We start from the raw sequence: 131,727 nt of genomic DNA, 5'->3' as shown, positions 1-131,727 counted from the left end.
CCTTATAAGCACCTTTATTTTAACATTATACACTGACCCCAGTGTTCGCACTGTGCTACTTGTTATTTTCTCCTCTTGTCCTCCCAGATGCTGCCATCTTGCTTTGGAAGCTGAATGACAACAAGGAACCTGAGCAAGCCATCTTCCAAGATGAGGAGGATGCTCAGTTGAACAAGGAGAGCTGGAGTGTGATGAAGACACTGAGGTGGGCTTGTGAGGGGGTGGTGACAGAATTTTCCCAACTCATGGTTAATTTTTTTTTTTTTTTTTTTTTTTTTTTTAAAAAGAGTATGTCAAAGACTTGAGGGCTTTTTTTTATGGTGCTGAGCTCATAATCATGGAATGTTAATGCCTCACAAGGCCATTGATAACAGGATCACACTAAGGCAGTTATGGGAGCTCTGTCTGCTTACCAGGCTTTGATACTGGACAGTTTAAAGCTAAAGGTTCAGGATTAACTAATGTTAACTTGGAACTTCTGTTAATTTGTGAAGAGCCAGGTCCTGTCCTCCCTGTAAAGGCCTCAAGCTGCATCCAGCAGGGGAGGTCACTATAAATGTGGACCGTGTGGAAAAGGCGGATAAATTGTGTATCTGTTTCAGAGGGCATATAGAGGATGTGTACGACATATCATGGGCTCCTGGTGGCAAATTCCTGGTCTCTGGATCTGTGGATAATACTGCCATCATGTGGGATGTCGCTAAGGGTACGTTTCTCTGTCTTAGCACCCCTGCCTGTATTCCTCAGTGCTCTATCCTGAATGATGGACAGTGCTGGTATGACTCTTGAATGATCTCTGGCTCAGTGACATGGACAATTAGCATACATTTTTATCTTTTTTTTTCTTTTTTTTTTTTTATTTTTTAAAAACCAGGACAGAAGATGTACAGTTTCAATGACCACAAGAGCTATGTGCAGGGTGTGGCCTGGGACCCTCAGGGCCAATACATTGCTACACTGAGCTGTGACAGGTAATTGTGGACGTCACATTTTCTTACCCGCAATCATTGTTGCTGTGTCTGCCTGTGATACTTCAGGTTCTGTGTACATGACTCATCAAGCATGTGTGTGCTGTATGTTCTCAGGGTGATGCGTGTGTATGGCACACAGACAAGGAAGAAAGCCTACAGTGTGAGCAGAATGTCCTCTGGAGGATCTGCAGAGGGAGAGGTCAGTACTTGAAAATGGAGTCTGGACTTCCAGTGCAATGGATGGCTGGTGGATTTTTGAGGAACGGAGACATTTTTTTTTCATTTAGTGGGCATGTTTTCTCGAGGGAACTTGCAATTAATATACTAGATACAGTATAGAATCATCAGTATACTAGATATACTCTGCTGCACTACTTAGAATTATTTACCTATTTATACTGCTTTCCTTAAACTTAATTTTACAGAAATATAATGATTTTTATTTAAAACAATTTAACAATTTCACTGGAAAAGTTATTGTTCTCTGGGGTATTGTGGCAGGATTCAAACCCAAGTCCTTCAAATGCAAGAAGATGACTATCCATTGTTATCTGCTGCCTCTGAGTCTTTAGAAGACAGAAGACTTCTTTTGTACTCTATTCAGTGAAAATTATATTTTTGAGTCCAGAATTTCTGAAATTGATTTGGAAAAGTAGTTTGTGCACTTATCACACTTTTAGTAATTTTCTATATACTGGAAGTGGTTAATGTAGTGATTTTTAGGTTTAATTCAACCCATCCTCCTGTCATTTGTCTTTGTGGCCTCTTCAACTGAAGCTTTTCATCCATCAGGTGAAGAACTACCGAATGTTCCATGATGACAGCATGCGGTCCTTCTTCCGTCGACTTACCTTCACTCCTGATGGCTCCTTCCTGCTGGCCCCAGGTACTGGGCATTCTGTACCACTCCTGTGCCATACCTGTACTTAATATCTGGTCTTGACAAGAGGAAAGATTTTTCTCTTCTCTGAATACCTGTTCATCCTTCTGTAGCCGGGTGTGTGGAGGCGGGTGAAAATGTTACTAACACCACATATGTCTTCTCTCGCAAGAGCTTCAAAAGGTACATCTCCAGACATTCAGACTGATGTTTTTTTTAGTTGCCTGAATCTCTGAGTTTGTAGCACAGTCATGATGTTCTCTGCCTCCCAAATACCCCTAGGCCAATTGCACATCTACCCTGCCCCACCAAGGCTACCCTGGCAGTGCGTTGCTGCCCTGTTTACTTTGAGTTGAGAAACAGTGAGGGAGAAGGTAGGAACCCTGACTCTCCCCCCCCCACCCCCAACCCCCAACCCCCCTTCAGTCACAGATGGCATCATGAGGTAAGAAATGGTGTTATGAATTACCACTGATCACTTGGACCTCTGCATTCTTTGGATCCATATGGTTGGATGCATACATGGGGACAGCTGGTAGTGTAGTGGTTAGAGCTGCTACCTTTGGACCCAAAGATTGCAGGTTCCAATCCGATCTCCAGCTCTTGTACTCTTAAGAAAGGTGCTTACCCTGAATTGCTTCAGTAAGAATGACCCGGCTATATAAATGGCAAAATAATTATAGAAAACTTAACATTGTAAGTAATTTTGGAGAAAAACGTTGGCTAAATGAATAAACGTAAATATGTTTGAATAGTTTTGAGTAGCACCTTTATTCTGTATGTATCTGGCATTTGAAATAGTTAACAACTGTCCAAAAGTAAGGAAGCAATGATCCTTATCTTTCCTGACAGCTTCATGTCTGATTTCTTATCTTGCCCTGAGTATAACTGAGTTTTTGATTCTTAGTCTGTTTTGATTTTTTTTCTCCATATGCAGATGATTCTGCTGAGTCTCCGTCAAACACCTTCCAGTTGCCATACCGCCTGGTGTTTGCTGTAGCCTCTGAAGACTCCATTCTCCTGTATGACACGCAGCACAGGCTGCCCTTTGGTTATGTGTCAAACATCCATTACCACACACTCAGTGACCTCACCTGGTAGGTGACATACCTTCAGTTATGTGCCTGACCTGCAGTACTGTACACTTAACATCACTTTGTGTTATTTCTAGTTGCAAAGGTGTTCCTTCTCAGTTTCACTGTGTGCTGCTACTTATTTTTTTTTCCCCCCCTTCGTTGTCCAGGTCCAGGGATGGCTCCTTCCTAGCAGTGTCCTCCACAGATGGCTACTGCTCTTTTGTTTCATTCTCAGCTGGGGAGCTGGGTACCCCACTTAAGGAACACCCTGTGTTTGAAATTTTGGCTCCAGGCTCTGCCCCTGAGAAGAAGGCCAAGAAGGCAGTTGTGTTGAGAACGGTCTCCCCAGTGGCTCGTGCATCCACAGCTGAAGGGGGCTCTCCCTGTACCCTGCATGGACAGGACACCCTCTCCACACCCCTCACCTCCAGGGTCACACACACACCAGCTTCTGATGAAGTGAAGAACAACCAGGGTCAGAGGGGGAAGGTGCAGCCCAGGAGGATCACACTGAACATGTTGGAGGGCTGGAGCAAGCCCAGCACCCCAAAAACCCCCATAAACCCACAAGACCCATCCAGGCCGAAGGCCTCCATGACCCCCCAGGGCCCTCTCACTCCCAAGGGGCCCACACCAAGGTTAGGTTCTTCATTTGCACTGTTGCGCAGTCCTTGGCTTAACATATCATTTCTACTCATTGCTTATGGAAGGTGTGGGCCTGTAGAGTGAATCATGGAAAAACATGGCAATATGCGTACATGTATATCCCCCATATCTACACAAATCCCACTTATTTTTGTGACCAAATGGCTCATGCTAGTACTAAATAGAATTAGTTATATGGGTGCGAAATTATGCTTGATTTTTAAACCTACTTCTTACATGTCTCAGCTGTGATAGAACCAACATGATGACAGCTGAACATTGTGAGAAATCTGGTAACTCTTGTTTGTGTGGCTCAGTTCAAGGTTTTGTTCCCAGTATGTCTATATTTTGCCTTTTTATAAAGTAATTTTCAAATCTCTTTGCAAATCCTTTACAAAATGTGCTGCTAGATGATGTTGGAACAAGCAAATGGGACCTTCGAGTCCCATTTTAGGAATGGGTTCCCTGGGCTGCCTACTTTTGGCAGCTGTGGTGTTTGCATTGGTTTAGTTTATTTGCACGCTGTATCTGTAGCAGTGTTTTAAGGTGTAAACTGTATGAAACGGTGGCTAATTCTGCAGATTTGAGGACCTGAATATCAGTCATTTTAGTTTGGTGTGTATGCTGTCATGTTCCTGTAGGCTACATATCATTGATTCTCTGCTGCCTTCCTTTGTACAGGAGGATTTCACTGACTCCAGTTTCTTCTGGAACTCCAGCTTTATCCCAGTCCTTTGTCACACCTTCTTCAGTAGATAAAGCCAAACATGGTCAGTATTACATGCAGTTAGTCCACCGTAGAACCCCCTCATCTGTTTCTGTGGAGTCTTAACCAGTCCTTTGGGAATTTCTGTGTGTGTGAGTCCAGTTAGACGATACAGACCTAAGATTATTGAGTTGGGAAAGTTAAACATGCTTAATTGGACATCTACAACAGAACCTGCATAAAATCTGTCCTACCCTGTCAATCTGAGTACCCCTCCTTAGAACAAATAGGACTTAAATTACTTTGCATTCACATGCAAGTGGCATTCCTATCCCTGCAGGTTCTGTTCAGTTTAGTTCTACTCATTTGTTTCATTGCTCACTGTTGAGCGAAGACCCAGCTTTTGGCAGTAAAACCCAGCCGTACTAATTTTAGTTCTGTTCTGTTCCAGAGAGGCCCTCCCCATCTACTGACTCGGTGTGCCAACCCCCTGATCCAAAACGACCCAAAACTGATGATGGGCCTGCCCCTGTGGGCACTGGGGGCACCCATGACCTACAAGGATCCTGAGTCCCCAGTGAACCATGAACTCTGACCACCTTCCACTGCTTCTGTTCTGCGATGTAGATTGGCTGCAGTAGGGTTTCCTGGTATTTCAGAATGCTTTGATTGAGACTCACACATTTGTGTCTCTGCTCTTAAAAGGAGTGCGTACTTGACTGCTTCCAGTAATTCCATGCATTACCTTCAGCCTGGACTGTACAAAGGATCACAGGAGTCCACTTTTGTAAATGGTTAACAGTGGATGAAATTATTCTTTGTGAATGTGCATTTGTTCCTGAAGGGCTGCCCTGGGGATAGTTTTACAGTTATGCTTGTAGAAAGGTATATACAAAAAAACTCTTCAGGCCCCAGTCAGGCGTGGAATTTGCAGCTTCTCTGGTTAGTGTACAGAGGTAGGAAAAATCTGGAACCACAGGCCCGGTTTCCCCAGAACAGAGTACATCTGAAACACACTTCCTACCTGCCTGTCTTTAGTGTCACTGTCAACATTCTCATTTTGTTCCAAATATGTTTAAAAACACATGCATACTTTTTTTTTTTTTTTTTAATTATAATCTGAATATTTGTAAAAGTCTGTATTTGAGTGGTGTAAACATTTAACCTTAATTGCTTGTCTGGATTTTTAAAGTATGTTTGAAAATATAATACTGACCTTGCATAAATTTTAATAATACCAGACTCTTGCATTCTTATTGGGAGAATCTGAGCTCTTAGGCATACTTTAAATTGTTATTGCTGGAAATAAACAAAAAATGGAAATGTGGGTAAAAAATCTAGCTTTCTTAAAGGTCATACCTGGTCAGAGTCATTACTGTGGTATCAGGAACAGGGGGGTACATACCTTGAGAAGGTTTTTCTTTTGTCACATTTTGGACAAAAGGATAGTTGATCGTTCAACATTATATCTTCATCTGTCAGTATTGTTGAAATTACAGTCACATTTTGTACTAATTTATACTATATAACAAAAATGAATATGCCTTGTGTGGAAAAAGTTAGTACACCCCTACCTTTATGATTGCATCAAATGCCTGAAGTTCAAATCAGGTGCAAAGGGTGAGAACTTCATTAAAGGATATTCCTTATATGAACATTATAAAGGCATGGTTTGGTGTGGTCTTTGAAACTGAGGTGTATGGCTACATCATGCCAAGGTTAAACCTGCTTTCTCAGACCATCTGAAAAAGCGTGTTGATGCCTATGAGTCCGGGAAGGGTTTTAAAGCCAGTTCCAGGCAATTTGTCATTAATTGCTCCATTATCTGAAAGATCATATACAAAAATTTGAAACTTCTGACAATCTAGGTCAGATCATCCCACCAAATTCACCCCAAGAGCTGGCTGAAAGATAATGCAGGAGTCTCCCAAAAACCCAGGTCTGGATGACTGGAACAATGTCCTCTAAGTGGATGAGACACGCGTATAGCTGTTTGGCCATAATGCCAGACATCATGCTTGGTGAAACCAAAAATTGCCTTTGATTAAAGGAACCCCACACCAACTGTAAACCATTGTGGTAGAAGTATTATGGTTTGGGGGCTGCTTACCATCATAATCAACCATGAATTCTACTTTGTACTAGAGTGCTTAAGTGAGGCCATCTGTCAAAAAGCTGAACTGTAAGTGGAACCTGCAACAAAACAATCACCCAGTGCACTCAAGAAGATCCACAGAAGAATAGCTCAGAATGAAGAAATGGAGAGTTACAGAATAGCCAAGTCAAATCCTCTATCTTAACCCCACAGAAATACGGGGGGTACTTGAAGTGGACAGTATGAGCAGGGCAGGAAAGCCCTCAAGCATCTCACAGGTGAAAAAGTTCAGTAAGGATGAGTGGGCAAATACTTCTCCAGATCAGTATAGGAGACACCTATTAGAAGTGATTTCTGCCAAAGGGGGCAACACTAGCTATTGAAGCTAAGGGGTATACTTATTTTTCCCCCAGTCAACAATTGTATTTCTAGCTTCTAGAATTTTCATTATTTGTTAAATAGATCACCTTCTTCTGTCAGTATTGATGTAATAATCAAATATCCATAGATCCAAATATGTTGAAAAACATTCACCTTTCCATGGAGTGTACTTACTTTTCCACAGGAGTGCATCTCCACAGGCGTTTTATGTCTGATAAAGTGCCTTATAAATTGTATAATGGTAAGGTGTGCTTCATGGTTGCCTAATAAACAGTAACACAGACAAAAAACACTGATCACCCCTTGTTGAGAGGGCTTCTTTGACATGTCAACAATAGGCCTTGTTCACTGCTTTATAGTAAATCCACTTGAAGCTGAGGTTTAAGGTTTACGGTTTTGTTTTTAATTGATTTTATGAACAGCAAGCAGTCAAATCAGCATACAGACAGACAGTACAACGAGATAAAACAAATATGTCCACATGCATGGAGTGAGGGCTCAGAGTCAAAGCGTTACAATTTATTGTGCGATCATGTAGCAATTTCTAATAACTTCCAGAGGAGTGTCGAAATATTCCAGACTTTGCTAGAGTTGTCACAAAAATTAAATGTCAATTTTCCAAGCAGGATAAATTTGAAGACTTAGTCCCCCACATGTTTACAGAGCAAACTTCAGGTATAGACCACAGCATTAAAATACATTTCTTTGCCAAATATGCCAGAGTGGATAGGATGTGTATCATAATATCATCAAGAAAGGAGTTTGGTTTGTGATTTAACAAGAGAATAGTTGGGGAGAAACCTTTTCTTAAAAAGGTTTCTTGGATCCTTGCGTATGACCCATTCCAAAGGTGTACAGTTCTAATACCAAAAGGGGGGATGCAACCAAAAGCATCCTTCATTTCTGTCGTATGCCAAGTGTCCAGTGTTGAAGCCCAATCTTTACACAAACTTGGTGTGCATGGTTTACGTTGCTGAACAACCCCTCTCCAAAGCATTCTGCTGGTTGGTCTCAGCAGCGTCGCCTGGTGAGGGTTGGAGAGCCTTTTTCAAGCTGTGAATTGAGGTCAATGCCCATCTGGTGGGAGCTTCATGGACACAAGGTCTTTGTAAGGGAAAACAGGGTATGAATAAGGTGAGGATGTAAGGTCACACTGCCGTCCTTACATCCCCAGAGTGGTAGCGACGCTCCGTCTTCAGCTAAGGACTTTTCCAAGATTTCCTGTTTATGTGTATGTAGCTGATGGGGGTGCAGTGGCGCAGTGCTGCAGTGGGTTGGACCAGGTCCTGCTCTCCGGTGGGTCTGGGGTTCGAGTCCCGCTTGGGGTGCCTTGCGGCGTCCTGGGTGTGTCCCCTCCCCCTCTGGCCTTATGCCCTGTGTTGCCGGGTAGGCTCTGCGACCCCATATGGGACAAGCAGTTCAGAAAATGTATGTAGCTAGCTGTTTTGCCAAAACTGCAACTGAGAATGAGCTGCTGGACATTACGTTGTTTTGAATGGTTTAAAGCAAAATGACTGTATTTCAGCCTAAATCATATACAGTGACTTCAGTTCAATGGGTCTTTGAGATGACTCATGGTGAAATTCACATTTTTATAACATCAAGAATTATATCGAAGACCAACTTGAGCATGATATTTCAAACATATCTGGTATCTGTCTAATCCTGTTCTTTTTCTTAAATATTGTGCTCTGTGTTTTAAGAATAATTTACAGCAGGGGTTCTCAACTTGTGAGTGTACTTTCCCAGTGTAGGTACAAAGGGATACAGAGAAAGTGTTAGGTGTCTCCCCAGAAACGTTGTCCTGATTCATTCTTGATGAATATGAGGAAGGATTGGAGGTGTAAACATTAAGCCCACTTTCAGGTGAGGTGTGAGGGTAAAAAGCCCAAGAATCCCTGATTTCCAGCATCTTGGGGGAGCAAATCATGGGCCAGCACTTGGCGTACTGGTTAGCGCTACTGCCTTTGGCCTGGAAGAACGGAGGATTAAATCCCACCTCCTATTTTAGCAGCCTTGAGAAAGGTATTTATCCTAAAATTGCTACAGTAAAAATGGCCCAGCTGTATAAACTGGTAAGTCGTAGTAAGCTGATTTGAGAAAAAAGCCTCAGCTAAAGGAACACATGAAGGTGGAGAGCTCCACATGTAACCAGCAACAGGCATTTTTACTTTACTGCTCTCCTAGCTCAAATGGTTCTTTTAAACACCCTGATGATTATGGGTATCTGAACTGGTTACAGAATTTAACTAAAAGAAACTGAAGTTCTAAACCTTCTTGATCTATTTTCAGTTCGTTAAAGATTAATTAATAATATTTTGGACTGTTCATGAATCTCCCGACTAGTGGATTCTTAGTCTGGCCTTGAGGCTATTTCTTATGTGCCGTCTGCATGTTTACAATGTGCGTCTGAAAGTTACAGCAAATTATGACCACTATTAGTCGTTTTAGCTCGTGAGCAATATATCAGATAGTCGTTCACTACATTCAACGGCAGGACAGTTTGAAACGGAAATTGCCTTCACTAAAATTTCAAAGTTAACGAAAAAAGAAAAAAGAAAAGCGCAAACAAAATCGTCAATATAACATTCCATATTGTAACGACCCCGCGGAGGGTTAGCTGAGGCTTTTTTTCTCAAAACAGCTTACATTAAGGAGGGAAACTCCTAAATGGAAATAGTTGCATTATGGGGAATAATGTGAAATGTGGGTGCGTAACCACTGGGGGCACTTACGGGGAAAATAATGGGGTGACTGTGCCTAGGAGTATGCTGGGAGAGAAAGCCTTGGGGGTGCTAAGTAGTCGGGGAAGGGTAGGGGTAGGTCCTGAAGGAAATGGGGTTCTCGGCCTGACAGCATTATTTTTCTGTGTGCTGGTGTTCGAATAAGTCGTTCGTGAGCACTGCCTCTGCGCCTTCCGTAGCCCCATCGAAGCCCGCGGTGCTGCGCGCCCCAATATCCCCGTTTTTGTTATTTTCGGTAGGTTTCCTGCAGTTTCAACCCCAGTACAAAATTCGTTCAGATCTGGAATGCTATTTAGCATTCGGTATAAGTAAGTTAGCATTGAAATGCAAATGATAAATCAATAATTAATTGTGCACGCGCTTTGACATAAAATGTGTATCTTCTCTAAGCACTTTATTATTTGAAACGTACTACAAAGGTGAACTGGCGCAGAGAGAAACACTTTGAAACAGTGCGGGGCCACGCCTGTTAATGGACAACATCTCCGAGCTTTCCTCTTTTTTTTTTTTTTTTTTTCCCCCCTGTTTCACAACAATCAACTAGTCAGCGCGTGCCGAAGACAAGGCTCGCGTCAGCAACCTATCTTGACTTAGAAAAAAAAGAAGTGGTGGAACTATAGAAATTGATCGACAGCTCTAATGACCAATCATGTCGTGAGACACTGAGCGATAATCAAATCGGCATTTAGAGAAGGCGGAAGGACGCCGAGAAATGTTGTTCGGTTGTCACGCGGTAACCAGCAGAAGGTTATGAGTTAAAGAATTGGATTATTTGATCATCTGACTTGCGACGGAAGAAGCAAAAATGCTGGAAGAGTTTAGTGCGATCAACGAGATTAGAATTTGATATTCGATCGTGTTATTTCAGCTATTTGCGCTGTGCTAAGCGGACGCTTCGCTTCACATTTCAGCAGTTGTTAACTCGATAGTCGATCGTGCCGTCGATAAAACGGGCAGCGACATCACACACGGCTTCCCAGGACAAGTTACTGGAGGGCACTGAGGTAGCGACCCCGCGCCTTTATTCTACTTCACAGTTCACTCCATCTTCACGTCACGTGGATTTTCTCAGGAACAGCACGACGGTGCCTGTGCAATTCGGTAAGATCGCCGTAGTAGGATACGCTTCTGTTGGCCACCGTGGGGCGGACGTGTTGGACGTGTTACTTACAGTCTCACTGTGTCTTTTATGATCTGTCTGTCTGTGTGTGTGAACTTTTAGCGGTTACATCGTAGCGCCCGCGTTTGAGGCCGAATGCTTCACACGGGGTAACTTTCGCAGCCCGGCGACGACGTTGCGTTGGCCGCGCGTGTCCCCCTGTCACCGTGTGTTCCTTCAGTTCCAGGTTTGTGATGGAGGGGCTCCCTGTGCGATGAGCCGTGCCCCGGCAGCGCGCGGCGACCCCTCCGCACACCTGCGGCGCGCGCCGCTCACCTGCACGTCCCGGCCGACCACCAGCCCACACTGTGCTAGTGTACCTGCCTCCTTGCCTCCTGAGCACAGCGCGCTCAACATGAGCCCTTTTCTTCTCACATGTGATCTCTCTTCTCCCTCAGATGGCGGCAGCTTGCCTTCAGACACGTGTTTCCAATTCCATATGTATTCAATAGCTTTTTCTGAAATCTTTTTTTTTTTTTATCCCTCCAATTGTTCCTGAATCTGTGATGCCCTGACTCTGACATGTCGCAATAGACGCTTCCCATATGTTAGAACTTTTTTAAAGATAAACCTCAAGACGGCAATCTAAAGTTACCGAGGGCCCCCTCCCGGACATCTCAAGCGGAATACAGTTGGAGCTGGTTTTGGATTATTTCTGCTGATGTTCTGTGTACAGTAGTGTCACGATGAGGATGTATAAGTCAAGGTGAGAAGGGCTTGCTGGGCAGAGCTGAGTGAAGCGGGAAGGAAGAGGGAAGCAAAAGCCAAAAAAAGACAGCGAAGGAGGAAGCTGGTGTGAAGATGGCCGGTAACTCCGCCTGTAACGCTAAATGTGTCGGTGATGAGATACTGGATGCCAAACGTGAGCGTGAGGGAGAGCCCGACACAAAAGAGAGCGCATCTAAAGAGGTGCCATCCTCGCCTTACTTTGAGGTCATCGATGGGGTACTTTATCGTAAGAAGTTGGAGAAGGGCTTCATCAACTATCGGGAAGTGTTGGACAAAGAGCGGCGGCAGAATGCCATTGCCACCTTTCACCACAAGCGCCCTGGGAGTCGACACCACACCTTGGAGGACACCTACAGATACGTGGCTGAGAATTACTGGTGGGAAGGTAGTGGTCTGACCTTATTGGAGACATGTAAATGGTCAAAAAATGTGTTTGCACTGTTAACTGTTAGGGGCACGCTAGCGCTCAGATTTGTGCGCACCATGCTCCTTACCTGGGCTTCGTCTTTTTTGGTGTTGGACTGTGCCCTGACTTTTTAAAAAGTCCTCATGTTTGTGCAAAACAAGACATTTAGTCATATATATTATACACCCTGTTGCAAGAAACGGGGTGCTTTTGTAAGCAGATGGATGCTTATAGTTGTCTAGAAGAAACTGAAAGATTTTTCAGTTGACTTAAATTGATTTTAATGTATTGTTTGAGATGTTGAGGTCGTAACCTCTCAATTTTTTAAAGCTGAGAAAAAGCAGGTTTTATCAACTTAAATACAGGAGAAGCTGTCTTTGTTGTTGTAGGGTTCTTTTTGTTGAGTCTTTTGCATTAATTTTTTTTAAACCCCTTGTATTCTTAGGTATGTACTTCCACATCCGGGAGTACGTGATGAACTGCCAGGAGTGTCAGATGCAGCCGGAAGGACATGAGGTAGGAGTCGCATCTGATGTACTGGACCTGTAGGTGATCTTGTCGGAGTTATGGTGGGAGCATTTGGGTCTGTGCGAGTCAAACCAGCTGTTCTAGCTCTGTAGGTGACTTCTTCCAAGATGAAGCACCTAGAGCAGGTGAATTTTCTGTGCTAATCCTTAAGAGTTTTAGTTGGTGTAGGTTCTTTACCTGCTGTCTGTTTTTGCTGTATTAACAATGTTCGCTGAGGATTGTTTATTATATTTATGCTTGTATGTCATGGCTTTCCCCTGACCAGATACGCTCCAAGTCGCTGGTTTCCAAGACGTTGGAATCCCACAGCAATGACCTCTTGGGCAAGCTGAAGGGCCAGTGGGAAGAGGGGCTCTTCTGTGACATCACCCTAAAGACAGGTGGGCGCTCCTTCTGTGCACACAAGGCAGTGCTGGCAGCCGTCAGCGAGTACTTCCAGGAGATCTTCGCTGAGATGGCCTCTTCACCCACTCCGCAGTCTGACATTGATCTTACTGGTGAGTGACACAGTTTTCCCTTCAACATTTTTTGTCCTCAGCTTTTCCTCCCGCTGTCTTTCTAATTTGTGTGCATGTATTTAAGTCATGCAGTATTTTCAAGAGTGAAAAACTTCAGATTTTGCTACGGTATGAAAACATTGAGGGGACTTCTTTGAATGTAGCCTGATGGTTTTGTCTGACCTTAATGATGATAAAGCTGTTAGCACCACATTTGTGGCATTCATGTCTGACTGTTGTGGAAGGCACTGCTAGCATGAGATTTCCAGGACTGTGCTGGAGCTCTCGCAGGAGTTTCTTTTTGACTGAGCCAAAGGCAGCAGGGAAGGTACACCTGTCGCTCAGCTTTATCTGCCTTGTTTCCTCCAGGTTTTAGTGCAGAGAGCTTCCTTCCCCTGCTGGAGTTCTCCTACACCTCCACTCTGTCCCTGAAGCTCGAGGACCTGACGGAGGTGTCCACCATGGCACGTCATTTTCGAATGTGGGCCGTGGTGGAAGCTTGCCGGGCCATCCAGAGGGAGCAGGGAGCCGGCACCGGGAAGATTTGCCTGAAGTCTGAGCCTTGTGCTGGGGGCTACTCATTTGAGTCCTCCAGCCCCAGGCTCTTGGAGGACTCCAGCAGCCAGCATGATGGCCCTGCTGTCATCAGCACTGAGAGGATCACCGGAATGAGGAAGAGGAAGAGTGCTGAGAAGGAAGAGGATCCTGCTGGAAATTTGGGATCTCTTGGGAATTGCAGGGAGTCTGTGCTAGACCAGAGTTTTAAACTGACACTGGAACCATCTGATGAGTCAGGGGTCGAGACACCAAGCAAATTGGTGAAGTTCACTCATCAGTCACCAAAACATGGACAGCAGGATGGAAATGGCCTCCCTTGCAGCCCAACCCGCAGGCTAAAGCTTATGGACTTCAAATCCCCATCCAGTAAGGGTAAAGCATCCCACCAGAGCCTCTCCATTAGTCATCCACCTGTACGCATCTTACGCTCGACACCCACAGTTTCCCAGCAGCAGCTAGAGCCCACAGTAGAACATATTAGAGATGTACCATCTGCTGTCCCCTCGTCTAGCTCCCGGAAGCGCAAACCGAGGATCGGTTTCCCACAGGCCAGCCAGGAGGGCACCCCAGTAAAAGAGGAGCCGCTGGAGGAGGAAGTGCATAGCCCCAGGACGCTGGAGAAGTATCGGCTGCTGAGTGTGTTAGGCCTTCAGCGAAAGTGCCTCCTGCCTGGGCCTGAGGAGTTGACAGGCTGGAGACAGAAGAAGAGACTACGTAAGCTCAAAGTGGACAGCTACTCCCTGACGGCCCGTCGGAAGCCCCGAGTCCAGGGCAAAGCCAGTAGCTCCGGAGTCAGTGGACCTTCCATCACAGACAGTAGTGAAAGGAACGTCACATTCCTTGACAGGGTGATTAAGACCGAGCCACCTGAACCCATTAGCCTGGAGGACATGAGTCGGAAGAATACGGCCTGCCCCCTGCTGGTTGCTGGTGAGCATAGCCACAGGTCCAACACTTTTCAAGAAGAGAGGGGGTTGAGGCGCTCCATGAGGGGCAGGAGCTCTCCCCCATTAGTCCGCCCCAACCTTCGGGCTGGGAACGCAGAAAGGGCCTCCCGTGTGCCGAAGGAGAAGCCTGTGCGTATAAAAGCGGAGCCTTCCTCATTCCCCATCCAGCCCCTGGCTGCTGCCACACGCAGCCGTGTGAGCGCACGCCTCTGTCATCATGGAGATCCCCTCTTCTCTCTCAAGTTGAAGAGATCTGCAGTCAAGGGCTGCTCCCTGAATGAGCTGTCCACCAGGGTCACGAGGAGAACAGTCCAGGTAGCTCGTTGCGGTGGAGGTCGGCCAGCTGCAAGAACCGAGATGGAGCGGAACTGCGTGCGTGTTGCAAAAAAGAAGAAGAAGAAGAAGAAGAAGAAGAAGAAAAAGGACATAAAGGTCAGAGCAGCAGGACACAGAGGAGCACCAGCCAAAGCTGCCCGAGTAATGGAGGGAGTGAGAAAGCATGGTGGATGTCGTCAAAGTAGCCCCGGGACTGGGACCGGGACCAGCACCCGCACCCACCGTCACGGTCACCACCTTCTTGGAGTGATTAAGGATGAGCCAGTGGACCCCATTCCTCTGTCTGTTGATGCCATACCAGAGCTGGGGAAGAGGCAGAGCAAGCCCCCCATGAAGCTGCTGGACCCTGGCTTCCTCTTCAGCTTTTGCAGACCCATCAGCTCCATCAAGAAGGAGGAGGAGGAGCGTGTGGACATCTGCCTGACCCGCTCCATGGCCCATTCCATGACCCCGAGACCCAGCACACGGAAGCAAAGTGGCAGGAGCGCGGCAGACATCTCGAGTCGTACACGTAGCGCCATCAGGGAAGCCCACGCTTCACGCATCCGCATCCGTAGCCCTGGGCGAATGGAGCCTGGGGCGGGCACGTCGCGGACGAGGACGAGACTTGCTAGCACAGAGAGGGAGCTCCTCAATGGCTTCCGTCGACTCGGCTTGCCCGGAACAGCAAGGCCAAAGGTGAAACGGGAACAACCAAAGGTACGTGCCGAAGTGGGTGGCAAACAGCAGGTTAAGAACAATAATAGTCACAGTAATACACTTCTTATAGCTCATGTTGCGGGTCCAGAACCACACAGAATATCGCTTTGTTTTGCTTTACCAGTAAAATTCGGTACGGTTTTAGTAGAAGCAAGGTTAGCACCAGGAGGCAGACATGACAGCACTTAAGTCATGTCCTTATTCTTACCGGCGCTCACCTGGACAGCGCTGCCCTTGGCCTGGTGGGGTATGTGGCCTGGTGTTTCTCTGCATCTTGCTGCCCACACTGGTCGCGCAACACTTTACGGTTTAGTTTTTGCACCCCTTGCTGGATGGACATTGGGGTTTGAACATTTCACCACATTGCAAACATGCTGTGTAAAGGGAGTGCGGCTTTATTTTCTAAAATTTTTTTTCAAGCAGCTTTCATGTATTGCTCTAGTTCTCAGTATGGGAACAGTGATATTTAAATGTGTGACATGGTTCTGATCAAGCTTTACAATTCTTACCGCCCTACAGAAAAATCTGCGACTGCCCCCCCTCCAGGGTCGTCACTTGCTTCTCCTGGGTTCAGTTCGGCGGACGAGAGTGAAGCAGCTGCGGCAGGCGCGTGGCCGCTCTCCCGTGACGTCGCACACCTGCTTTCAGTGCCGGGTCACCTACAGAAACTGCGAGGCGCTGATCATGCACCGCATTCGCCACATTGAGGGCAAGCACTGGCCTTGTCCGGTATGTCCTGTTGCACCACCTCCCTGCCCTCGTGCCATTCCTGCTCCTGCCTCCCGTTTGTCTCCCTGTTGCTCTTGGGTTTGTCTTCCCTGTGCATCTCATCACTTGTCTGCTTCTTTCCACAGCTGTGCAGCAAGACTTTCTTCAGGCAGCGCAATGTGCAGAGCCATATCCGCACACATGACCACAAACTATACAAATGCCCCCGCTGCCTCTCTGCCTCCTGATGCTGGTCCCCACACCCGAAGGGGGGGGATCCTAGCCATAAACATAATGCAGCCTGGAGTGTTCCATCATGCAGAAAAAAATTTTTTTTTTTTTTTTTTTACTCCAAATTCCCATTAGTGTACATTTGCTTTAGTTCAATAAAGCACTTTTTTGCTTCCTTTTTACTTATTATTTCAGTTGCTATTTTAATAAATCTAATTTGGGCTTGACACCATTGTCAGTCATTTCGTTTTATTGATTGATTGTTCCCACTTTAGGGTCAACATTGTTTGGAATACTTTGGGGAAAGTTTTTTTTTTTTTTCTTTTTTTTTTCCTTTTATGAAATGATTGTAAATCCAAGTAATCCATTCGAGTGGAAGATAATGGTTAAATGATAGGTGTAATTATTCTTGTTGTAATTATTATTGTTATTTAAATAAAAAAAACTAAAGATATGGTTTCCCTTTTGCCTTTAGGTCACTACAGGAGGTTAAACTTGTTGCAGGGTTTTGGTCAGAGAAGAACACACATACAAGCTATTGTTTGTTTCCTAGACAAATATCAAATGCACTTAACCACAGTAGCATTGTGGTAAACCTAAGACGTCCTTGGTGGAATGGATGTGGAATTTTACTCAGACCTGGGAATACTTGAAGGAAATGAAATATGTGTATATCCTTGTCTTTTCCTTGTGTTTGACAGCATCGGTTTGGTGTTGCTGCATGTTCTGCTATCGTGTTCCAGGTTTAACAAAAAAGAATAAAGGTTATCACAATGTTGCCTATTTAAAAGGGAAAACTGCCAGGTTTTCAGAATGATGTGGAAAGTATAATGTACTAATTGTGACTGAAGTACGTACAATAGTTTCCTCAGTTTGGAAGGATGGTTGTCGTTTAATTTCTGTATTTAAGAGCCTTGGTAATATTTAAATTTTATCATTTACTGGTTAATTTTTTTCCTATTTAGAATTGGAAGCACCAACTATAGAGGTTTCATTTTTAGATGTTCTAACCGAAAAAAGCCTGAAATTGAAATTTGAATAAATTTTGCATTTTATAATGCCTCGTCTACTTCATTTGTGTTTTGTGTTCCTAACGTCTTTGGGAAGAAGAAGCAATATCACAGAACGGTTGCTACTTGTCAAAATTCAGGTGGTGGTTGTCATTGACCTTTTGAGTCAGTTGTTAGTGTTACAGCACCCTATACTTACACCTACATTTATTCATTTAGCTGATACTTTTCTCCAAAGTCACTTACAATGTTTGTTTACCTACAATTATGTACCCATTTATCCAACTGGGTAAAGTTACTGGAGCAATTTAGGGTAAGGACCTTGTTCAGCTACTACAGCCATAGATCAAACCTACAAGCTTTGGGTTCGAAGGCGGCAGCTCTAACCACTGCATTACCAGCTGTGCCTACACCTCTCTGTATAGCTCCTGAAGATGCATTATAGTGACTCATTCAACAAAAAGGGCATCTGGAATCTTTCCGTATTTCTCTTACTCAATGTCCTATTGCAGATGCTGGTCATTAAGGTACTATCCACACTGCTTGCTGCAACCCATTGGTCACATAGCCTCCCTTCCATTGACACGCCCAGGTGCATTTACTGGTTTTGTTGCCGGGGGTCACGATGGACGGATGGATGGACATTAAACAAAATTGCACCTTCTTAGCTGATGTCCTTGTCCAAAGCGACTTGTGATCACGTTCACAATTATTGAGCTGCCGTTACTGTATGAATTCAGGGTAAGTACTTGCACTAAGGGGTGCGGTGGTGCAGTGGGTTGGACCGCAGTCCTGCTCTCCGGTGGGTCTGGGGTTTGAGTCCCGCTTGGGGTGCCTTGCGACGGACTGGCGTCCCGTCCTGGGTGTGTCCCCTCCCCCTCCGGCCTTCCGCCCTGTGTTGCCGGGTAGGCTCCGGTTCCCCGTGACCCCATATGGGACAAGCGGTTCTGAAAATGTGTGTGTGTGTGTACTTGCACTAACTATGGGTGTTTTGGCAGGAGTGGGACTGGTGTCCTGCCCAGAGCGTACCCCTAGGGCCTGCGCCCAGTGATAATGGGATAGGCTCCAGACCCCAGCGACTGACTGGGACAAAGTTATCGAAAGTGAGCGAATGAGTGGGATCCTTAGTTTCGAGACTGTAAGGCGACTGCTCTGAACAACACAATCTACCATCCCGTGTAGCAAAATTAGGATGTTTTAAAATCTGGAAAGGGTATTATATCTAAAGTGAAAGGTGCTTTCTTAGGAAGCTAAGAAATTCACAGTCAAAAGCAGGAGTTGAACAGAAACACGCCAGCTAGAAAACACCTCGTTAGAACGTCAAATTTGGACTTCCCTTCTTTGCGTTCCGGATTGACGCGCTCACTACCACATGGGCTGTTCTTAACCAAAATGCTTTTTTCAGAGCTAGATCTCGAGTACGCTGGTGATTGGGAAATGAGACTCACCTGAGTGTGATTTGATGTTCCTAAACAAGTATGAGCCTGTGAGCGGCTTTAGGAGGCGGTGTTAAATATGGGTGTTTCAGAAAGCACTACAACAGCTACACAGCTCACTGCAGTAAACTTCTTTTGAGGTTCTACAAAGCTGAAATAATGCTGAACTGGGTTTACCTGGTTTTTAAAACTGCTGTACATATGAGTACACAAGTTTCTTTTAACCTTTCAAAATAAAAATGTGTACTGGAGGGACTTTAGACTGCTTTCCTTTAACCTGCTTTGGACTGAACTCCAAACATGGTGACCAAGAAATGTACAAAGTGTTCCTGCTGATATCCTGGAGTGAGGGGTGGGGTGATAGCAGTGCACAGAAGGGAGAGCCTTTGTTTTGCTGTTGCTGGAGACATGACGACAGGCAGTGCTTGGCTCCACCTAGGTGTGTGCGTATATGTATGTATGTACGTGCATGCGCACGCATTCTTGTACAACCGTTCCTCGAGTGTTGTCTCTAACGCAGCCTTGGTCCCAGCAGACAATGACCGGCTCCTTGCTGTTCTGCGCCTTTCTCCCTCTGATCGTGGCGGCTGGCTTGAGGCTCACACCCCCTGCGCACAAGACACAGGAAGTGGACCCCAGTGACCCCGAGGTTCAAGCCTGTGCCTCTTTTGCCCTGGAGAGTTTCAACTTCTTCAGCAAAGACCCACACATCTATGCCATCACCAAGTTCTACTCGGTCAAGAGAGCTGTGAGTCAGTTGTTGCGTCGCTACGAAGCTAAGCGACACTCTTCTTTCCCCGAGTTTTTCTCTCTGTTTTGTAGACTTAGTCGTAGCAGGTCTGGTGTCTGTTCGCAAATGTGATCCAAGATGTAGCTCCAAGGTCAGTGTGGGATAAGGGCCTGTTAATCTGTTCTGGCTCAAGGAGTGTATTCACAAATTGCCATGGTTTACAGTCAAGGAGAACAGCACGGTAAAGCTACCTGTTGCTGTGTAAATGTGGCTGTGATGTGGTTACAGTAAAAGTTTAAAGGGTTTGAGGAAAATCTCATAGTACTTTAATGTCCAGACTTGGTGTGTATGGATCTGGGAAGGGCTACAGAGCGACGTTTTCTCAAACTGTGTCTCAATCTCCAGGATGTCGGTGGCGGACAGTATGACATGGATGTGGAAGTAACAAAAACCCAGTGGTTGAAAGACCAAGTGAGCAAAGGCTCCTCAACCGATCAAGAGGTACATGCTGACCTACAGGTTCTATTGTGTTTATTCCCACAAGCTATGCCACGGCGGGGAACTCGTATCTGCGTTCACTTCTGCCAGGCAGAATCTCCAGATTCCCGCACAGTAGCGCCCACTTACAACGTGCTCACGTTTGGAAGTTAGCATGAAATCAGCTGCCTGTTGACCATGGACGCACCTTGCGTTATTGCACAGTCAGTGCTCTTTTTAAACATGTACGAACATGAATAAACATGGTAACTATAGTGATTGGCTGTGGTATGGCAAAAGAACATCAAATAAGCTGTAGACCCGCATCCTGTTTTCATGCTAAGCTCCTGTTTGCCCACCTGACCCCCTTCACCCCTTACTGGCATCATTATTATATGAGTGATGGCAGCACGTGATGCTGCTCATTTGCATATTGCTGGATGATGTGGGTGGAGTTCTGTCTGTACCAAAAAGTTAAATGTGGAACAGTGTCACACAGTTTTAATTAAAAACAAAAAACCTAACTAGCGAGGGGGCGCAGTGGTGCAGTGGGTTGGACTGGGTCCTGCTCTCTGGTGGGTCTGGGGTTCGAGTCCCGCTTGGGGTGCCTTGCGATGGACTGGCGTCCCGTCCTAGGTGTGTCCCCCCTCTGGCCTTACGCCCTGAGTTGCTGGGTAGGCTCCGGTTCCCCGCAACCCCATATGGGACAAACAGTTCAGAAAGGGGGGAAAACCTAACTAGCATGCTGTGCAGTAATGAGGCAACTTTTAAACTTATGCAGTCAGTTTGAGATGAGTCTCTAGGAGATCATGGTAACAAGTGTATATTGGCCTTTCATCTTTGACCTCAGTGTGTTACAGTAACACCTAACCCTGACCTGCTGCACTTAATTTCTCCTCTGCCAGGTGTTCCGGTGTCACTTCGTGGTCCTCAGCGCTCCATGGAAGAAGCAGAGAGCTCTTCTTCAGAGCTCCTGTACTCCTGTGGTCAGCACTGGTGCCGGCATGCACTAATCTTGAAATAATGTGCCACAAATCTTACAGCTTCACTGCTAGCACTCACTGTGCCCCCCAGGGTCTCCATCACCCTGCACTTATGAACCCATCAGGATCTGTCTGCCAAAATTCACATGCCAATAAAACCTCCTGTTGTGGAACTAACAAATGGCTTTTTGTTGAGTTGTCCGCGTGAGAAAGGGTGACGATTTCCGTGTACGCAGTGCCTGTAAGTGGCTCCTGGTTAAAACACACTGGGGAGCACTAGGTGGCGGTGGAGAGCGGTAAGTTCACGAAAAGCGGAGCAAGGACGTATTCCATCAATTCCTGCCGTATCACACTTGCTCTGCAGGAGTCATAGAAATACCAGCAGGCCTTAGCTGGTTCTTATGTAAATTATATTAATTCACTTAGCAGGTGCTTTTCTCCAAAATGACTTACCATGTTGTTTACTCATTAATACTGCTTTGTAATTCTTACTGGAGCAGTTTAAAGTACAGTACCCTACTCGAGGGCACTAGAGATAGAAAGGGGATTCTAACCTGCGATCTTCGTGTCCGAAGGCAGCGTCTCTTAACGCGGCACTGCCAGCTCTCTTGATAATTTTAAAAAGTGATCAAGTCTTTCGAACTGAAAGAGCACAAGTGATTGAACACACGGCAGGGGCACTTCTCACTAGCAGCCCCAGTGCGGGTATCTGCGTTTGCACATTTGGGGACGGGATTTCGGAACATTTTGTCCGTATTAGTCTTGTGCAGGTCAGATTTGTACACGTGGGCCTGGGGAAAAATCCCAAGAAAGGCTACGCCGGACGGGTCTATTAAATGCCGACGACGGTAACAATACGTGGTAAGGTACCGAACACTAAAACGTGGGAAACTGGAAACCTACTGGACAGTGGAAAGCAGCCATCCTGCTAAAAGATCTTTCAGCCCACAAAGACAATGTGAGACACATATCGTGGCATGCTACGCTTTTTGGAGCCAATGGTCTCCGGATCACGGGTATGAAGACGTCAGTAGACTTGTCAACAATGACGCACATCTCTGGAGTCCCAGGAATCTATACAAAATTGTTTCCATCTATTTTAGTCTGCTTCCACATTCCTGAACCGCTGACTGTAGCCGACTCACAATGTGAATTCTTCAGCGCTCTCGGTTCGAATTACCTTTTGGCGAAGAAGTGGGTCCCACAGTGGAGTTACGGAAAACCTACAAACTAGATGTCAAGTAAGGATTTGGGGAAAGATCCACCTGTTTGCTTTAAGGGCAGATGAGGTTCTCAGCCAGGGCAATGATTGTTTACGATACGTTTATTCATTTTGCTTACACTTTTCTCCAAAGCGTCTTACGTTTATTTCCCCCTTTATACAGCTCGGTAATTTTACTGGAACAATTTAGGCCGAGTACTTTCCGAAAATGGGAGCTACAGCCGGGACTCAAACCCGCAACCTTTGGATCAAAAGGCAGGGGCTCTAACTACTACTGTACCTGCCGTTCTGCTGTTTGAGACCTTATTCATACACGAAGCCTCAAGAAACCCAAAATGTCCACATTGTCCATTATTACCTCTGCGATGATTAATGCTCCAGAAGTACATTGAGCAAGTGTGGTTGCAAACCTTCTCGTGTACCTATTGAGAGTGTACAAGGGTGAAGGGCCTGCTGTCTGTGTTGCGCTGGCAATCCTCCTCGAAGCTACTTGAATGAATGTCCCTCTGCAGCCAGAACTAGGAGAGGATGAATAGATTCAGAGTCTCTGCGATTGTGGGTACGAACGGAGGAACATTTCCATGTGTCTGGGACCAACGGAGCGTGCGTGTGGCTGTTGCGATGCCCTTTGTCGAGTCACGCTGGTGTTTTGTGAAGAAATCTCCTCCCGTTCCTCAGTCTGGTCGTCGACGGGGGGATGAATTCCTCGGAAGTGATCCTGCCAGTTTTCTGCACGTGAGGCTGCGGTACAATGGGCCACATTTTTGCCTTGCTGCCAGTTCACTCTAATACTGGTTCTCCTGCGAGGTTTGAAAGCCAGCAGGGACAGGAATCCCACTCCTGTCTCTGGTTCATACGCACACATTTGCCCCACATCAGCGGTCCAGACCTGTGACCATGTCTGTGGGCAGAGCGCTCGTCGTGCTGGTGTACGTCACGTCACCTCATTTAGAAGACGCTTTTCTCCAAGCGACTTCCAGTGAATACTATGCAGTGTTATGAGCCCACACACCTTATTCACCAGGGTGACTTACACTGCTAGATACACTACTTACACTGGGTCACTCATCCATACATCACTGGAACACACACACTCTCTCTCTGCGTCACTCACACACTATGGGTGAACCTGAACAGCGTGTCTTTGGACTGTGGGAGGAAACCAGAGCACTCGGAGGAAACTCACGCAAACACGGGAGGGAACATGCAAACTCCGCACGGACTGAGCGAGGATTGAACCCACGTCCTCTCACACCACTCAAGCGCCAGCGCACCACCCAGATTCAACTGTGACTTCAGTGAGACCAGTCCTTTCCACTAGGTGTGTGTGTGTTTATGGCCTCGAGAAAGGGGTAACGATCCTCTCAAAACCAGAGTACTCTGGCAGTCATCTAGGAGTTTTATTGTTGAAAAACCCTTTGTCTTTCCGACGAGGAAGGTTTCGCAAGTGCAGATGGAGGTACACAGTACCTCAAACGGAGAGGACTGCCGTTCTCCAAAGAGCTCTTGTTTGATTTGTCCTGCTTCCCAGACCGCGGTCGGCCCTTCTGCACGACAAAAACGTTGTTCCGAAAAGCCTGTTTGACAGAATTTATAGAGGTCAGTCCATTGATCTGTTGTTCACGTGTGGAAAATGTTTAAAGTGTAAACGCGCTACAATCCCTGCCTGCTGCGCCACATGAGTCCCGTGTGGTGATGTCCTGTGGCAGGATGTAAATATGTCCCGAGGATTTCCCTCCTTTCACCATCTTTACATGGCGTTCCTAACTTGTCAAGTGCCTCTGTCACCACAGGCTCCCATGAAATGTGAATTTACCTCAAAGTTGCATCGCTGCACATTCTGTCAAGAAATTAATTGTATTACATTTTCAAGTTTAATTAATATCAGACAAGCTCAATTTTTTTATTTATCACCTAGCAGTTCCGGACAGCATTACCGATCCAAGCCCATCCTTCTCCCATCAGCACCACTGTTTATGGTAAATCATGTATCAGGACTGCAAAATTCTTACAGAACAACTGCCTTATCCATTGGAAAAAAAATGCTGGATTTACTGTCCATTGTACATTTACATTTATTCATTTAGCAGGTGCTTTTCTCCAAAGCTGCATGCAACTGTAAACAAGCGGCCCGTCATTAATATAGAAGATACATATACAGACACAGTTCTCAGCAGCATACAATTCTTTTAGCAGCATACATTATGTGAATAGCTGCATGTAGAATTGATATGGAGTAAATGTTTCTTATTTTAATAAATGATGTACTGAATGTTTCTAGAAATAGGAGAGCAGGAGAGACGTGGGTCTGAAAGAGATGTGTTTTCAGACCATTTAATGTTGAGAAGGATTCAGCAGTTCCGAGCGAGAGAGGAAGCTCATCCCTGCAGACTGGAGCCAGAACTGAGAATCTCAGATTTTGGACCTGTTGTGCGGGGGGGGGGGGGGGAACCACCAAGTGGCCAGAGCTGGAGGATTGTAGAGGTCTGGTTGGGCCCTGAAGATTGACTAGGTGTCCTGCATGTATTGTAACACTTACCAGTTGTCCTGAAATTAGTTTACTACCTATTTTAATCACCTTGATGGCATCACAAGGATGACAGGAGACAGGAGCAGGCATTTTCCCCACAGCTCCACTTTGGGTATCTCCCAACGGTATGGACAAGATCACAGAAAGTCCTAAAGCCCTGCTGCTGGACAAGAGCAGTCCACACAGGTCCGAGCGACCAGTGCAGCGAAACTTTGCACTGTTGGAGCGTCGATTTATTGTTGCCCAGCCTCCATCCCTCGTCCCCCGTGCCCCCCAGCACCTCTCCATCTTGCTCTTTGCTCACGCCTCCCCGTCCCTTTCTTGTTTCGCAGCGTGAGCCCCTACACGTCTCTCCCTCTCTCTCTCTCTCTCTCTCTCTCCTTCCCTCTCTCTCCCTCTCTCTCCTCGAGAGCGCAGAGCGAGCGAGCCAAGCTGTCTGCCCAGCGGGAGCGCCGCGGCGGCCCCGTCTCCTCCGCCTCCCTCGTCCCCCCCCAGCCAAAAGCGGGGAGGAGCCGCGCGGGGGCCGGGTGCCGGGGAGGTGCAGGAGGGGGGCAGAAGGAAGGGGTGTCTTGTTTGTGGCTTGTCAGCAATTGCTTGAGACAAGCTTCCCTTCTATGTGTGAACGCTACTTGGCATGAATGCCGGGCCGTACCAAGCGCTCGCCAGCGGCGGGGGGAGCCGCGCGGAAGGCGCATCGGAGCCGCGCAGACAATAGGGCCCTCAAGTGTTCCCCCTAAGTTGCTTTCATGTTGTCCTGGTGTCTTGGCGCTGAAGAAGGGGACCAGGGACTGCAGGGACAAGGTCTTTGTGTGGATTTGTGCACTTTTCTCCCCCCGACACCACGAAAAGGAAGGAGCAAAACTAAGAGGCTGGGATGAGGAAAACCCTGACAGCGGGAGATGGGAAACAAAACGTGCACATGATGTTTTGTGAGTGACGCTATGTGAGGGCGAGAGCAGCGGTGCGGTGGCGGCCGTGGCGACGACGCAGCGGGGGTACGAGCGCCGCCGTGTGCCGTTCCTCGCGCCGGACAGCCGCGCGCTCCGGGACGGGCACGTCCGGCTGTCCCCGGAAAGCGCCGCGCTCACACTCTCAGTTGCCGTCGGTGAGTTGTGGAGCGTGTGTTTGGGTTGGGCGGGAGGAGGGGAGGTGGATGCTCAAAATGTCATGATGCTCATGATTTTCAGTCTGTCAGTGTCTCCGATGCACAGTCAAGTTGTGGTCAGTGTGCGGTCAGCATGTGCGAGTGGCCTCCTCTTTGGAGGGAGGGTAGCCAGCGGAAGCGTGTGTGTGTGTGTGTGTGTGTGTGTGTGTGGGGCGCTCAGGCAGCGTGCGGGATTTTACGCTCCGAACGAGCCGCAAAGCACGGAATCTCATCCCTCATTCGTCAGTCCTGCTTCCGACTGTGGACGTCTGTGGTTCCTAGGCACCCATCCTTGTGCGTTGATTTGGAGTGTACTGTTAACTGTACATTTGACACAACAGGTCTCACCGATGTCAGGCTTCTCAGATGCTCACGGAGCAGATTTTACCTGGCACAGCTTCGGAGATGGATGCGGACGAGATTGCGCTGGACACGGCGTTAGAAAAGGCCAACAGTCAGTATTGATCCCCTGTTTCCTCCAGTGCTGTCGAGCTCTTGTGTAAAGGAATGTCAGCAAACCCTCCAGATCCTCCACCCTAGTAAGTCCCTTATTCAGGTTTCATGTTCTCTCACTACACCATGCTGTGGAATTTTCTCACAGCTAATAAACAACACTTGTTTGGGTTGCTGTCCTTTTCGCTTACAGTCACTAACCATTTGGCCGGGTCGGGGCCGCAGCGGTCCAGAGCCCATCCTGGAACCACTGGGTGCAAGGCCAGGGTGGGGGTGGGAGGCACACACCTTGGACAGGATAGTAGACCATAACAGGGTAGCCACACACACACACACACTCATCCATTCGTACAACACGGGCAATTTAGTACCAACAGTTTACCTGAACTGTATGTTTTTGGACTATGGGAAGAAATCGGAGCACCGAGAGGAAACCCACAGAGACACAGAGAGAACATGCAAACTCCACACGCACTGAGCCGGATTCGAACCTTGCTCCCGAACTGCCCAGGCGCTGTGAGGCGGCAGTGCTACCTGCTGCACCACTGTGTTGCTTATTTATCTAAAGAATTCATTTAATTCAATCAATGAATCATACATGACTTTGGAGACAAGTGCCTGCAAAATGAATAAATGTCAATGTGAATTTAATTAAGTCTATCACTTCTTTAGATAGGCTGTATTATGGAATGAGCCATGTGAAACATGCAAACAGGTGCATGAGTTTCAGCTCACCAGTGGGCATCTCCAAGTGTGGGAGTCCTGGTTTTTTTCTGTTACCATCCAACGGACAACCGGGCTACCAGAAGGGTAAACATCTTTAATATATTAAAACCATAAAACGCGATGAAGTGCTTAGCAGTTGAGTCCAAAGTGAAACCAGCACAAGGTCATGTTCTACCTGTGTGATTTTTCCCTTTATCTATACACAAAGAAAGTGGCATAATTCAACACGTGGCTGTGGGTGTAAGGTCAGCAAAGGCTGCCTTTTGGTGCACCTTCAGTCATACGTAAAAATACCTGCATTTAAACCAGTCTTTTCAATGTTGCCACTCAACATTCCTGGGTTAAACAATGCATGCTTGTGGCATTGACAGGCTGCTATTAACCATTCCATTAAAGCACTGGCCAAAATATTCTGATACATACTAGATAATGCATATACATGAGGAAGGCACATTACAGCATATTCTGCTTGTATGGCAAACCACATGGCCTGGATGAGACGCTGTGCTCAAATAAGTAACAGGACATGAGACTCTGTGTCTCATGAGAGCAAGATGTTTATAACTATAATAACCATTGATGCATTTCCTGTGTGAACATGTTTGCTTATACAGCTAGGAGAGTAATTACGGAGTTATATGATCAACCATAGTTTTTGCTGACGAAGATCACTGCAGCCCTACCAGAGCCTCCCCATCCGCTACTGCTGCGCATTTATATCTCTCGCTACTCTGAGAGTGAGTATAAAGAAGCAAAACATGTGACTTGTTTCTCTTATATGTCCTCTGTGATATTTTTATTTGGGATTAAAGGGGGGCTGCTAGTCTAAGTGGCCACACAGTATCATGAGAGCAGAGTCATTTAGGCACCAGGAGTATCGTTAATACCCCAGCTAGAGAATTCAGTTTTTTTATTGTACTTACTGTAGCAGTTGAGCAGTGATGAGGAATATGGTGCTTTAGTTTCTCCTCACCAGCCGAATGCGATTCACTTTCCTGTGTTTCCATGCCTTTTTTTAAATTGTATGTATTTCACACACACACACACAGACCATCTGAAACCGCTTGTCCCATGCGGGGTCGCGGGGAGCCGGAGCCTAACCCAGCAACACAGGGCAAAAGGCTGGAGGGGACGCCAGTCCATCGCTAGGCACCCCAAGCAGGACTCGAACCCCAGACCCACCGGAAAGCAGGACCTGGTCAAACCTGCTGTGCCATTGCACCCCCCCCATACGTATTTCATTACTTCTATACAGTTTTTACTCAATTTATTTAAACCATTCAATTAAGCAACCGTAAAATGGCCCACTTTTTGTCCTTCTGTATATTAATTTTTTCAAGCTGCAGCTCCAGGTATGTAAATTCTTATCAATAAACCAAGGCCACTGGAAGTGAACTGAGTGTGTGCAGCGGCCAAACTCCATGTTACGTAATCTGAGATTGACAGAACTGTGGGAGTCGTGTTTAAATGCCCAGTCTGCAGAGGAGGATGTGTCTGATCCACTCTGTTTCACTGCCACCTGTACAGTCCTGCTTGGTGAAATCACACAGTCTTCGCATTTGTGGGAAAAGTAAACGGCACAAGTGTGGGGGAAAAAATATTAAGACACTTGTTCATGCTAATTATGACCGGACCCGCAAACATTTTTCTTTTGGAATTGATGTAACTTCGGGGTGCGGTGGCGCAGTGGGTTGGACCGGGTCCTGCTTTCCGGGGGGTCTGGGGTTTGAGTCCCGCTTGGGGTGCCTTGCGGCAGACTGGCGTCCCGTCCTGGGTGTGTCCCCTCCCCTTCCGGCCTTACGCCCTGTGTTGCTGGGTTAGGCTCCGTGACCCCGTATGGGACAAGCGGTTCTGAAAGTGTGTGTATGATGTAACTTTCATTCCGTCTGTATACTTTTTTGCCATCGTGTATAGAACATTAGAATGCTGTGATTTTTTTTTTCAGTACTTTTAGGGAGATTTTTCTCCTTTGAAAGGATTGTTCTTGGGTCTGTAGTTTAAGACAGTAAAGTCATTATAAGTAAAAGCCAAAAGGGGTTTAATCAAAAACTGCAGCTTCAAAAGTGAATTTTTGGAACATTGAGTGCTGTGGTTCACTGGACTCCTCAAAGAGAATAAATGGGTTTATCCTCCACAGCTGTCAGATATCTAATGCATAAATTACGCCTGCATTGCGGTAAGAGTGAGCCCACTGCCACAAAAATAAGAAAAAAAGCTCTTGATGGCAAATTTAGCCAGATGACGGTTTATTTAATGCAACTTTAAGAAACGGGCTGTTTTCTTCGCACGGGCCCCCGCTGAGCGAGACTCGGTTCGGAAGACGAGCTGTGATAAGAGCCGGCCAGCATTGCCCTCGACGGTGTCTGTTTATTCCCTTAGAACCGCTTTCTTCTGTTCCCCGTGTTTCTCCCGTTTTTCGAGATGGCCCAGCGGTGGTCCCCCGTGACAGACACGAGATCCACTGCGAGGGGCCAGCCTGGCCTGGGATCACAGCTGGGGCGGCGGGTGGTAAGGGGGAGGATGAAGGAGAAAATCTGTGTTCGTGACAGAATGCACAAAGAGGTGACAGACACCAGGAACACCAAAGCAGATTGCACTCGACTGGCTCAGGGCCGTTCATTTTCCATGCTGCATTGCTGCTCGCTGGTGCTTGGAGACAGGTTTTCTCCACCAGTGGCTGCATGTGGCCTGCTAGGCTGCAGGTAAAGTTGCCTGTAATCTTTTTATTCCCCGTCCATATAGACATGCAACCAAACTCAGCCAAAAAGTGAGGGGAAAAAAACGGCATTGCCGGGTACCTGCACCCACCTTGAGATCAGCTGGAAGATGGAATGAAGGAACCTGGTGCAGGAAACCCAAATCCCGAAGTGTCAACCGTAGCAAAGCGTATGTGGAAGTGTGCGTGGAGTGTGCGGGTACGTCTGAATGTGTGCGTATGCGAGGAGCACGTTTCTGTCAGCTTGAGCTGACCAATGTGGGGGGAAAAAAAAAAAAGAAAAAAAAAACCATGGTGGTATTGCCATGGCTTAAATTCTCGTTAAAACGTGCAGGGAAACTGCTGAAGTGACATCAGGATGAAACGCCATTTAAACACTTCACTAAGTGTCCTTGTAATGGATCTAAGAGCTCCAGCTGATACCCAGCTATGTGCCAAACCGGCCTGAGAGAAACGAAGCAAAGGTCAGAGACGCATAGAAAGAGGGAGAGGAAGGGCAGAGGTGCTTAGAGATGACGGAAAAGGAACGACCGTCAAAGACGTATTTAGTAAACCCGTCTAGCGCGTAGAAATTTAATTAGGTGTTTTGTTCGTTTGTCTATAAAAAGCAGCAGAAATGGCATAGCTCCAAATTGAAGAGAGAAATCCAATTACCTGCGCGTGTCGTGCGCTCAGAGCGAGGGGAATACGTGCCATGCGGACGTTCGGCGGCAGGCGGGTTTGCCCAGCAGAACCAGAAGCGGCGGTGGCGCTCTTCATCCGGCACGCGCCATCCTTGCTGCGGACGCCCGGAAGAAACGCAGCTTTCGGCTTTTCTTCTCGGGGTTTTGCGAAGCCTGTCTTTTGCCGCGAGTGTCTGCAAACTCCGCCCGTGCCGTTTTCTTTTTCAACCAATGAGGCATATGGAAAACAAGCAGGCGCCTAATCAGCAGGGAACCGTCTTAAATTCAAAACAGAGGACGGAGCTTTCGCGCTAAGCCCTGCCAGCTTCCTCTGTAGCCCGTTAAAAATGCCAGCGTGAGTCACCAGCTCGCAGTCAGCGGGGATGCAGAGAGAGACAAAAAGACACTTACACACAAACACACACACACTCACATACATGTATGCAGAGACAGGAGAGGCCGCACTATGGCTGTCCAAACTGTCTGCGGATAGAAAAAGTCTATTTAAACACTGTCTGTGCCTTCCAAAGACAATATGTCATCCTTCAAAATACAAATTGTAAATGGATCTCAAAGTCCCGTCTTTAGTTTCTCAGGACAGTGACTGACACCTACGCCAAGCAGCGCAGGGTGCAGCATGTGTTGGGATTGGACGCTCCAGTGATTTCGGGTCGCCGAGGGGCATCTTGTATGAATCTACCTTGCCGTGATTTATGTGTCCCCTACTTGTTGCACGAACACAAAACCCCACACGTAGGGAGCAATCAGCGTAAAACCTGGTGGGTACCGCAGCAGGACACTGAACCTGCTGGCTCTTAGTTTCGTCTCGGTGCGGCACGGGCTCCGCTGGCGTTGTGTCAGTCACCTAATCGTACCACGTCCCTGATGGGACCCTCGAGGAGGAATCCATCCTGCGCGCCTCAAACAATCCTTTGCTGCTTTACACCACCCGCCAGCTCAGACTCAGCAGCCTTGTGTCGGTTAGAGAACAAGGCTGTCTGCTTGACCGCTTGAATGAAGTCATCTCAATCTATACACAGCCTGGCAGGTTGGCAGGAAATGAGAGGACTGATCATTGACAGCAACCATTGCTGATGTCAGGCAGAATGTAAACTGACTAAAATGAATGATTCAATTCCATTCAATTTATTTTTGTAGCGCACTCTTCTCACCGGAGTGTCACTGAGCACTGAACAAGGCTATAGTGCTAAAAAAGCTTTCTGAAAATGGTCCAAAATTACAATTATATCACATATAGATAAATAACAATAGAGGAAACCAGCTGGCGACAATGGAGAGGAAAACAAAAACTCCCAATTCCAACAAAGGGAGGAAAGATAAACCTCTGGGGTTTCAAGTATTAATAACTGCCCACCCCTCCAGTGAATTCAACTGTGGAGACAGAGGACCTGTGTGGATATGCCTAATTCCAAAAAAAAGGCGGTACAACTGTCAAGACTGAGCTACGGTCTATAGAGGTTGTAATTCGTAGTCCAAGTACGAGGTTGCTGGTCCCGTTGATCGTTTTATAACGTTGATGGCTTCACCAAGCATGATGGGTAAGTGGTGGCTCCTGGTGAGCCACACCCCACTGCAGGATGAACATCTTGTTGCGCTCAGAACATGCTCTCCAACCACCCACACCACAAACGGTTTGGGATCAAAGGGATGATCGCAGCTGTGGACAGGGTGGGTCAGGGGACTCTGTAATATAGGCTCTCCAGCAGAAGACATGCAGTGGAGGATGTTCTGGAGGATTTGGAAGTGGAGGGTGTTATGTGTTTCTCTCTTCATACACAAGTTGGTCACGCCTCCTACCAGAGTCACAAAAAGAAGCAAGCCAAGTGCATGGTGTCTTAAAGAGCTGAAATGTTCTACCTCTACATCCATTCCTCACATAACAGGGTTAATTCTTTCAGCGAAGTCACCTTGTTAGGCAGGTTCCCACCGTGTCTGGGCGGAATGGTCGTTATTTCTTATGGAGAAATATTGGTTTCCGGATGGAAAAATCTTTCATTTAAAATTAATGAAATTACTGAAATAAAGGTATTGTTGCATCTCAATGATAACACCAACATACTGAAAGTATTTGTAACAAAAAAAAATGAGGGTGTGAGGCAGGGTACACTCTGAAAGGGGGCATTTTGATAATTTGGCTCATGGACGTTTATGATGTAATGAAATGAGGTTCACAAGATCACTGCCTATGTCTTTCACACTGCAGAGCACACAGACACCGCGCTGTTAGATAATTTGCATTTGGTTGCGAGATTGTGACTTTATTTATGACAGCATAGGAGTATTCATGCTATAGAAGCTATTTACACATGTGGCAACTCCTGATTCAATGGGACAGGACGAAGCACAGACCCCAGGTAGGGTACAGTCACTTGTGTTTGTCGGTACTTTGGATCTACACAGAAATGTCTTTTGGCTTCTGGTGTCGGCGGTGTGTATGCATGAAGAGAGGCTCTCTGCCACTCCGGGCTACACTCAGGGTCTGCTCTCCATCATATTCTACTGGGCGGCGTGTTCGATAGACTGTCCTTGATGATTTACCTGGGTGCAGGTGTCCTCGAGGGCCTTGCTCACTCCCCCTGTCATTATGGCACATGCCACATTATGATTTAAATAACAGAGTTAACAGTTATGTGTTTGCAATTTATTTCAGAGAGCCAAGGTTTGAATCCCACCTCCTGCTGTAGTACACTTGAGCAAGGTACTTAGTTTGATTTCCTCCGGTAAAAATTACCCAGCTGTATAAATGGGTAAATCATTAAGTAGTTTAACATGGCAAGTTGTTTTGGAGAAAAACATTAAGCCAAATGAATTGATAATAATAGCAATAGCTGTCGCAGTTGTGATATAATATTTACCTTAATTCAGGGTTGTGACAGTTTGAGATTGCCATTGTGAGAGAGGAGGAAGCACACGCAGGGGTTTCGTTTCGTTTCGTCACAAGCAACGTGTCCACACGATTTACAGAGCGAAAGACGAGCAGGTAGTAAATAAAATGCTCGTCTTGGAAGTAAAAAGACCACGTAACTGTCATTGCGGTGGAAAATAGGCCCGTTTTTTTAAAAGGGTTAATATTTTCATAAGCTCTTACAGTGGTTTTTTTATTGTATGTGACCCCATTACATGAGGGCTCAGAGCATCTGTTTTTGAAGGAGCAATGCTGGTCATCCATCTCCTCAAGTGCTTCTGGGTCACTCTGGTTCAACCCCCGTGCAACCATGTGAGCGCCGGTGATCAGCACTGCCGGACGTTAAATTTTTTTCGCATTGTAGTTTTGACAGCACTTTTTAATTACGCTTTCTATAATAGCACAAACAATTAGTATGCGCACGCACTCACACACACGTACACAGAGACAGACACCTTTCCCCGTGTCTCAGCAGGAGCACTAAATAAGGCTAGATGAAGCATTTTAAAAAGCATCAGATATTGGATGGCAGCACAATCAATGGAGTTTTTGCCGCAGGTAAAACCCACTGGAACTGCAGTATTGGACTGTCAGCAGAAACCCTCCCGGAGCTGGATGCGTGCCTATTTCTCCCCCTTCTCTCACATTTTCCATCTACTCAACCTTTACTCTGGAGCGTTGAGCTGTCAGAGATAGATCATTTCATCTGGAGCCCTTTCCAATCCTGGCACACCCAGGATGTTGGACGTTATCACCCATTACCGCCTTCTTGCTTCCTGTGTGTCAGCGCTGACTAACGCGGAAGCTCTCGATGACCAGTTTTAGACAGTTACTCCCAGTTTCTGCTTGAATGGGCATAGCTACCCAAAGTCGCCAGCACAAAGTGTCCGCTAATAGTGGTGCGTCTCAAAAATCTGTACGCGATGACCTATGTGCACCAACAGTAGTATACAGCATGTAAAAACAGTGTACAGTGGCACCTTGTGTTACTCATATGAATTTTCAACAGTGCAGACATTTCCAGTTTGGATTATTTTATTTTTACTGAATTGTGTTGACTTGATAGATAGATACACACCTGCACACTTTCAGAACCGCTTGTCCCGTACGGGGTCGCGGGGAACCGGAGCCTACCCGGCAACACAGGGCGTAAGGCCGGAGGGGGAGGGGACACACCCAGGACGGGACGCTAGTTCGTCACAAGGCACCCCAAGCGGGACTCGAACCCCAGACCCAGCGGAGAGCAGGACCCGGTCCAACCCACTGTGCCACCGCGCCCCCCAGATTGATATATTTTCCAAAATTTCGGTTTGCAGCACAGTAAATGCAACTTCTGCTTTTGCTCCCAGACAGTGGGAATCCGTAGAACACACTCAGACATAGTAGGAGTGGCGTGGAACCGCCTTCATTCAGCTGGATTCCTCGATGTTTCTGAGTGCCGGTGAATGAGTGCCATACCAAGATGCTGAACCTTGCGCGTGTTTATGGGATGAATGTGTCAATAATCCGGATTCAACAGGAATTTGAAGAGATAACGTTTTTATTTCCAGTCGTTTTAAACTACTTTTAATTTTAAAGCAGCTTGAAGTGAAACAAGACAAAGAATTTTTTTCTTACGCCTGTCTCCGAGGTTTTTACAGAACCTAACTCATAAATAAATTGAGGTGCGTTTATTAAAGAAGCTACAAAGTTCTGGTGCCAGTTGTGTTTGTAAGTTGAAGAGACGGCCTGTGTCAGCTGTAGTGTTTGCTGATAGCAATGTACGGTAATCCCGGGGGGGTAGCGAAATGTTTAGGGCCGTTGCCTTGAAATCCAACGTTTCTTCGATCAAATCCCACTTCTGCTGTAGTTTTCTTTGTCAATGTCCTTACAGCGGATTCCTCTGAAAGGAATAACCTGCCGTACAAACAACAATAATTAATGTCAATGGTCAATGGATAAATGTAACATAGTAAGATATCTTTGACATTGTCCTCAAAATAAGAAGTAACTACAATATGGGCGCACGCTAATGTTCATGTTTCAGTCGTACATTCTAACAGCAGTGTGCGCAAACAGTACTATAGACCATTGCTTAGTACCCAAACAGATGTAAACAACATGGTAAATTTAGCTCCTAAGCACTTGGTTAGTATGCTGTGACTGGTGCCTGCTTCTCGTGTCTACTTGTCTGCTTCCATCTCGAAATCAGCTCAGCTGTAATATTCCATTAAAAACAAAGAAAAAAGCCTCCATCCAACGCTCATCCTCGTAAATGGGTTTGGAAGAGTCAGGGAAGAAAAGAAAATGAGCGCTGTGGTTGGCATGGCTGGGCTGTCTGCCTTTCCAGCTGCACCGCTGAGGAACAGCAGAGCAGCGAAGATCATCTTATCAAATTAGCTGCGAGTGTAATTAAAACACTGCTACTGCGACGTGACAGTAATAAAACAGGAAGTACGGGCTGCCTATTTTTAGTTTTTAGCCGCAGCTCCCTCGCAGTCTTAAGAGAAAAGAGAGTGGGCGACGGCGACGGCCTCGAAAAGGAACTACTAAAAGTCGGGGAATTGGATCCACCTTCGAAGCCACCGTTGGGAAGTGACACCCTGGGGGACACCCTGAGAGACACCTTGAGGATAGGACAGCATAAATTACAGATCAGGAGCCAAGCACCGAGAAAATCAAATTATAGCTCTGGTCGCGGAATGGCGATGAAGGAGAGGGGGTGAAGGATGGCGCTGAGAAGGACAGAGAAAGACACTTGAGGGACACAAACACGCGGAGCATTGCAGACTGTGGCAGAGGTGTCAAAGCAGGAAAAAATGGCGAAAATGTGCGGCGTACCAGACGCACGCTCATCATCCGTGCACGTTTGCGTCCTACGCATTTTGGAGCCGAACGGCCCCCGGGGCGGCGAGCGGCCGGGGTCCCCGTGGACCGGGTACGGCTGCTGAGTGGGAACCTGTTGGGTGGTTGTCTGTGCCATTCCCACATTTCAGTCTGCCTTCCAAAGCAGAGTTTGTGGACAGCGATGACTGCGGAAGTGTGCTTGGACAGGGAAGACCAGGGAAAGACACAGTGGAAGCTGGTGCTGAAGACATGCGCGTCATAACTTTTACCCCAGCGAGAACAACGCTGCTCCTCCCTCCCACACACGCACTTATACATTTGCAGCACGCCTTTCTCTGTTTGTCTCTCTTTGCATTCTGTCACTTGCACGCTTGGCACGCTCCCCACCCTGCTTGAAGGTCCCGGCCCCCTGCCTCCCGAGGTTCCCATGGCAACACAGGCGAAAGGATGGGTGAGGAAGACTGTGGAATGCGTGCACAATCGTTATTTTCCCTCATGTGAGGTGGGCGAGCACTGGCTAGGACAAAAGCTACATCACGAAAGTGCTGAAATATATAATGCAATACAACAAAACACTTTCCAGCGAACGTGTGTACGCGTGTTCCGACGCAGTATAACACGTGCCATAAAGATGGCTGTAATTAAGCTGTAGTGGTGTAAATCGTAGTCACCCATGGCCGTGTGTAGGAAAGCACCACGTCTGAATATGGAACAATGAAAGAATTGTATGATTTGTGCTACTTTTATCTCATCGTGTATCTCCAAAAGCTTCCATTGGACAAGATTTTGGCTTCTTCCCTGATCGATTTCCCATTTCATATCCTGCACACCTTGAAGGGACCTTGAGAGCTAAAGCGTGACTGGGTGGCAGAGCATTTCTCTTGAATAAGGTGCAGGAATGAATTGACGCTTGTCGTCTTTCTGCGGTAATGTTTTGCATAGCAACAGATATGTTACACGCTTTCGTCCCTTCGGATCCGGGGAGTGGTTATTCGTATCCATGCAAAAGATATGAAGCTGGGCAAACAGCATTTGCCCCTGTTTGTAGCCCCAGGGCTGCGGACTTTCGCAGAGACAGCTGGGCTGCGTGTAATGTGACATCGGCTCATCGGACAGCTGCCGTGGTTCGAATCCCCAGGTGAAAGGTAACATTCGGCCATCGTTCATGAGTCATCTTCAATCTGCAGCTCTTTCTGCATAAATGGGAGAGATTAAGCCTCGTACATTTATTAGGTTACAGCCAATTAATCCTTAATGGAATTTTGGGGGAAATGCAGATCCTTTATGATAGAGCTTGTACCGCTTCAGAGTGATGTGGTTGGGTGCGTTTGGGTGCGTTTGTGGGGCGAGGTCTTCACTTGGTTGAGTTGTGAGGATGAGGGTTGGATGTTTATTTTCCACCGGCGTGTGGTTTTCCATTGTGTGCCGGTGTCTGTTTCGGTTCAAACATAGTCCTTTAACACAGGGGTTATAGGAGGTAACAGCAAGGAAACCACACACTCTGGAACTTGTTGTGCAGTACATTACTGTGTTGTAGGCCTATGATAAACTGTACTTAGCTGAGAAACATTACAAAGCGCTTCTGTCAGTGACATCTCCTTCTGTCTCCTACTGCCGGTCCTCTCGGCGCACAGAAGTGTTCTGCCGTGGAAGGCTCATTGTGAGCGCATGTAATCCTACAAGGAAGGAGGGTTGTGTTAGTCTGAGCGTGGTCAATATTTGTTGCTAGGTGCAGCAAGTAGTTCTATAATCTGGATCAGTCCGCTCCAGACAGCAAAGAATCCGAGGAATTTTATCTGGAGTCAGAAGTGTTTAAGTAAGATATTTTCCTTGATTCGCTTTATTTTATTATCATATTATTTGAATGTTGTTTGCCAATATTGTGTATAAGCACTGTTTTTCTCTTGGGATATTTACTTTTTTTGGTTGATGTGGTTATCCTTGTTTCAAGTCAAGCATTTTATTTTCCACATGTGACCTTGCATCTGCAACCCTTTCCTCCATCGCTGCCTCTCATCTTATACATCTACATCAAACATCACACTTGCGTGGTAAATACTCATACCATAAGGCTTCAGTTCATTGCTAGCTGCCATGTGTATAAGGTGACGGTTGTGATTGGGAGATTTCCTGAGTTTTGCTGTTTGTTGTAAATTAACAATCAGGAACTCTAGCCTCTTGGGGATCCATTGCATGGTGATCAGAGTTATGGTCTGCTTCCTGGAGAGCTTTGACCCCAGTGATAATAGTGACCCTGGTGCCATGTGTGTCTGGGTTTGTCACCAGCAGGCTGCTTGTGTTTATAATGACTCTAGGGACCTGCAAGGTACTCGTGGCTCCTGTTTGTAATATAACATTGCCATTCACACTCAGTCCACTCCTAAACACCCTCATGGACACATATTCAGACAACACTATATATAAGCACAGTCACACACCTAGATAGGTACAGTCATATGGAGTATTAACAGCATGCAAGAAATGGATAAATTATAATGACAGTTAAGCTGTGGACCCTTCACTCACTAACACCTTACCCCTAAGGTTGATCTCAAAGGTCTTGGGTGAAATTTGGGCCAGGGGACCACCAGATAATAGTGGGTTATTGAACCAGTTAGTTGCTGGCACGCAAGGAGTATATGCTGAGCACACCCTTCACAGCAACCTGTCCTGAGCGCAGAATGCAAAAGCAGCATTAAATATCTCACCTCACCATTTGAATGGCAGCAATGACTTTTCTTAACATGAGCGATCGTGCGCTTTTAAAATACGGCTACTCAGTGAAATCCAAGAACTGGCAATACATGCTTTCTGGTGGCATTTCCATCCTAGGTTCCCACTCATAACCATGTTCATCACAAACTGACAATGAAGTCCTACTCTCTACTTCCTCCCTCAGGGACCAACAGATCTGCATTTTATTTACTTAGAGGAAAGAAGAAGAAGAAAAAAAAAAAACAAGTAGGACCATATGGAGTGGGCTGTTCAGAGAACAGAGTGGAGTGTTAATTATGTGCATGTGCTAATGCTGGTCTAAAAGCATTCAGATGAATCTGGGGACACACCAGCCAAGAGTTTCAATCACCAGCTTTTTTTCCTAACAGCCACAACATGTGGACATGGTTACTTAATTCAATTAACTCAACGCATCATTAAATACCTGCTCAGATGCACAGATTGCTGCTACATACTCAGTGTTTTGGCTTTGCTATCATAGGCTGCATTCCTAGTGTTGAGCTGTTCTAAGAGCATGAAAACTATGCGCTCAGAAATATTATTATGGTCGTGTAAACAGACCCAGCGTCTGATACAGTGCTTAGTTGCTGGTCTGCGCTGTGTTTTTCTGTGCTCTATGGTCGTGTGTTCTGTCTCGAGAGTTTGTGTTTATCATATTTACAAGAAATGATGTTCCATTCATCTCAAATGTCCTTCAGCAGATATGAAGCCATAAAATTCACTCGTTACAAACAGTTCAGACTGAGGGATCTCTCACTCTGATGTCAAAGATTGAAATGGAATATCACATTTGGTACACTTTCCTATTTGGCACACATTCGTCAACCGGAGAAAGTGGCGTTGTGTCGTCTTCTCCGGATCGAAGTCACACGTACGATAACTCAGACCTTCAGCTCGGGCTTAACTCGATAGTACCTCCTGTTTTCCTTCCATTATGTCTCTCACTGGTTTATTGTACTGGATATGTATTAATTTAATATCACGTGGACCGGAACGGTGCAGAAGCTAAGAGCGATCTTAGAGCTTATTGTGTGTTCTGTGTGTGTACGTGCATGTGCTGGAGTGTGTGCGGAGTGGAGGGGAGGGGAGAGGAGAGGGATGTGTGGAGGGTGGAGACTATGAGGTGAGCACTGAGGTGGGGTGAGGTAGCGGTAGCAATGACAAGCAGCGAACATGGGAATCTGAGAAGCAGGACATGGGCCTCCTCCTGATGCCTGTATCTGGGCTAAAGGGCAGCGCAGCTTGAGCTGAAGAGGGGAGGCAAAAACTCTGGCCCCAGATTTCACATGAACCCCCCCCCTCCTTCTGCTTCAGATGAATAACTCCATTCTGGTAGCTGGAACCAGGGGCAGGGAGCAGGGGAACAAGGGTGTAGCGGGAGCAGAAGGGCTGTGACTGGCACGGGGCACTGGAGCAGGGGGCTAGGGTGGCCTGACCTCTGCGAACCAGGCAAGGAATGCTGGGAGGCCTATACAGGAATGTAGATTGTGTCCCAGGGGAAGCAGCGCCAAGCTCTGAAAGTAAACATGACTGTGGCCAGTCTGAAAATCAGTGTGTTCGTGCATATGAGGCCCCGTCAGGGTTGCTTGTGACAGCTATATTGACATGGGGGCAGTGGGAGTGGCCATTAACAACAACAGACCCCTCTTTGTGCTGCACGCTTTACTGATTATGAATATTTAATGACTGCAGTGGACTTGTGGCCCAACCAGGTTGTACCTTGTTTAGGCTTTCGTCTTGTCTTTCCGGCATATTCTTTTCCCCCGCTCCGACCTTGACTTGGACAAGCTGTCCACGATAATGAGTGAGTGACAGACTATTTAATTATTATGTATATCACCCTGTATTCTTAAGGGGAAAGAACAATTGATGAGGAAGGGGCACGAACAGGAGAAAGGGGAGTGACAATTCAGTTTCTGGGGGCAGAGGGAGGTAAACCCACGCTCTGACTCCTAGCCCTGTTTTTAGTTTTTGAACTGTGTCCAATTGAGATGTACTAGGGACCTGTACTAGGAAAGAGATGTGTTGTGTCAGTACGCGGATTATATTGCCAATTTGTATTATACAGTACTGTATATCACTTGTGAAGGGAGATGGAAAATGGATGGTTTTGTACTGCTACTTCCCCTCTCCGGAATTTTCTTGTTTAGGAGGACTTGCTGAACACTGTTGGGCCTCGTGCATCAGTCGGGGTGAAGCAATTGGAAACCATTTGATCCTCATCCTCAGTCAGGCACATGCTAAAAAGAAGAAAAATGTCAGACAGCCTTGATGGCTAACAGGGAGCTTCTCAACACTGTTAGGGTTAAAGTGTGTGGTTGGACTGGAATCCCACCCGGCCAAACCCGCTGTGCCACCGCGCCCCCCGGGTGGGATTCCAGTCTGCCTTAAATCTTTCAGTCTGAAATGCTCAATTGTATAGAAATGCCAAGGCTGCAGCGCCTCTGTTGGTGACCCCATCAGCCCCACTTAATCACCTAAAAGGTGACTGGTCACAGAGAGATGGCAGATTATAATTAAACTACAGTGGCCTGTAGGGGAAGTGAGGGTGGTAGCGCAGGGGGTTTGGCTGGGTCCTCCTCTCTGGTGGGTCAGGGGTTTGAGTCCCGCTTGGGGTGCATTGCGATGGACTTGTGTCCTCTCGTGGGTGTGTCCCCTCCAGCCTTGTGCTCTGTGTTGCTGGGTTAGGCTCTGGTTCACAGTGACCCTACTTGGGCCAAGTGGTTTCAGACTCTGTGTGTGTGCGTGCGTGCGTGCGTGCGTGCGTGCGTGTGTGTGTGTGGCTTTAGGGAGCAGGTTAACACATGAATAACTATTCAGACACATATGGGGTTTACACAGGCAGATAGTACCCCTTCAGGTAAATCATCTCCCTCTGCTTTAGTGAAAAGGATTGAGTGTAATGTTATGGACCCTACAGATTACATAGTGATATTATAATTGACATCATTATTGAGTCATCTCATGATTCTCTTATGTGATCTTCATCATCTGGCAAGTAATTATTTGAAAGTTTACTCACTCTCACTCATTCACTGTTATTAACCTGTTATCCAGCTCATGGTTGTGGTGGTCTGGAGCCTGTCTTTGAAACAGAGGGTGCCAAACTAGTCAGGGTGCACCCTGGATGGAACACCAGTCCATCATATAGTAGCCACACACATTCTGAAGAAATATAGTATGGTTTCTCTATTTCAGTATCGCATGTTAAATTTGTAGCTCTGTATGCCACATTAATTAATTTTAAAAATACGTGTATTTACTCCATTGCAGCCTCTCATGCGATCTTCATCATCTGGCAACTCATTTTTAATGCCAGATGCTTATAAACAGAAAACCTATTTGTCATAGGCTCTAATAACATTGAGGGAATGTGCTTTAATTGTGTCGCTCAGCCATTTAGTGTCAGCGGGATCATTTCAGGTTCCTGTTTCATTCAGGTTCTTGCTTAAGTGTACACAAAGCACACTCTGAGAGCAATACCACAACTTTCCCCAGCCTCTGAATCAGTCCCTCTGCACTATCCAGCTTCCATTAGCGTGCTGCACTTTCTAGCTCCCTGAACCAATAGCGCAGTCTTGCTATGCTAACTATCTCTCCCGTTGTGTTGCATTAACCCAGAATCATTCCTGCTATCCTACCCTACTCCACTAGACTATATACTCTACTTCATTTTATATTTTAAACCCATTAGCTACTATGCTGGCTCTTTACTCTTACTACTAGCTGGCTTCAATAATACTTCAATGTTACAACATTGAGTGCAAACTCTGCGGGCTTCTGGCTGCAGATGATCACTTACATATGTCACTAAAGATGGTCAGGACTTGTTTCTCAAGGCGAGCGCTGTTTATCAATATTTAACTATATGCATTTATGCAGCATCGTGTTTCACTTAACCAAGCAGCCAATTAAAGGAGATCATAAATAAATAAATGGATAAACAATGTGCAGCCAAGCATCCGCCTGACGATGTAGAGCAAAAGCCTCTGTTAGGCATATTACACTCCCAACTGGTGCCCTGGGAATTTATGCATAAGTAAATGTCTGAGAGCAGCGGAGCACCCCACTTTAATTAACAATTTTGATTATATATTATAAATTAACAAATTTAGCTATGTGCATGTGAACCTGATTTTAGTGTTTGAAGAGTTATTTGCAGAACTTCCTCCTGCAGGCTCTTGATGCAGTTTTAACAAGCCTAGTGTAAAGCCGTGCTATGTGAGTATTCTGTGGCAGTGTGTTCTTTCTGGTCTGCGTACTGTTCTATGAAATCAGTACAGTACTGATACCCTTGTTGCAGTTCTAGAACATAGCTGTGATATCCAACCACACAAAGCTACCTTTTGTGTCAGCGCCACCTCCTCGTTATGTAGTACAGCCATGCAGTCACACCACACTCCCCTTTAGTGTTGCTGACAGAGACACCTGTGACTTTGACGGCAGAATCTCTCAGGACTCAATGGGTCAGGTATATAGGGTGATGAAACGATAAAGACATTGGCAGTGAGAGGGGGTGCTTGTCCTGACTTGTTCTATGCTTCACATCACCTTCCCCACCTCAAAGCACATCGGGTGGTCGGTTTTCATATGACTGCAAGACAAAGAAGAGCACCTGTACACCTCCTCAAGGGGACATCCTCCTCCATTTTGCACCATGGAATGGACCAGCAGACACATTACATTCTGGTGTTTGCTTCTAGGTTTGGGCACACTGGACACAGAACATACCACATTCTACTGGTTTCTCCAGTAACCCCTACTGGCCACCGGCACAACTGAAGGACTCTTACCACAAGTAAAAGATCAAGTACAAGACTGAGCCCTCAGCACCACCTGGGATTTTTGAGGTGTAAAAGATTCTGACCATGACCAGGGATCTCTGGGAGCACTGGTCACAGTAAGTAGTGTTACAAGATTTCAAAATCCACAGATAGTTGTTCATACAGAACAGAACAGATTCCCACTTCATTGTTACTGCAGCAGAACAGAGATGTCTTCACTGGGACTGTTTTTTAGTAGTGTTTAGGATGTTCTCTTTATACAGAAAACCAGCCTAGCTTATAGAGTCAATTTCTTTCATATTTACTCATGAATGCTCCCATGTATCTCCAGGGAAAGGTGGTATAGACTAGACCATTTAAACACAACTCCTACATGCAGCTACATATTAACTGAAATAGTGCATGCTAGGCTTCCTGCTGAAAGGTATAACCTCATAACTCAGGTGTACTCTTAAATACTCCATACAGAGGAATGCTCTATATATTTGGTTCCCCTCCAAGTTTCAAGTTTATTGTCATAGGTGCAAGTACCATGTACAAGTATTACGCAATTCTTCTTGAATGCTTCTCCACAGACTACGGACAAAGACAGAGGCAATACAAATACTGTACAAACAAAACAATGACAATGACAGTGAGTCATGCTAATAGCAATGACAATAAATAACAGTAACAGTAATAGCAACAATACCAGTAGACAGCCAGAGAACTCAGAACGTTAGAGCGAGAATGCGAATGCTTAAAGTGACAATGTAATTTACCAATGTGCTTGGAAGGAGCAGCCCAACTCTAGTTAGTAAAGGTGGCACATTGGTGATTGTTGTTTACTCTTACAGCACTGGAGTAAAAGCTGTTTCTGTACCTAGTAGTGCGGGTTCGAATAGACCTGAGCCTCTTTGCAGATGGCAGAGAAGAGAAAAGTGTCCGTGCGGGGTGACTATGATCTTTCATGATGCGCATCGTCTTTCTGAGGCAGCATGTGGTGTAGGTGTCCTGGACTGCTGGTAGCTGTGTGCCGATGATTTCCTGAGCTGTTTTGACTACCCTCTGCAGGGCTTTCTTGTCCTGTATGGAACAGCTGCCACACCAGGATGTAATACACCCTGTGAGGACGGACTCCACAGCACACCTGTAGAAAGTGGTGAGGGCTGTAGTGGACATCTGGGCTTTCTTCAGACGCCTGAGGAAGTGGAGACATTGATGGGCTTTTTTGATGGTTGATGCTGTGTGCTCAGACCATGTGAGTTTGGCAGTGAGGGTGACCCCTAGGAACCGGAAGCTGTTGACCCTCTCTACAATGTCCCATCTTATGTAGATGGGTGCATGAGACGTATCCTGTTTTCTGAAGTCAATCACCGGCTCCTTAGTTTTACTGACATTGAGAGACAGGTTGTTGTCCTGGCACCACTCTGCCAGGAGCCTCACTTCCTCTCTGTAGGCCGTGTCATCGTTGTTGGTGATCAGACCCACAATGGTGGTATCGTCAGCAAATTTTATGATGGTGTTGGACCTGTGTCTGGCCACACAGTCGTGTGAACAAGGAATATAGCATCGGGCTCAGGACGCTTCCCTGTGGAGTACCAGTGTTGAGGGTCAGTGGGGAGGATGTATTACTGCCAATCCGCACACGCTGGGGTCTGTTGGTGAGGAAATCCAGGATCCAATTGCGCAATGTGGCACTCAATCCCAGTCCTAGCAGTTTGTGGATCAGCTTGGTTGGGATGACAGTGTTAAATGCCGAGCTATAGTCCACAGATAATAGCCTTGCATAGCAGTTTTTATTGTCCAGGTGAGCCAGAGTGGTGTGAAGGGTGCGTGATATTGCATCTTCAGTGGATCTGTTGTGGCGGTAGGCAAACTGCAGTGGGTCCAGCGTGTCTGGGATAGTGTCCTTAATGTGTCCCAGCACCAGCCTGTCAAAGCATTTTATTGCAATGGGGGCCAGTGCCACTGGACGATAGTCATTAAGGCAGCTCACTTTGTTTTTCTTAGGAACGGGGATAATGGTGGTGTTTTTGAAACAGGTGGGTACAGCTGAGCTTTTTAAGGAGCTGTTAAATATGTCCGTGAAGACAGCAGCCAGTTGCTCACTGCATGTTTTTAAAACTCGCCTTCAAATTCCATCCGGACCAGCAGCTTTGTGGATGTTGACTCGGCTGAAAGTTTTTCTCACTTGTGCCACAGAGACGGTGAGACTGGGGTCGTTCAATGCTATGGGGATTCGCACTGGGGGGGTCTTTGTTCGAAAGCTTGAAACGGCATGGGTTTGGTCCTTCTCAATGTGCTTGAAGGAAATGGTTTCTACACCTTCCCCATGCTCATGTCTGTGATTTTTTTGTGTGTGTGAGAGAGACAGTTTTATTCTATACATGAGTGGAGTGTACCTGGTCCTTTATCACACACAGGACACCCTCCCTTCACTCTGGTACTGTTTGAGTATTTGTTCTATTGCTTTACTGGCTCAGCTGTGGACTGTTTTCTATGGAGGGGGATGTTCCTGCGGTAGTGGGGTTACTTCACTTGACTTCACTTCCATCACCTCAGCATTTCTGAAAGGCCATTGTGAGACAAACATGAACTGGACCCATACCATCCACCACCATTTCAGTCAGAATGTGGTTCTTACTGTGCATTCATGTCATACTCTGCTGACTTTGATAGGCCTCACTTACATGTGACATCTATCATCCCAAATTGAGTACCTTTTGGTTCATAAGCTCGTACTCAACACACCACAGACCTACACATGCATACTTCTGTGTTCTGTTTCTCCGTTGGAGTGTCTCTCTCTCTCTCTCTCTCTCTCTCTGTAATCCCCGCTATAAGAGAGATGCTGTGAATCCCTGTCACCCAAGCTTCTTGACATTGAGAAATGGGGAGAACAAAGCAAGAATATGGAAACTCCACACACTCTAAGCTAGATTCAAACTTATGCCCGAATACACAGCTCAGAAGCTCTGAGGTGCTGGCATTACCGGGTGAACCACTGTGCTGCTTGAACCAAAACACACAGCATAATCAGTTTAATAAATGGCTGCAGTTCAGGGGTCTCAGCTAATATATACTTGAGAAAAAGAGTTGTCCTGACATAACGGTGAAGCCTTATAAAGATATAAAAAATTTGCTCTAGTAGAACTATGTGGAAGTATGACTCCCAGAGCCTCTAGTCTAATGCCTGACTCTTCTGAAAGCAGTTTTCAAGCTTGTTTTGAGGTCAGTCAGTTAGCATTTACTTTCCTGTAACTGTTCAGTGCCTCTAGTGTCTCTGACCAAAATCCTGCCTCTTTGCCTCTAGGACCTCCGAACAAGATCATAGTTCAGTGCTTGCAGTTTCTGAGGATTTTGTGACTAGGATGTCAGCTGTGTACCTCTGGCTCTCTAATTTGAATCGTGGCTCAGTGCCTCTGGGACTGGTGGCTAGGATCATGAATCAGCGCTGCTAGAATCTCCAGCAAGGATAATTTAGAGCCCTTAGGATCTCCAGCAAATATCCTGATTGGGGGGAGATATTGTTGCTCCCCTATTGAGCTGGTCTTCAGTCCTTTAGCTTATATCTAATGCATAATTACATGTCTGGACGTATCGATGGGATCTGAACTCTGATAAATGTTACAGAAATTTTCCCCAGTCACCAGGCGGCTGGGAAAACAGTCCTTCAGACTCTTCCACTTCAAAACATTGCTCTTTTTCTTCTGCTTGCTGTTGCATGATGGTCATGGTTGGCTGGCATGACGTAGAGGAACATTCCCAGTTGCCTGCTCAGGGCTAGGGCCTGAGATTAGCCTGCACCCAGTTAATAAATAACATTCTCCTGGTTTGGTTGTAACATTATGTCAACAGGACATAACAGACAGGACTGCTCTGCTACTGGATATTACTGTAGTGTAAGAGCATTCATTATGTGCTGGGCTGTCAAGTTAAAGCCCTGAATCCTATGAGAGAAGGATTTTGACGACTGATGTGGAAACAATCTGGGCAGCGACATTTCCATACTGGCCCAGTGAAGTTAGGGCATCCAGATGGACACAAAGACGTGTCTGTTTCCCTGGTGATGGATGAGGGTGAACACGTAGGAAGGACCAGGGACCCCATACGGAGGATACAGTCAACTAACTGTACTTGTGACGACAGTTTAGGGGCAACCAATGTAAACACAGGAACGCATGCACATTCATCAAAGAGTTCCTACAGCAGAGTTCTGTGAGATCTGGATTCCTGCACTTGGCTCACTGTCAGGAAACAACATTGGCAAAACTCAGAGTGCAGGAGTACATTTCTTTTCTGTAAGTGGCACACACTGAATACATAAGTGTTGGCCTGGAGGAAGCCTTGACTGAGTATTACAAAAAATGTTTGATTGCCACAGTTTCCAGGATTGGAGACTGCAGACTGGGTCAGGTTCTGAAGAGGGGGTGAGGGTTCTGGAGTAGTCGTTACTAGGATATGGGTCAGGGTGCTGGAGTAGCAGGTCTTGGATGCTGACTCAGTGGATTCAGTTCTGAGCTGGCTGAATGCTGATGCATGGGGTCTCCTTGTCCAAGACCTGACACTGCTGCGATGATGGACCCCATAGGGCAAGCAGGAAACCCTACATGTGGTGTACAGAAGAGTCTGTCACCCCTTGTTATGCCAGTCACAAAGACATTGATTTAAAACAAGGGTGAATCTATTGACAGACTTGGGTTTTCCTCCCTCTTGCAACAAGCAGTCCTCAGCTGTGGAAAGCTATATGTTTCACTGATGATCACAAAAACTAAATGACATGGAAAAGTGCAATTGTGTGTGCTTTACAGTGGGATGTGATCAATGTCTCTTTTTGTTACAGTTGAAACTTGATGGTGATACAGCATAAAGGGCTAGAGCCTCACAGCACCTGGGCATTTGTGCATTCAGATGAAGGTTCAAACCTGGCTCAGTCTGTATGGAGTTTGCATGGAGTTTTTGGCATGAGTTTCCTCTCACAATCCACAAGACATTTGTTTTAAGTGAACTGGGGAATCTAAAATTGCCTGTACTACTTCACTTTGCACTATAAATGTGGGCATACTTCTAGGTTTGTGAAGTGTTCTTAACATTATAAGTCACCTTGGACACTAGTTAATAATCACTGTATGTTGCTTTGGATAAAAATGTCTGCAAAGAGAATAAATGTAAAGTCACTTTGGACAAAAGTGCAGGTAAATAATATTCAATTGTCATCACATGTTCCTTTGGAGGAATATGTATGCTAAATTAATAAATGATTTGTTATGTTTAATAGGAAACATAAGGATTACCAAGCCATATATTTATTGTTAAAGATATTGATAATTACCTTTATTGCACCTTATAGTACGCTGGCATTTTAGTAGAGTGAACATGGGAATCCCTAGTAGTGTATTCTCCAGAGGAGGAATGGAACAGACTTTACCAATGGCATCCAGCTGCAGTTTGTTTTGTGGTTTATCCTTTTATGTTACCTTTTATTATCAGAGTAAAACGGAGTAAACTCCCGCTGTGAATAAAATGGAAAACAACTGTGATTAAACATCCAAGGAAAAGGAAAAGTGCTTTTTTTTTTTTTTTTTACATGTTTCTCTTTTCATTTCCATTAAATTCACTTGGGTTTGTGGTGCCAGTGCAAATTCAGGGAAGGGATTTTATAAGAAACAACACCCTAATGCTCCTGGCTTTCCTCTGCACATTTTGTACACGGTACTTCTACAAACAGAAATTCAGCAGCCCTGTCTCACCTACACCAGAGCATCACAAAATGTAACTCCTGAAAGTAAGAAAATGTATTGATCCCACTCTTTCTTACATTTATTTATCTAGCAGATGCTTTTCTCCAAAGCAACTTCCAATGAACTCTATGTAGTGTTATGAGCCCACACACCTTATTCACCAAGGTGACTTACACTGCTAGATACAGTATTAGATACACTGCTATATACACTACTTACACTGGGTCACTCGTCCATACATCAGTGGAACACACACTCTCTCTCTGTCACTCACACACTATGGGTGAACCAGGACAGCATGTCTTTGGACTGTGGAAGGAAACCAGAGCACCTCGGAGGAAACCCACACAGGCACAACATGCCAGCTCCACACAGACTGAGTGGGAATCGAACCCACGTCCTCTCACACCACCCAGGCGTTGTGAGACAGCATCGCTACGTGCTGTGCCAATCCATATACTTTATTTGTTATGATTCTCTTCAGAATATTGAACTGAACCTCACCCCGGTCGCAGAACCCTTGACTCCGAAATTATACAGTAAGAACACACTGTTGCATAAATGAGTACACCAAGTTGCTTCTGCAAAAAACCAAGTTGAACACTGTAAAAGGCCTTGGACAAAAGCACCAGCTGCATAATGGAAAATGATGATATGTGTATAATGACATACATCAAATAGGAATGACACACCGGAGGGAAGTTATTAAAAGTGTCTGCATGTTTCCAGGGCGATTTTCCACCCAGAGGGGAACATTTTGCAATTTGTTTTCTACAGGTACGAGTGAAACCAATATGGTTTGATGATAAGCCAAATTTACCTCGGCCCATTAGGAAAAAACAGCCGGGTCACAACTTGTCAGGTGCTGGGCACCAAAAAAAAAAAAACAACCTAACAAACATTAGCAACAGTAAACAATAATTTATACACAATTATAGGATTAACAATTAAGCTTGCGATACGGCTCAGTCTGTTAAAATATAAAACTACACAGTACCATAAAATTATATGTTCGCTATTTTATTTAATAAAAGCCAGGGCCTTCGAAGCAAAACTGACAGAAATTGAACTTGTTTTGTACGTATTATCAGCTAATTTAGGAAGGTACGGAAAAAAGCCGATGACACCGTAGGGCTGAACTTGGTTACGCCGGTGGACACGGACGGTGTCCTGCATATGGAGAGAAAGAGTGTGTGTGTGTGTGTGTGTCGGTGCCCAGACTCGCCACACTCTCCCCGGCATTGATTCCAGTCTAATGTATTCAATGGCACACAGACCTGACCTAGAACTGCTACTTAGAATTCGGGCTGAACCAAGGCGCGCCACTGAGCGGGGGAGGAGGAAGAGGAGCGAGCGAGCGAGCGAGCAGGCAGGCGCGCGCGCGCGCGCACAGCATCGGGAAGAGCGTGGAGCGCAGACCGCGAGCGAGCACGGGCCGCCTCATGCAGTCACACACAGATAATGTTTCTGTTCTCCGAGTGGCGCCGCCGTGCCCGGCTGCTCAGCAGGCCCGCGAAGACGCCTCGTCGGTGAGTATCCGCAGGCGGCGCGTTCGCTCCACACGGCCCCGCTCCATACATACATTTACCCCCATTCCGGCTGCCTCCGGCTCCGCGGCGAGGCGCACACACACTCCGCTCTCTCACTCATCCCTACAACACGCACGCAAGACAAGGACGTGTTTCACAACGAACATACATTCATATCGAAATAATTAAACCCAAATACACAGCAACAAAAACCCTCTGCGTTGACGTGTGTAAGTCGGCAGAACATGTTCTTAAGCTGTAGTTTTTTTTTTTTGTTGTTGTTGTTGTTGCAGACGCTCTCTCTGTGCACAGGCTGCTAATCATCATGCATACGGAGCAGCAACGACATTTTATAGAAAATGAATATATTTTGATGGATACAGCGGAGGGACTGTGTCAGTCAGTGTGTGTTGTAACGCCCTACTCTACTACAGTGGAGCAATACGACTTCCACCAACTCCAGTTCACGCGGAAACGTGCGGGGAGAGTGTGTGTTCGCGACGTGTGGCCACCACCGCCTTCGGCAACATCACTACATCCGTGTGTGAGACAACTCCGCTGTCCTGCGTGGACGCCGTGGCAGTTGTGTGGCGCTCGCGCTGCGCCCCGCGGAGGGAGCCCGCTGCAGTCCCCCGGCTCGCGCTCCCGGCTCAGGGTCTCCGGGCTCTGACTGCATCCTGCCCCCCCCCAGGGAAACAGGAACGCGCTCCTCTGCCGGGGGGGGGGAAATCTCAGTCAAGTTAGTGTCGCCCTGAGGAAACTTTTTTTGTCTCTCTTTCTCTGTTCCTCAGCGAGACGCTCAGATTTTCGTTCCGCCTTTCCGACTACTTCTTCTGCTGTGTGTGTTCCAAACTACGAAGGGCTCGTCTCTGGGTGGCTTTTTGTGTAAAAATGTGCGTGTTTACGTCGACCGAGTGGCGCTGTGTTGCGCAGACACACGCAGGCAGGGAGCGGGCTGTGCGCGTGCCCGTGACACGTCCGTTTGGGACGGATTCGTTCTTCTGCTGAAACCATTAGGAACGCAGCAGCGTAAGTTCAGCTTGGGCCCTCGACTTCTTTGCACATTTACAGATGCACTCAGTTGTGGCTGCAGCAAAACCAAAGATGTCAGCCTTTTACCTGCGTTAACCGGACTTTTTAACACTTTGAAATGTGACGTTTCCTACGGGTGCTCTGGTTTCCTCCCAAAGTTCTAAGACATGCAGTTCAGCTAAACTGGTGACTTCAAATTGCCTGTAGTGTGTCAGTGGGTGAGTGTCTGAGTGTGTGTTTGGCTACCCTGCGATGGCCTTTTGTCCTGTTCTGGGTGTACCCCCCCCCCCCGAGCCTTGCACCCAGTGCTTCTGGGATAGGCTCTGGTTCACCGCGACCCTGCTCAGGACAAGTGGTTATTGAAATTGGACGGAAGGACTGGAATGTGACGTTTTGAAACCAGTCGCTTCGTAGCTGGATGTTTTACTCCGTAAAATGAGAAGCTGCTGGAAACACATCAGTTGTCGCACTGATATCTTCCTGTGGTTCTTTATTGTCGCATCTTCACTTTTTAAACTCTGCCCTTACTTGAATGTTTTTTTCCTTAGTAAGTAAATAGGCTCCTTTTTGTTTGGTTGGGAACACTTTTTAAAGGGGCCCTTGGTGACTTAGTCTGCTGTCAGGAATTTGTGTTGTTCACTTTGCTGTCCTGATCACTCTGCCCTGTCCGAAACAGTCCATCGGGATGTTTATGGTAGATTTGCTTGGTTCAAGGTGTGCGTGTGAGGTTTCTAGGAACTGCTATATAGAGAGAGATGATCGCCTTATCGATCTGCTACTGATCACTAGGTAGAGATGTGACAGACTGTCAGAGAAGTGCTGCAGATGAATGAATTATGACCTGCATCAGTTTTTAATGATCACTCCCACGGTTCCAAAAAAAACCCTTAGGAAGCTGTATTGCAACATCTTTATATGTGAATCACAGCTAAAGTTGCTCTGCTGGCTGAACTATGGTGTCTTAAGTGGGAGGTGTTATTAACCAAGTGATGTGTTGGGGAGTAAAAAGATGCTAATAACTTAGATCTCGTCAGGTATTGTTTGCCACAGTAAGTATTGGAATTAAACTGACGGCGTCACTATAATTATCAACTAGTTTGTGTGCAGAAAGTTTAGTTTGAAAAAAAAAATCACTTGGTTAAAAAGTTAACTGTGTTGACATGGTGCTGTTACTGCCCTGCTGTGAAACTTCCCAGTGCAGGTTTTTCCAGCCTTCACCCCACTCCCCCTGCTTTTGTGATCAAGGTCTGTGCACCTTGTCCTCCGTTGCTTGGTAAAGCTGTGCATTATAAAGAGGAGTTAAATAGTCCTGCTGCTGAAGTGGCTCATTTGCAGTTGTTAGTATCAGTTTGAAAGCCAGAGTTGAATGTGGCTGATGACTTGCTGGAAGAAATTTGATTCTGAGGATTTGTTTGCTGTGCCTTCCCTGCGAGCCAATGTCATTTGGGTGTCGGGCAATAATATGGCTATTCCCCCCAGTCTTTGACTTGTCTACTTGTTGTCAAGTGAGGTGGCACGTATGGATGTTCAACAATAATTTGCATCCTCATACCCTTTCCTCTTGCATGGCAAATACGCCTCATGACCTTGTTACCTGGAGGTTTACATTATTACCTACTAAGATGCTTTTAGTCAAGTAGCACAGAGGTTAAAGTTGGGTCCTTTGAGTTGAAGGCAGCATGTTGAAATGCCATTGTCTGGTGTAGTAGCCTTGAGTACTTTCCCTATCTTGTTTCAGTAAATGCTGTAAGTCACTTTGGAGAAAATTGTTAAATGGTAAATGTTGTATTAGACAATTCATAGTCCATGACTCATATTGCTTGTTAAATGTTTTGTTACTCCATAATTAAGATTTCCAGTCAGTTGTCCTTGTCAGTGTCTTTCTGACAGGTGTAAAGATGCTTTTTTTTTTTTTTCCCCTGACATGTCTGTCTGTCTCTCCAGGCATGTCAGTGGATGCTGTGACCGTGTGACAGGAAGCACCGTGGTGGCAACCTCCAAATTGCCTCAAGCATTTGGACAATACTACTTTGTCTTCTGGGGAGGGTGCAGGGGTTATGGGTCGTGACCTACAAGGCTTGTATAAAGTCTCCCTCATGAGGAACAAGCTGGCTCTGTGAGACGTGGAGGACACACGAGGTAATGAAGCACAGATACTGTCATGCACACAGTTGTGTGCAAGGCTACTGCAGCAAGTTTATGCCTTCTTTTTGTCACGATTCATAAGTCAGAGCAGGGGAGGCCAACCAGTTTTTTTTCCCTGACCCTTCTGTGGCCAATCAGTCACAGACATGGCCATGCTGTAATTAAAAAAAAAAAAAAAAAAGACTGAATTGTAAGAACTCAAATGACACTAGGTCAATTATATATACAATGGCTGAATTTGATAGAAAACAGAACATTTCTGCTAAATGACTAAGTGACAAGCTTGTGGCTGGAGGGTGTTGGTCAGTATTGTTGACATTTAGCTTCACCCAAAGTTGTTTTGAATGCTGTGGATTAATAATTTTACCATGAGGTAGTCATCTAGTAATTCAAACATTTTCAGAGAAAAAATTATTTAAAGTATTAATTTGGTTCACGTGAATCGAGTCTCACATTTTTACAAAACGGCAACTTGTGGCCATTGGCCAGTGAGTTCCCCAATGCTGAATTAGAGGATGACTGTATAAATTCGTGTCCAGTGATGTACAGGCCAGCACGAAGGACACTGTGTCTGTACTGTCTGAGAGCCCCCGATAAACTTGCTGGATTTGTTCTTATGTCTCCATTGTGTTTTTATAAAAGGTTTATTGGTTGAGTTCTACTACATTTGTTACAGTGAGGGCTCACGTTTGCATTTATTCATTTAGCTGATTCTTTTCTCCAAAGCGGTTTGCGATGTTAAGCTGCCTGCCACTAATTACTCATTTATAAAGCTGAGTAATTTTACTGGAGAAATTTAGGGTAAGAACAAGCCCAAGGGTACTACAGCAGTATGTGAGATTCGAACCGGTAACCAAAGGCAGAAACTCTAATCGCTACTCTGTCAGCTACCCAAAGTGGCTTTGGGAAGTGAATTTCTTTCTAATGGAATGAAAACTCATTCATCTTTGGCCTTTGACTAATTCTTTTTTGTTTTGATATTTCTTGGGAATTGTGTTCAGTGTAGATGCTGGGAATTTTCTGTTCTTCTCAGGAAATTGCTCCTGGCTGTTTGTTTCTTCTTGATGAAATATCAGAGTTCATCCAAAGATTACAGTGCAGTAATATGTAGAGCATGAGATCTATGTCGCTCTGAAACGGAACAAGGTTTATTTTTCTTCTAAGGAGTCCCCCCCCCCCCCATTACCCTTTTCAGTCTTTCAGACTCTTGATATATCATGCATGTTGGTTGTAGTATTTGAATCCTAGAAGGTATCTGGGAAACATCTGGAATGTGGTTTTGTATTTGTATTTAGGGCAGGGCACTCTGGGAAGAATTTGTTCCAAATTAGCACAGCAAAAATTGTGTCCAGTGAAATAACATTTCTCCAGGTGCTGGTATTCTGTTCTGTGGGTCTTCATGGCTTGGAGTCGCAGTTCCCCAGTAAATGTTTCCTACCCAGGGATGTATGGCATGTCCCGGGAGTCATTGAATCTGTCAGCCGCAGCGCCCCATTGCTTTGTCCATTCCTGCCAGGTTGTATACTTAGTGGTGGGTGGGATTGTGTCATATTTAGATTTACATTTATTCATTTAGCAGACTCTTTTCCTCAAAGCAAAGTACATCTCATAGAAAATACAATTTGTGCATTACATTAGCAGAAAGAGACATAGCTGCAGATATGTGTGCTTCTTAAGTACAGTTAGTTTCCCTCACCGTTTGCACTGATGTTCATCACAAGTAGCTGCGTAAAACTTAACCAGAATATTAATGATTCCTAATTACCTTCTTAGTAGTTTTTTTTTTTTTTTGATACATATAAACATTTACGTTACATTGCAGGAGTGGATCTGTAAACATCTGATCCGAGCATGACCGTGAACAGTTATGCCTTACATGAACTTAAGAAATCATGGGCAAAGTGAGTCCAGAAGAGATGAGTTTTAAGACCTTTTTTAAATGTGGACAAAGAGTCAGCAGTTCTGAGCGAGGTGGGGGGGGGGTCGTTCCGGCACAACGGAGCCAGAACCTCCATGCTTTACCTTTTGTGCGTGGGACCAGAAAGCGGGCAGATGTGGAAGAGCGTAGCAGTCTACTGAAATGCATGACTGACTTTCTGTACCTGTTTCATCCACCTGTCACGTGATCAGGCATTTTCTTCCTGTATTCTGTCTCGTTTTCATCAGTGAGAGATGTGCGGAGCTTCTGGTTGGTGTAAGTGTGTGTGTGTGTGTGTGTGTGTGTGTGTGTGTGTGTGTGTGTGGTTTCACTGAGACCAGAGGATGATGGAGGAAAGCTTTTATGAGCATCTGTAAATGTTAATTTTTTTTCCCCCCCCTTTTCTAGAATGTGCTGCTAGCCTTCCGCTGGTGGCCGAGTGACCTGCCTGTGAACTGGGCCATCTGCCTGAGCAACAGCTGTGTGTGCGTGTTTGTGCACGCGGAGAGATGCGCCAACTGCAGAGTGATACACCTGCACCCGGTGGATCCAAAATGACTTTTTAGCCCCTCTGTGAAAGTTTGTGCAGGTTCATGGTCATGACAGTGCTGATGATGGTATGTCCCCCTCTGAGTTAAACATCCACTGCTCTCAGAAGCCCAGTGACTGCAGTAAAACTCTTTCTTAGCCCTAATTTTCTTCTTCACTGAGCATTGCTGTGCCCCCCCCAAAGACTCGATGATGTGTTGCCATGGTGCTGTGCTACATGAACACACAGAACAGCCTGTGTGCAGCACTTTGCTTTAGAGTGGTGCAGCTGCGTCGTGCCAACGTTTGCCATGTTACAGCAGTTTGCTGTGCCCTCTGGGAAGTCCCTGTGCTATGCCTTTGCTGCGGGTGGCGCGTGCTACAGTCTAGCACCTGGAGCCATCTGGGAACCCGATGCAGCACCCTTGTGCAGCAGTCACAGCGCTGTGCTCATGTTAGTGAGTCGGTTAGCCGTGGCACAAGCCGCGCAGCTGTGGACTTGATAGCACTCTTGGGCTGGCTGCATATGGTGAAGGTGTGGAGCGGTTGGAGAGCCAGTCCCCATCTGGGATTTTTTAGAGCCAGTTTGGAGAAGCTGTGAAATGTTGGCCTGTTAGAGGCATTTAAAGTGATTTGTTCTTTTCAATTTTGTGTTTACTGTGTCACCATGATGTGAAATGTGTGTTTGATAAATCAAGCAACCAAGTGAAAAGCCCACAACCAGTGAGCCTCCATATGGGATATGGCTGGAGTGTGTGGTCTGTCACTTAATTGTATCAAATTTAATAATTTTATCTTTACTTACAGGCTTTTATCCCTTGACACAAATTGTGTTCATATTACTTGTATGAAGTGATTTAGCATCAGAGACTGATGTGCCTTGTGGGCTTAAGGCTTCAGTTGTGGGCTGACCTTTACAAAGAGAAAACCTGCTGCTGGTCATGCAGATTGAATTTGCGAGTGTATGTCACCAAGACTGTGCACTTCTTTGATGTGTTTGTGTATATACACATTTTTGTGCTTATTTGTAGGTGAGCACAGCCATTGGAGAAACAGGTAGAATGGTGTGACACTCAAAGGACCCAGGTTCAAATCTCACATCCTGCTGTAGTACCCTTGAGCAAATTCTCACCCTGAATTGCTGTGGTAGGAATTGCCAAGCTGTATAAACGAGTAAATGATTCTCTGGTGTGTGTGTGTGTGTGTGTGTGTGTGTGTGAGTGATTCTCTGGAGCTTAATGTTATATCTGGCTTTTGGAAAAAGTGTCAACTAAGAAAACGCACAAAAAAATTAAATAATGAAATTATATCTGGACTTCATATCTTTGCTGTCCTGTGAAATGTGCAGTGTTTTCCAGCCGTGACTTTATAGTTCAAGCATGATCTTGCCAAAGCAAATTCTCCCAGTACAGTATCCTTCTTCTGTGTGTTGAAGATTCGAGTTTTTGTGTTTTGTCCGATACTCTGTCCCTGCTGGAACGTGATCCTCTTATGTGAAGTTTTGGTGCAGAATAGGTGAATTGTGTGGTCTCTTTGTGAAATGTGACTTTTTTGGACTTCTCTCTGATCTCTACAATCTGACTGGATGGAACAGGATGACCTGATTCCCCAGGGCGAGTTGGTCAGTTAGCAGAGGCTAGGACTTGTTGTCAGACTGGTTGCCACTATGGCTGAGGGTGCTTTGAGGTAGCCAGTCCATCATATGTTAATTGTCACGCTGCATTGTCACCCATGAATCTAGACCAGACAGGATACTTGTGTCAGTGTGGCACTTTAGGCAGTAGCCGCCACCGCCCCCCCTCTGTGACTGCGATCGAACAGGGTTCTTCACAGCCTGGCAAGTGATAGTGTTTTTATTGTGAAATTCCCTGCAGAATGAGCTGTCCTGTTCCAAGCACACATTTTTTGCGCATGCTTCCCATTCGTATTTTCGTCCAGGCTAACTGGAAGTTAAGAACTCTGCTCAGAGACCATACAGAAGCCTGCTAAAGTTAGCTAATCGCCTGCAATTACGGCACAGTTTCATCTGTGTAACATCTGCTAGAGTTACTGCTCCTTTACCAATATGTGCGTTCTTCACTTTGTAATGTATTGCTCACATGCAACTGAAGCCTGGTCTCCTTGAGTTAGTGCTGCCGGGGGTCCGTGGGGAGATGGCGTTTATTCCGGACACAAAGGAAGCTCATGCCTTCATTGAGCTATATAGTTTGGAATTTTGCCCAAGGCCTCTGGTCTCCTAGGATGCAGGTCACAGTATAGCTGGAGTGTGACAGGCTGAGAGGGATGGAACATCTACTGGGGTTCATTTTTGGTGTAACTGCTCATATATATTATATTTGCAGTATGTTTCTCTTTTAAACATTTACATTTATTCACTTAACTGACAGTATTATCCAGAGTGACTTGCACTGTAAAGCTACTTACGGTAATTTACCAGTTTATACAGTTGGCCAAGTTTTACTGGAGCAATTTTGGGAAGTACCTTGATCAGGAATACCGTAGCAGGAGCCTATGTCCTATGATTCCAAAGGCAGCATTGTAATCACTACGCTACCTGGAGCCCCTCTTCAGGTGTCCACCTTATGGACTGAGCACTAGCACGTGGCCACTTCCGTGACTTTAACCATGCTGTGTGCGTAACATGGACTTTTAGTGAAGCAGAGTCCAAAGAAGCCTTTTTAAACAATATAGTGATAGCATCATTACAGTTAAATCGCACTATTGGGTCATAATCCCCTCTCTGCGGAGGGAGATGGGTAAGCTGGGTAGGATGTATCCAGACAGCAGTGGACCACAAACACTCTAAACTAGAGAGCTGTTATTGCTGCAGTTCATGGGAGGGTTCAAACGCAGACTCTGAGGCCTCAGAGAGCTGGGCCACAGCAAAAAACTAGTGCACAAGGTCATTTTTGCGACTTTAGGGAAAAGAGGAACTGCTCCTATGGCAGCGGTTGTGTGGTAGTTCAGGCTAGAGAAGCCATGGTTCCTCTGAGTCCAGCTGGCATGAGAGTGATCCTCAAGGCCCTAAAGTAGACCCCTGTGGTCTGTGAGTGAGTTGGAGTAGGGTTCAGACTCAGCCAGATGAAATATTTTCTGACTGCATGAAGTGTCCCTGCAGCCTTGAGTACTGGAGGAACCTGTGAGGGATGAGTTTGAGAAAATCAGACTTGTCAGACCCCAACCTCTCTTTTAGCTGTACTACAGTTGTTTGACAACTGCTGACAGTTATGAAATCATAGCGTTGCATGGGTCATAAACTTGTGGGGGGTGCGGTGGCACAGTGGGTTGGGCCGGGTCCTGCTCTCCGGTGGGTCTGGGGTTCATGTCCCGCTTGGGGTGCCTTGCGACAGACTGGCATCCCGTCCTGGGTGTGTCCCCTCCCCCTCCAGCCTTCCGCCCTGAGTTGCCAGGTTAGGCTCTGGCTCCCTGCGACCCCGAATGGGACATGCGATTCAGGAAGTGTGTGTGTGGGTCATAAAATTAACTGATATTATAATTGTGAAGTTCACTAACTTTTTGCAATTAATTTAATAGCATGTGTTGAACATTGCACGCACACACTCGTACAGATGTCCCTATTAACCAGATTTGACTTAGCATCAACTCTTTTGTATACATTTGTGTCCATGTATCTTTTTTTTTTTCTTTCTATCTCTATACGTGATGGTGTATCTCCTTGTCTCCTGCAGGTGAGCAGTTTGGCAAATACGTCCTGTTCTACAGGGGTCAAGATGGCTATTGCCATATCGTGACCCAACAAAAAAAGACATGGTGAGTACACACCCTCTTTCCTGTGATGCTCACATCCACAAGGGCTGTGTTGAAAGACAGCCTTAGGGTATTTACCTACTAGTTTATTCACATTATGCAGTAGTGTGACTCCAGTGCTGTTCATCTCTGCTTCAGAAGTTGTGAGCTCTGCGGAAGAGTGGTGTGGACTGTACAGATGTTTTGACTATGAAATAGTTCTGAGGTTCATGGTAAATATTTGAAAAGGCTTTCATTCTAAAGGGCAGTGATCATGCTGAAATGTGTGGCTCTCTAAGAAGTTCAGGAGTGCACAACGGTGCGAGCTGCTGAAGTCATATCGCTTTGTTGAAATTATCAAAGTCGGAGCTCGCGTCATAAGGTTATCACTGAGGTGTAGGGTTTCAGAATGCTGTCCATTGCCTAGTATGTCCTCAATATGCCCACATACCAAGACACCAGGGTGTTTTTCAGAACAATACCACCTGGCTGAGGGAGAAGCAAGCAGCTCCTATTTGATCCACCTTAATTTTTAGACTGCTTGTAAGTGGTGCCTCTTGATAGCCACTTCAGAAGTAGTTTCTCAGGTAGCTTCCAAGGAAGTAGTATTTTCTCTGGAAAAAAATGTGAACTTGTATGAGTGCAAAATTAGCTTTATTGTTTCAATCTGGCCTGAAATCAGCTACCTTCTTGGTATTACAGTACCTGGCTGGGCTGTCATTTGTCATCTGACAAAGGTTTTTCAAAAAATGCTCATGTTATGTATGCGCCTATATTTTGCTCGGTACGGTTTGAGGGGGAAGATTTAACAGATTTCTTGTAAGGACTGTAAAACGAGGTAGAAAAAAATAGACAACTTGTAAAGTTATTACAGTGTTGTGTGCTTGGGGCTGAGCAAGAAGTACATTTTAATCTAAGGCCATTTTTGTGGGTGATGGAGCACACAGACAGTTTAAGCATACATTGAGCATGTGTGCTTAAACATGGTGTTTGTGTAACGCTGCTCCTCATTCTCACCTCGCTTTGTGTGATGATAACAAGGACCATGCGGGGGACCTTATGTCCCAGTAACCTGTTAATGGCTGCTGAACTCTCAGGATTTCTGGGTGTTCCTGCAATGTCTACAGTGATTAATCACGTTGCCACCTCCTGTGCTTTCACGGTGGGTGCCATGTACAGCGCTTGAATGGGTTTCACTTTTCTTTGTAACACTCGTTAGTTAGGGGTGACTGTAAACATAGTCTTGCGTCCACGATGTTGCTCTGTTTCATAAATGCAGTTAAAATGCAACATTTCCAGTATTCGCTGACAAACCCCAGCTTGAACTATTTATAGAAGAGCATTTCCTCTGTGCATTTTGTATTGGTTGTTTTACGTGTCTTTCAAGGTAAGATCTTACCTTTTGGCTTTTTAAAATGTGGGGTGTGACGTGCGTATGTGCGTATGCACGCCTCGCTGTAACAGGCTGTTTTTAGACACCCTTGTAGTTGCTATGGCAACTCCCGTTGCTTTGCAAGCGGCGAGGTCATTTGCTGTTCTCTGTGCTGACTGGTGCTGCCTGTTGGTGGTGATCGGAAGCAAAAAGTGCTGCTGCTCACAGGATTACAACACTGAGCTGGAATACCTGCTGGTGTGATGTAAAGCAGGCATGATTGGATACCACACTTGGACTGGTGTGTCACCACTGAGCATAAACCCTGCATACACAAACTGAAAAATTAAGAGATATGCATGCATACAAAAATTGCCATCTTACCTTGGTACACAAAGTTGTTCGCATTCACACGCATAAAGGACAAAGGATTTGGTTGGACCCCTTAGAAGTACGTTCTTACTCTTGTATCTTGTTTCCTTTGGATTTAGGAATTATCTAATCAGACTGGGGTCACTGGGAGCTCAACATCTGGGTCCTTGAAAAGGAGACCACTGTAGTAACATTTCTATAAATGTGCAATGGTTTAAGGATAGGGTGATCTGGTTCTATGACATGGTTAACATTGTTACATTTATTCATTTAGCAGACCCTTTTCTCCAAAGCACCTTCCAGTGAACACAATGTAGTTGCATCAGCCCACACTTACAATGCTGGATACACTACTTACGAGTCGCTCATCCATACGTCAGTGAAATACATTTTCATTCTGTCACTCACACACGCACTTTGGATGAGTTTTGAGTCACCAGTCCATTTGAACCTCATGTCTTTTGACTGTGGGAGGAAGCCGGAGCACCCGGAGGAAACCCACGGAGACAGAGGGAGAACATGCAAACTGCATGCATACTGAGCGGGGATCAAACCCACGTCCTCTCATGCCACCCTGTCCTTTGTCTCCTTGCTGTGGTTTGCACTCTGAGGGGTTCTGCTCTTTCTGCTCAGCGATACTTTGTGGTCTCAGGAAGCAGGTTTCTAAGAAACCTCTTGGCAAATGTAATTGTCTGCTCTTTATATAGCATCCCCTTGTTTCGTAGACCTGTGACTTGCATGATCCTTTTGATGTTGCTTCAGTAACCTTGGGCTGGGTTGGCCTGAGTTGGGGGACTGGGCTTGGATAGGGTGTGAAGTGTGTGCCGTGTTTCTGCTGGGTTATATGCATTTCCTCCAGGTATTCCTGCTTTCGTTTTCCCACAACCTGTTTTGCGGTGTGTTCCAGTTTTCATGTTCCCCTAAAGTGGGTTGACCACTTTCTGATCTCAGTGTGGATCATTCTACATTATTTTTTTAACGTAAAACTTTTTTTCTCCTATATTAGGTGGTTTTTTATTTTTTTTTTTTTTTTTTTTTCTTCTCCCCTGTCTTATCTGTTTTCATGCTGGCCATGTAGTCGGAGTGCATGTCTTGTAGCAAGTTTCAGCGCCTGAGGACCTTGGAAACCTCATTCAGTGTTGTCTGTATGACAGCTTTGCATAAAATCAGGAGACCAGCAGATGCACATCCTTAGATGTATTCTGACAGAGATATTTGAAGTCCCCCATGTTATTACAAGAGGAGACAAAATGCACAGAGCTGTGTTAAGGGAAGCTACTGGTCCAATGGGTTAGGTCTGTAATGTTCTGTGTGAAAAGTGGATTTCTAGAAGGTGACATCAGTGCATTAATGAACCGACGTAAAATCATTTGTGCAGCGATGCTAGGGATTTTTGAAAAATTTCTTTCCTCTTGATAGCTAGAATATTTAGTGTTTGTGCTTCAAGGGATTTTGCAGTGGTCTAACTGTGTCCCTGGCTCGTTGTCTGACCCCCTGAACAGCAGGCCTGTGGGGACTGAGGCTCCTGGGTGGACAGTGGACGTGATCATAGAGGATGCTGGAGCTGCAGGAGGAGAGGGCAGAAGCGGCACACTTTCCCAAGCGAGAGCGAGCCAAAAAGGATCAAGAAGAGGCCAAGGATAGCCGAAACTGCAGCGCAGGCTCCAGGAAACCCCGAACTGGCACCCCTCATGCCAAGGCCACACATACCATCAGCCCACACCAGCACTTGACTCCACCCTGCACCTCTCTGGGATCTCCTTCAATGCATTCCAGCAACCCCAAAGTGAGAAACTCCCCATCAGCAAACACTCAGAGGTGGGTAGGTACTTTGAGTCCAGTCTGCTGCGAATCCATGTCTGAGTAACGTTGCACATTTCTTCACAGCTGGAATTGGGATGAAAGCAGTAAGGAAAAAAGTCAGATTTATTGCCGCTGCATAGTTAACGAACTATGGGAGATAATGCAACACCAGCTGTATCAAACACTGTGCTGATCTCCTCAACTCAGCTTGATTCACTTCTGTGGTTACAAGAAATGTTTGGTTATGGTTTTATGAGTTAGAGTAGGTCACTGAGCAAGTTTGTGAAGTGCATGTTCTGCCTTTTGTATTGGGGTTGACTCCACCCTGCACATCTCTGGGATCTCCTTCAGTGCATTCCAGTAAACCCAGCAGGACAGTTGGCAGCATAGAGGTTAGAACTGCTACCTTTGGGCCCAAAAGTCGCAGGTTCGAATCCCACCTACGGCTATGGTACTCTTGAACGAGGTATTTACCCTTAATTGCTCCAGTAACATTACCTAGCTGTAAAAATGGGTAAATAACTCTAGGTAGTTTAACATTGTAAGTTGTTTTGGAGAAAAGCAACAGCTAAATGAATAAATGTTCATCTCCAGTGCATCATGTAGCACTCGTTTAGCACAATATGGCTGGCTTTCTGCCCTTACATAATTTTCTCTCAAAGGTTTCTTGAAGAGGATCATTGAGGGTTATTGATGTCATATTTACATTGCATTACCATAGACATTGTATAATAAGGGCTTGTAAAGCTTTCTAGTTATAGAACAAGTATTGAGAAATCACTCTATCCCTGGCTGTATAACTGCTGTTCTCCAAGTTAAGGACAACCTCTAATAGTAGAAGAGCATCTGTGGTTCCAGCTGTGAATATCTTGTGGATTTTCTCTGAAAAATTAAGGGGGTGTTATTCAGTGGATTGGGTTTAAATGTAATTGAACAGTGTTTATGCAAATGATTTCTCCCTTGCTGCCCACACCATGCTGTCTTTGACAGCCCAATAAGCATAATGCATTGCTTGCCATTGTCGGAGCTTTGTAAGTTTACAAACTTTGATGCTGTGTTGGCAAAAAATTGACTAAATCACTGGTAGGGTTACCTTGTTCCTGTGGCCAAATGACATGCAGGTTTTTCTTTCTTTGTCCTGTTTCTGTCATAGCAGTCCCAAGTCAAAGCAGGAGGCCATGGTGCGGTCACCCCCTGTGATGTCCCCCTCTAGTGCTGCCCAGATGGACTCCAAACTGTCAAGCCAAGGGAAGCAAGGAGGCACTGGTGGCCAATCGCAGGCTTCCCCCTGTGACTCGAAGACACTGAGTAGTGGCCACACTGCTAAAGTGAACTTGGGACTGAAAAATGGTCAAGGCCTGAATTCGGGCAGCACTGCGAAAAGCAAGGCAAAGAGAGAAAGAAGCACATCTGCTGAGTCCTGTGAGCAGCCCAGAGACCCTGGGACACCTGGCAGTGAGCTAGAACAGAAAGGTAAGTAATTGACCCGCATTCTGAACCAGTGCTGCGGAGTCGGCGTTGGAAGCAATTAATGGGTTACTGGAGTCGGGGAAAAAATGTTCCAACTAAATGTACCGTATATGCTGGCGTATAAGTCGACCCCCCCCCCCCCCCCCCCAAAAAAAAAAAAAAAAAATCAGAGGTGTAATATAGGTTTAGGCCTGTACTTGCCAGATAGTTGACCCCCAAAATAATGTGCAACTTTTGGGCATTGCTGTGGAGTAGGAGTCATAGTCAGAAGCAATATTGGGTTACTGGAGTAGGAATCAAAGGTTTTGCGTACTGACTCCACAGCCCTGTTCTGAACAACGGTCCAGCATGCACGTGCACCGTAAACTGATACATTTGGTATTTCAGCCCTGCAGAGAGATGGGACTAGAGACTTTGTATTTCTCATGTTCTTGTAAATACACCTGTAGCCATGTTTGCGCATGTCTTAGAAATGGGTGCTTAGCAAAGCGGATTGAGTCAATTAGGTGTTTATTTCCTATTTTATTCCTCTGAACTCCAAGCCTATACATTTTAACACGCTGGTTTACTGCCTTTCCTTACAGAGGTGGGCCTTCGGGCAAAACGTGTGTGTGTGGCTGAACGACGGCAGCCCTACAGTGGCACTGACTGGTGCTCTGGGGATGAGAGTGATGAAGAGGAGCGGAGCTTCTTTAGTGAGTGTTTTGTGGCTTTTTCCATGCAGCTTAGATTTGGAAATGTACCTGTAATCAAGTTTTTAAAACAGACTTGCATTTTTTCATTGAATGTACCGAGTATGTTTTATAATAGGCCTTGACCGCTCTTCTCTTTTCCTCAATCTCTCCCTATTTTAGACTGCAATTCTGGTGACGCGAAGCCCCAGGACCCCAGTTCCTTACTCTCTTCTAACGCAGCAGTTAGTTGCTCTTCCACGCCATCCCACAATGCAGCTGGTGCACAGAACTCTGTATCGGATTCTGCCAGCAATCATAAAGCACCATCAAATGTTGTTTATGTCTTCACCACAGAGATGGCCAACAAGTAATTGACCTTTTTTCTTACTCTGTCTTGCTCACTGCGCTGCCATTTCATTATTTTGATGCTAGGACTGATTTACAGCTAGTTGGAGATCTCAGCCCAGCCATTCTTATTTCTCATGTGCTGTCACCATTTAAAGATAACTTGTCCAACACATCTTAGTATTTTAGGGTTTGTTGACTCCTTGGTTTGTGTCTCCACAACTTGAATCGTTGTACAGCATGTACACCGACTTTTTTTTTTTTTTTTTTTTTTTGCAAGAAATGTTTTCAAGTAAATCACTGACCTCTGTATTTCTGTTTATTCTCAAGCCCACTGTTTCGGTATAGATTGAAAGAGCTTTGTGGAGTATATTTAAGGAGAATAGTGGGCTGAAATATTGATAAATGTTAGATTTGATATTCCCGACTGAGTTCTCCAGAACTATTATTTTGAAAATTCTTAATTGCTCATTTAAATAGATTTTAGAATCATGGGGGGACTAGTTCGTTGAACAGATGTTGAACATTCTTTGCAAACTGCTGTACAAAGTTTACTTCTTGTCCTTGATGGGTGTGTGGGTTACTCAGTGTTATCCCAGCCTTCCATGGGTCAGCTGGACCCACACACTACTGTATGCTTATTTTTCCTCAGGGCAGCAGATGCTGTCATGGGTGGTGTTACAGACTCCATCATCACCTTCCACATGAAGAACATCTCTAATAAAAAAGGCGAAAAGCCCCGCTCCACTGTGGTAAGAGTAGCAAAAGCTCTCTATTGCCCTCATGCAGTCTGTGCCTCTTGTCCTAAATCTGGTTATTTAGTAACCAGATCAGTGTTACTTAGTTGATGAGTTAGTGAGCGACATTAGTTTTAGCTGGTTGACCTGTGACTATCCAGTGTGGGCCTTAAACAGGACATTTCAGGAGAGGCATATGGTTTCTTATAAACCTCTTAGTGATACTGTGCATGATGTATGAGAGCACTAGGTGTGATGAATTTTCAGAAAATTCCTAAACTGGTATGTGGAATTTAATCTTTGGGGTTGATCTCAATGGTAGACTTGAGGTTGAACCTCATTCTTACACTTGCCTTTGTCTTCCAGAACACCTCAATGGGCCTGGCCCGAAGTGAGTCCAAGGGCCTGCAGCTGGTTGCTGGCCCAACTGCTCAGCAGCCGGAACAGAACCATCAGCCGTCCGCTAAAGTGCCTCCAGGTCAGGGAGCACAGCCAGCTGGTCTGTCCCAGGATGGGGCTCTTCTGGGGGCCATGGACTCTAAGGGGCTTGCAAGCAGCAGTCCTGGTGATGCTACATCCCAAAATGGACCTGCCCCTGGTCCTGCAGGTATACAACCAGGGTTCCCTGTTTCTGAACCACCCAAGGGCCCTGAAGTCAAGATGGTCCAGCAGCACCAGCAGATGGCTAGTGAGCTCATGTCTGGCATGGGGGAAAACCCTGAGGGCCTTTCGCAGGAGCAGCTGGAACACCGGGAACGTTCCCTGCAGACACTGCGTGACATACAGCGCATGCTCTTCCCTGATGAGAAGGACTTCTCCCTCAAGGACATGGCGGCTGTGGGGCAGAACAACGCTGCCCTACCCCCTCCCATTGCCGGCCCACTGGAGGCAGTGGCCAAGGAGTCTGAGCCAGGCCCCTTGCAGGCTATGATGGCTCAGTCACAGAGCCTGGGGAAGCCAGCTCCAGGGGTTCGACCTGATGGTCCTCCGTTCAGCCAGCCCAGCCACAGGGATATGCCGTTCTCCCCAGAAGAGCTAGGGCCTCCACAGGCAGAGCAGGGGGAGCACCTAACACCAGAGCAGGTAGCCTGGCTCAAGCTGCAGCAGGAGTTCTATGAAGAGAAGAAGCGCAAGCAGGAGCAGTTGCAGCATGGGCCCAGGGGCAGTATGCGGGCACCACCTCCACCCTACCAGGTGAACCCTGGAGAAGTGTGGGGCCCTGGTGGACCTGATTCCTTTCCAGACCAGATGAATGTGGGCACCCGTCCCATCCTCCCCCCACACCGCATGCCAGGCTTGATGAACCCAGACATGGATAGTCCTGGTCCAGTGGCTCAGCCTGGCATGGGCTGGCCAGATGACATTCCAAAGATGGGAGATGGGAGGGGCTTCCCACCAGGTCAGGGCATGTTTGGGAGCCCCGGAGGACGGGGAGAGAGGTTCCTCAATCCTCAGGTAGTAACGGAGGGTTTGTATCAGCAGGGCGTAGGGGAAAAGCCGCAGATGGGTTTGCCCCCAGGCATGCTGATGGACATAAACAGGATGATGGGACACCAAAAGGCCATGGAACCTAGCCCTAACAATGGGGGCGGGGTGATTTTTCCTAGGATGCCTGGTGACGGCCCAATGAGCCCTTCTAGGATGGAGTTTATAAAGGGCCGTGAAATGGGTGAATTCAGCATGGGTCCAAGAAACATGAACATGAACCCTGGCCCACAGATGCTTTCAAAGATGAGCATGGGTCCCGAAGAGATGATAAAAATGAACATGGGGCCAGATGAGATGATGAAGATGAGACAGGTAGGAGCAGGGGGTGGTCTACCACCTGGACCCCTATTTGCTGACCAGCCTCAACCAGGGGAGTTTACCTTGGGGCCCAGCCGGTCATTCATGCTCCAGGGTGCAGGGCATATGCGAGGGCCTCGTGGTGAGCAACCACTTCGACCAGAGCAGAGGCTGAACCCTCGGATGAGCCAGTTGGCCCCTGCCTCTGGCCCCAGTTCTGGGCTAGGGCCAGGCCCAGGCCCGGCTCCAACCACCAGTCAAAGGAACCTGGGTCGTCGGCCATCAGACCTGAATACGCACCCAGGCCCCGGCAGCTCTCCCAACATCCACCCACTGAAATCCCCTACACTGGGCTCCCCCTCTGCTGGCCTGACATCACCGCAGACTCCCTCCCAGACTCCCTCCCAGCTGGCAGCAATGTTGACTGGGCCTACTGCCCCCACTGCCTCCATTAAGTCACCCCCAATGGTGGGCTCAGCTAGCACCTCTCCAGTACACATAAAGTCCCCATCACTGCCCGGCCCTTCTCCCAGTTGGACATCGTCCCCCAAACCTCCTATGCCAAGCCCTGGGGTGCCACAGCACAGCAAGCCCCCACTTGGCATGAACTCCCCCAGCATGATGAGTGGTATGGAATCAGGTATGGTACCCACTAAAGATGACTTCCAAAGCAAGTGTCATAGCGTTGTATTTTCTTACACCTTGACATTGTAACAGCGTCCAGGCTTCCCTGTGTGATTAATTTACATATGTCACTGAAATGGTTTGCATCTGTAGACTGGTTTTTCATATCAAAATAAAATATTACAAAGGGTGGGTAAATTCATATCTCTCTCACTTAAGAAAAATAATACTTTTTGGCAAATGAGCAAGCTATTTAGGAGAGATTTAGAAAAAGATATTACATTGATGTTATTTGTAAACATTCTCTTGCTCATTTTTCATTTAAAGAATTATGGCTCTGAATTTTTAAGTCTAGCCATTGTGATTTTATTGCATTATTTTGCTATAAGAGGCACTGCACCCCCTGGTGGTTGTGATGACCTAACAGCACTTAAAATAATGGGGAAGCTGGTTTGCCACATTGTTGGTCGTTGATACCCACAGGTGATATACATGCTCATGTTTTGGTAGGATGAGCTTGTACTATAGTGAGGGACCTTTGACTTTGCTACCTGTTTTTTGTCCTCTTAAACCCTGCTGACCAGGCTGTGTCCACAGATCTGTGAATAAACATTGATGGTGGGCAGTGGAACAGGCTGACTGACTTTTGTACTTTGTCATTTGTGGTGTTCCCCCAGCAGGAAACGCCCCCCCAACTGCACCACCCCTTGGCAGCTCCTCCAGCCAGCCTGGTCCTATGAACCTTCCAGGAAATATTCCATCCAGCAGCCCTTACTCTATGCCTCCAGAGCCTACGCTACCCCAAAATCCCCTCTCTATCATGATGTCGCGCATGTCCAAGTTTGCCATGCCAAGCTCCACCCCACTCTACCACGATGCCATTAAGACTGTGGCAAGCTCTGATGATGACTCGCCACCTGCACGCTCACCTAACCTGCCCTCAGTCAATCACAACATGGCTGGTACGATGCTGTGGGCATACATGTGTGTGGGTGTTATGTTGTGTAACTACTGTATTAAGGCTCGGCACATAAATGTAAAAAGACCTTATAGCATTATTACTTTATGCATTGTTTCTTAAAACCATGGAAAAAAAATGCAGTGCTCATATTCCATTTATTATTACACTGTAACTTGAATGATAGAATTTAATGATTTGGTGAAATGCTTTGAGCCTCTCAGGGTTGTGTTGACACTGTTCCCTCTCTACTGCTCCCTGCAGGCCTGGGAATGAACAACCACCTCGGTCAGCCTCGGATGCCATCTCTTAGCCCCATGGCCATGAACGCCATGGGAAGTCAGCCGCATTCCCATGGTATGCCCAGTCAGATGCCCTCACCCAATCCTATTGGACCTTCTATGCCCCCCCATCCAGGGCCCATGGGTCCTGGCATGATACCCCATGGAATGATGATGCCGCCAGGCTCCCAAGAGGCAGCAATGGTCCCTCAAGGGCGGATGGGTTTTCCACATCGGCCTCCAGGATTCCCTTCTGGGCAGTCCCCTCCCCACCAGGGGCCCTTTCCCCACAACGGGCCAGGATTCCCTCACAGCATGGGCTTCCCGGGGGAAGTAGGTCCCCTAAGTCGGCTGGGCCCCGGCGCGGAGCATGCAATGTGTAAGCCAAATGGCCCTGGTGGCCAGGAGGCCTTCAGCAGTATATTCGGTGATGCAGATCTGCATGAGGTGATGCGGCCTGGAGCCTCCGGCATCCCTGAGTTTGACCTGTCTCGTATTATTCCATCTGAAAAGCCCAGCCAGACTCTGTCCTACTTCCCTCGTGATGGTGGCAAGCCCCCTGGCTTCCCCCCCATGCAGGGCATGATGGGTGAGGGGAACCCTCGTTTAAGACACCCTTTGCCTGGGATAGGGGCTCCACCAGGCCCTGGCACTATGGGACCCCAAGACATCCCTATGGGCAACCTGGGCCATGGACCCACGCAGCCACCCAACTTCTTGAGCCAGGGCATGATGGGCCCCCAGCACCGCTTGTTGGCAAGTCCAGGGATGATGCAAAGCAAGGATCGTGGCCCAATCTACAGTCACCCTGCACCTGTGGGCTCGCCAAACATGATGATGTCACTGCATGGGATGGGCGGCCCCCAACAGACTATGATGAGGCCACGTGGCATGGCTACAGATATGGGAATGGGCTTCAATCCTGGACCTGGAAACCCAATGTTCTGAGATGGTGTGGAAAGCAAAGCCAGACAGTAGAAAGAACACCAACAGGAGTACAGTGGAAGAGTTTTAGGCTCCTTCCCAGGTCTGCAAAAAGGGAACTCGGGCCACTGCAGCACGTTGTTCTTCAGTCTCCAGAATGTATGGGGTTTTACGACATTAATTCCAGTCTTTATAGGTTTTGTCCCCAACTCTTGGATGCCTGAGGTTACTAAAAAGTAAATACATCTGCAGGAATAGAGAGCTGTAGTTGTACCTTTTAAATGTAAAAATATCCATCCAAATGAATTCCTCCCCAACAGCTGTACAAAAGCCAAGAAACTTTCAAGGATGTTCCATTTGTCATAAGGTGTGCCATTTTTGCCGTTTCATTTGGTCTGTTCCTCCATAGATAAAACGCTCTTTGTACTTGTGTACCGTACTTGTATCGTAAAAGGGATTTTAGCAGTGGCAGGATTTTCTTCATGCAGATCAGTACTCTTCACATACTATTAACCACAGGTGCGTTTAGGCCTTTTTTTGAAACTTTTATAACAGTGTAATAAACCAAACTTTGACCTCGTGCAGATAATGGAATTATTAAAAAAAAAAAAAAAGCACAAATATGGTTTATCTATATGAAACCTTTTCCCTCTGTTTTAAATGTAGAAAACACACAAAGTAGAAACAGTGATCTGATATATACAGTGTGTTCTTGGGTTTTGGAACAAAAATTGTCATTTTAGTGGTTAGAAAATAAAGAGCTCACAAACCTAGCAGCTACTCTTTATTTTCAGTTAGTTCTCACAAGATTATGCTACAGCATATGAATTTCTGGTGAGACTAACATTTTTCTTTCCTGAACTACTCCTCCCTCATTGTAAACTTGTCATGTGAAATTCCATTGAATTTGGTACAGAACCACTTCCCAGGGCTGTGGTGTTAAGACAAATAAAATATATTGTTTTGTATAAAAGTGTGTGCAGCCTAGTGTGCTCCTTACAGGGAGAGAATGGCCAGCTGGAATCAGAGCTGACATGAAGGGTGGGACAGTTAACTCAGTGTCTGGTTTGTGAACAGAAACCAGTACTAGCCTAGTGTTAAACTAGGCTACAAACTAAATAAAACTGAGTTGATAAGTGGTTTCAGTTTCTGAAAATGATTCCTTTTAAAATCTGCCTACAGTAAAGTCTCCCTTTTCCAGTGGTAGTTTGAGGCCTGTGTTCACATTCAGGTCCCATATAAATCTTGCATTAAAGCATCCACTCCCCCATCCAGTGAGGCTTGAGACCACTGCCAAAGTACTAGCTTTGCCGTTAAATGTCCCCTATGGAGGGTCTGTGTGCATTATTGAATTTCCCATTATTATACCACATAAGGTAGGGAAAGAATGTCCTGCTAAAATAGTTGCCATAAGCACACATGAAATGCAACATTTTTCTCCTAGTCTATAATTTGATGAGCTGCTGTACAAGGAACTGACAGACATGAATGGTAATCAAGATTAAATTCAGCAATAACCTACCCTTCTACAGAGGTGGTTCTTTGTGGATCTGTTTGACATCTTCATTAACCTAAAGCATCTACTCCAGCCACCATTGGATATTTTTCATCCGCAGCAGCAAAAGCCAGTCATGACCAGATTTAAAATGGTTTTAGTGCCTGGCCAGAAATATTCATCTCCAGTTTTATCGAGCAATACTCATATCCCACTATGGATTTTAATTCTAACTGCAGGTGGCACGCTGAACACAGCCGACAACCATATTGCTCCATAGTTGCTGCTGGAGGAAGCCATTCTGCTCATGCCTTCCAGCTGTGGACAGAACTGTATTAATCCTCAAACAATTGCACAGTAGTGCAGTGTAGACAATTGAAACCACAGATTTGTCTCCCTGGTAGCTTTTTCTCAGTGATTATGGCTTTTTGCATTTGTTTCTTCCAAGACTCTTCAGAGCTTTAGTGTGATGTCACATCAGCACAGTAATTCAACCAGACCTGGAAAACAGTGTCACATCTGCAAGAGGCAAACCAAAGAGACACCACTGTGCGCAGCAGTGTAAAGGCACACAGGAGGCCAGAAGTCAGTGCCATTTATCATTTACCCTTGAACCACTAAAAGTAGAAGGGAAAGCTACAAATCATGTAAATAAACAGTCTCAAAGTTAGGAAGTATGCATCTTCAATGAGTGTTGCACACATACACGTTCTCATGTTCATATGTTTAAAAAGTTATACCAGTCAAGTTTTATTGCCCTGAGCACAAGAATATTCAGTTTTAGAAAACAGTTTCACAGTAAGTCCTATTCAAATCTTTACGTAATAAAATATCACTGTTCCTGGGTTTTGGTAAACCACTGAACAAATCTTAGTTCTACTGTTTTTTCATAAAACTTTTAAAAAATGTATGGTGGTGATTGATCCCTGGCCTGGATTTGACAACTGGTTTTTGAAATGTTTCATTTGTATGAACAAATGTTTTAATGCATTTGTCAATACAAGTGAATCACTTTCACATGAAAAACCCAGACCAGTATTACAAAGCGCACACTTAAAAATAGGTAGGTCCCACAGTTTCTAACCTTAAGCATATCCTTTTGCTCTGCTGAAGACATTAAATCAGAAGAGCTCAATGCAAGGACTGTGTGACCACAAACTCTGAGGTCAGAAACAAAGATCTAGAGAAAGTGCTGGACTGACAGGCTCTTATCGTCAGAGGTCATCCTGGCTGCAGAGCGAATGGTAGTGGTCCACTGTCAGGGTGAAAGCTGAAAGTGCTTCTTTAAACTCTTCTAGGGGACAGTAGACATCACTGCAACCTGGAATCAGTTGGTCCTGGGCACAGAGGACCTCAGTGTAAACATCTGCATGCTCCACAACCAGCTCATTGCCTTTGCTCCCCACCTTGTACATTCCCTGCCCCATGGTTCACCCCCATACTCACCTGGCCAAGATAGGACACCTTGATGAAGGCCTCCTTAGTACTGCGATGCTGGTAGAGCTCCAGTGTGAGGTCAGCTGCGTATGGTGGCCATCTATTGTCAAAGATGCCCAGTGCCATCAGACAGGGCATCAGGGTGGTGTCGTGCACACAGTACAGGAACAGCTTCCTGGTGTGTGTGTGTGTATATATATATATATATAATATACATATTTGAAGAAAGGAAAGAGGGGAAAAAAAATAAAATCACTGCACAGAGAAGCCAGCAAATGCCTGTAACTTCAACAGCTAGTGTTTCCAAAACATTCTTCAACACCATTTTATTTCAGACTCTAAAGTAATGCTGCTTTTCACCTGGGTAGTGCTACCTTTTCAATAAAAGTCACACTATATAAGATATTACATTTTACATATGCAATGAGAACGTTCAGTTGTTTGATTAAAACGTATATACTCTGAGCTCTCATATGACAGAGACCTGTATAACGAAAGACTGGCTTATGAACACATTCCTTTTTCAGATATAGGCCTATTATTGAGGACAACAGCATTATTGCCTATTACACTGTAACAGTTTCACAGTATTTCCCTTTGTATACCAGCTTGTATCACACACTAGTACAGACTTGTATCAACTATTTTAGAAGAAAGACACACACTGTCTTTCAAATCCACAATGTGGTGTCAGTCTGGATACTATCTTTCATTTTATTAAAATGGCCATACTTAGCATACAAAACCAAATGTATACATAGTACTTCCTGAACACTGACAATCTCAACATATTACAACTGAAACAGAAGATTCAATGTAATTACTGTGAATTCATTTAGGTGACAACTCTAAAAATGTAGCTAACAACATTAAGTTCCTTTGGAATGATTTACCCAGTTAGATGATAGGGTAATTTTTCCTGTATTAATTCACCCTAATTTGCTCAAGGGTACAACAGGATGAGTTGGTTAGTAACACTACACAGCTCCTTTAACAGCAAATGTCTTGCAGAGGGAAAAACAAAGGCACTGAAATTATTAATTTAATTTCCCTACTTCTCACCCTAGGGATCCTGGATTTATTCTGGTTACGATTAAGCAAATATTGATAGTGAATGACTGAATGAATGAGAACACAAAGATGAGCTAGAAATTAACTATTACAAATATAATAAATACTATAAAATTTTAGTTTTATCAGTCATAAATGAGAACACCTTTATTTATTTATTTATTTTTTTTAAATTTTAGGTGACATGATTTTAGTCTGGGGAAAATCCCCGTAGTAAGAAACAATGGTAAGTAAATGCATTATAAATTTGCCTAACAGTTATTTCACAGAACAAATTAACGCCCCCTTATGTGAGCAATGGAATCCAGCCTGTATATGTAACTACTGCCACCTAGTGGACAAAGTGGGCACCCAAATACAGCAATTAAAAACCATTCTACACTTTCCTTAAAGTGAAGTCACAAAACACTGCCTTTTTCAACACTGGATCACAGGATTTTCCCCACTGATCTGAACATTACCTGGAGCATGATGATGCCACACCCTGAATTTTGTCCTCAATGTTAGTCAACAAGATGTGAAGAAATGGCCCGACACTGAGCTGAAGGTGACCCCTAGCAAGAACAATTTGCATTAATTTTCATACTATTAACCCTGCTCATTTCCACAGATGTCTTTCTGTAGTCTCATCATACAGGATATGCACCATAATACTGTCAGATTTCTGCCTGGTTCTGAATCTGCAGGGGGGCTCATACCTTCATATCCCCATCATCTGCACCTCCTCCCATACAGGTGTTCCTATCCAAATGAATCATTAACAAATAGTGGCAATGGAAGCAATGCTACTGCAAACAAGCAGTGAGCCACAGCCATGTCTCCTCCTGCCCTCCACTGTCCACTCACCTATTGTTGGACCCATAAATGTGACAAATCATCTGAACTGCCCTCTTCTCCACCGTCGCCCTCCAGCTGCTCAGTGGTTCAGGGCAGTGCAGGCCATGGGCCTGGGAGGAGTACACAGACATGTTCATGAGTGTCACTCACTGAGCTCAAAATCCTCTACCAACAAGCAGGCCAACAAGGGGAAATCTGAACAGACGAGACCCATGTGCTTTCCATAAACTGTTATGGTGAAGTAAACAGCGGCACCGAGAGTAGACACCAAGGGACAGGGAAAAAGATTTCCTGCGTCTCACAGTACAGAGTTACCTCTCTAGCCACCATGTCGTCCCGTATAAGGATGAAGTCAACCCTCTGGCCTTCCGGGATACCCAGTGCACTCTGGATGCTCTTCAGGTCAGCTGCGAGGTCTGGGAGCTGGGAAGACTCTGCCCACCGTTGCCTGAGAGAAGAACACAGGAAGTGTCAGGCTCCCTCAAAACCAACTATTGATGAATGTGTTTCAAAAAGCACAGAAGGATATAACTGACCCGATGAGCAGTTTGAGCAGGTTGCATGTGTGGTAATTGGGGTAGAGGACCTCATTTTCAATATCTGTGGTGAAGATGGGCACTTCATCTGAAGAAGATGGAGGATACATTTGTTTCTTTGGGGTCTCCTTATTCATTCTATTTGCTGCAAAGTACAAGTGATGTACAAAGCAGAGCAATGGTATTAATATGACGAAATGGGACCTCACCCTCTTGCTTTTGCTGGAACAGACCAGCCACCAAGCACCTGGCAGACTCGATCGTTCGCACAATGTTGGTTGAGCGTACGCTGAACAGCACAGACGTAAAAATAATTTGAAAGCCATCGTTGCAGCTCGTGACTGTTTGAATACTTTTACAAATCCAAGGAGGCATTTCTGACAGCGACACATGATTATGTGGAGAGACTGCACTCACTAGACCTCGGCAGAGCTGAAGGCAGACATGAGAAAGGGCACGTCCACAACGTAGCTCTTCCTCAGTCTCTGGCCCAGGTCATAGAGCTGCTGCATGCCTAGTGTGGTCAGCTGGCCTGGGTGTGAACCTCCCTGCAGGACAGTCACACGTCATTGGCCATCAGCGCCCGCTATGCCAATCCCACAATGAGCTGCGTGGCAGCGTGGGCCACGGGGCTCGGACTCACCGAGAGGGTGCTGGACCTGTAGTTGTCCTCTATTGGCGCTGGAGGCCTGGGACCACCTTGCAGGTCCATGACCAGGTGCTCGATCCGGGTGTGATCCGGAACCTTGAGAAGGTCCGGAACCCACTGAGCCTGGGGGGTGCAGCGGAACAGGAGACACAAGGTTGAAGGTTAGGGTGAGAACAGTACTAGTCTACAGCACAGCGTATAATGCATGTTCACTCTGCTGGACGTGCGGAGGATCAGCACTCGAGCAGCGTTTGCAGGGCGGACGGACGGAGCCACTGACTGACACACGACGACACGCGGGACGCGCGCGGGTGCCGTCCGCGTGCCACCGAGCGAGCGAGACTTACCCGCCCTCCCGTTCTCCGTCAGTTTTACACGCAGAGTGTGTGTAGCGAAAGGCTGACACGAAGTACAACGTTTCACAACACTATTACACTTCTCTGTGTTAAGAAAGCGCCACTGGATGGCTTTCCGACCCACAGGAGTGCGTGGGCCAGGGACTCGCCGCCTCTTCTTACCTCCTGCACGGCCGGAATGGACCTGAGCGGAGTCCGGGCTCCGTGCCGGAACGCCACCTGCACCAGCTGCAGCTCGAGCTCATAGTCGGCGCTCTTCGAGATGCTTCCACTGTCTCTCTTCTCTACTAGTTCGGCCTTTTTCTGCGGCCAGGACATCGAACCGAACACCACAGAATCCCAAAAGAAAACCTGCTCTCAAATATTTTTATACATGCGACAAATAACTTTAGGTTAACTCGACCCACACACAACTTTCGGGTAACCGGAATGCAGTTAAACTAATATAAAGTCAGAACCAGTATGTTTGTACGTGTCAAACACTGCAACTATGGAAATATAAAAACACTGAAAGTGCTCGCAAGTCAGAGATATAACTTCTAAAAGAGAATAATTACTTTATTTTCGGAGCCCCGTCTCTGCACTTTCGTCTGCGCATACTAGAGTCGCGCGGGTTTCCGGAAGGTGTCCAAGTTTTTTTTTTTTTTTTTTTTTTTTTTTTTTTAAAAAAAAGACGATACTGGCTTACAAGTTTTCTCCTTCTTCAATCGACTGAAAAAAAAATCTATATTGATTTAATGACGAAATGGTCTGAAGAAAACAGAACTATACCTCCCATCAAATGACTGTGGAAAAAGCCAACCAAATATAAAAATAATTTTCCTGAAGGACTAAAAGGTATAAATGTTTACAAATTGTCCAAGTTTCTTTGGGTAATGTAATTATATATAAGTTAGACCCCCGTATACTTCTTGATAAACTTTCTAACAATTTTGAAAACACCAGACCGTTTATTTATTTTCCTGGTATTTGTAGTTCCCGGGAACATTTCTTCAGGATCTCTTAATCCAACGACTAGACTATATAAACTACATTTCCCAGAAAACCTTTCGGCACACTTAATTTCTCTTCTTTTTTTCAAACAGGCATACTCATGCATTACGTCCACACTTCCGTGTTCCTGTTACACTCACTGGAGCCGAGAAAACATGTTTAGAAATCAGGATTGTGTGTGTGTGATATTCTTACGCTTTGGTTCCAATCTTCAATATTCCAAATGTAATAATAAGAATATGTGTGTGTTTATAGATTCTTATTGTTATTAGCTGTACTATCAAGACAGACGTGAGCCCAGGACTTGTATTTCCCTCGAGGAAAAAAGATCACTTTCAACGGTCCAAACTTAGAACGTCTCCTCAGACTCCCGTACGGAACTGACAACGTAGAAATTTAATTGTGAGAAAGATTTCCAAAGAAGCGAATCTAAATAACACTTTCATATCACCTTAGCCTTACAACCGTTTCTCTGAATTATATGTAAAATTATAAGTAATTAATGTATAACACTAACATTGGGTTATTTTAACCCATTAACAAGTAATTCAATATATGTTTAATAAAAGTTTAACTTAATACTGTTTCTTTTTTTTTACATTTTAACTCAAATGAGCCAAATTTGTTTTGTTACTAATCTCAGATAAACTCACTTAAGTTCCAGCTAATAAGTAGCCGAAATTTAGCTAAGTAAAGGGTGATTGTTCTATCTAGCTGATGCCAATGAATAAAAAAATGAACATTTTTGAGTTTTGTCATTATGTCCTGATAAAAATGAGAGAAAAACTGCTGTTGTGGTGTTTAACTGCTGCCATCCATGAAACTGGCAAAAAAGAACAGGCCTCATACCAGCACGTAATCCACCTACTGTAACGTGAGATGTGAGGAAGCCGTGATGGGAACAAATGTTTTGTCACTAAAACAAATTATGGTTCGTACTCTACAGAATGCTTTTTCCTTTTTTATTTCTACTCACTTTAAGGTGTTGTCTTAGTCGTTTTGAAGAGAGCCGTGCAGGAAGCAAGAAGTGTCTCTGTCCTCTTCACATATTAAAGCCACTCACGTCTAACTGCATTTGAATAAAACCCGTAGAACGACCGTATCTGGTTAATTTAAGTGAATGACATTTTAAGAGTGTAATATTTATAAAGAGTACAACCTGTTTATAAAGGAGTATAATATTTATAAAAGTATAATGGTGACGTGCACAAGAAATCGCACAACTGCACAACTTTATTCATCTCGGCTGAAGTCAAACACTTACAAAGTCTGTTATTTGTATAAAAATAATTTGGAAGTGACCATATTTCACAGGTGTCCCGCTTGAACATGTGATCACAATGGCCGGATGCTCTCTCCCCGACCCAAAGTGAACGAATACATTGTACAAAGACTTTCAGAAATTCAGACGAAGAAATGCCAAGAAGCGAAATCCAGCAAGAGTATTCAAAGCAACTATTGAAAGAGCAAATAAAAACGAGCCTCGTAAATTTGTTGCAGCGCCTGACTGACCTCGCACCTTTTTTACAAAGAAACTGAACAGCGACACTGACGTTCGGGTTTAGAGAAAATGTCTCCCACCAGTGGTGATTTACTGTAAGTTCTAGATGCGCCTAAGTGAGCTTTCGTCAAAATTGCTTCTAAATTGAACGTTTTCAAATAAATAATGTTTCCGAACACGCGACACTGACACGATATTATGTGCGAATAAAAAGGTTGGGCAACCGAGGATGAGGCCTCTAAAAAGTCTGCCTCCTATGCCCGCTCTTTTCTCTTACCTCTTTATAAACCGAATCAGAATCGCTTCAGCAGCCAAGAAGTGTATGCTCCAGGAATTTGTCTTTTTTTTCAAATAAAAATAAACCATGTTCCTCACAAAACGGAGTGATTTTCAGTCACCTGTGACACATTTTAAATGCATTTGTACATTAAAAGTAAATATTGTCCCTTTTCTCATCATGGAAGGTCTAGACATTTTAGTGGTGCCATGTAGATGACCCAGAGTAAATGCCGGACATATACACTGTTTTACTCCCTCCATTAGACACTTGTGCTGGGTTAGCGGTGGAGTCTTTTAAAATGAAGTTTTATTTTGTCCTGGCTGGTAGACTTGCATGTGTACAACATTATACTGTCTGCCTTGTTGACAAAAATGGAAAGGCATGGTTACAAAGGAAAAGAAAAAAACTGATAAAACTGATTTGGCCTTTTTAGGAATATACTTCTAACAAGCTGCACATTTTGTTATTTGGTTAAAAAAAGAGAAGAACTTGATAATGTTTGTGTTTCAGAAAGGTCTCAGTTACAAGCTGAAAGCTACATAAACATTCTATGAAATAATTTTAACACACAAAGTAAAACTCATAAAAAAATTACTAAATCATACTATAGATTCTTGTTACTGTTTCAAAACATTGTACATCTTAGCCAAAGAAACAAACTTTCACAGTAATTAGTACATTTATAGACCTACAAATGCACGTTCAACCAAAATTATTTCATGAAGTATAAACATTTCATCGCTGAACATTTAAATGTCATTCGGTATCTTTCTGAACTTCCTTTCAGCAGTAACCAGTCTTAAACCAGACCAAAGTTTTGCTTGTTCAATTTGTATTGCTTTATTCACAGATACTGCAAAATATATATATATATATTTTTTAGTGTATTTAAGCGTCATGCTCTTATCCAGCAGTCAAGTCCAGACCAGCGTTGCTTCTGTCTCATGACTACTGGGTTCTGATCCTTTGACTGCCTCGTGGGCAGCAGTTTAGTGGTGGGGTGTCTTGTGACTTGTAAAAAAATTAGCTTTATAAAAAGCATTTTTATTTCCACTGGCTGCTGGTGTTTGAGAAACTCACAATAAAAAAATGTATTATTTCTGCTGAAATGAAAAGGTCACCAAACTACTAGCATAATGACAGAATGGAAGTTCACTTTGTGCGTCAGAGACCTTTTTTTCATTCATGCCCAGCGACAGCGGTGGGGTCCTTCTGCAGGGATCAGGGAGTCATTCACAGGTTACCCCCAGCCACTAAGGAGGTTGCCCCTTCTGTGTACCTGCTCTTCTGGATCTATATCGTCGATGAGAAATTGTGACAGGGTGGATGTGAGCAACCGCTTGGTTCTCAGATGGAACCTGGTCCTGTCTATAACTGTGTCTGTCACAGTGCTTCAGATGAGGTCCAGCCTCTCACGGAGCACCTTGGCTCTCGGCTCAAGCCTAGCGCTTGTTTCAGCAGGCGAATGGTTAAAAATAAACAGGCCCATTCAAACAGCCGGTTCGAGAACTTTTTTGTAGCTTTTTTTGATGCTGAATGTTAATATTCCTGTAAGCGGAGAACATATATACACAAAGAACATTTTAAAATGAGATTTTCTGATGTCACCACTAAATGACAAAAGTTTTGTGCTGAAAAATTTGACTTGCAAAAAAGTACAATGTGCATGATTTTTTTTTCAAGTTTCAGGGTATCAGACAGTGATAAGAACATGTTTTCTACCAAGTTTACTGAATTATTTATGATCCTCTGAACTCCACTTTGCATTTTGGCCTTGGGGCATTATCCTGGCATGATGTGTTTTGAGCTGCCCCTTTCCAAGGCCTAGTCCTACACGGCCAGATCACCTGGGCGCGGTCGGCCACTGGATCCGCTGTTCTTGCTGAGGCGCCGTTTATCCTTGAAAAAGCTGCAGGGCAGCTCGGGGTGCATGCTGCCACCACCTGCGTTGACGTCCGAGCTGCAGCTCATCTGCAGGAAGTCCTCCATGCCCAGGTCGTCATTGCTGCGGTGGAGTTCAGTGGCCAGGTTGGCTGAGTTCTGCTGGTGAGCCATCCTGTTGCTGAAGGGATGGCAGCTGGAGTGGGGGTGTGGAGACACTGCACCCAGGCACTGGTTGAAGTCTGGAGGTGGAGTGCATGTGCCGGAGGTACCTGGGGTGTTGGGTTCGTGGGCACCATGTGTCCGGGCAGCAGGCTGAACATCTAGGGCACGAGCAGTGGTGTAGGCCTTGAAGCACTTCTTACACTGCTTCCAGCCCAGGTGGTAGAGCTCCACGATGCTGAGCAGCAGTGACAATGCGGCCACCACCAACATGAACACGATAAAGACATTCTTCTCTGTGGGTCTTGAGACGTAGCAGTTGACCCTGTGGGGGCATGGCTGAGAGTCGCACTGGTACAGTGCATCGAGGAAGACTCCGTAGATCATGTACTGTCCCATGATAAAGGCTACCTCCATGACACTGCGGATCAGGATGCTGACCACATACGTCCGCAGCAGGGCACCCCTGAGACGCACCTTGCTCTCTGCTTTCCCAGTTTCCTTCCTGTCCAGGTACTCTTTCTCAGCACCGCCGTCTTCCTCCAACTCTTTTTGGCGCCGTTTCTCTTCCATGCGCATCGTATGCATGGCATGCCCCATGTAGATAAGGGAGGGTGTGGACACAAACACAATCTGCAGGACCCAGTAGCGGATGTGGGCAATGGGGAAGGCTGCATCATAGCACACGTTGAGACAACCTGGCTGTTTGGTGTCGCACATGAAATCAGACTGTTCATCGCCCCAGGAGGACTCGGCTGCTGTGCCCAACACCAGGATGCGGAAGATGAAGAGGACTGTCAACCAGACCTTTCCCACAGATGTTGAGTGTTCCTGGACTTCTTCAAGGAAGTTCCCCAGAAGACTCCAGTCACCCATTACTGCTCAAACCTGCCTTAGATAAAGCCTGGAGAAGGAAAAGAGAGCAAACGTAATCACTGTACAGTGAAAGCGTTCAACTTTCATGGAATAACTTTCACAGAACCAGAAACAACCCACAGAATTATGGACCTCATGACGGAGTTGTTGCCTGCGGGGAAACATGGTATACATTATTATTATCGAAGTGCTGTAAATAAACCTCCAATGCTTCTGGTTTTGTTCCCCTGGGTCTTGGTTTTCTGAAAGAAAGTACACCCAAAGTTTAGTTCTTGACCCTGACTGTTTTCCGTAGAATAAATAGGGTTAAATGTCCCTAGAGCACTATTAGAAAAAGTGTGTTTTGATATAGTTTAAGGCAAATTGGATGCAACAGTTACATGAATTTAAAGCTAATACAAGGTGGTAATAAAATAATATCCCTAGATATGTCAGAGCTGCTAATCCTGATAGTGAGCAAGTGCACTCTGTGTATCTGTGTGTAAAGCAGCACAAGGGGAGAGGAGGGGCTCTGTGGTGGGGTTGAGACTTGGGTATAAATAGCATTATGACTATGAAGATCAGTGAATTTTCCCACGGCTTCCAGCTCTGGGAAATAAGATGCTGAACTTGAGGTCAAACGTAAATATTTGAAAAAACAGATACGTCTTGGTGCCATTATGTGCCTTTCTCACTGTCCTGATGGGAGACTGTGCAAGAACCCAAGGATGAGAATTACAGTACTTTCATAAATTCTTAACCCTACATCTTTCTGCAAATGAATACAGCACATCTTAATATGTCAGTCTAACATCAGTGCTTCTTAAATCCCTGCCTTATTTATCAATCAGAAAAATCATTTTTCTTCATGAGTAACAAATCTATTTTATCTTGGTATTGATTTTTTTCCCTTTTTTGCCGCAGTCTCAAAAGTCTTCTTGTGCAATTCATGTATGCTAGTCTCAAGCTATAATTCTCACATTACCAGTAAGTAGCCCAAAACAAGAGCCCCGAAAACCTGTTTTTCTTTTTAGTACATACCCATCTCTCCTAGTGGGTGTCAAGTGGCAAATATGTCTTCCACATGAGTGGATGCAAGGTTTTTGAAAATTGTGTCCAGGATTTTCTGGTTCATCTAATGATCCACAGCACTAAATGCTCTCAACCTCCCAAAGTTCTCAAAGTTTTCAGCACTTTCATGCCCAAAACTCAAAAATACATCTGATGTGTCACAGAAAATAAAGCAAACAACTCTGTTGTATTGTTACTTTTCCCCCCTGCTGCTAGACATACCCTCACATATTGCAGCTTGTGTCTTGGACATCTCTGCTAGATGGCTGATCGCCACTCAACCTATCCATAACCAAGGTCCTTCACCTTCCAGCAGGTCCAGCCACCTCTTGGAAACTCTGTATCAAACTGGAAATCTTGCTCAACAGAGCCTGGGAGTAATAATCAACACAAGGTTCTGCTTTTTTCAACACTTTGAAGACATATCCCAGTCCTGCAGATATGTCTTGCATAAAATCCAGAGAACCTGCCCTTAACTCACAACATACTGTACACAACTTCAAATCTTGGGTCATGGTGATATCCTACCTGGACTATGCAGCTCTCTCCTGTCTAGTCTTCTGGCCCACAACATTAAATGTCTCCAGCTAACCCAGAATAAGTTTTGTTTGTTCTGCCAAAGTGATCCCATATATCTCTCCCATCATCTCTTTTCATTGACTTCCTGTAGCTGTCTGCATCAAGTTCACGACTCTTGTCGTAGACCACAAGACCTTCAACAGATCTGCACTTAGATACCTGGAGGACCTGATCACTGGTACGCTCCTCCATCTCTGGCCCCTTGATGGTAATACACACAAGATGCCCATAGATTATTGTTTCTGGCTCCATTGTGGTGGGATGAGCTCCCTCTCTCACTAAGGACTGCTGAATCCCCCTCAATATTCAAGGTGGATCTCAAAATGCTCTTCTTTACCTTTTTTCCTGATCTCCTACCTGCTCTCTAAACTTTCACTTCATTCCCTGTTTAAAAAATATATGTACTCCTTATCAATTTTGCATCAATCTAATTTTTGTACTCTATGATGGCATAAATTATGTTATTGGACTAATTGACTCTAATTCGTGAACTATTTACATCTCTATTGCCCCATCTGTTGGCAAAATGTACTTTTGTTTACTCTGAGTTGTATATTGCTTTGGATAAAAGTGTCTACCAGATGAATAAATGTAAGTGTTATGTAAACGTTCGTATCAGAAGAGTATCATAATGAGATTTATGGGAAGTTTTATTCTTCATCTAATGTAAGTCTTCAAATAAATTTGCCCACTCAAGCAACCAGGAGTTGCTACAATAAAATATTAATGCATTGTTCATTCATATAAACAAGTATTTTTTTTTTTAACTTGGAATTGAGTCGTGGTAACTCATTGAAATTCTACAATTCATGTTCCAGTGCAGTCATATATTGCTTTCTATCTCGGAATGACAACAGCCAAAGAGCTGCAGTTCCTGCCGCTTCTGGCAAATATTTTAGTTTTTCAACAGACACTGGTTAATAAATGTTGATTAATGTAATTTGTGGTTTACAAATTTTTCTTCAGATTTGCACAGGTTTGTAAATTATCCTTGTAACTTTTAACACGTTAAAAGCATATTTTCCTAATATGGACATGACACAAGAAGAGCTGTAACTGTAATAATTCTAATTTAATGCCAGAGATGCCAGCTATCATGTGCTACAGAGAGGATGGAAAAAAGCTGCTAAGTCTGAAAACTGATCTAGAGAGTAACATCAACACACAAACGTTCAAAGAGGTTTCACGAGCTGCACCTCCTTCATTACTCCCCAATATTAACATTTGACAGCTGCAACACAGCGCTATAGAGTTTTTAAATGAAAGGCTCTCATTAAAATCTCCAGCTTACACAGACTGCTGCTGCCTGTTGCCCGCACCACAAGCAAAGCCGCAAAGGAAGGTACCATGAGAAAGCACAGCAAGGTTCATCTTACCAGCCTGTGCCAAACAGCTACATCTTGCCTAGCCTTTGTTCTGCCAGGGCTCCGCGGTGCTCGGATGGCTCTGACCCGGACCGAGCGGGGACGGCTGCTCCCTAGGCCTGTTCTGAGCAACGAGACAAAGGGAACTCTGCAGGGTCCAGGCGCGGTGCTCCTCACGCTGCTGGGACAGCGCCTTCAGGGAGTAGCGGAGAATTGAGAGAGGCTGGGTGCTGGGAATGCCGCCGCAGTAATAGAGGAAGGAAGTGTTTACAAAGTCACGCCGAAATGCAGCTGTCTTCAAAAGCTGTCAATTCCCTAACTGCTGCTAGCCTTTCTAAAAGCTGTGCAATGAGGTTAAATCCATTTTTCTCACTTATGGTTGGCTGCTTAAGAGAGAAATCTGAGTATTTGATGTGAGTACCTATCATTATCTATCATTGCTGATTCATTTAGCTGACACTTTTCTCCGAACCAGCTTACAGTGTTACATTTTTATACTAAACTACTTACAATTATTTACCCTTTTGTTCCGCTGAGTAGTTTTTACCGTTGCAATTCATTATGAGTCCGTGACGGACTGGAGTCCCGTTCAGGATATACACCGTTTAGTCTTGAGCGCTGTCTTCCAGGAAGGGCTCTGGGGCACCATGACCCTCACTTGGACATGTGCTTAATGACAGTGAGTGAGTGACAGTGAGATGATTTATTGCAAGTGCCTTAGTCAAGGGTATTACAGCAGGAAGTGTAATTCAACCCTCAGATGTTTAACTGACAGCTGCCGCTGGCTTCATATCTTGACCCGAAATTATCGTAAGCTTTTAAGCAACAAATCCAAAAAACTCATTTGAAATTTATCCTAAAGACAAAGCAACTTAGCCTTTTGTTATGTGTTGTCTTTTTTCCAATTATCCTCTCAAAATTCAGTCACCCTGAATATCACCATTTCCAAGTGGTAGCGTGGTTTGGAACTTAATTTACGTATTCGGATGAAATATTTTGCCCCCAGATTAAGATGGCTGCTTATTGTGGGAACAAGGTTCTGTTGGTCAGGACATGGAGGGGAAATGTCTTCTATACCGAGCCTTGTAAACTTTGTCCGTCTTGTTTTTTCTCCTCCGCGGAAGTAATCTCAAACAATATGATTTCCTAGTGACAAGGCACTTAAAAGGAAATGACCCGGGTGTGAGACAAGCCGAGACAGAGCGGGGAAGGAGGGAGGGTGCGAGACTGAAAGGTTGTAGGTCTGCGGGTGATTTTTTTAAAGATCCAGCACAATGCACCTGACAGAGAGCTGGCAGCGATGCTCCTGGAGGAAACAGGCAAGACCAAGCACCCCCGCCCCTGATGGCTCCCTCCTGTCGTTTGCTTTGGGAATGTGAAAGGCGGAGAACAATGCCGAAAGAGCACACTGCCAGCTTCCATAGACGCAGAGGACAGATTGTTCAGTAGAGAGAGTCAGGAAAAGGGGTCAAGACCCCTACACCGATATGAGAGGAAAACAGGTCAAGACCCCTGCATTGATATGAGAGGAAACGGGCTATGGTTCAAGTCTGGGAGTCCTTGGGAAACATTGTTCCAACTTTTGTCTTGTGCTTAATTTGCAAAACAAAAAAAATGGATGTAATGATGTTGATTGTTATTTCTGAAAGACGGATGGACTTGGGTACACTGAGGTCTTCTACATCCTGGCAGTTTCCTTTGACAGTGGTCAGCTGTAGGAAGGCAACAGTGGCACAGCCTGATTTTGGATGCTATGCACAGTGTCTGGAATTCTGGGCGATGACAAGTTTCTCTTCCATTACAGGGTCACAGAGCAATGCAATGATCTTGCATGGACTTGATGAAAAGCAGTGATAAATTTGGACTCAGTTTCGCTGTTGAGATTGATGTTAGTAGCCATGAGTGACACATGGCAGCCTAGCAGCATTCTTGTGACCCCCCAATATGCCCTGTAAGGTAAAGACACACCACAAGGTTTATGTGACATGCTGTTGCTGTTGCACCCATCAACAAGGTGTCTACCAGCCACTGTTGCTGAGATTGACTCAAAATTAAAAATTAAAATTAAATGTCCTTTTAAGCGGGAGAAATGTAAACCACAGCACGATTAGCCCACCTGTAATTATTTGGAACAGTTTATATACATATGAACACATTGTGAACCTACTGCTGCGCTAACTTGGTTAAACATGGTTACTCGTTTGCCGCGCATCGCACGGTATAGCTCAAGTACTACGACATTCCAAAAATCGAAGAAGTGCATCTTGTGTTTGGCTGTCATGACCAGGTGCTGAAAACTACTCATCATCAAAAACTGAATACATGATGACTTGATTACCTGACACTACTTTACATTACAGTAAGGTTGGGAGAATGTCCTCATCATACTTTGCCCCCCTCTACCCCCTGCCCGGCTGCCACTTGGTTTGACTGTTTTTCCTCAAGGTCTGCTGTGTGTGGGGCAGTGTCCTACCCGTACCATAAGAGGCTCTGCCCGTCACTGGGGCTCGCAGAGGCTTTTACCATCCACCCGTCACAAATATTTATACAGGCAGCTCACTTGTTCCAAACGCTGAGCCTGATGGGTCCTGTCAAGGCTACGCCGATATATTTACAGTAGACATGCATTAGTGCAGGAACCTGGCAGAACACTCACATTGGTTTATGTGGCATTACAGTTAAACAGACAGGCCCTGAAGTTACCATGGGTACTGGAGAAATGTGATCACTTTCTAACAACAACGGGCAGAAACAACACTGGGCAGTTAAAGGCTCAGCTGGAATTCAGAATGATCCCTGTGTCCATGTGGAGAAGAATAGACACAGTCATCCCCACAGGTTACTATGTGTGTACACTCCCTATATGCTTTTTAAAGCATCAAGATCAAGGGCAAATTCAGACTGTGGCCCCGAACAGGGTGAAAGGTGAAGGTATATGCCTCCTGGCTGTAGTCACTATTAAAAGAGAAGCATGTTTGTTTTGGACCATGTGGCACCAGGAAGTCAGCATCATGGAACATCTCAGAAATTATCTTTTTCAGTTTTGGCCTTATAAGGTGAAACCCCACTACTTAACATCCATTTAACTTTGTTTACCGGAACTACGTAGTGAAACGATAAACTCACTATAAGTAGCCTACTGCAAAAAAAATTAATACCGATGGTTCGTTTTACATTAACGATTCGACACTATAACTTTTTGGTGAATTCCGGGACAGGAAAGGAATGAAATTAATAGAGAAATTAAACAAGGAGCATTTTCCAAAGCAAGGGTTCAGTATTCCAGAGACAGGTTGGTCAGGCAGTGCATGTACTGTATGTCTAGAAAATACAGGCACTCTGCAAGGGCGAGGAAAACATGAGTAAATCAACGGCTGTCTGAACATACGAGCGGTCGCCAACGCGTTGCTCCAGATATTAACCCTCCCGTTAGAAGGCTGCCTCTGGCGAACACAGTGAGGTTGTCTGCTCATTGAAATTCTGGGCTGTGGAGCTGTGCTCTGTGTTCACTGTAGGCAAGCTCACCTTCCTTCTCCAGCCTGATTCCAGCTTTATTCTGTCTTCACACGAGAGGAGCTCGCGGGACACCAACGAGCAAGTTCTGGCGCTCCTAGCTGGCCTGGACCAGCTCCTCCACATAACCTTTTGTTCAAACTCCAGAGCTCGGTATTGAATAAGAAGTTGGAGCAGACAGTTGCTGTTAGAAAACCTTCAAGGGCCTGTGGCAACCGTAACCTCGAATTTCTGTAAATAATCAACTATCATACCTCAGCTCATCCTAACAGTAAATTCTATTATCAACAACCCAGTTTAGCAAATTGATCAATTTAATGTTCACGCCTGTAAAGTCACAAACATGTAAATTTTCAGAGGCAAACTGCCAACAAAGGCAGTCATTATAAAAGTTATGTTTCCAGATAGCGACTTTCGTTTAGTTACAGTAAATCTGTTGTGAGTTACGACGTAGCGCCTCCCATGACTTTCAGCTGTCAGTGTTCTAACTCCAGGGTGCTGCTGTAGGTCCATTCTTCAATGGTCTTCAGTTCTTCGAGGAGGTAAAATTATTTTCAGTTTGCTTCTCACAGAAGCAATTTTTCATTCTGAACAAATGGCCTCTGTTTAGCTGGTACAATTAAAGACATGCATGACATTGCTTTTTTTTCTAGTATATTTCTGAATGCTTTTTTGTTCTTTTCTTTTTGGCCGTATCTTTATGTTATTTCACTTTGTGCAATTTCTGAGCTTTGCTATTAAAATGTGCCACAAGGAAGAACAAAGGACGAATTTATAGAACATTGCTACCTCTTAAAAACAGCTTTTGTCTCCTGAGTCAAGGTCAGATTTGTTTCACACCGCAGCTGACTGTCAGACCTTGACGCAGTGTAGAAATAGCACTGAACAGAGTTCTTCTTTGCTCTGGACTTATAAGATGGACGCGGAAGATGCTTAGTAGTGGCAGTTCTAGTAGTGTAACTGCGTCCCACCAGCCCTTTTAGGGTAACAAGAAACAATCATTCTAACCTGTGTTAAATGACAAAACACCCACCGACTCTACACCTCTACACTTGCCTTTCTCCACTGTGAAGTAACAATAAAAGTTTGGTGGCTTAGGTATTAACGGGTGGATTTTGAAAGGCGTCGTGAATGTGGTGAACACAGATTCCCAGCCCCATCGACCCATAAAATGATTCAGATTGCGGTGCCAAAGACACCTGCGGACATGGCCATCTATCATAGTGCTGCAAGGCGCGACAGATCAAAACCCACATTCACAGCGTGAACGGTGACCGAGTGTAAAACCTCGGTTTCTCGTATACCCACCACCCAGCAGCGAAGTTCAGATACCTTGAGAGAACAGCCGTACAACGCAAGCCAAAGGCCCCTGTCTAAGTGGAGGTGAGGGGGATGCGGGGCAGCAATTTACCTGCTGGGGCTGTGGCTCCTCCAGGCTGTCGCTGCTGCTCCTACTTGACCAACTCGCACTTGTCCAGGAGAGAGACTGGAGATGCCTTCTTCAGAGAGCTTTGCTGATCATTGCGAAGGTGTGGGGTGAGTGGGGAGGAGATGTACCCCCAGCTGATGAACAGAAGCAGCTGTCTGCAGGTTACTGTTACTCACAAGAGCGCTTGGGAGTCCTGCACTACGAATGCAACATGTTCTGCGGTGGACATTGTAAAAAATGCCAGGCATTGCTTACAACATTTCCTCCCCCCCACATCCTTCTGCCCCACCCCTCCTTCCCCTCTCTCTTAAGGCCATGCTCCCACCCTCTGTCCACCAGTCACCCCTGTTTGGTTTTGAAAAAAAAAAAGAAAGAATACCTAAGTATTAGGAAGGAAAATGAGATTGTGATAGAAAACAATGGCAATTCTGCTCACCCCCGAGCTTCCCACTGCCTTTTTTGTTCCCCCTTGCTCTTGGTTCCCACAGACTAACCCACCACTCGGACACACACACACACACACACACACACACACACACACACACACACACACACACACACACACGTGCGGCTATAGCTGGAAGAACCCACTCAATGAGAACCTAATGCCTGCATTACTTTCTGAGTATAAATAAGTACATCTTGTGCATATGATTTTGCTGAGAACACATTTTAAATACTGTCTCTAAAAATATGAAATATGAATATGAAGGTGTGCAACTATGCCATATAAAACACAGAAGTTGGTCTGTCTGTCATGCAGCCAGTGAGTAAGTAAAACAGATATGCACTTACATCAAAATCCTGTTAAAAATTCTCCAGAACACAATTTCACGAGAAATACGGGGTGGTAAGAAAAATCTGTTTTTGCTCAAGAGTCCACAGAGCATTCACCGGTCCTCGTGAGAGCAGCATACCTGTTTTGGTCATGTTTCCTTGGGTCATGCTGGGACTTCAGAGGGCAATGTTTCCGATGCCAGCCTGTTGACGCCCAGACTTTCTCCATCACATTCTCACTAATGGTGCGGTGTGCTGGATGGCAGCTTTTATTATGCCAATCTGTGGCCTGGGAGATAAATGTCACATTTATATAATGTTAATCTTTAAGGTTGTACCCCCCTTGCTACTGGCAGTATGTGTGCACAAAGGCGCTCATTCGTACAATGTTAATTTGGTTTTGGGGAGACTGGAGTTAAATGGGGTTGCAGGCAGTGTTGTTTAAAAGTCCTGTCTCCTTCTGGGCCCACTGCAATTTTTGACAGTAGCGGTGGGGAACTGTGAGAAATGAGTCTCTTCATCGTTCACAGTGACTGTCCTTCATTTATGTTACTGGGAAAGTTACTGGGTAAAGCTGAGGTCTTCGTTGAGATGCACCCCTTTAATGACATAATTAGTGTTAAACACATGAGTGCATTTGCTCTCCTCACTGACAAGCACTAATCCCAGCTGCCACTGTTCCTACATTATGCTTGTACTGGGAAACAGCGTGTCAGTGAACTGTAACGCTGGTGGCAAACATGCTAAAAACAGCACAAATTTATGTTTGCAGGAGCCCCGTGAAAACATGAGTTTTAACATAAAATCAATTTTAATGCTTTCCAATACACAGTATTACAAAACTGAAGCAAATAACAGCATCAGCAGAATACAATAAATTAAGTATTTTTATAAAGAGAGAGCTAATCCATTATTCAGAATGATGTGCACCAGACAAGATGAGGTTCGTTACCAGGGAGCATCACCAGATTGTTCTACCGTTCAGCAAGACTGCATGCTTTTTTTAAAACAGTTCTCCCTTTATGAAGGAAATGTGAAGGATTTTCAAAAGTGTTTTTATTCTCAAAACAGCTTAATGTCCTGTGACCTATCTGGTCATCCAGAGCTTCCACACATCATTGTTTGTGTCAAGGGGACTAACCAAAAAGAACTGGAACACAGCCCGGAAGCAGAAAAAGCTGCTTTAGTTCAATAGTTCTGTCCACTTACTGGTGCCCTTGGTGTCTCGCTCTCCACCATGAGCTATGGGCTAGGCTTGGATCTCCACATGACCGACCTTAGCCATTGTCATGTTCTTACTCCTGCTGGACCAGTGCAGCGTTGTTCGTGAGCAGGGTAGCGGAACAATATTTACGTACAAAGTTAGTCAACGCTGTTTGTGAAGTCTTTGACCTTTGCAAGCCAACCATTTCTCATGTCAACAGCAGATCATTCTAGATGTACTGTTATTTCTCTGACAAATGCTGCTAAATGGTAAGATGGCGAGACACAGTTACGCCACAGAAACCCTGCCCAGATATTCTTCCTTTCCGACACTAATTGGGACAGGGCACTGCGGGGAAAGGTGCCTGTGACCAGATGAAGTGTGACTAATGTCCTCTCCCTTGCAGCTCCTAACACCTCTCTTATCTGAGCCTCACAGGACTTGGTCATGGGAATCTTGATAAAATACCTTCCCTTTAATAGAGCTCAGTACCGTCTGCACGAGGGGATGGGCACAGAGGCCTGCGTTGCCTTGTGAAAGGCACGTATTTTAAAACCTTAAATAACTCTTTGCATGAGAGATGGTTTAGTGTTGACGCAAGTGACCACCATAAGCACAGGGACTGGCAGGTGTGAAAAACAGTAACAGTATTATGTCTACGATTACCATATCCTTATTAACCTAGGATAGACCATGCCACTGAACGCCTCTAAATAAGGAATTTCACTGGCACTTTTTTAAACTCAGTCACAACATTCTATCAGGTTGGAGAAGTTCTGAAGCACACAGATTACCCACGATTTACAAGGAAATAAGTGTACTGCGTTTATGCGGTACTGGTAAAGTTTTAAAAGTGTATGATTTATTTACAGTATGACTTGCACAAAGTGATCTGTAAAGAAAGTTGACAGCTCATAGCTGCAGTTAATCTTTCCATTAAACGCTTTAACCCAGCAAGAGACTGGACTGCCAGACAGCATTATTACACAGCACGGCCTAATCTCTATAGAAGCCTCTTCGGCGAGGCAAGGCATTATAGACACTAACTCTGTGTATATGCAAGCAGAGCCGTAATATGGCAGTCATTACACTACCGAAATATGAGCAGCACTTTTTATTTACACCCAATTTTATGATGCTATTCTCTGGACATTTTAGCATCACTTATGAGAAATTAATACCTTAGGAGCTGACTGAAGATACAGGCTTTTATTCTAGTGCGTGTAAGCCAAACTCGTACCAGTCCTCTGTGACTGTGTGCCTGCTGATTGTGTCGCAAAATGTATTTTTGAGCATGTGTCTCTTACAGCAATGGAAAGCAAGGAATCGCCTTTCGTCACTCAGGGGTCGAGGCGGCGGAAGTCTACATTTGATCATCTCTTCAATAAGAATAAATGTGCTGCTTTTTCTGTGCTGGGAAATGGCCCTTTCACCATTTAAAAAGTGGGGAAAAAAAACAGTTTTATATGGACTTCTCCAGTTGTCTTGGCTCTGGGTTCGGATGGGGCAAAAAAGGATGCACAGATGCTCTTCATTATGAACATTTATTGGAACACAGGCACACAGCGAGAGGTACTGGAGACAGTCAATGGATATAATGTTGTCTTTGCAGGTACCCTTTTCCTCAAGGACCTATACCTCTTGCGAGCCTTTTCAGGCACTCACCCCGTTATAATCCCTGTCAGCACAAATGGTGGTTGAACGACTATTTCCCCCTTTTCCTCACAATTCCCATTATTCCAACTGTTTACAATAAAAATAATTTTCCACTTGAACATGATGCTCTTCGGCAACGTGGGTCGTTACAATACAAATAATCAGTTTTTTTTACAATTTTGCAGTGAATTCATTAATAATATATCTGACTGGGGGGGTGCGGTGTCGCAGTGGGTTGAACCAGGTCCTGCTCTCCGGTGGGTCTGGGGTTCGAGTCCTGTTTGGGGTGCCTTGCGACAGACTGGCGTCCTGTCCTGGGTGTGTCCCCTCCCCCTCCAGCCTTATGCCCTGTGTTGCTGGGTTAGGCTCTGGCTCCCCTCGACCCCGAATGGGACAAGCGGTTCAGAAAATGTGTGTGTGTGTATATCTGACTGGTTTCATTTTTGAGTTCCGCAGAAACTGGGTGCCTCTCTACACTATTGTCAGTATGTCAGTTTTCATGGAATTCTGTTACTGTTTTTATCACAGTGCTGTGGGTTATCAAATAGCTATGTACAAAACAGCAACATTCCCTGCTCACAGAGTAATACTTGACCTTAGAAATCTTAAATAATCTAAAACTCTGTTGCTAAATATGCAAACCTGTTGTGCATTTCATAAAAATAAGGGCTGTTTAAATCATATGTTGTATGTTCACAAGAATAAAGGAAAGGAGAAAAACTCAAAAAATGTCCCGTTTCATTACATGTTTTTGCATTTTTGTTCTAAAGCCTTTGATGTTTGTGTTTGATTTTGGTACAGCTAAAACAAACAGAATATTAACACTGGCCCAGTGAAATCACGCTCCACTCCTGCTGAAAAACAAGGCAATCAGACGTGGAAAAAAGTAACAGAGGAAATTCATGGTTTCTTTATGTATTTTTCTTCAGTCAAGCCTGAACCATCAGTTTCACCATCTTGATATTGGCAATATAAGTGAGACAAATACAGGAAGAGGTGTAGTTGAAGCATGGCTGGTTTAGTGCAACCATTCCTGACACACTGGATGGGCAAGTGTATGTGCAGGGAAATGGCTTTGAGGGTGAGGGAAGGTCAGCAAAAATTCTCAGCAAGGTCTTTGGCACAAAGCACATATTTGTCTTGTTTAATAGCAATAAATGTTAAAACATTATTGTAAACAGAGAAGCGATACAGAATCTGATTAAAAGAAAGAATTTTTTTGGGAACTGCTGACAACTGTAGGTCTTGTATTGGTGGAATGGTGGCATAACAAATGTAGTGGCAAAAAGCCACAGGTGCTGGATGTTTTTTGTTTTCCTTCGCTCTACAGGTTTACAGTGAAATGCCTTTAGCGGTCATTCGGTTGGTACGTTTCCAAGCAAAACAAATTCCAGGTTCTGAAGACATGTTGCATTACTGGGCATTATTTCACTTGACTGAAGCTTTTCCTCTTCTCATCTGAAAAGAAAGTGGAAGCTTTTCTGTTTTAGATTGATGTTGACTTGTGCAACAATAAATGTATGAAAATTTCCATTTGTTATTTCAAGCAAATTTATTTGGTTTATACCTTTCTCCTAGGAATCTTGCAATATTAACTTTTTACACTGTGACATTCAAATTCAAACCTTTCATACGACAGGGTATTTTCCTGGAGCAGTTCAGGGTAAATGTATTGATCGAGGGAGCAATGCTGGCAGTGGGCATTCGAAATGGAGACCTTTACATGCTAAACTGTCTCCTGTCTCGATTCACAAGGAATCCTCCATAAAATGACAAAATTGCCTTATAACTCTATGCATTTAGGGCCACTATTATATTTGGTCAGTGGTTACCTGAAAAATGAAATCATAATTTTGAAATAACTTGATAGCAGAGACTTCTGTGTGTTACAGCTAAAATGCTCCAGTTTGTACAGATAAATTAAAACAATGAATGAATGCGGAATTAATGGTCAAAGCACTTGATCATACTGGAGTATAGTATAGCTTTTTTTACTAGTTTCTTATTCCCTGTGTATCTGTTTGTCAGACCATGTGAGCAGTCATTTGTCTATGAAGGACAGGCACAGCAGACACACGAAATCATACTTGGATTGACTGTGTGGTGGTCATTTCTCTCTCCTTGTATCCTTGTTTGTGTCTTCTGCCCAACTTCTTCCCTTCTTTTTTTATCATGTGGTAACCGGTCTTACTTGAATCCCGCTGCAGAGGCTCTTTCCCTTTCTCTTATAAAATTAGAAGAAACCCTTTACACCTCTGTTCCTGCAGTATCCTGTGATGGTTATGAATCAGACAACTTGATGTCTTTGTGAAATACTACCTGCAGTTTTGGATTAACAGCATGGAACACTCTCTGGTCACCACATTGCTTCAGGTAGGCCAGACATGGCCTCAGCAGAATTTATAGATGCATCCATAGGTGAGATGCTTCATACTCCAAGAGCTGCCATCCATGTTTTTAGAAATCTATTATAGACACACTTTCATACTAAGGGGGTGAGTTTCACAAAGTTCAATAAACAGAGCACAAAGGCAATGTTTTCTGTCCTGCTCTAACACAAACCCTGAGGAGCAACCATAGAATAAGGCATGTTCTTCTAGTTACTGGAATATGCGCATTCTTAATAAGGAATAACAAAAAAGGCGATGTTTTTGATTGCTTCCATGTTCTGCAACTTCCCCACATGTAACTCTCAGTAAATGGTTGTCTTCATGTATTTCATAAATGCAGTGAATCTACAAATGAAATCAATGTGTGTAGATAAGATCTGTATGAAACTCTTACATCCATTTATTGTGACCAAGACAGAAAGGACATGTTGCTGAAAAAACAATAGCTTTCAAAGTAGACATTTTACTTTATTATATTCAATTCCAGGAAAAGCAAGTAATGTGATGACTATACCTGTCACTTTTCCTGTGCTAGCAGATTTATTTTTGTCTGGGAAAGTTTTGACAAAAATTCCTCCAGTAAACTATACATTGAATCAAGGTATGACTTTGTGTCCAAAAGTGACCAAACACAAACTTCAGCTGAGAACCTAAGATTCTGCAGTCTTCAAAGATGGTTTTTCTTCCACACAAACATAGCTGACCTGAGCATTGTGGATGGACCTGGGAAGGAAAACCCAAAACACAAATGCAGGTAGTGTGGTCAAAATACTGAAGAGTCCCAGTAGCCCAAATATTTGTAAAAGCTAGTGCAGTGTCATGGGTGTAATCGCCATCTGGTTTCTCCATCCTGGCCATCCTCCAGTTTTTTCAAACCTTTGTAGGCTCAGAATTCTCTGCCCATGCCAGCCAAACCCAGCACAGAGACCAGACTAAAGCAAGGTGTTTGCCCAAACCGGGTGGGAAAAGAAGGACAACAATGTGATTAGTACTTTGCCTTCCTGTCTTTCCATGATTCAAAAGGGTTGTCTGCCAGGCTGCTCCATTCAAGTGAAAACGGAGGGCCAGATAACTCCCAGGCTTCCAGAGTCAACAAATATGGTCACAATGCTGCTGGAGCAATACAGGAGACCTCTTATTCAGTGAAGTATTGTTCTTTGCTGATCATATTGCAGAGTTGGCAAAGGGACTTCTCTATGGATTTTAAGAAAATTTTTCACGGGCTGTCAAACACTCTTATAAAACATTATTATTTTTTTCCTTTTTGTTGGTCCAGGGAGAACAATAAAAAGGGTTAAAATGTGTGCGAACATGAGTGGAATGCTATTGTAAATCTTACAAAATGAGACAGCATTCGGCAGAAAGTGGAGTAACACCGGGAACGTTTCTGCAAAATAAAGACCATGCAAAACAATAGTAAAACAGAAGGGTGCCTGCTGTTTGCAGGATCGCATAAGATTATAATGATGATACCACCTGATAAAAGTGATCAGCTTGCCAACCTAGTAAGTGTGATTCATTCATACACTAATCTCACATCTGGAGAAGCATCACCATTGGAACCTCTACCTCTCTGAACACTTTGACCCTTGACAACCATCCCTTAAACTACACTTTTATCCTTAAATCTAGGTATTTGTCTATTACAGCACAGTGCATCGGTGATATCACTCTTTGTTTGAAAGCTAATGAAACATACTACATTTGAAATAAAATTTCATCAAGCCTGGTGCTCCAAAAACTCCAAAGGTAGAGCTGAAAAGCAATGGTGCCCATAACCAACACACAGTGACATATGAAGATACAGTATCTGAAAGGGTGTACATTCATTCCTCACCTAATGGGGCTAATTTGTTCCATGAAATCATAGCGTTAGACAAATTCCCATTGTGAGAGGTTTGAATTACACTTACAGTATCCCCATTAAGGGGTACTATGTTTTTTTTGTGAAAACTGACTGTATCTTAAAGAATCTCCCCCCTTGATGACTCTCTCAGCTCCCTCAGTTCTTGCTTGTATTTCGACTCCATTTCTTGTCTAGCCCTATTAACGAGGAATACGAATCGCCTGACCTTCGCCTGTCCCCAACCATTCTTCCTGGATTCCCCACGGAAGAAAGCCCCCCGACTTGAGTCCGCCTCGACCGTCACGAGCTCCACCGTAAAAGTTTATGTATCATACAAGTCCTCCAAAACATCTGGCAGCATAGTGGTATAACATACTGCTGCCTTTGGATCCAAAGGTCATATGTTTGAATCTCACCTCTGGTTGTAATACCCTTGAACAAGGTACTTAGCCTAAATTGCTCTAGTAAAAATGGTTTAGCTTTATAAATGGGCAGATAATTGTTGATAGATTAACATTGCAAGTTGCTGTGGAGAAAAGCGTCAGCTAAATCGATAATTGTGAAGTTACTCTTTAGTTGCAATAGCGGATATTTCAAACTAACCCAGAACGTTCTGGTTATTCAGGTTCAGAGGGGTCCTGTATGTCACCCACACCATCATGGAGCACAGAGTAGGTCTAGCTTCAAGGCCTAACTTATGGACAGTTGTTGGCTCAGTTTCTAGGTAGGGCATGAGCTGCCTAGATATAGATAGCTTGGGAGAAAGACCCATGGCCTTCATTTTATTTATTTTTCCCTCTTGTCTTCCCCATGGACACTTGGCACATCACTGGTCTGAGAACCCCCGGCCATACTCAGAGCATTTTCCGCTGAAACCACATTGAATGTACGCAGCAGCTTCCAGCTCCCCATCTCAATATCAGTGGAGGTCACCCCTGCAGGATAAATTTTTGTGACTCTTTTAATTGTGTATCTAGGAGGAACATAGAACAGAGTGCAGAAAAACAAGCTCCCACCAATGGCTTAATGATTGAAAAACTGATTAAACAGGATTAGTCAGTGAGAATGAGAGGCTTGAAACTGGTGTGACATGATCAAGGATGTTTTTTATAGAGTCTATATTCATCCATTACAGCAATAACATTCAAATTTTGAGAAGATTTATTACTGGGATTACTGCATTGCTGTAGTATGCTTTTTGGAACTCGTCTCAGGTTAATACATGCTTTTTTCCTCAGATGGCCAGGCGGAAAAAAAATTCTTAATTTAACAGCTTTATGTCTGATCATTTCCATGGACTGTAGAATTACAGATAGATTTTGTGCTGAAGCAGTCAGTTTAACACGGACTTTTTAAAGTATATGATAAAAAGTGAAAGAAACACATCTTAGCACTAGTGGATTTTTGTCTCTTATCTAAATTGTAAAATCTTCAGAGAAATTTTCAACATTCACTTGTCCAGTAGTTTTTGATTCGATATAAGTGTGTATGTATTGTATATAAATACACGTAAATCTAAATGATGCAGAATATGGCTCCAGTTATTGCCATGGAACCTGGACTACGTGTCCAGACAGTTTACTTAGTCCAGCAACCACAAAATGTATCCTTGTTCTCCAGTCTTACATTACCCTGCCTTTTTTACCCCACCATTTTTACGTTGCATTTTGTTGTTTGGGGTTTTCATGGTTGTCAGCTAAATTGTTCCCTGAACAGGAAATGCACGTGATGCTCGCGTGCCGCTAGATCAACGTAAGATAGCTTTGTTGGAAGGACGGTCCTGCATTAGCGTGGGGCAGAGGGCAGAGGGGCTGCATGAACATTAGGGTCCACCCTCACGCCTCAGTGCGCCCGCTCAATAGGTACCACGCTTTCAACCATGACCTCATGTCTTTGTGCCAAATCCCAGCCATTCAGAGCCCTGTGCTCGGCTTAGTGTGACTCCGCCTGCTGCATCAACAAGCAGTACCGCTAAAGGGAGCCTGGGGCTGGGGAACGATGCTCACCTTGCCTTAAAACTATGGAGCACCAATGAAGCCTCCTCACGGGCATGGGTCAGCGCAACAGCTGCTTCTTTTATGTAGGTTTGATGTGTAACCGCTCCTGCAGCTTGGCACTGCAAACTTCCAAATTCGCAAAGTTCCATTTCATTCCTACTTAATGTACAGCATGTATGAGTGCAGTGGTACTTTTTCGGTGTTACAGAAAATGGTTTTCCTCAACCATATTTTAGTTACACTTATTCACACACGAAACTGTGATCATCATCGACTGCCTGAGACAGATTTGAGCTTGTTTTCATTACAGTCACCAGCAGGCTTGTCCTATCCATGTTGGATGCTATTAACATGATTTGTGACATTTACAAGGTGCTGTTGAAACTTAATTCAAGTAGAATATCCAGCTCTGAAGAGCTACTGTAATACGAGACTTTGTAAAAGCCTAGAAATAAATAAATAAAAGCAGTATAATGTGACTGTAAAATACACTACCTACAGAAACAAAACGGTCATAATTATTCTTTATGTCAAGACCCCCACTTAATTTTTTACACCGCTTCCTTTACATTTTTCTCAAACTCATACATACATTTCTTTAAAATCACTTAGAGAAAGAAAAAAATCACCAGTGCTTAACAAGAAAAACTATCCTTATTTACAGAGAAGGTTCACGGGAAGATAGAGTGCAGGCCAATCAGATTGTGTAGCTTTGAGTAAACCTCTCGTCCTTGGAGTTTAGGAGATTAACAGCTGACTTCGGTACAGCTACTCGATCCCCATTGTAAAAATCACTACACAGACTGTTTCCTTAGTTAACAACACAGCTACAGTTTATACAACTGCAAAGCAGTTTCTTTCATTAAATAAACCTTTCCCACAGTTGAATGTTTTGCCAACCGGTTATGGTGACTACCTCTATTCAATACATGCTGACATTCATATGTTTTATTGTTTTATTAGTTGCTTTTCCTTCACAGGGCTTCAAATAGAAGGACATCAACTAAAATATAAAAGACAGTTATGCTACATCCCATTTCTTTCAGCCACTCCTCACAGACCTCCAAAAGCACTACACCCCCTCTGACCCCAAACTGCTCTGTTGTGACTGTCAGCTTTGTGCATCTCTCTCGTCAGCTCTTGTTACTCTCATTACCTCTGTCCCCCGCTTGCTCCGAGGAATGTCAGCGATGCTGCGTTTTAATACTCAGAAAGACATGCGGGGTTAGAATTTTACAGCTGCAGTGCGCATGGAATCCATTGCATTCAGTGAATGAGTTGACATGAGCATCACTTCTCACTCACCCAACACTTCCTATATAAATATCTACATTTCAATTTCAATATAAAACTATCTGCAGCCTCTCTTTCTCATAACAATACTAAATTTCTTTTAATGTAAATTTTATTTTTAAACCTACAACAACATCACATCCTCTTTCCCACATCCCATCTTTCACTTTCACTCTAAATATGTTCTTGTGTAAACTATCATTCATCCTATTTTCAGCATTTCACATAAAAGCATGTCTTGCCTCAATTCTTTATTATGGTATACACTCAATACACCATTATATTAGGTACACCCCTTCTCCCTCAAGCACAGCCTGAATTCCTCAAGGCCAAAAAACACTGGAAATATTCCTTATGGATTTTGGTACATACTGACTTGAATGCACTGCACAGACCCTGCAGATTATTCTGGCTTAACACTCATGCTGCAAAGATCCTGGTTTCACCTGATCCTAAAGGTGCTCAAGTGGGTTCAGATCTGATGGATGAGCAGGCCGTTGGAATAAAATAAAGGCACTGTCATGTTCGGGGAACTATCTTAAGATTTTTCACACTATTATACTACCACCACCAGTCAGTTCCATTAATATCAGGCAGGATAAGTCCCAGGATTCATCTTTTACATCTGTTTCTGATATTGCCACCAGTATGAACATCCACGGTCAACAACCGCTCATCCCGAGCAGGGTTGTGGTGAGCCGGAGCCTTACCCAGCAGCACAGGGTGCAAGGCCGAAGGGGGAGGGGACAAACCCAGGACAGGAGCCACCAGTATGTCACAACAGAATCCGGAATTTGACAAACCAGGCAAAGTCTCAGTTTTGGTGGTTGCATTTCCACTAAAGCCTTATCTTCTCATTCTGAGCTGAAACTGGCATGGTCCTCTGCTGCTGTAACACAACAGCTTTAACGTCTGAAAAAGTATGCATTCAGAGATACCTTTTTGCACACCACTATGGTACTGAGTTGTTGTTATTGCACTTGCTTTAATAGCTGTAATCATTGCCTTATGACCTGTCACATTAACAAGGTGCTTTTGCACACAAGTGCTGCTGAGTGGATGTTTTCTATTACATCATTATCTGTTAACTTTAGACATTATAGTGTATAACAGTCCCCCATGTGTGGGTCTTTTTGAGATGTTGGAAACACCATGTCTACCTTCAACAACACACACACACACACACACACACACACACACACACACACACAGTCTAACACCGCTTATCCCAAGCAGGGTCACAGCAAGCCAGAGCCTAACCCACCAGCACAGGGCACAAGGCTGGAGGGGGTGGGGACATGTCCAGGATTGGACGCCAGGCCATTGCAAGGTACCCCAAGCAGGACTTGAACCCCAGACCCACCGGAGAGCAGGCCCTGGCCAAACCTGCAGCGCCACCGCATCCCCTTCAACAACAACACCACATTCAAAATTGCATAAATCATGCATCTTCCCCAATATAATATATAGAACAACAGGAATCAACCTCTGAACCGTATCTGTATCCTTTATACAGGCTGTGTTAGAGCCATATGATCTACTGTTTAGAATTAAGAAATCTGTGTACGCAACACAGTGGCCACTGAATCTGAGTAGAGATAAATATTTTTTATTATCATAGTGCTGTCTGTCACTACTCTGTCATTACGTTGCTATCGCTGATATTCGGATAAAGTTTTCTGCAGCTACTCGTGTGATGTACGCTGATTCATAAGGCGGAAAGAAACTAATTGTACTTAAGAATCACGCGTGTGCATCAATTTGGAGATGCTCTGACCCAGTCATCTGGCCATCACAATTTGGCCCTTGTCAAAGTCGCTCAGATCCTTACACTCGCCCATTTTTCCTGCTTCCAACACATCAAATTGAAGAACTGACTGTTCACTTGCTGCCTAATAAATCCCACACCTTGACAGGTGCCATTGTACCGAGATAATCGATGTCATTCACTTCACCTGTCAGTGGTTTTAATGTTTTGCCTGATCGATGTAAAACCACGTTATGTCAAACTTTCATGAAGTCTTCAGTTTTTGGTTCCTTTAGTTATAATTTTGCTATTAAGCCAGTACATGTCGGAGTCATTTCACTCAAATAATTATTTTAATGACAAATAATTTTCATGAGGGTGAGTTTTCAAACTGCTCCTGCCAGTGAAGCTGTGATTTCTGCTTTACTTAAGGAACACTATCACAGTTCTATTCCGGGTTTAAGCAAATGCCAGCTATTTAAACAAAATTGTTGCGGAACACCCAGCTGCACCATTTGTACCACAAAATATGAGTAATACTTTATTGCAAACCAGATTCTCTGCTTCATTAGTTGGAACTCTGAAAAAATAAGTATCAACAAGTTTCACTACACATAGATTTCACAGAAGCATTGTTTATTAGGTTGTCATGTGTCCTATTCTGCTTGTTAGCAGCTGACACTGATATGTATTCTATTAAGAATGTTCTTACTTTCTGCACTAACTGGTAGACTTAATTATGTGGCATATTTCATATGGTTCAGATTACAATTCAGTTTACAGTGTTTTACTGTGTTGATTTACTCCAACATCAATAACTGATTTTTCAGAATACACAATGATAATCTTTATCGTCTTTACAATGGGATGTCATTTGCAGTTATTTTTATATCATTTCCTCAGTACACAGAATTAACTCTAAGTTTCCTGGACAACAGGAATGGTTCATATTGTCTCTGCTTAGTGCCTGTTGCACATGGTGCTATAGGGAACCATACCGTCCCGCTGCTGTCTGTTGATCCTATTGTCTGTCATGTCGCTGCATGTCACCTACTGAATAAAGGCCGTCTGACTCCTAGCTTAAACACTGCAGCGAACTCAAAACCAACCATCAGACCCTATTCATTCACATGTGCTCAGTGGTGCGACAAGGACAGGGCTTTAGGTGGGAGAGAGAGAAAAGTTCACTTCACGCCGAGGGCTGCCAGGGCGACGGGAGACGACAGCGCTGGAGCTTCTGCTGTGGCAAGTTGCCCATTTGATTACTCAGATCTGTATGGATGTATAGCTCAGCTTCAGGTTGAGATTTAGAGCTGCGTTCTGCTCCGACACTGCCTGTAGTCGCCAAACTGCTCCAAAAAACAGCAAGAGACCATTTTACAGCGAGCACTGGTTGTGTCACTGTAACTTTTGACTGAAGTGCACGCAACCATCCGTTGAAATTTATCTTGTTCAAGTCAGAAATCACTAGCTATTTTTATTAGTAGCACCATTTTTATATTGAAATGGAACTGGATAATATTAGTCTGAATTCAACTGACAGAAACTGCCGCAGTCGCTAATTCAATGCTGCAGTTTGTCAAATATGTGCTTCCACAAGTATGGCTCAGTTTCTGATTTCTCTTTCTCTGACTGTTCCCTTGCAGTACTAATCATCAACCATGGGTGACTGGAGCTTCTTGGGAAACATCTTAGAGGAAGTAAATGAACACTCTACGGTAATAGGCAGGGTATGGCTGACCGTACTCTTTATTTTCAGGATTTTAATCCTGGGGACAGCAGCAGAGTTTGTTTGGGGAGATGAACAATCCGATTTTGTTTGCAACACCAAGCAACCAGGATGTGAGAATGTGTGCTACGACGAGGCCTTCCCCATCTCCCACATCAGGCTGTGGGTGCTCCAGATCATCTTTGTATCCACACCTTCGCTGGTGTACGTGGGCCATGCAGTGCACCACGTACACATGGAGGAGAAGCGCAAAGAGCGAGAGGAGGCAGAGATGAACCGCCAGCAAGAGATGGGTGAGGAGCAGCTGCCGCTGGCACCCGACCAGGGCAGTGTCCGCACTGCCAAAGAAACCAGCACCAAGGGCAGCAAGAAATTCCGCCTGGAGGGCACTCTACTTCGGACCTACGTCTGTCACATCATCTTCAAGACCCTGTTTGAGGTGGGCTTTGTGGTGGGGCAGTATTACCTCTATGGCTTCCATATCCTCCCCCTGTACAAATGTGGTCGCTGGCCCTGTCCCAACGTTGTTGACTGCTTTGTCTCACGACCCACCGAGAAGACCGTCTTCATTATCTTTATGGTGGCTGTGGCCTTTGTCTCGCTCTTTCTCAACTTTGTTGAGATCTGCTACCTAGGCATGAAGAAGATTCGCTTGTCTTTCCGCAAACCACCTCAGCCACAGGGAGCTGCTCTGGCCCCTGAAAGGAACATACCCTCCATCGCAGTCTTCTCCATCCAGAAAGCCAAGGGCTACAAATTGCTGGGTGATGACAAGCGTGCCTCCCACTTGTTCCCGCTGACAGAGGTGGGGATGGAGGCTGGCAGACTTCCTGCTGCATTTGAACCCCTAAAGGAGAAGGTGATGGAGCCAGTGCCTCTGGAGGAGTCCAAGGTGTACAATGAGACTCTTCCCTCCTATGTTCTGACCACTGAGCCAGAGAAGAAGGTTCCCCTGGAGGAGGAAGAACAAGAGGAAGATCAAGAAGAGCAGGAGGAACCTTCCGCTGAAGGAGAGATGGAGGCTACAGAGACAACAGAGGACATGAGGCCCCTCAGCAGCCTGAGCAAAGCCAGCAGCAGGGCGAGGTCAGACGACTTGACTGTGTGAGCCTAGGTGGCAAAACACATGTAGAGCACAACAGGGGCACAGCATGGGAAACATGGCTTTCCACAGGAGACGATATGTCATTCCCAACACGAGATAAAATGTAATACCAGCTAGTTATCTGAAACAAAAAAATGACTTTGAAAGCTAGTTAGGAACCCAACCTATGTACTCTTAAATGAAACATGAATTTGAATTTTATGCAGCTTCTCAGAATGTTTCTGTTCGGCAAATAAATCATACAAATAAAGCACAACAAAGCAAAGCTGGTGAGCATGTAGATACAGACAGTGAAAAAAGTTTAGTTGTACACGCAATAAGCTGGTTCTAATTTTTAATCTTTTTTATCAGTACACAGTCCAATCATAAGCGACTGATATTCACAATTTGGGATTAACTTTTTTGCAAAGTGCCATGGTGCAAAGCACAGATTTTCCAAAGCAGAGGTACTGTATATGATATAATAACAGTCAGGGTATAGATAACCGGCTGGTATATTCTGTGGTATGTGTGCACTCAGTTCACCTCAGATGTGCTTCACCTCATCACTAACTCTACTGAATGCTTTAAACAATGTCTATGAAAAATTTCTTGGATAATTATTTATAGACAGGGTTTGCTTTTTCAGGTCTGTTGAGGGATATTCGGGGATGGATTCTGTTGTTATACTATGTTCAGCGAAAAAACAAATGAAAAGCTGGAAACAGAGAAAAGGATGGCTTGTGAGCTCACTCATTTGTATGTTTGCTATGTTCAAATTGTGCCTTGCCATGTTTGTATGCATACAACACTGCACTCTCAGTAACTTTTCTTTTTTTAAATAAATAACATTTTTATTGATAACCATTTGAACCATGGGAACAACTGCTGGCCAAATCCTCTCTCTTCTCCCTGTACAAACAGCAGTCATGTTGATAAAGGTCATGCTCTATCAGCACAAAGTATTGTTGAACAGGACACAATAAAAAAAATCACATCCATTACTGAAAAAGACATCTATGACAATATCATAAAGATTTTTCATTTTACTTTTCACCTTTCTATATTTAAAATAGCTGAAACTTGAAACTAGTTGTTTAAGAACTGTGTATTGTCGAATACTTTATTGCAGTACAAGTACATTTTGGCAGAGCTACAGTTTAACGTTTCATGTTCATGCCAGTTTCTTTCACCTCTACTCATCAAATATTACTGAAAGTTTCAAACAGCAGGCATATTATATTCAGTCAATGTTGAATTGCAGACATACGGTACACATACAACATTGACATTGTACCATGAAATTTCTTATGACTGTTTGTAATATTATTAAATAATTTCTGCAAGATAGTCTCTAATTTGTGGTTTTATCTAAGAAGTGATAAAGACAACTGACAGTTCAATCATTCAGTTATACTAAAGGGTGACAAGTGCTCTCTGTTACGAATAATTGAAAAAAGGTTGCAGTGTAGTTTTACTAATAAAAAGAGGAGGCAGGGTCATAGAGGACAGGCATGTTTTTCATGTCAGTTCTTCCTGTTTGAGTTCTTTTTTACTGACACCTTGCTTGTGGCTCCCTCTATTGATGGAAGTTCCACTAGATGAAAGTCAACATGGCTCTCTTTAAATGCAGTAGAATTTCTTTCAGTCATCTAGAAAGAAAAGGAATTTTTATTTATAATCACGCAAGGCAAACCTGTAAGGATGAAGACACCTGACATCAATTCCCTTACAGTTCTGTCAGTAAGTCTATTAACAAAACCTGAATCTTAACAAAGACATGCTGTTCAGGTTCCCCCATAGTGTGTGAGTGACAGAGAGAGCGTGTTCTACTGCTGTATGGTGAGTGACCCAGTGTAAGTAGTGTATCTAACAGTGTAAGTCACCTTGGTGAATAGGGTGGGGGCTGATAACACTACATAGAGTTCATTGGAAGTTGCTTTGGAGAAAAGCATCTGCTAAATAAATAAATGTAACAAAACATGGGTGAGATTATTTAACAAATTCACACACACACACTTTCTGAACCGCTTGTCCCATACGGGGTCACGGGGAACCGGAGCCTACCCGGCAACACAGGGCGTAAGGCCGGAGGGGACACACCCAGGATGGGACGCCAGTCCGTCGCTAGGCACCCCAAGCGGGACTCGAACCCCAGACCCACTGGAGAGCAGGACTGGGGTCCAACCCACTGCACCACTGCACCCCCACTATTTAACAAATTCATAAAATGGAAAAGTAATGAAGTCTTGTCCCATAACAAAAACATTGTGAAATTCATTACACACACACACATTTTCAGAACCGCTTGTCCCATACGGGGTCACGGGGAACCGGAGCCTAACCCGGCAACTCAGGGCGTAAGGCTAGAGGGGGAGGGGACACACCGAGGACGGGACGCCAGTCCGTCACAAGGCACCCCAAGCGGGACTCGAACCCCAGACCCACTGGAGAGCAGGACTGGGGTCCAACCCACTGCACCACTGCACCCCCACTATTTAACAAATTCATAAAATGGAAAAGTAATGAAGTCTTGTCCCATAACAAAAACATTGTGAAATTCATTACACTCACTACTTAAAATTACTAATACATACTGTCCAGTATTTGGCAAATATTTGTAAATATGGTTACAAAAACTAAACCAAGAAACTTACCCCTTAACATCTGAGATAGTTTGCATCTCTTTGGCTTAGTTCTTTTGTTCCAATTTATATTAATGTACTAGTTCCTTCTTGATGCTTTTAAGTGAATTGGTCTTCATTACAAAATATTTTAAAATGTGGTGACAGTTGTTGAACCGGTATCTCTTATTTACATGCATACCAAGATGACTTACACTGTTAGATACACTACTTACAATGGGTCACTCATCCATACATCAGTGGAACATACTCTCGCTGTCACTCAAACAACAAATTGGACCCTGCAGTTGCTATAGCCAGCCCTCTTTAGATGTTTGTTTCTTGAGAACCAACCGCTTATAAAAGTGCTGTGAAAAGTCTAAATAATATTTTATTGAAAATTTGAATTTTTTTGTACGTTTTAAAACTGAATGGAAACCATGATCAGCTCGTAGCTCAGACATTAAGCCTGTGAAAATCAACTGTAAGAAACTATGTGATCTAATATGATATGATTTTAAATCCAAACATAATGTCATGGTGCTGGTCGGGATTGAGCGACGGACTCAGGTGTGGGGCTTGTCATAGCAGGAAAGGGCTAGGCAAAAGAGTGGTCAGGTTTCTGGCAAGGGTCGATCGATCAACAAACGCTATACAGGGGGAAAACACAGGAGTTGTAGGAAAACAGGAATCTAAACGGGAAATCGACAAGACACGGCAAGGAAGCAATCAGGATGAAAGCATTACAGTTTCTCTGTGGGAGGTTCTGCGCTTGGGGAGCCTCCAGGCTGTCCCTTTATGCCATGCTTCCTTGATGAGATGCAGGTGTTTCCGATCTGTCGGTGGATGAGGGCATGACAGTACCCCCTCCTCTGTATGGGTGGCCCTTGTCACCCCACGTCACAAAGGGGGATGCCCCCGGGGTAGCAGTGCCAGGCGGACCGGGTGGTCCCTGTGGAAATCCGCAAACAGAGCCTGGTCCAAGATGTCCCGAGCGGCCATCCAAGACCTCTCCTCTGGACTGTACCCTTCCCAGTCCACCAGATACTGCGGTACCCCTCGCCTACGTCAGGAATTCAGCAACTCCTGCATCGCATATGCAGTTCTCCATCCACTTGCACCAGCGGAGGAAGAGTCCCTTTGGCAGAAGGCTGGAGGAGAGAGGTTCCGCATGGCTGGAACAGTAAAACATGGACGGTGGGGTGTATGCGCATCCCCGGGGTCTGTTGGAGTTTCTACGTTACGGGAGTTACCTGCCAGAGTACCTTGTTGGGCCCGATGTACTGAGGGCTGAGCTTCCTTTGGGGTAGGTGTAACTTCAGGTCCCTGATGGAGAGTCATACCCTTTGTCCTGGTACGAACGACAGGTGCCGCCAATGCCAGTTTGCCTGGTGCTTGTACTGTTCGGTGTTCTCCCAGAGGTGGTTCTGGACCGACTTCCATGTCCATGCAGGGTCCATGGACACCCCATCCATGCTGAGGATGTATCCCAGGAAGGAGATCTGCGGCTGATGAAATAGGTATTTCTCTCTCTTCACATAGAGACAGTTCTGAAGCAGCCACCACAACACTCACCTGTCACACATGCTCCTCTTTGGTCCGGGAGAAGATCAGGATGTCATCGTGGTATATCAGCATGCAGTCGTTGACCAGATTCCTGAGCATATGGTTCACAAACGCCTGAAAAACTGAGGGAGAATTTGACAGACTGAACGGCATGACCTGAAATTCATAATGACCCATGGTGGTGCTGAAGATGGTCTTCCACTCATCCCCTTCGCGGACACAAATGCGATTATAAGCTCCTTAGATCGAGTTTTGTGAATATGGTCACCATATAGATCCTCTCGAGAGCCACAGTCATCAACTTGGCATCCATAAAACATCCAGCCGCCCCTGAGTCCACCAACGCGGGGGTGTTAATCTGGTTCCCTGGCCATGCTACCATCATTGGTACCGTGAGCTACCCCAGCTGACCTACTGGACTAACCTGTGCCCACTGGATAGTCAAGCTCTGCCTGGAGACGGGGTTGGAACCCGTTTCGGAAACATGCCAAGAAAGACGCAGTGTTCCAACCGCTTTGTTCGGTCAGCGTCCGGAACTCCATGGAATGTTGGCTTTGCCAGATCCGCAGAAGCCTGTCGCTGGCGGCATGTTTGGAGAGGGGGTGGTTGAAGACCGCCTTGAACCTTTTGAGGAATTTGGCGTACAAGGTCTCGGTAACAGGGGGGGCGCGGTGGCGCAGTTGGTTGGACCCGGTCCTGCTCTCTAGTGGGTCTGGGGTTCGAGTCCTGCTTGGGGTGCCTTGCGGCGGACTGGCGTCCCATCCTGGGTGTGTCCCCTCCCCCTCCGGCCTTACGCCCTGAGTTGCCGGGTAGGCTCCGGTTCCCCGCGACCCCGTATGGGACAAGCGGTTCAGAAAATGTGTGTGTGTGTGTGTGTGTGTGTGTGTGGTCTCGGTGCAGGTGCGCCAGCCCACAGTCACCCAACGCTGCACTAGTCCAGTCAGGATCGCTACCAGGTAGGGAATCTTTGTTTCATCAGCCTGGTAGACCTGGGGAGAGCTAGAGAACACCAGCTCACATTGCATAAGGAAGCCTTGATAATTGTCCCGTGTCCCATTGTACCTTTCAGGTGGAGTTAGGCGTGGGTCAAGCACCAGGGCGCTCGGACGTGTCACCGTGGGGGTTTTGCCATGCAGGGTTGCGGGGGAACCCCTTGTGACTAGTAAACGCCCATTGGAAAAGAGAGCCTCTTTGATGCGCTGCAGGGCTTGCTCGTGGGCTCCCAACATGGCGCCTTGCGCTAAGATGGCATAGCGCAGGAGGCCGAGCTCCTCTGAGTCCAAGGTGATGGCAGAATGGAGGAAAGAGCTATGCAAAAGAGTGGTCAGGTTTCTAGCGAGGGCCGATCAATCAACAAATGCTATCCGGGGGAAAACACGGAAGTCATAGTCGGCGAGGCAAAACAGGGATCCAAGTCAGGAAATCGACAGGGCAGGGCAGGGCAGGGCAGCAATCAGGAGTAAAGCCCTGCGGTTTCTCTGTGGGAGGTTCCATGCTTGTGGAGCCTCCGGGGCATCCCTTTATGCCGTGCTCTTTTGATGAGATGCAGATGTTCCCGATCCGTTGGTGGATGAGGACGTGACACATAGAATTTTCCAACGATTAAAAATAATCTGTTAATATTAATCCCATGATCACATAATGTAAGTCATGAAGTTAACCTTTTCGGTGATAATAAAAAACTGTTAATAAAGCATAGCCAAAAGTAACATGACCACTAACGCTATGAATTTTCTATTAAAACGTTCAAGATCTATGAATTATCCGTATCAGCTCATCTACCAGGTTCTTGGTAATTCTGAATAAATATCAGGAAGCAAAGGGTACCCGGGAGACTATGAAATTAAGGAATTGTTCAACATACAGCAAAGCACAAAAAAATTCAGTGGTCAGGAACAATGGCACACAGGAGCCAGAGGCTATGAGGGATTTGATCTACTTGAGCTTTTAATGACTTACTTGTCAAGTGACCTTGATTCAGTGCATCTCATGATTCAAATCACACTATTACTGTCACAACCCGTAGGAACAGAGCCTCCAGCAATCACCAGAGTCTTCCTCAGGATCACATGGCTGAGACTGGCACAAATCATCCCACTGAACTAGTGATCAGTGAACAATTAGCTTTATATATATAAAATAATAATATTTTTGAAAAATAAGAAAAAAAACTAACATTATAGAGGAATAAACTCAGTGGTATGGTTAACAAAGTGGACCAAAAGTTTAATATAAACATCTAATAAACAGGTCTGAAAACAATGTGCTTTTGATTTAATTTGATGAAATACGAAATTCAAAGGAGGGGGCGCGGTGGTGCAGTGAGCTGGACCGGGTCCTGCTCTCCAGTGGGTCTGGGGTTCGAGTCCCGCTTGGGGTGCCTTGCGATGGACTGGCGTCCCATCCTGGGTGTGTCCCCTCCCCCTCCGGCCTTACGCCCTGTGTTGCCGGGTAGGCTCCGGTTCCCTGCGACCCCGTATGGGACAAGCGGTTCAGAAAATGTGTGTGTGTGTGTGTGTGTGTGTGTGTGTGTGTGTGTGTGAAATCCAAAGGGGGCGCAGTGGTGCAGTGGGTTTGTCCAGGGCCTGCTCTGTGGTGGGTCTGGAGCTTGAGCCTTGCTTGGGGTGCCTTGTGGCAGACTGGTGTCCCATCCTAGGTGTGTCCCCTTGTGCCCTGTGTTGCTGGGGTAGGTTTTGACTCACTGTGACCTCGCTCCGGATAAGCGGTTTTAGACAGTGTGTGTGTGAAATCCATACACCAAAGCAAAGTAGCCGGTTAACTTCATGATCATGGATGTAGATAATGATGCAAAGCCTATTCCATTGTGACGAGTGGCTACTAATGACAAAAATAACAATTTCACAGAGAGAATTTCCTACTAACTCTTATGAATAATGGTATTTAAAACAACTTTGGTGTGATGCACATTACTACAAACAACGTTTACAGGAATTACAAACAAATTATGCTTGTGATAAACACCACACAAGAATGAGAATACTTGTATAGGACTGCATGACCACTGCAGACACCCGATTGGATCATTAAAAATAGAGAAGCCAGAAGGCAAAGAAGCTGTGGTCACTCAGATGGAAGGGTCACTCCAGTGACGACAGTGAAACACCAGTCAAGATGGGGAGCAGCAGCGTGGTCAAGAGACCTCATGCCCAGAAAAATACCACATGTTTGTGTGGGGCCTCACAGGAACTGTGTAGTGATGTTCGCTGTTGCACATGGGAACTCAGGTTGCAGAGGAGGTGACTGTTTGCGGTCAGCACTGGGCCCACCCCACCCATATTAGTGAGAGCAGGGGGTCAGTCTGCTGGAGAAGAAGCTGGGAGAGAACTCTGCAAATGCCTCATCTCAGCATTAACCTGGGGGGTTGGGATCCTCTCTTACACGCAGTATAAATCACTAATTCACAAATGCACAATGCATATAGGACGTATTAGGTCAAACTGCATCGCAGCCTCACGGTACATTAAACTCATGCTATTGAACCCTAGTCAGTCCTGCTCATCTCCAAGGCCTCTTCGTAATGCCATAGTACTCAGTGACCAAGTTGAAGTGTTGTCGCCAATGAGTCATTACTAACACTTATGATGAACCACTAGACCAGATAGCTCTTCTGCCTACAAACAGAAAGACCATATCCTGTGGGGGTAAACAGGAGATGTGAGGCCTGGTTGCGGTGGGCTGCAAACTGACAGGAAGACAGGCTGAGGTAAGTTTGACATTTAACTTGATACCTGAGTATTGGTGAAGTACAAATGGCTTTGTGGTTGTGGGGAAGGAGAACGCATTTCATCTGGAAAGTTTGTCAAACTGACTTTGACAGTACAACCTTATTGGTTAACTTTAGCCACAATTCTGAGAAGCTGTTCGGAATCTGCATCACTACTATCACAAAGACCTGATTAACATTGCTACTTTTCTGCATGTATTTTTAAAACTGCAGCAATGGAAATTAATGTTATTTGCACTTTACTGTGAGACTAGGGATCAGCTGTCACGGTATTTTCCCGGGGCGGGTGCGTCGAACCCAAGCGCGGAGCAGGGTAAGCTGGTTCAGGGGGCGATCCGGAAGACATGGTGGAGGAGGCAGGCAAGGGTAACCGATGTGCGCACGTAGTCTGAAGGGAGAATCCGAGAGCGTAATTCAAAGAGGCAAGGAGTCGAGGCAGACCAGGGAGTCAATCACTAGGAGCAAGTACTAGGAGCGCGAGTGAGTCACGAGGCTGAAGCAAGGTTCCACAGCTTCCTAAGGTCCGGTCTGCCCTTTTATGTGCCCGGAGCCTCATTAGCCGCCGGTGTTGCTTGTCGCCGAGTTCGTGGGCGTGACATCAGTGGTACACATGCTTTTAATTATGACAGATGTAAAATATTAAGAATGTTGTCTACAGTATTTTGTTCTGCAGAACAAAGCATTCAGTTTCACAGGTTTAAAAATTTTCATTAACAAACAATTTATCTGACTGTATGCTCCAAGTTAATTTTTATTTGGAAAATAGAAAAGCCAAATAAAAACTTATTACCATGAAGAGGTGAATTTTTTGCAGTGCATGATTCTTAGGCTCAGTCAAAACTCAGTTTATTGAAGGGCTGTTGGTGCATCAGATTCATTTCTATGGTGCAGCTCATAGGTGTGAATGATCCAGAGAATATTGTAATTTTTGTTGTAAAACAATAGATAAAACATAACTCTGTTATATTGTTTAACTATCTGACTGTGAATTTGTATAATGTTGTTTATGGCCTTATTCCATCTTACTCTGGTGAGATGATTAATCTATATATTCTGGAACATTCCGGACAATCTCTTTATGCTGGTATCTTATTCTTCAAACGATCAATAACATTTCTATATGAGACCACAGACCACTTAAACTATGAAATGAGCTGCCTGCAGGTATATGGGATAACTCTTTAGTCTCAACCTTTAAAACCTGCTGTCAGACTTATTTGAATAGAGTAGTGTACCCACTGTTAAACTGCTGGAAAAACTATACTGCAAACCAACTATATTTTATTAAACTACACAATAAACCTGCATTAGTTATCATTTTGGTGGTAGCTACACACTTTTAATTAAGATGTACGTCGGTGTGGAGAAAAGCATCTGCTAAATGAATAAATGTAATTCTCTTTTATCAGTGTTGCCTGATAGCACTTGGAAAGTGACATGAGAGGTCTTGGAATTTGATATGGTAGGGTTATGGAATTAGAAGGGATTTTTTTTTTAATAAATTTCCAGAAAGGACTGACAGTGCTGGAAAATTGTCTAATTTAAATTGAACTAGTAGACTGATATTAAGGGAGCGGATGGCGAGCTGGTCTATCATGTGCCGACAGACTGCCCCCCATAAGTTTTATTTGTCCAATTTGGTGCCGATCTAATTTTTTTAAACTCTCCTCTGTTGACAGCTGGATCCTTCCTCACCTTAAAAACATTTTTAATGACACTACTGTGTATCTTACATTTACGGTAGTGAAGCTGATAATGAATTTTTTGTTTTGAGTTATTTGTATTATTTGAGTTTTACCAATTATTTTTGCATATATTATGGAAATATGTGCAGTATATGATGGATTGTCTTGTCCATTATTCTAATGCTGTGAATGTGCTGAGTCTGTCTTCAGAGCACTGTGTAAGGAACAAATTGTATTGCATTGTACTGCATGTCAAATGTAAATACTTTAAAACAATGATTACAGATAAATGCAGAACTTCAGAAATTCTACAATAACATATTGATAACATTTTCAAAACTTTAAAGGAATCAGGATTTCCCTTGCCAAGCTCAAGGGAGCACAAGACAAGTGGTGAGCTTCTGGTAAACGCTGAAATCATCCGTTTATTCTTAGCATGTGTTAACTTTGATATAGTTCACCCTCTGCGAAGAATGACTCATGTTACTGCTCTGGACTTTATTTGTATTTTGATATTCAGTGCCTGTCTGTGGAAAAAGAAAAAGAAAAAAAAATATAAACTATTTGGAAAATGTGTTGGCAAACTGAAAGTAATTTATTTGTGGATTTCAAATTTAAAGCAAAAGTGACAACATTTTTACATACCTTTTCTTCCATGCCATTACTGTACAGTATTCTTTGTTGAGTCTGTTTCCTTAAAAAAAGGTCAATATAATAACCTTCAATTCATGCACTGAAGGGATATGAAATAGTGGACTGTTATGACATGTAATACCTTTATTACTTAGGAAAAGTTACCCAAAGAGGGTAGTTTGGACATTTATAGTGTAAAGTTACACATTGAGGAAAGCACACTTCTTCCCAGGGGGAAAGCAGTAACATAATAACAGCACATTTAGAACATATTATGATTTTATACATGGATACATTATACATGCTTTATACAGACTTTATACATGAATGTACGGAACACTCACCTGTGCACCAGCACCACAAAGCAGATTCCAGCAATGACACAAATTCCCCCAACCACAGCAGGGAGGACATAGTACAAGATAATTTCCTTTGTGTTTCTCTCTGACTGAGAAACACTGTCAGCAGCACCTGCACAACAAAGCATTTCTGTAACACTTCACATACTGTCTGTACATTCAGCCTGCAGGATCTTCACGACATTTTCATAAGCTGTGCATCACTCATTAAAAAGGATCACACTGTTTAATATGTTACGATTAGTTCACAAACATTCTAATAAATGTATTAAATAATAAATAATAACAAAAATAACATTTACTAATTTTCACATTAAAAATATTTATAATATTTAATCATATGACATTAATACTGGAATCGATATAAATATTATTAATAAATATTATTTATTGTTATAAGAAATCTTCCTGCTAGAGCTTCACAACATTTCCATAAGCTGTGCATCACTTATTCAAAAAGATCACATTGTTTAATAATACATAGTTAACATTACTGAGGAAGGGCCCATCAACATTCTAAAAAATGTATTAATAAATAAACAAATAATATTAACTAATTTTCATAAGAAATCATATGCATCATAATAAATAATATTACATTAATATCTGTATCCATAGAAATACTATTAAATTGTATTAATTAATAATTTGGATTATAATTATAATAAATCTTGCTGCAACACCATCACAACATTTCCGTAAGCTGTGCATCACTCGTTGAAAAGGATCACATTGTTTAATTACACATAGGTGACGGTACCGAGAAAGGGCCCAACAACATTTTTTATAAATAATAAATCTTGTGTTTTACACTCTTTAGCTAACTAAAGACAAGTCACCTTTAATGCTTAATATCCATTCCATTTTCTGTCTTCCCCTAAATGTGTTTATAGAGCACAAGTAGATCCCCACATCACTCATCTGTACAGCAGAGATCTGCAGCTTTCTTGGGTGCTTTGGATCAATCTTCATCCTCTCTGAGCTGAAGTTCTCAAAAGTTTTATTAAATTCGTTGCTCAAACTAAAGATCACACCACTGTCCTTCCTCCAGGTAATTTGTTCTATGTTATCTGAAGAACAGTTGCAGAGCAGCTCAGTCTTCTGTTCCAAAGATACTGACACGTTAAGATGAACATTGCACATATGTTTATGTGCATCTGTAAAAGAAGTAAAAAACTACTTACTTACATAAATAAAACAATTACCTGAAGTACTGGATACAAATTTGTGTAGGCAGCATGAAAATCAAGGTACATGCATTTTATACACTGCATATACTCATAAAGGAAAATAAAATAATAATAATAATAATAATAATAATGTTGTTGTTATAATTATTATTATTTGTTAGAAACAAACAAACTCAATTTAAGACAAGAATAAAAATGTAAATTCTCTTTTGTGCGAGGTTATATCAGCACCGCAGACACCAGATGAGTTCTTCACAAATGAACAAGTCAGCAGGAAAACTGTTCACAGACATGAGAATCATTCCAGAGATGGAAGTGACGGACCTGTGAAGATGAAGATGAGGATGAGCAGCATGATCAAGAGATGCCATTTCCAGCTGTTAAACCACATCTCTGTTCCAGTCCAGGGATGCGTGTTGTTGCACTATGACAGATTTAAGAGCTCAGAGTGGAGAAGAAGTGGCTGTTTGTAATCCACACCCAACACTCCCTGTCAGTGATAATCGAAACTGCAGATCCTCCTGCCTTCACAGAAATCAGTCATTTATAATGAAGTGTACTCTTTTATTTTACTTTATTACCATTATTACTTCCTCTGTGTGTTCTTAGTCCAAATCGCATTGTTTCCACGTTCTCGGGTCTTCACATCTGAACTCCACAATTCATCATTTACACACTTCAGTTGAAAATAAACACTGCAGAGGCTATATTACTGGGACTAAATTCTTGTGTTAACATTTTATGAGAAAATTATTTGCATTTCCTTTCAGAATTACCACCTGGGATGTTAACATAATTAAAAGGAGTATTTCAGCATGTTCAAATGCACATAAATGGAAGATGTCTTCTCAGATGCCTATCTTGGGACTTATCCGTATTGGTGTTATCCGTATTTTCTTTAACTTTATCATTTCAGTTCATCAGTTATTTGTGGCTGTAGATGAAAAGAAAATATATCAGACCCAAGGGATGAATTTTCTTATTCTAGCAAAAATTAGTATTAAATATGCATTATTATTTATGTGAAGGTTGAACTCAGAGTTGTTTCTTGACAATTATGTGTTCTTCATTATGTTATCCAAAATGGCTTTTATTGTATTACTCCCTTATTTAAATTCTTTTATTTTTACTTCTTGCTCATATTATTGTGAAATACATGCTGTAGAAAGTTCTAGAATACAAAGCATGTCTACAGCTTGGTAATTTTGTACAGTTGCAGGGATCGGAGGCTTGAAGAACCATCGTTTCTGTTTTGGGTACAACGTCTTAAGTAAGCTTCACGCAGGATTAAAAGATGAAGCAGGGACATGCAGAGACATGGAGGAGACACAAGGGCACATTCATGTCGGCACAGGTGTACATCCTTTCAAGTGTTTGCATAAAAGTGAGTGATGGATAAAACCTGGTGAAATAAATTGCTGCAAAAACAGACAAAACATTTGTAGGCTTTATTGTGGGCAAAGGTTTAGGCTAAGTAATAATAATAATAATAATAATAATAACGGACAACAAAATATTCAACGAAATAGAATTAAACAGAAAAATGATTGCCCAAAATAAGAGTAACGCACAGTTAAGTGACCCATACGGACAATACCCCTAGTGGCCAGAGGTGGCGCCACTCGGTTCATTCGTCCAGACCCGCGCACCTGTTCACAATATATATGAAGATTAGTCACGTATAAGAGAAACGTATATGAGAAACTAACAACCGGGGCAAGATTGCGATTTCCGATTTCTTAGTGACCCTTAGTTACCTGTTTCTCAGGTCCTGTTCCGCAGGTGTTTCCGTCCTCCGTCCTCTCCAGTCCAGGTCCTGCGTTCCAGTCCGGTATTCCGTCACAGCTCCGCGTTCCAGTTCAACGCGGATTAGTGTTTCACGTTTCACCTTTGTAAGGTGAGGAGACGCACACTGTGTGTCTTTGCCCCGTGTCCGTCGTTTCACCGCCACACTGTACTTACAGTTTGCACACTTATAAATACACTGTGTACATGGGGTCTTATACTTTACACTTTATTCTCCGTGTCCGGCCGTTACAGCAAATATACGCGTCCGTGTCTGTTTCATCACGGTGAACACACGTGTTGCACAATCATTGAGATTTTATTGAAAATATTTTAGCATCTAAAAAAGCAACAAACAACAATATGATAAACAACTGAATGAGATGTATATGATACAACAATTGAATATTGGATATGATATTTTGACTGTACTGTGCAGTCCCCAAGAAGCTAACTACATGATTGAATGATATACTCAGTTTTTGGTAAATAAAATTAATTTCTATTTCAACATTCACATTTATGAGTTCGTGAGCATAGGTTTCAATTGTTACTAAATACCTTTAATCTTAGTTGCCCACATGTGAAATTTAAATACACAGTGCACTGGAAGTAAAAACTTTTTTTGCTCATACTTTTCCCAATTCCAAAAACCAAAAAAAGAACAGAATAATGAACTTGAATCAAATCTCAGAAGTCCTGTGTCTTCACATCTTCGAGGTAGTTCACCCTTTGGAAATAATCACTCCTGCAGCTTTTTTCTCTTTTAATTTTGTCAACAAGCTGATATTCAGTTGCAGTCTGTGGAATAAAAACAGTTGTACAAATAATTAATCTTGAAATCAAAGTTGAAAGTTAATTCATTTTTAAATGTAAATCTTAAAGTGTAAAAATATTTTTTAGATGGTCACATACCGTAGGTGTAACAAATTCACAACATCTTTCACCACTGTTACACATCATTGCTCCCATGTCATCAGTTTCCAGACTGTTTTGGTTATTCCGTTTTCTTTATAAAAAAAAAGATTCATACACAAAACTTAATTCATCTATTGCCGTTGTATGAAGTAGCTAACTGCTTTTACATTTCAGATAGGAAGAGGACATTTTGGACACTTGTACTGTAAAGTAATATACTCACATAAACATGATTTTTCACGTGGTAAATGACAGCAAGTTCAGAACTTTATAGGTTAAGGCAAATTTTATAAATGAATGTTTAGAATACTCACTTATACAGAACGAGACCAGAGATCCCCACAATGACACACATCCCGAACACAGCAGGGGGGACAGAGTACATGATAATATCCTTTGTGTTTCTCTCTGGCTGAGAAGCACTGTCAGCATCTGTACAACAAAGCATTTCTGTTAACACTTTTGATACCTTTGGGGTTGGTAAATTACTTTTAAAAAGTTTTCGTAAGCTGTGCGTCACGTGATCTAAAGGGACACCTAGATGGTCATAATTGCTGTCATACTTCAAGTGGAGTCCTATTTAAGGAGTAAATTGCTTCTTGAGACAAAAAACAGCCTACATATAATCTTCAAAACGTTTTCATTAGTTGTTCATTACACATCCACAATGAACACCTAAGAACAAATATATAAATGTCTTTATTTAATGTCCTACACAGCTAATAAGCTGCTGAGTAGCATTTCATTCACCAGGGTTCAAGTTTCTTTGAACTGAACATAAAAATTAATAAATATGGATAGCCTATGAAAGAGTTGTGGAATTTTTATGTAGAACTGTTATCAGCTTCTTGTATACAATTGCGTACGATCAGATTTACTTCATTGCTAAAATCATACAAGGTTCAACAACATTAATCTATTTACTATGTAGTCAGTTATATAAATTCTGAAGTCAGTACTGTAATGCTGAAGTATACTGTAATATAGAATGTATTGACTATACAATTAAACAAAATGTCTTCATCACTGCTTTAAAAGGGAGTTTTTCTTGCCATTTGTTGTAATTAAGTTAATCTCATTACAACATATTAATGAGAAATCACCTTTAATATTTAACATCCACTCTATTTTGTATTCTCCCTTCATTGTGTTCATGACACACAAGTAGATCCCCACATCACTCATCTGTACAGCAGAGATCCACAGCTTTCTTGGGTCTTGTGCATCAATCGTCATCCTCTCGGAGCTGAAGTTCTTCAACAATACATCTAATTTTTTTTGGAAACTGAACATTAAATCCCTGTCCTTCTTCCAAATAATTTGTGTCATGTTGTTTGACAAATTATTGCAGAGGAATTCAACCTTCTGTTCCAAAGATACTGACAAGTTAAGATGAACATCAGATGTGTATTTGTAGGCACCTGTAACAGGAGTGAACTTGTTTACAAAATGGAAAAAGAGCACTGCACAATTTTTGCATCATGACAAGATGCATTGAGAGTCCTATTTAAACATTAAACAGAAATCACAAACATTAAACACAAACCTACGTTGTTTTGTATAGCGTAAGAAATTAAAAAAGTTCACAAAATTCTAGTAGCCGGATTCATATTTAAAACTTTATATTTTATTCAAGCGTAGTTACATACAATAAGAAATGTACTTTATTGAAAATAGGAAAACTCTTGAACCCAACATGAATGCAGAAATGTAAGTCTCTGTACAACATTACAAACAAAAGATTGTATCTTGAGAAACAAACCCTTAAACAAGCAGGCGAAACACACAGCAGCACCAACAACGAAATACCTGTGAGGATGAGAAACCGTAATGTGATCAGCAGGTGAATCTCCCATGAGGAAAACATTGCTCAGCAGATTAAGAGTGACTCCACAGGGGAGCCCGTTCTCAGTGTATGGGAGTGACCTATTTAGTGGATAACTGAGGGGCCCAAGGATGGACTCCCTCCAATAATCATTACCCTACACAAAAAGACATTGAAGGAGGAAGCAGAAGGCTTCTAAGGGTGAGAAAGATCCTTTCCTGAGGGTAGTAAGGAAGTGGTTTATGTCTGAAATAGAATAAAAGCACTGTTATACTCGGTATCTTGACCCACACCACTAGGCGCTACAGGAGCAATCAGCAGCACTTCAATAATACATATACATGGGGCCATGATGTGAATACTTCACTAAAATCAGTGGGTTCTCATCGTGGAATATTCTTCAGAGACCAACATGTCTATAAGGTGCAGATGACACCCAGGTTTCAGCTCTTGTGCTCTCATTCATGTTTGGAAGCTAGAGGTTTACATATCCCCCATTAAACAAAAGAAATGTGATCCTAATAATGCCTCTAGACTCTGCTTATTCAGCACAAGGGTGCTGGTTGTTGGAACCAGGCCACAAGAACCATGAGGCAGACATACTGGCCTGTTTCAGAAAATATGCCCATGTTTCCAGACCCAAGCAAAGAGTACTTCCTAGCCTGAAAAATGATCAGGAAACCAGTGTGTGATCAAGTTTGACATTTTGTTTGAGAACAGTGACTGCCAGAGGGCTGCTGCTATCTTGAGAAGAGGATGAGCTGTTATTCTATTTTCTGGACTAAAGTTTAGCACAGGGAAGATGGTGATCATCTTTCTGCTGCCAGGTGTACATGTATTTCCTTCTGTAAACAATGAGAGCAGACCACACATAAGTATTAATATTTTGTTTCTTGGTTAACACTGATCACAAACAATAAATATGACTGAGATTTTTAAGCAACAGTTCAAAGGGCTCTGAAAAAAATCACATCATCACACACACACATCATCTGAACCTCTTGTCCCATATAGGGTTGCAGGGAGCCGGAGCCCAACCCGGCAACACAGGGCGTAGGGCTGGAGGGTGAGGGGACACACCCAGGACAGGACGCCAGTCCGTTGCAAGGCACCCCAAGCGGGACTTGAACCCCAGACCCACGAGAGAGCAGGACCTGGTCCAACCCACTGCGCCACTGCACCCCCCCCGCTGAAAAAATCATTTCAGCCAATTCTTCCTTCATACTTTTCGAAAGCCTTTGCAAATCCTGGAATTTCTTGCTTTGAGCAAGAGTGCATCTAAATGTCCAAATCTTTTGTTGCATATTTTAAAGAATATCCTTTAAAGTTGCAGCGGTGGGGTGGGGTGCGGTACCGCAGCGGGCTTAGCTGAGTCTTTCTCCAGCAAGTGATCAGAATAGTTTAGTTCGTGTGTGCAGATTTTCTCCTGAGTGTCAGACAGTGCACAAGAAAATACTGCTTTCCACCTGATGGACTCTTTTTCTGCAGGACCACCTCAAGGAAACCTTCTACTACCAAGGACCGAAAGTGACCACTTGACAGCATCCCAGGCCTCTCTGCAACTGCAGAAGCATTTAGATTTCCCATCATTCCCTTATGCAATTCACTACCTGCTCTTGCTCCTAGGGGGCGCTCTTCAGAAGCATGTTATGCTACAATGCATTCTGCAGAACTCCGTACCCTTTACTGCCAATATAAAGCATATTGGAATTGGTTTGTTAAGGCACCCAACATGAAACAATATGACAATATACAGTTGGTGAAGGACAAGATGACACACACAACAGTTACCACGTGCAAGTAATAATAACCAAACTGTAGACACAAGCAGTAGTGCAAATATACATGATGGCAGTGAGCAAAAATGAGTGCAGTTACAAGATATACTACAAATACAGACGAGATTTAGGACATGAGCAGAAGTAGAGGACGTGGCAGTCAGGTTAAGAGATGACTTCTAGGACCCCCAGCAATCCTGCCAACTCTCTTCTTCACCCTGGGAGTGAACAGGTCTTTTGATGGTAGCTGACATCCAGTGATCTTCTCAGCAGAGCACACCACTTCCTGCAATGTGGAGAGGGTGGAGACAGAGGGAACCGGATAGTGATGGTTTTGTCAAAACACTGATGTTGCAGAAGTTCAAGATGGGTTGTGAGATACTACTTTCACAGAGTGAAACGAAAATATGTGAACACTGACAAATTAATAGTTGGTTTCAACTGTTCTGTGAATTTCATTGCAGGGATTGATTAGCTATTGTCCTGTTGTTCTGTCTTCTGATGACATTTAAATTGATTTTGATGATTTCCGTAGTAATCCAACTTCACTCACTTGTGTAAGGCTCTTCACCGACTGGTTCCCATGTGCCCCCATCTCAGTGCTGTTAAAGGAACTCTCTCTGGAACCAGACTCAGTGCAGAACTACAGGCCAGTCTTTATTTTCTAGTAAAAACTCTGGAATGGGCAACCTGTTCCCAGCTAATAAAGAATGCCGCTGCACAAGTCACAATTTCTATTTGATTTGTCTATGTGTTCTTAGATCTCTCCTCCTCATCTCTCCTTTGGCTTCCTGTAGCTGTCAGATTCAAGACTCTGGTTATCAGTAACTTCGCAACTGGACTCTTTACAGCCAGGTGGCGCTGCTTCACATGTAAAGCTTTCAGAAAGGCAACAGGCTCAGCAGGCAAATAATGAGGCAGTAAAGGATATAGTTTTATCATTTAAAAACAAAACCAAAAATAAAAAGCCAGATTTAGGACATGACCAGAAGTAGAGGACATGGCAGTCAGGTGAAGAGATGACTGCTAATGCGTTGCAGTAACTCTTGTAACGACCGGACGTGATGTAGACATGGATGTAAAATATGGTGATCTCACGTGCAGAGTGTATTTACAAATGTATTGTTTACTTCGGTAAGTACAGAGTTAAGTATAAACGATGAACACGGGTGACGGGACAAAGACGCACAGTGTATTTTCGAAAAGCCAACAAGTGAAATAGATCCGTGAGCAACAGAGGAACACAGAGCTGTGACAGAAGACACAGCTTGTTAAATGGTGCAGTCAGTGTAACTTCAAGTTCATTTTAACCAGTTTTCCTCTGTTAGCTGTAGAAAGTAATATTCATTAAGTTCCGTATTCATATAGATATCATCTTACCATATTCTTGTCTCTGTTGTAATCTCTTTAGTAATTGTCTGTTGAAAAGTTCTTGTCTCAAAAATCTTATCATATCCAGACATATGACCTCTTCTGTCAGTTCTTTGGTCTGTGAAGAGCTTTATGTCCTCATCTTTTTTTCTTTGCTTAGGGGTCTGTTTCGCTCCATTTCCATTTCGCTCCAAGTCACAAAAGAGCCAAGGACAACATCAAAGGAACTACAGGCCTCTCTTGCATCAGTAAAGGTCACTGTTCATGACTCCACTATCAGAAAGACACTGGATAAAAATGGCATCCATGCTAACCCAGAAGAACATTAAGGCTTGTCTGAATTTTGCATCTTGATGATCCTCAAACCTTTTGGGAGAATGTTCTGTGGACTGATGAGTCGAAAGTGGAACTGTTTGGAAGACAGGGGTCCTGTTACATCTGGTGTAAACTAAACACCGAATTCCACAAAAAGAACATCATACCTACAGTTAAGCATGGTGGTGGCAGTGTGATGCTGTGGGGATGTATTTCTGTTTCAGGGCCTGGGCAGCTTGCAATAATTGAGGGAAATATGAATTCTGCTCTCTACTAGAAAATCCTAAAGGAGAATGTCCGGTCTTTAGTTTGTAAATTGAAACTCAAGTGCAGCTGGATTATGCAGTAAGAAAATGATTTAAAGTACTGTATAAGAGTAAGTCTACCTCTGAATGGCTGAAAAAAAGCCAAATTAAAGGTTTGGATTGGCCTAGTCAAAGTCCTGACTTGAACCCAATTGAGATGCTGTGGCAGGACCATAAATGGGCAATTCGTGCTTGAAAACCCTCCAGTGTGGCTGAACTAAAGCAGTTCTGTGAAAGACTGATATCCAGTTATTGGAAGCATTTGGTTGCAGTTATTGCTGCTAAAGGTGGCTCAACCAAATTATAAGTGTAGCCACCACACAGTTTGTTCCCATGTGTTGTTGGATGTTTGCGGTGGAAAACGGTTATATAAATATGCAGGGGTTACGGTTTTGTAACGTGACGTTTTTTTGTTGTTCCTGTATTGTGCGTTTTCTTTGGTGTTTGTTGGTGGGAGAGATGTCATTTAGGGACTGCCCAATCAGTGCTGCTGGGGAAAGTGCTTGCGACCTGGTGGGGCGGGATGTTCCGGGGGAGAAGGGGAGGAAGACGGAGGAAGAAAAGAGTTGGAACACCGCGTGGGGAGAAAGGGAAGTTTTTTTTGGGGAGACCGGGCGAGGAGATCGAGCGGTTTGGGTTCGTTCTCGCTCGGGTGTTTTGGGGAAAAAAAAACGGCGCGAGCAACGCAACCAGCCGGCGGGCAGTGAGTTAGGTTTTGAGTAGTTGAAGGGAAAGAGGGGGAACGGAGCACGTGTGGGAGACATCGCGTTGCACCGAGTTTTTTTTTTTTTGGAGTTGTTGGGGAGTGGAAGGTTAGGGTTTGGCCAGCGCGACTGGACCCGGAGAGAGAGTGTCGCCAGGACTCGCCATCATCGCTCCACCCTCGCTGGAGAGAGGGTGGATGTGAGAACAGGTCGCTGTCGGTTTCTGTTGTGTTTACTCAATAAACACACTGAGAATGATATTGTTAGCTGGCACGTAGCCTCGTTTAATCTTCACGCTGGGTTTTCACACCCATGTGCTTTTCAGTATCTCTAAATCCGCTTCCTTGCTGCCTCCGCATCCTTCCTGTACCTACCGAACACTTCTGCCCTCTATAGGTAATAACAGAAAACACAAGTGATCACCACAGTTTCCTGCACCGCACGGAAACCGTGAGTAACGGCGGGAATTTCCCTCGGTGGTGGACCGGGAGCTCCAGTCTAAAAAGCGCGCCAACGAGACGACGGAGACTGAGTCATATAAAAGAAAAAAAAAATACGTGTTCGTTTTCTTTGGTGGTGTGAATAATGTTTATTTGTGTGGACGTTTTATATTAAATGTTTGTTGGGTTTTTATTTCACCTGAATGAATGTTGTGACAGTCCCTGTGTGGGTGTGAATGTTTTTTTTTGGGAAAGGAAAAGGGGCTGAGGTTGCTGTGTGTGACGCATGGAGGTTTGTACTCACAGTAGTATATATATATATAGTATAGCTGCACGACGCTAACTGGGCCTCTCCTCACCCTAGCGAGAGCCATACCCCGCAATTGGGGAAGCAACAGTACACGCATCCCAAAGTTGTGTTGTAAACACCACCGATTCACCTGCCATGCTAGTAATATTAAAAAAACATCAGAACTGAGTGGGTGGGCTACATAAGTTTAACGGGGGAATTAGTTTTTTCACATGGGTGACAGGTGTTGCTTCGATAAAAATAAAATTCCAAACTGTATTCTATGTTTATTCAGGTCACCTTTGTTTTATGTAGTATCTTCTCTGAAGATCTAAAACTATTTAGTATGAGATTTACACAAAAAACAAAAGAAATCACGGTGGGGGTAAATACTTTTTCAGAGCACTGTACATGTCGAGTCAAACATGCACGGAATTATATGGTGTGACAATTTCTAATTACACAACCTGATAACGCTATAATTTAGAAAGCAAGATTAGAAAATGGGGAAACTACAGCAAAATAATGTGAGCCTTGCCAAATTATATTTGGTAGTCAAATGAGAAGCTTAAATAATTTCAGTTTCCAGTGATTTTTCTAATTTAACATCAAATATTTTAAGACAAGTACTCAATGTTTATCTGAAGTACATTTAATTGGTTTTCATTTCACATCTTAACTACCGCTTTATCTTGTTTAGTTCAAAAGTTATAGCAATAACTGATGTTTGTCTACCCCAGAAATAAGCATTTTTAGCTGCTTTCTGTGGTGTAATTTATAACACTGAAATTAGTGTTTTTACATTTTATATAGATTTGTAGGCATACTGTGTCCTCATTCTTTCCAGGATTGTGTGTGTGCAGTTTGAACACAGTGTAACATACAGGAAACCACCGGCTGTTGGTTTAACGAATAAAATAAAAAAGGAAGTATTTTCCATTTGGTTTCTGGTTTGGTCAACTGTTTCACAATCAGTGCAGTAAACTGACATGTATTCATTTAACAAGACACTTTGCTCCAAAGCAACGTACAGTACCTCTCAGAGAAACATACAATGAGTGAATTACATCAACAGAAAGAGAGATTTGGATGCAAACACGCAATTATAAAGCACAGTTAAGTTTGTTACTTTCCACCATATGAACCAATGTACATCACACAAGTAGTTGCATAAAAGTTTGTCCATTATTCAACAGTTTCTGATCACACAATTATTACATAGTTACACGAGTGTACCTCTACTCCACATTTAATCATGATAATTACATGGAAAGCAGAAAGAGCAGATGGAGCCTTTACTTTAGTTTTCTTAATGAAAAATAATATGAACAAATAAAAAGTCATCCTGTATGCAAATAGTCTTATCCTGGGGCCGTCTGTGCTCATTATCCCTAGAAACAGCTGTGCTTCTGCAGAACCAACTGGCAGTTGCAAAACGGCTTGAGATAAAAAAGTTCCGTTTAACTGCTGTCAAGATAGTGAATTATCAGAGGCAGGTGCTTAAACCTCCTTGTCCCTTCTTCCTGTTGAACTTTCACTGTATAAGACCAATTATTTTACTAAACAGTAGAAATACTTTATAATCCTGCTATGCAAATTATTTCCTCGGGGTACTGCATTTGAAATTAAACAGTCCTAATAAAGGCCCCAATAAAAGGCCCATACAGATAAATTGACCATTTCTGTATCGAGCCATTGCGTAAACAGGAAAAAATATAGATCACTTGTAATGATTCTTGGAGAGCAGGTATTTACAGCTTTCACTACAATACTGCAATACGCATAAGACATCACATTTCCCAAAAGCCCTCAGTTCATACTTTTCTTAATATTTCAATGAAGACCAGAAACAGAGGGAGAAAAAACGTATAAACACCATCCATGTATGGTTATTTTACAAAAAATGTTGTATCATCAACCATTTGGGAACACTTAATCTCTTTATCCTAGATATTATGGAAAGGTAAGACAAAAACAGCTGCAAAACCACCCAGTGTTCCTCCATACCAGCTCACTTGCTGAGGCTGATATGCCTAATTCCCGTTGGAGGATATGCAAAATCCGTCACTGTTATGGAATACAATCACAGCTAAAAATAAATAAATAAATTATATATAATTGCTTGTTGGGCTGGATTGTGTTGCATAGTAATGATGGATATATTATATATAATATATATTATATTTATAGATATATATCCATACACTCACACACACACACACACACACACACACACAAACACAGGTAGCATACAAAGTCTCCCTTAGATGGACACACAAAAACAGATGCCTGTGTGTACTGCTGTGATACTTTAGATGCATACAGACCATTCAGATCCACATGGGCTATTAGCAAAATCACAAGCTGCAACAAATTTTAAATATATTATCAAACTTTTCCATATTCATGTTTTCCATTAAACATTTTCATATTAATGCATTCAATCATTACCGGTTATACATACAGTTAAGGCTTATTGTTGAACTGTTGACTTTAGAAGACAACTTGGAGATGTGGTTTTTATTCTCGTTTGCCAAGTTTAAATAACCACCTGCTCATGATTTAGGGTTTTGTGAGTTATGATCCACATCTGCACTCTTGCTGATAGATGGACCTGGTGGGTACCATGATCACACAGTGGCTTGCCATTGTACAGCGATGTTTCTTTTGTTAGGATCTTAACAGTGCTAGCTAGGTTGTCCACACCCACAGCACATTTTCTGGACATATTTAGTAGAGGCCGGATACTGACTCCAATGTAGGCTGTTATGTGGAGGAGCGTCGGTTATTAGTGTTGCCTGCGGCTAAACTAGACATTCTTAATACAGAGGGCAAACAC

General features: G+C 44.2%; 7 protein-coding genes across 16 annotated transcripts in view; 5 read left to right on the top strand and 2 right to left on the bottom strand.

The window, feature by feature from the left end:
- Positions 1-5,370, top strand: part of chaf1b (chromatin assembly factor 1, subunit B) — a 6,899-nt gene extending 1,529 nt beyond the window's left edge. The window contains exons 4-14 of the mRNA XM_018758017.1: positions 88-205; positions 603-706; positions 875-971; positions 1,086-1,170; positions 1,764-1,857; positions 1,965-2,034; positions 2,134-2,225; positions 2,789-2,948; positions 3,095-3,565; positions 4,254-4,342; positions 4,730-5,370. Of these exons, the coding sequence (XP_018613533.1) occupies positions 88-205; positions 603-706; positions 875-971; positions 1,086-1,170; positions 1,764-1,857; positions 1,965-2,034; positions 2,134-2,225; positions 2,789-2,948; positions 3,095-3,565; positions 4,254-4,342; positions 4,730-4,848 (1,499 nt within the window). The 3' untranslated portion in view covers positions 4,849-5,370. The remainder of the gene's footprint in view (positions 1-87; positions 206-602; positions 707-874; positions 972-1,085; positions 1,171-1,763; positions 1,858-1,964; positions 2,035-2,133; positions 2,226-2,788; positions 2,949-3,094; positions 3,566-4,253; positions 4,343-4,729) is intronic.
- A 5,762-nt stretch (positions 5,371-11,132) lies between these two features.
- On the top strand, positions 11,133-16,487 carry LOC114912026 (uncharacterized). Its single transcript, XM_029256569.1, has 6 exons — positions 11,133-11,771; positions 12,238-12,308; positions 12,586-12,817; positions 13,187-15,357; positions 15,877-16,086; positions 16,212-16,487. Exons 1-6 carry the CDS (start codon positions 11,459-11,461, stop codon positions 16,311-16,313), a joined length of 3,099 nt encoding a protein of 1,032 aa, XP_029112402.1. The 5' UTR covers positions 11,133-11,458; the 3' UTR covers positions 16,314-16,487.
- A 2,717-nt stretch (positions 16,488-19,204) lies between these two features.
- LOC108937920 (cystatin-like) lies at positions 19,205-21,113 on the top strand. Its single transcript, XM_018758145.2, has 3 exons — positions 19,205-19,490; positions 19,878-19,973; positions 20,855-21,113. Exons 1-3 carry the CDS (start codon positions 19,212-19,214, stop codon positions 20,960-20,962), a joined length of 483 nt encoding a protein of 160 aa, XP_018613661.1. The 5' UTR covers positions 19,205-19,211; the 3' UTR covers positions 20,963-21,113.
- Positions 21,114-25,385: 4,272 nt separating this feature from the next.
- On the top strand, positions 25,386-72,834 carry bcl9 (BCL9 transcription coactivator). Of its 9 annotated transcripts, none has more exons than XM_018759294.2 (11): positions 50,786-50,909; positions 53,886-54,080; positions 60,222-60,303; positions 63,529-63,841; positions 64,980-65,299; positions 65,881-65,991; positions 66,151-66,337; positions 66,968-67,067; positions 67,419-69,477; positions 70,139-70,423; positions 70,684-72,834. In XM_018759294.2, the coding sequence occupies exons 4-11, from the start codon at positions 63,579-63,581 to the stop codon at positions 71,646-71,648; spliced, it is 4,290 nt and encodes a 1,429-aa protein (XP_018614810.1). In that variant the 5' UTR covers positions 50,786-50,909; positions 53,886-54,080; positions 60,222-60,303; positions 63,529-63,578; the 3' UTR covers positions 71,649-72,834. The 9 variants fall into 9 exon arrangements, with proteins under 9 accessions (XP_018614802.1, XP_018614810.1, XP_018614836.1 ...); XM_018759320.2 differs by having other exon boundaries at positions 63,526-63,841; positions 70,142-70,423; XM_018759260.2 differs by having other exon boundaries at positions 63,526-63,841.
- An 869-nt stretch (positions 72,835-73,703) lies between these two features.
- Positions 73,704-78,647, bottom strand: acp6 (acid phosphatase 6, lysophosphatidic). 2 transcript variants are annotated; one of them, XM_018758063.2, is made up of 11 exons: positions 78,563-78,647; positions 78,168-78,356; positions 77,644-77,772; positions 77,418-77,548; positions 77,210-77,289; positions 77,001-77,088; positions 76,780-76,912; positions 76,474-76,574; positions 76,089-76,181; positions 74,566-74,731; positions 73,704-74,456 (listed from the first exon to the last, which is right to left on the bottom strand). In XM_018758063.2, exons 2-11 carry the CDS (start codon positions 78,321-78,323, stop codon positions 74,334-74,336), a joined length of 1,200 nt encoding a protein of 399 aa, XP_018613579.1. In that variant the 5' UTR covers positions 78,324-78,356; positions 78,563-78,647; the 3' UTR covers positions 73,704-74,333. The 2 variants fall into 2 exon arrangements, with proteins under 2 accessions (XP_018613579.1, XP_018613570.1); XM_018758054.1 differs by lacking the exon at positions 78,563-78,647 and having other exon boundaries at positions 78,168-78,553.
- A 3,853-nt stretch (positions 78,648-82,500) lies between these two features.
- Positions 82,501-83,708, bottom strand: LOC108937679 (gap junction alpha-5 protein-like). Its single transcript, XM_018757727.1, has one exon. The coding sequence runs from the start codon at positions 83,696-83,698 to the stop codon at positions 82,610-82,612; it is 1,089 nt and encodes a 362-aa protein (XP_018613243.1). The 5' UTR covers positions 83,699-83,708; the 3' UTR covers positions 82,501-82,609.
- Positions 83,709-106,204: 22,496 nt separating this feature from the next.
- On the top strand, positions 106,205-107,380 carry LOC108937850 (gap junction alpha-8 protein-like). Its single transcript, XM_018758028.1, has one exon. The coding sequence runs from the start codon at positions 106,205-106,207 to the stop codon at positions 107,378-107,380; it is 1,176 nt and encodes a 391-aa protein (XP_018613544.1).
- The last annotated feature ends 24,347 nt before the right edge of the window (positions 107,381-131,727 follow it).

Source organism: Scleropages formosus, chromosome 12, assembly GCF_900964775.1.
Source record: "Scleropages formosus chromosome 12, fSclFor1.1, whole genome shotgun sequence".
Classification (NCBI taxonomy): Eukaryota; Metazoa; Chordata; class Actinopteri; order Osteoglossiformes; family Osteoglossidae; genus Scleropages; species Scleropages formosus.
This window is presented reverse-complemented; position numbering and strand designations above follow the sequence as displayed.

Coding starts and splice junctions, on each gene's coding strand:
- LOC114912026 (XM_029256569.1), top strand. CDS start 11,459: ATGGCCGGTAACTCCGCCTGTAACGCTAAATGTGTCGGTGATGAGATA. Junction 12,309..12,585: donor TGCAGCCGGAAGGACATGAG/GTAGGAGTCGCA, acceptor TCCCCTGACCAG/ATACGCTCCAAGTCGCTGGT. Junction 12,818..13,186: donor GTCTGACATTGATCTTACTG/GTGAGTGACACA, acceptor TGTTTCCTCCAG/GTTTTAGTGCAGAGAGCTTC.
- LOC108937920 (XM_018758145.2), top strand. CDS start 19,212: ATGCGCACGCATTCTTGTACAACCGTTCCTCGAGTGTTGTCTCTAACG. Junction 19,491..19,877: donor TCTACTCGGTCAAGAGAGCT/GTGAGTCAGTTG, acceptor CTCAATCTCCAG/GATGTCGGTGGCGGACAGTA. Junction 19,974..20,854: donor GCTCCTCAACCGATCAAGAG/GTACATGCTGAC, acceptor CTCCTCTGCCAG/GTGTTCCGGTGTCACTTCGT.
- bcl9 (XM_018759286.2), top strand. CDS start 63,579: ATGCTGGAGCTGCAGGAGGAGAGGGCAGAAGCGGCACACTTTCCCAAG. Junction 65,300..65,880: donor CAGTGAGCTAGAACAGAAAG/GTAAGTAATTGA, acceptor CTTTCCTTACAG/AGGTGGGCCTTCGGGCAAAA. Junction 67,068..67,418: donor AAAAGCCCCGCTCCACTGTG/GTAAGAGTAGCA, acceptor TTTGTCTTCCAG/AACACCTCAATGGGCCTGGC.
- acp6 (XM_018758063.2), bottom strand. CDS start 78,323: ATGTCCTGGCCGCAGAAAAAGGCCGAACTAGTAGAGAAGAGAGACAGT. Junction 77,549..77,643: donor ACAGGTCCAGCACCCTCTCG/GTGAGTCCGAGC, acceptor ACTGTCCTGCAG/GGAGGTTCACACCCAGGCCA. Junction 76,182..76,473: donor ATTTATGGGTCCAACAATAG/GTGAGTGGACAG, acceptor TGTTCTTGCTAG/GGGTCACCTTCAGCTCAGTG.
- LOC108937679 (XM_018757727.1), bottom strand. CDS start 83,698: ATGGGTGACTGGAGTCTTCTGGGGAACTTCCTTGAAGAAGTCCAGGAA.
- LOC108937850 (XM_018758028.1), top strand. CDS start 106,205: ATGGGTGACTGGAGCTTCTTGGGAAACATCTTAGAGGAAGTAAATGAA.